Source organism: Oryctolagus cuniculus, unplaced genomic scaffold (genome assembly GCF_051225735.1).
Source record: "Oryctolagus cuniculus isolate XC-2025 breed Fujian yellow rabbit unplaced genomic scaffold, ASM5122573v1 ptg000041l, whole genome shotgun sequence".
Lineage (NCBI taxonomy): Eukaryota > Metazoa > Chordata > Mammalia > Lagomorpha > Leporidae > Oryctolagus > Oryctolagus cuniculus.
Window position 1 is genome coordinate 106998 of NW_028301696.1, and position 144179 is coordinate 251176.

Consider the following 144179-nt stretch of genomic DNA (forward strand, 5'->3'; position numbering starts at 1 on the left):
TAGACACAAAGAAACTGGCTGTTTCCAGATTCATCCCCCCCTTCCACAGACGGACTTTGGAATTCTGATTGAATTCACCTCAAAATCGCTCTCACACTCCATTTGGAGGGAATTAGAATCTGTCACCTCAGCAGAAGCGTTCCATGTCATTTTCCAAAACACAGAATCTCATCTTGCTTGTGTTGCCTATGGATTTCTAATCCTGAAAGGTCAATTTGCTGTGTTTTTTTTTTTTCTTTCATAATGGCTACTCTGTCCAAAATCTTGCTTGTATTGCATCAGAATACAAAATTTGGAAGGAAGAAGGCAAAACCAACTCAGACCCCGAAAACATTTAGGAAATTGCCACACAAGAAACCGCAAATCAGCTGAGGCACCCAAAACAATGACAGCAAGCCAGAATTGGAGCAAGCCAACAGCTGTGCCCTGATTGAAAAAGAACCTTCCTCTTGTGCCCTGAACTCAATATTCCAGCCTCAAAACCAAAGCTCACATCAGAAAATTCATTAAAAACCATGATAAATAAGAAAAAAGTGAAAAAGCCAAAGAAATGCAAGAATCCATAATGATATTGGGATTTTTTTTAGTTGCAAGGAAACCGGCTGTTCCCAGATTCATCCACCACTAAAGCTGACTGCCTGTGGAATTCTGACTGAATTAATCTGACAATCCCAGTGAAACTCAAGAAACCAAATTTCAGCTGAGGCACCCAAAACAAAGACAATAGCCAGAATTGGAGCACACCAACAGCTGTGCCCTGTTTGAAAAAGACCATTCCTCCGGTGCCCTGAACTCTATATTGCAGCCTCAAAACCAAAGCTCACATCAGAAAATTCATTACAAACCATGATAAATAAGGGAAATGTGAAAAAGCCAAAGAAATGCAAGAGTCCTTTGTGATATTTGGCTGGATTTAGACACAAAGAAACTGGCTGTTTCCAGATTCATCCCCCCCTTCCAAAGACTGACTCTGGAATTCTGATTGAATTCACCTCAAAATCGCACTCACACTCATTTGGGAGGGAATTAGAATCTGTCCCCTCAGCAGAAGCGTTCCATGTCATTTTCCAAAACACAGAAACTCATCTTCGTCGTGTTGCCTGTAGATTTCTAATCCTGAAAGGGCAATGCGCTGTGTTTTTTTTTTTTTTTTTTACTTTCATAATGGCTACTCTCCAAAATCTTGCTTGTATTGCATCAGAATACAAAATTTGGGAATAAGAAGGCAAAACCGACTCAGACCCAGAAAACATTTAGGAAATTGGCACTCAAGAAACCACAAATCGGCTGAGGCACCCAAAACAATGACAGCAAGCCAGATTGGAGCAAGCCAACAGCTGTGCCCTGATTGAAAAAGAACCTTCCTCTTGTGCCCTGAACTCAATATGCCAGCCTCAAAACCAAAGCTCACATCAGAATATTCATTACAAAGCATAATAAATAAGGGAAATGTAAAAAAGCCAAAGAAATGCAAGAGTCCTTTGTGATATTTGGCAGGATTTAGACACAAAGAAACTGGCTGTTTCCAGATTCATCCCCCCCTTCCACAGACTGACTTTGGAATTCTGATTGAATTCACCTCAAAATCGCTCTCACACTCCATTTGGAGGTAATTAGAATCTGTCACCTCAGCAGAAGCGTTCCTTGTCATTTTCCAAAACACAGAATCTCATCTTGGTTGTGTTGCCTATGGATTTCTAATCCTGAAAGGTCAATTTGCTGTGTTTTTTTTTTTTCTTTCATAATGGCTACTCTGTCCAAAATCTTGCTTGTATTGCATCAGAATACAAAATTTGGAAGGAAGAAGACAAAACCAACTCAGACCCCGAAAACATTTAGGAAATTGCCACACAAGAAACCGCAAATCAGCTGAGGCACCCAAAACAATGACAGCAAGCCAGAATTGGAGCAAGCCAACAGCTGTGCCCTGATTGAAAAAGAACCATCCTCTTGTGCCCTGAACAAAATATGCCAGCCTCAAAACCAAAGCTCACATCAGAAAATTCATTACAAACCATGATAAATAAGAAAAAAGTGAAAAAGCCAAAGAAATGCAAGAATCCATAATGATATTGGGTTTTTTTTTTAGTTGCAAGGAAACCGGCTGTTCCCAGATTCATCCACCACTAAAGCTGACTGCCTGTGGAATTCTGACTGAATTAATCTGACAATCCCAGTGAAACTCAAGAAACCAAATTTCAGCTGAGGCACCCAAAACAAAGACAATAGCCAGAATTGGAGCACACCAACAGCTGTGCCCTGTTTGAAAAAGACCATTCCTCCGGTGCCCTGAACTCTATATTGCAGCCTCAAAACCAAAGCTCACATCAGAAAATTCATTACAAACCATGATAAATAAGGGAAATGTGAAAAAGCCAAAGAAATGCAAGAGTCCTTTGTGATATTTGGCTGGATTTAGACACAAAGAAACTGGCTGTTTCCAGATTCATCCCCCCCTTCCAAAGACTGACTCTGGAATTCTGATTGAATTCACCTCAAAATCGCACTCACACTCATTTGGGAGGGAATTAGAATCTGTCCCCTCAGCAGAAGCGTTCCATGTCATTTTCCAAAACACAGAAACTCATCTTGGTCGTGTTGCCTGTAGATTTCTAATCCAGAAAGGGCAATGCGCTGTGTTTTTTTTTTTTTTTTTTTTTTTTTACTTTCATAATGGCTACTCTCCAAAATCTTGCTTGTATTGCATCAGAATACAAAATTTGGGAATAAGAAGGCAAAACCGACTCAGACCCAGAAAACATTTAGGAAATTGGCACTCAAGAAACCACAAATCGGCTGAGGCACCCAAAACAATGACAGCAAGCCAGAATTGGAGCAAGCCAACAGCTGCGCCCTGATTGAAAAAGAACCTTCCTCTTGTGCCCTGAACTCAATATGCCAGCCTCAAAACCAAAGCTCACATCAGAAAATTCATTACAAACCATGATAAATAAGGGAAATGTGAAAAAGCCAAAGAAATGCAAGAGTCCTTTGTGATATTTGGCAGGATTTAGACACAAAGAAACTGGCTGTTTCCAGATTCATCCCCCCTTCCACAGACTGACTTTGGAATTCTCATTGAATTCACCTCAAAATCACTCTCACACTCCATTTGGAGGGAATTAGAATCTGTCACCTCAGCAGAAGCATTCCCTGTCATTTTCCAAAACACAGAATCTCATCTTGCTTGTGTTGCCTATGGATTTCTAATCCTGAAAGGTCAATATGCTGTTTTTTTTTTTTCTTTCATAATGGCTACTCTGTCCAAAATCTTGCTTGTATTGCATCAGAATACAAAATTTGGGAAGGAAGAAGGCAAAATCAACTCAGACCCCGAAAACATTTAGGAAATTGCCACACAAGAAACCGCAAATCAGCTGAGGCACCCAAAACAATGACAGTAAGACAGAAGTGGAGCAAGCCAACAGCTGTGCCCTGATTGAAAAAGAACCTTCCTCTTGTGCCCTGAAGTCAATATGCCAGCCTCAAAACCAAAGCTCACATCAGAAAATTCATTACAAACCATGATAAATAAGAAAAAAGAGAAAAAGCCAAAGAAATGCAAGAATCCATAATGATATTGGGTTTTTTTTTAGTTGCAAGGAAACCGGCTGTTCCCAGATTCATCCACCACTAAAGCTGACTGCCTGTGGAATTCTAACTGAATTAACCTGACAATCCCAGTGAAACTCAAGAAACCAAATTTCAGCTGAGGCACCCAAAACAAAGACAATAGCCAGAATTGGAGCACACCAACAGCTGTGCCCTGTTTGAAAAAGACCATTCCTCCGGTGCCCTGAACTCTATATTGCAGCCTCAAAACCTAAGCTCACATCAGAAAATTCATTACAAACCATGATAAATAAGGGAAATGTGAAAAAGCCAAAGAAATGCAAGAGTCCTTTGTGATATTTGGCAGGATTTAGACACAAAGAAACTGGCTATTTCCAGATTCATCCCCCCCTTCCACAGACTGACTCTGGAATTCTGATTGAATTCACCTCAAAATCGCACTCACACTCATTTGGGAGGGAATTAGAATCTGTCCCCTCAGCAGAAGCGTTCCATGTCATTTTCCAAAACACAGAAACTCATCTTGGTCGTTTTGCCTGTAGATTTCTAATCCTGAAAGGGCAATGCGCTGTGTTTTTTTTTTTTTTTCTTTCATAATGGCTACTCTCCAAAATCTTGCTTGTATTGCATCAGAATACAAAATTTGGGAATAAGAAGGCAAAACCGACTCAGACCCAGAAAACATTTAGGAAATTGCCACTCAAGAAACCACAAATCGGCTGAGGCACCCAAAACAATGACAGCAAGCCAGAAGTGGAGCAAGCCAACAGCTGTGCCCTGATTGAAAAAGAACCTTCCTCTTGTGCCCTGAACTCAATATGCCAGCCTCAAAACCAAAGCTCACATCAGAAAATTCATTACAAACCATGTTAAATAAAAAAAAAGAGAAAAAGCCAAAGAAATGCAAGAATCCATAATGATATTGGGTTTGATTTAGTTGCAAGGAAACCGGCTGTTCCCAGATTCATCCACCCCTCCAGCTGACTGCCTGTGGAATTCTGACTGAATTAACCTGAAAATCACAGTGAAACTCAGTTTGGAGGCAAGTAATATCTGTCACCTCAGCCAAAGTGTTCCACTTATTTTTCCAAAACAAAAAAACTCACCTTGGTCATTTTACCTGTAGATTTCTAAGCTTCAAATGCCTATTTGTTGTGTTTTTTATTTCATAATGGCTACTCTACACAAACTCTTCTTTGCATTGCATCAGAATACAAAATTTGGGAAGGAAGAAGGCAAAGCCAACTCAGACCCAGAAAACATTTGTGAAATTGCCACACAGAAACCACAAATCGGCTGAGGCACTCAAAACAATGACAGCAAGACAGAAGTGGAGCAAGCCAACAGCTGTGCCCTGATTGAAAAAGAACCATCCTCTTGTGCCCTGAACTCCATATTGCAGCCTCAAAACCAAAGCTCACATCAGAAAATTCATTAGAAACCATGATAAATAAAAAAAAAGAGAACAAAGCCAAAGAAATGCAAGAATCCATAATGATATTGGGTTTGATTTAGTTGCAAGGAAACCGGCTGTTCCCAGATTCATCTACCACTAAAGCTGACTGCCTGTGGAATTCTGACTGAATTAACCTGACAATCACAGTGAAACTCAAGAAACCAAATTTCAGCTGAGGCACCCAAAACAAAGACAATAGCCAGAATTGGAGCACACAAACAGCTGTGTCCTGTTTGAAAAAGACCATTCCTCTGGTGCCCTGAACTCTATATTGCAGCCTCAAAACCAAAGCTCACATCAGGAAATTCATTACAAACCATCATAAATAAGGGAAATGTGAAAAAGCCAAAGAAATGCAAGAGTCCTTTTTGATATTTGGCTGGATTTAGACACAAAGAAACTGGCTGTTTCCAGATTCATCCCCCTCTTCCACAGACTGACTCTGGAATTCTGATTGAATTCACCTCAAAATCGCACTCACACTCATTTTGGAGGGAATTAGAATCTGTCCCCTCAGCAGAAGAGTTCTATGTCATTTTCCAAAACACAGAAACTCATCTTGGTCATGTTGACTGTAGATTTCTAATCCTGAAAGGTCAATGCGCTGTGTTTTTTTTTTTTTTTCTTCCATAATGGCTACTCTCCAAAACATGCGTGTATTGCATCAGAATACAAAATTTGGGAAGGAAGAAGGAAAAACCAACTCAGACCCAGAAAACATTTAGGAAATTGCCACTCAAGAAACCACAAATCGGGTGAGGCAACGAAAACAATGACAGCAAGCCAGAATTGGAGCAAGCCAACAGCTGTGCCCTGATTGAAAAAGAACCTTCCTCTTGAGCCCTGAACTCAATATGCCAGCCTCAAAACCAAAGCTCACATCAGAAAATTCATTACAAACCATGATAAATAAGAAAAATGAGAAAACAGCCAAAAAAATGCAAGAATCCATAATGATATTGGACTTGATTTAGTCTCAAGAATACCGAATGATCCCGGATTCATCCACCCCTGCAGCTGATGCCTGTGGAATTCTGACTGAATTAACCTGAAAATCGTAGTGAAACTCAGTTTGGAGGGAATTAATATCTGTCACCTCAGCCAAAGTGTTCCATTTTATTTTCCAAAACACAAAAACTCACCTTGGTCGTGTTACCTATAGATTTATATGCTTCAAATGCCTATTTGTTGTGTTTTGTATTTTATAATGGCTACTCTGTCCAAACTCTTGGTTCTGTTGCGTCCGAATCACAAAATTTGGGAACGAAGAAGGCAAAACCAACTCAGACCCAGAAAACATTTAGGAAATTGCCACACAAGAAAACACAAATCGGCTGAGGCACCCAAAACAATGACAGCAAGCCAGAAGTGGAGCAAGCCAACAGCTGTGCCCTGATTGAAAAAGAACCTTCCTCTTGTGCCCTGAACTCAATATGCCAGCCTCAAAACCAAAGCTCACATCAGAAAATTCATAACAAACCATGAAAAAAAGAAAAATGAGAAAAAAGCCAAAGAAATGCAGGAGTTCTTAGTGATATTGGGCTTGATTTAGTGGCAAGGAAACAGGCTGTTCCCAGATTCATCCAACCCTCCAGCCAACTGCCTGTGGAATTCTGACTGAATTAACCTGAAAATCGCAGTGAAACTCACTTTGGAGGCAATTAATATCTGTCACCTCAGCCAAATTGTTCCATTTTATTTTGCAAAACACAAAAACTCACCTTGGTAGTGTTACCTGTAGATTTCTAAGCTTCAAACGCCTATTTGTTGTGTTTTTTTATTTCATAATGGCTACTCTGCCGAAACTCTTGTTGTATTGCGTCATAATACAAAATTTGGGAAGGAAGAAGGCAAAGCCAACGCAGACCCAGAAAACATTTAGGAAATTGCCACACAACAAACCACAAATCGGCTGAGGCACCCAAAACAATGACAGCAAGCCAAAATTGGAGCAAGCCAACAGCTTTACCCTGTTTGAAAAAGACCATTCCTTCAGTGCCCTGAACTCCTTATTGCAGCCTCAAAACCAAAGCTCACATCAGAAAATTCATTACAAACCATGATAAATAAGGGAAATGTGAAAAAACCAAAGAAATGCAAGAGTCCTTTGTGATATTTGGCAGGATTTAGACACAAGGAAACTGGCGGTTTCCAGATTCATCCCCCCCTTCCACAGACTGACTTTGGAATTCTGATTGAATTCACCTCAAAATCACTCTCACACTCAATATGGAGGGAATTAGAATCTGTCAACTCAGCAGAAGCGTTCCATGTCGTTTTTAAAAACACAGAAACTCATCTTGGTTGTGTTGCCTATAGATTTCTAATCCTGAAAGGGCAATTTGCTGTGTTTTTTTTTTTTTTTCTTTCATAATGGCTACTCTGTCCAAAATCTTGCTTGTATTGCATCAGAATACAAAATTTGGGAATAAGAAGACAAAACCGACTCAGACCCAGAAAACGTTTTGGAAATTGCTACTCAAGAAACCAAAAGTCAGCTGAGGCACCCAAAACAATGACAGCAAGCCAGAAGTGGAGCACGCCAACAGCTGTGCCCTGATTGAAAAATAACCATCCTCTTGTGCCCTGAACAAAATATGCCAGCCTCAAAACCAAAGCTCACATCAGAAAATTCATTACAAACCATGATAAATAAGAAAAAAGAGAAAAAGCCAAAGAAATGCAAGAATCCATAATGATATTGAGTTTTTTTTAGTTGCAAGGAAACCGGCTGTTCCCAGATTTATCCACCACTAAAGCTGACTGCCTGTGGAATTCTGACTGAATTAACCTGACAATCGCAGTGAAACTCAAGAAACCAAATTTCAGCTGAGGCACCCAAAACAAAGACAATAGCCAGAATTGGAGCACACCAACAGCTGTGCCCTGTTTGAAAAAGACCATTCCTCCGGTGCCCTGAACTCTATATTACAGCCTCAGAACCAAAGCTCACATCAGAAAATTCATTACAAACCATGATAAATAAGGGAAATGTGAAAAAGCCAAAGAAATGCAAGAGTCCTTTGTGATATTTGGCAGGATTTAGACACAAAGAAACTGATGTTTCCAGATTCATCCCCCCCTTCCACAGACTGACTCTGGAATTCTGATTGAATTCACCTCAAAATCGTACTCACACTCATTTTGGAGGGAATAAGAATATGTCCCCTCAGTAAAAGCGTTCCATGTCATTTTCCAAAACACAGAAACTCATCTTGGTCGTGTTGCCTGTAGATTTCTAATCCTGAAAGGGCAATGCGCTGTGGTTTTTTTTTTTTTTTTCTTTCATAATGGCTACTCTCCAAAATCTTGCTTGTATTGCATCAGAATACAAAATTTGGGAATAAGAAGGCAAAACCGACTCAGACCCAGAAAACATTTAGGAAATTGCCACTCAAGAAACCACAAATCGGCTGAGGCACCCAAAACAATGACAGCAAGCCAGAAGTGGAGCAAGCCAACAGCTGTGCCCTGATTGAAAAAGACCATTCCTCCGGTGCCCTGAACTCTATATTGCAGCCTCAAAACCAAAGCTCACATCAGAATATTCATTACAAAGCATGATAAATAAGGGAAATGTGAAAAAGCCAAAGAAATGCAAGAGTCCTTTGTGATATTTGGCAGGATTTAGACACAAAGAAACTGGCGGTTTCCAGATTCATCCCCCCTTCCACAGACTGACTTTGGAATTCTGATTGAATTCACCTCAAAATCGCTCTCACACTCCATTTGGAGGGAATTAGAATCTGTCCCCTCAGCAGAAGCATTCCATGTCATTTTCCAAAACACAGAATCTCACCTTGGTTGTGTTGCCTATGGATTTCTAATCCTGAAAGGTCAATTTGCTGTGTTTTTTTTTTTTTCTTTCATAATGGCTACACTGTCCAAAAGCTTGCTTGTATTGCATCAGAATACAAAATTTGGGAAGGAAGAAGGCAAAACCAACTCAGACCCCGAAAACATTTAGGAAATTGCCACACAAGAACCCGCAAATCAGCTGAGGCACCCAAAACAATGACAGCAAGCCAGAAGTGGAGCAAGCCAACAGCTGTGCCCTGATTGAAAAAGAACCTTCCTCTTGTGCCCTGAACTCAATATGCCAGACTCAAAACCAAAGCTCACATCAGAAAATCCATTACAAAGCATGATAAATAAGGGAAATGTGAAAAAGCCAAAGAAATCCAAGAGTCCTTTGTGATATTTGGCAGGATTTAGACACAAAGAAACTGGCTTTTTCCAATTCATCCCCCCCCCTTCCACAGACTGACTTTGGAATTCTGATTGAATTCACCTCAAAATCGCTCTCACACTCCATTTGGAGGGAATTAGAATCTGTCCCCTCAGCAGAAGCGTTCCCTGTCATTTTCCAAAACACAGAATCTCATCTTGGTTGTGTTGCCTATGGATTTCTAATCCTGAAAGGTCAATTTGCTGTGTTTTTTTTTTTTCTTTCATAATGGCTACTCTGTCCAAAATCTTGCTTGTATTGCATCAGAATACAAAATTTGGGAAGGAAGAAGGCAAAACCAACTCAGACCCCGAAAACATTTAGGAAATTGCCACACAAGAAACCGCAAATCAGCTGAGGCACCCAAAACAATGACAGCAAGCCAGAAGTGGAGCAAGCCAACAGCTGTGCCCTGATTGAAAAAGAACCTTCCTCTTGTGCCCTGAAGTCAATATGCCAGCCTCAAAACCAAAGCTCACATCAGAAAATTCATTACAAACCATGATAAATAAGAAAAAAGAGAAAAAGCCAAAGAAATGCAAGAATCCATAATGATATTGGGTTTTTTTTAGTTGCAAGGAAACCGGCAGTTCCCAGATTCATCCACCACTAAAGCTGACTGCCTGTGGAATTCTGACTGAATTGACCTGACAATCCCAGTGAAACTCAAGAAACCAAATTTCAGCTGAGGCACCCAAAACAAAGACAATAGCCAGAATTGGAGCACACCAACAGCTGTGCCCTGTTTGAAAAAGACCATTCCTCCGGTGCCCTGAACTCTATATTGCAGCCTCAAAACCAAAGCTCACATCAGAATATTCATTACAAAGCATGATAAATAAGGGAAATGTGAAAAAGCCAAAGAAATGCAAGAGTCCTTTGTGATATTTGGCAGGATTTAGACACAAAGAAACTGGCGGTTTCCAGATTCATCACCCCCTTCCACAGACTGACTTTGGAATTCTGATTGAATTCACCTCAAAATCACTCTCACACTCCATTTGGAGGGAATTAGAATCTGTCCCCTCAGCAGAAGCGTTCCATGTCATTTTCCAAAACACAGAATCTCACCTTCGTTGTGTTGCCTATGGATTTCAAATCCTGAAAGGTCAATTTGCTGTGTTTTTTTTTTTTCTTTCATAATGGCTACACTGTCCAAAAGCTTGCGTGTATTGCATCAGAATACAAAATTTGGGAATGAAGAAGGCAAAACCAACTCAGACCCCGAAAACATTTAGGAAATTGCCACACAAGAAACCACAAATCAGCTGAGGCACCCAAAACAATGACAGCAAGCCAGAAGTGGAGCAAGCCAACAGCTGTGCCCTGATTGAAAAAGAACCTTCCTCTTGTGCCCTGAACTCAATATGCCAGCCTCAAAACCAAAGCTCACATCAGAAAATTCATTACAAACCATGATAAATAAGAAAAAAGAGAAAAAAGCCAAAAAAATGCAAGAATCCATAATGATATAGGGCTTGATTTAGTCGCTAGGAAACCGGCTGTTCCCGGATTCATCCACCCCTCCAGCTGTCTGCCTGTGGAATTCTGACTGAATTAACCTGAAAATCACAGTGAAACTCAGTTTGGAGGCAATTAATATCTGTCACCTCAGCCAAAGTGTTCCATTTTATTTTCATAAACACAAAAACTCACCTTGGTCATGTTACCTGTAGATTTCTAAGCTTCAAACGCCTATTTGTTGTGTTTTTTATTTCATAATAGGTATTCTGTACAAACTCTTCTTTGCATTGCATCAGAATACAAAATTTGGGAAGGAAGAAGGCAAAGCCAACTCAGACCCTGAAAACATTTGGGAAATTGCCACACAAGAAACCACAAATCGGCTGAGGCACTCAAAACAATGACAGCAAGCCAGAAGTGGAGCAAGCCAACAGCTGTGCCCTGATTGAAAAAGAACCATCCTCTTGTGCCCTGAACTCCATATTGCAGCCTCAAAACCAAAGCTCACATCAGAAAATTCATTACAAACCATGATAAATAAGAAAAAAGAGAAAAATCCAAAGAAATGCAAGAATCCATAATGATATTGGGTTTGATTTAGTTGCAAGGAAACCGGCTGTTCCCAGATTCATCCACCACTAAAGCTGACTGCCTGTGGAATTCTTACTGAATTAACCTGACAATCCCAGTGAAACTCAAGAAACCAAATTTCAGCTGAGGCACCCAAAACAATGACAGCAAGCCAGAATTGGAGCAAGCCAACAGCTGTGCCCTGAATGAAAAAGAACCATCCTCTTGTGCCCTGAACTCAATATGCCAGCCTGAAAACCAAAGCTCACATCAGAAAATTCATTACAAACCATGATAAATAAGGGAAATATGAAAAAGCCAAAGAAATGCAAGAGTCCTTTGTGATACTTGGCAGGATTTAGACACAAAGAAACTGGCTTTTTCCAGATTCATCCCCCCCTTCCACAGATTGACTTTGTAATTCTGATTGAATTCACCTCAAAATCGCTCTCACACTCCATTTGGAGGGAATTAGAATCTGTCCCCTCAGCAGAAGCGTTCCATGTCATTTTCCAAAACACAGAATCTCATCTTGGTTGTGTTGCCTATGGATTTCTAATCCTGAAAGGTCAATTTGCTGTGTTTTTTTTTTTTCTTTCATAATGGCTACTCTGTCCAAAATCTTGCTTGTATTGCATCAGAATACAAAATTTGGGAAGGAAGAAGGCAAAACCAACTCAGACCCCGAAAACATTTAGGAAATTGGCACTCAAGAAACCACAAATCAGCTGAGGCACCCAAAACAATGATAGCAAGCCAGAAGTGGAGCAAGCCAACAGCTGTGCCCTGATTGAAAAAGAACCTTCCTCTTGTGCCCTGAAGTCAATATGCCAGCCTCAAAACCAAAGCTCACATCAGAAAATTCATTACAAACCATGATAAATAAGAAAAATAGAAAAAAAGCCAAAGAAATGCAAGAATCCATAATGATATAGGGCTTGATTTAGTCGCTAGGCAACTGGCTGTTCCCGGATTCATCCACCCCTCCAGCTGACTGCCTGTGGAATTCTGACTGAATTAACCTGAAAATCACAGTGAAACTCAGTTTGGAGGCAATTAATATCTGTCACCTCAGCCAAAGTGTTCCATTTTATTTTCATAAACACAAAAACTCACCTTGGTCATGTTACCTGTAGATTTCTAAGCTTCAAACGCCTATTTGTTGTGTTTTTTATTTCATAATAGGTATTCTGTACAAACTCTTCTTTGCATTGCATCAGAATACAAAATTTGGGAAGGAAGAAGGCAAAGCCAACTCAGACCCCGAAAACATTTGGGAAATTGCCACACAAGAAACCACAAATCGGCTGAGGCACCCAAAACAATGACAGCAAGCCAGAAGTGGAGCAAGCCAACAGCTGTGCCCTGATTGAAAAAGAACCATCCTCTTGTGCCCTGAACTCCATATTGCAGCCTCAAAACCAAAGCTCACATCAGAAAATTCATTACAAACCATGATAAATAAGAAAAAAGAGAAAAATCCAAAGAAATGCAAGAATCCATAATGATATTGGGTTTGATTTAGTTGCAAGGAAACCGGCTGTTCCCAGATTCATCCACCACTAAAGCTGACTGCCTGTGGAATTCTGACTGAATTAACCTGACAATCCCAGTGAAACTCAAGAAACCAAATTTCAGCTGAGGCACCCAAAACAAAGACAATAGCCAGAATTGGAGCACACCAACAGCTGTGCCCTGTTTGAAAAAGACCATTCCTCCGGTGCCCTGAACTCCATATTCCAGCCTCAAAACCAAAGCTCACATCAGAAAATTCATTACAAACCATGATAAATAAGGGAAATGTGAAAAAGCCAAAGAAATGCAAGAGTCCTTTTTGATATTTGGCTGGATGTAGATACAAAGAAACTGGCGGTTTCCAGATTCATCCCCCCCTTCCACAGACTGACTTTGGAATTCTGATTGAATTCACCTCAAAATCGCACTCACACTCCATTTGGAGGGAATTAGAATCTGTCCCCTCAGCAGAAGCGTTCCATGTCATTTTCCAAAACACAGAAACTCATCTTGGTCGTGTTGCCTGTAGATTTCTAATCCTGAAAGGTCAATGCGCTGTGTTTTTTTTTTTTTTCTTTCATAATGGCTACTCTCCAAAATCTTGCTTGTATTGCATCAGAATACAAAATTTGGGAATAAGAAGGCAAAACCGACTCAGACCCAGAAAACATTTAGGAAATTGCCACTCAAGAAACCACAAATCGGCTGAGGCACCCAAAACAATGACAGCAAGCCAGAATTGGAGCAAGCCAACAGCTGCGCCCTGATTGAAAAAGAACCTTCCTCTTGTGCCCTGAACTCAATATGCCAGCCTCAAAACCAAAGCTCACATCAGAAAATTCATTACAAACCATGATAAATAAGAAAAAAGAGAAAAAAGCCAAAGAAATGCAAGAGTCCTTTGTGATTTTTGACTGGATTTAGACACAAAGAAACTGGCTGTTTCCAGATTCATCCCCCCCTTCCACAGACTGACTTTGGAATTCTCATTGAATTCACCTCAAAATCGCTCTCACACTCCATTTGGAGGGAATTAGAATCTGTCACCTCAGCAGAAGCGTTCCCTGTCATTTTCCAAAACACAGAATCTCACGTTGGTTGTGTTGCCTATGGATTTCTAATCCTGAAAGGTCAATTTGCTGTGTTTTTTTTTTTTCTTTCATAATGGCTACTCTGTCCAAAAGCTTGCTTGTATTGCATCAGAAAACAAAATTTGGGAATAAGAAGGCAAAACCAACTCAGACCACGAAAACATTTAGGAAATTGCCACTCAAGAAACCACAAATCAGCTGAGGCACCCAAAACAATGACAGCAAGCCAGAATTGGAGCACACCAACAGCTGTGCCCTGATTGAAAAAGAACCTTCCTCTTGTGCCCTGAACTCAATATGCCAGCCTCAAAACCAAAGCTCACATCAGAAAATTCATTACAAACCATGATAAATAAGGGAAATGTGAAAAAGTCAAAGAAATGCAAGAGTCCTTTTTGATATTTGGCTGGATTTAGACACAAAGAAACTGGCTGTTTCCAGATTCATCCCCCCCTTCCACAGACTGACTCTGGAATTCTGATTGAATTCACCTCAAAATCACACTCACACTCATTTTGGAGGGAATTAGAATCTGTCCCCTCAGCAGAAGGGTTACATGTCATTTTCCAAAACACAGAAACTCATCTTGGTCGTGTTGCCTGTAGATTTCTAATCCTGAAAGGGCAATTCGCAGTGTTTTTTTTTTTTTTTCTTTCCTAATGGCTACTCTCCAAAATCTTGCTTGTATTGCATCAGAATACAAAATTTGGGAAAAAGAAGGCAAAACCGACTCAGACCCAGAAAACATTTAGGAAATTGCCACTCAAGAAACCACAAATCGGCTGAGGCACCCAAAACAATGACAGCAAGCCAGAAGTGGAGCAAGCCAACAGCTGTGCCCTGATTGAAAAAGAACCTTCCTCTTGTGCCCTGAACTCAATATGCCAGCCTCAAAACCAAAGCTCACATCAGAAAATTCATTACAAACCATGATAAATAAGAAAAAAGAGAAAAAAGCCAAAGAAATGCAAGAGTCCTTTGTCGTATTTGGCAGGATTTAGACACAAAGAAACTGGCTGTTTCCAGATTCATCCCCCCCTTCCACAGACTGACTTTGGAATTCTGATTGAATTCACCTCAAAATCGCTCTCACACTCCATTTGGAGGGAATTAGAATCTGTCACCTCAGCAGAAGCATTCCATGTCATTTTCCAAAACACAGAATCTCATCTTGGTTGTGTTGCCTATGGATTTCTAATCCTTAAAGGTCAATTTGCTGTTTTTTTTTTTTTCTTTCATAATGGCTACTCTGTCCAAAATCTTGCTTGTATTGCATCAGAATACAAAATTTGGGAAGGAAGAAGGCAAAACCAACTCAGACCCCGAAAACATTTGGGAAATTGCCACACAAGAAACCGCAAATCAGCTGAGGCACCCAAAACAATGACAGCAAGCCTGAAGTGGAGCAAGCCAACAGCTGTGCCCTGATTGAAAAACAACCTTCCTCTTGTGCCCTGAACTCAATATGCCAGCCTCAAAACCAAAGCTCACATTAGAAAATTCATTACAAACCATGATAAATAAGAAAAATAGAAAAAAAGCCAAAGAAATACAAGAATCCATAATGATATAGGGCTTGATTTAGTCGCTAGGCAACCGGCTGTTCCCGGATTCATCCACCCCTCCAGCTGACTGCCTGTGGAATTCTGACTGAATTAACCTGAAAATCACAGTGAAACTCAGTTTGGAGGCAGTTAATATCTGTCACCTCAGCCAAAGTGTTCCATTTTTTTTTCCAAAACACAAAAACTCACCTTGGTCATGTTACCTGTAGATTTCTAAGCTTCAAATGCCTATTTGTTTTGTTTTTTATTTCATAATGGCTACTCTCTACACACTCTTCTTTGCATTGCATCAGAATACAAAATTTGGGAAGGAAGAAGGCAAAGCCAACTCAGACCCTGAAAACATTTGGGAAATTGCCACACAAGAAACCACAAATCGGCTGAGGCACTCAAAACAATGACAGCAAGCCAGAAGTGGAGCAAGCCAACAGCTGTGCCCTGATTGAAAAAGAACCATCCTCTTGTGCCCTGAACTCCATATTGCAGCCTCAAAACCAAAGCTCACATCAGAAAATTCATTACAAACCATGATAAATAAGAAAAAAGTGAAAAAGCCAAAGAAATGCAAGAATCCATAATGATATTGGGTTTGATTTAGTTGCAAGGAAACCGGCTGTTCCCAGATTCATCCACCACTAAAGCTGACTGCCTGTGGAATTCTGACTGAATGAACCTGACAATCGCAGTGAAACTCAAGAAACCAAATTTCAGCTGAGGCACCCAAAACAAAGACAATAGCCAGAATTGGAGCACACCAACAGCTGTGTCCTGTTTGAAAAAGACCATTCCTCAGGTGCCCTGAACTCTATATTGCAGCCTCAAAACCAAAGCTCACATCAGAAAATTCATTACAAACCATGATAAATAAGGGAAATGTGAAAAAGCCAAAGGAATGCAAGAGTCCTTTGTGATATTTGGCTGGATTTAGACACAAAGAAACTGGCTGTTTCCAGATTCATCCCCCTCTTCCACAGACTGACTCTGGAATTCTGATTGAATTCACCTCAAAATCGCACTCACACTCATTTTGGAGGGAATTAGAATCTGTCCCCTCAGCAGAAGCGTTCTATGTCATTTTCCAAAACACAGAAACTCATCTTGGTTGTGTTGCCTGTAGATTTCTAATCCTGAAAGGTCAATGCGCTGTGGTTTTTTTTTTTTCTTTCATAATGGCTACTCTCCAAAACATGCTTGTATTGCATCAGAATACAAAATTTGGGAATAAGAAGGCAAAACCGACTCAGACCCAGAAAACATTTAGGAAATTGGCACTCAAGAAACCACAAATCGGCTGAGGCACCCAAAACAATGACAGCAAGCCAGAAGTGGAGCAAGCCAACAGCTGCGCCCTGATTGAAAAAGAACCTTCCTCTTGTGCCCTGAACTCAATATGCCAGCCTCAAAACCAAAGCTCACATCAGAAAATTCATTACAAACCATGATAAATAAGAAAAATGAGAAAAAAGCCAAAAAAATGCAAGAATCCATAATGATATTGGACTAGATTTAGTCTCAAGAAAACCGAATGTTCCCGCATTCATCCACCCCTCCAGCTGATGCCTGTGGAATTCTGACTGAATTAACCTGAAAATCGTAGTGAAACTCAGTTTGGAGGGAATTAATATCTGTCACCTCAGCCAAAGTGTTCCATTTTATTTTCCAAAACACAAAAACTCACCTTGGTCGTGTTACCTGTAGATTTATATTCTTCAAATGCCTAATTGTAATGTTTTTTATTTCATAATGGCTACTCTGTCCAAACTCTTGTTTGTGTTGCGTCAGAATTACAAAATTTGGGAAGGAAGAAGGGAAAACCAACTCAGACCCAGAAAACATTTAGGAAATTGCCACACAAGAAACCACAAATCGGCTGAGGCACCCAAAACAATGACAGCAAGGCAGAATTGAAGCAGGCCAACAGCTGTGCCCTTTTTGAAAAAGACCATTCCTCCTGTGCACTGAACTCTATATTGCAGCCTCAAAACCAAAGCTCACATCAGAAAATTCATTACAAACCATGAAAAAAAGAAAAAAGAGAAAAAGCCAAAGAAATGCAAGAGTCCTTTGTGATATTGGGCTTGATTTAGTTGCAAGGAAACCAGCTGTTCCCGGATTCATCCACCCCTCCTAGCTGACTGGCTGTGGAATTCTGATTGAATTCACCTGAAAATCGCACTCACTCTCGATTTGGAGGAAATTAATATCTGCCCCTCAGTGGAAGGGTTCTATGTCATTTTCCAAAACCCAAAAACTCATCTTGGTCATGTTGCCTATGATTTCTAATCATGAAAACCCAATATGTTCTGTTTTTCAATTTCCTGATGGATCCTCGTTCTAAACCCTTGTTTGTATTGCATCAGAATACACAATTTGAAAAGGAAAAAGGCAAAACAAACTCAGACCAACAAAGCATTTAGGAAAAAGTCGCTCAAAATGAAAAATTGCCTGAGGCACCCAAAGCAATTACAGAAAGCCAGAATTGGAGAGAAACAACAGCTGTGCCCTAATTGAAAAAGACCATTCCTCTGGTTCCCTGAACTCCTTAAGCCAGCCTCAAAACCACAACCCACATCAGAAAATTTATTACAAACCATGATAAATAAGAAAATGTGAAAAATGCAAAAAAGAAAAAGAAATGCAAGAGTCCTTCGTGATATGGCGCTTGTTTTAGTACAAGGAAACCAGCTGTTTCCGGATTCATCCACCCCTCCCAGCTGACTGACTGTGGAATTCTGATTGTATTCACCTGAAAAGAGAGAACATTTATAAGTATATTGGGACTGTGGAACCTGTCATTTACCAATCACATGTTAGACTGAATCATAGACCAAATATAGGGAAGAAATCCTATGCATGTAAACCTTGTGGGAATTCATTCAGTATTAAATACCCTCCATCACAGCACTCATATTGTGGAAAACCCTCATGTGTGTAATGATTGTGTGGAAACCACTCACCAGAAGTCAGATCTCATTAGACATCAGAGAATTCACACAGGGTTGAAATCTTACAAATCTAATGACTGTGGGAAGTTCTTTGGCCAGAAGAAACACCTCATAAATCATCAGAGAATTCACACAGGTGAGAAACCTTTTGAATGTAATGACTGTGGAAAATCCTTTGGCCAGAAGGCAAACCTCATAAATCATCAGAGAATTCACACAGGTGAGAAACCTTATGAATGCAATTACTATGGAAAATCCTTTGGCCAGAAGGCAAACCTCATAAATCATCAGAGAATTCACAGAGGGGAGAAACCTTATGAATGCAATCATTGTGGAAAAGCCTTTGCTGAGAAATCAAAGCTCACAAAGCATCAGACAATTTGTACTGGGGGAAACCTTATGATTGCAATGACTGTGGAAAAACCTTTGCTGAGAAGTCAAACCTCAGAAAGTATCAGAGCCTTCACACCATGGAGAAAGCTTATAAATGAAATGACTGTGGAAAAGCCTTTGGTCCCATCCTTGCATACCAAGGATAAATCCCACTTGGTCTGGGTGGATGATCTTTCTGATGCATTGTTGGATTCAATTGGCCAGAATTCTGTTGCAGATCTTTGCATGTATGTTCATCAGGGAAATTGGTCTATAATTACTTTCTTTGTTGCACTTTTTTCAAGTTTAGGAATGAAGGTGATGTTGGCTTCATAGAAAGAATTTGGGAGAATCGCCTCTCTCTCAATTGTTTTGAATAACTTGAGAAGAATTGCAGTTAGTGCTTTAAATGTCTGTTAGAATTCAGCAGTGAAGCCTTCCAGTTTTGGGGTTTTCTTGGTAGTGATGGTCTTTATTACTGGTATCATTTCCATCTGGTTATGTGTGTGTTTAGGTTTTCTATATCTTTGTTGCTCAATTTAGGTAGGTTTTATGGATGGAAGGATGGTGGAAAGCCTCTTTGCTGTACTTCATAACTCATAAGATATCAGAGTATCCACACAGGGAATTTTCTACTTGACCTTTTTGTGCAAGTTATATCTCATGAAATATTAGAGAATTCACCAAGGGGAGAAATGCATGAATATAATACATGTGAATAGCCTTTGTGGTGCAAATCAGACCTCATCAAACATAAAAGAATTCTCATGGGGAGCAATTTTATGAATGTAATGACTCAGAGCCTTTTACCATAATTCAGCCCTCATTGTACATCATCAAATTCATATAGGGAAAAACTCCTTTGAAAGTAAAATCCCTTTAATTAGAAGCCATACCTCATAAGACAACAGGGAATTCACGTGGGAGAGAAACCTTATGGGTGTAATGAGTGTTGGAAAGCTCTGCCCAAATCTCTCCTTATATCAGAATGCACAACATATATATCTAATGAATGAAATAAATGTGAGAAAGTCATTTCACATAGGTAATGCCTCATAATCCATCATGGAATTTGAACAAGGGAGAGACCTTAACAATATAATGAATGTGGAAGAGCTTTTCTCCAAAATTCATGTAAGTATTGTGACAAAACCTTTTGCTGGAAATCACATCCTATCCAACAGAGACTCATGTAAAGGAGAAAGCTTATAAATATTATTAGAGTCAGAAGTCAATGGTACATCAGAGAATTGACACAGGTGGTTTCTTAGGCGTATACTGATTGTGCAAAAACATTTTCTTTGTTTCAGGCTTGTATAGACACAGAATTCACAAAAGGTGATAGTCTTTGCATGCTGTAAATACAATAAAACCTTTAGCCAGAAATTAGACATCAACAGACTTCAGAGAATTCATAAGGAACAAAAGTCTATGCAATGAATTTGGAAAATGTATTTCTGTTATAAATCAGTCTTCAATTCCCATGAATAGACTCACAAATGAGAAAACATGCATGCATAGAAAAGTTTTGTACCATAAATTATCTCTAGATGGTAAACTAATATATCACACAAAAGAAATATCATGAGTGTAATGGAATTGGGAAACCCTTTGCTATAAGGCAGATTTCCAGAAAGCTTAGCAAGATTACAGAAAAGTCTCTGAAAATGTAACATGTCTGAAAGATTTGTTGGCATCACAAACTGGAGGATAGCTCAAGTGCATGTGTTTTTGTGCCTGGCATCCAAATTGATATCTCTTTTTCTTTGATGAATTCCTTGTTTATTTATTTAGCAGATTTAGAGACAAAGGATTCCTGTCCATTGATTTACTACTATATGCCCACAATTGCCATGGTAAAGTATGGCAAAAACTGAGTGCTGGGGGCTGTGAATCTGATTCATCACTGATAACATTGAAGACATTGGTTCCTGGTTCTTATGCTGCTATGCATGGAAATGTTTCTCTAATTTCATTTTCAAATAGTTCATTGTTAATATAAAGAAATGCTTCTAATTTTTAAAATTTCATTGAAATAATTTGTGATTAATGTGTCCTAGTCATGCATTATTACAGGGTGTAGTGCAATATTTGCACACATTTATGCAGTAAAAAGTGATCAAGCTAAGCAACTACAGTTTTATTAAGTTTTTAAAGAGTTATTTATTTGAAAGACAGAGTTACAGAGAGAAGTAGCAGCAGAGAGAGAGAGAGGTCTTCCTCTGCCGGTTCACTCCCCAGATGGCCACAATGGCCGGAGCTCTGCCAATCTGATTCCAGGAACCAGGAGCTTCTTCCAGATCTCCCACTTGGGTGCAGGGACCCAAGGACTTGGGCCATCTTCTACTGCTTTCCCAGGCCATAGCAGAGAGTTGGATCAGAAGAGGAGCAGCCAGGACTAGAACTGGTACCCACATGGGATGCTGGTGCTTCAGGCCAGGGTGTTAGCCCACTGTGCCACAATGCTGGCCCCCAAGCAACTACAGTTTCTAATTCTTCTCCATGATTTGAGACTACCAGCTCCTCTCCTTCAGTTCTTTACACAGAACCTAATATGGTTGAATGTAGTCATCTCATTATATTATGGAACACCAGAAGTTCTTTCTGCCTCTTTGATTTTTGATACCTATTATCCAATCCCCCTCTATCCCTAGCTGCTTCCCTTCTCAGCCTCTAGTAATCACAGTTCTGTGTTCAGATCCATTATTTTCTTTCACTTCCACATGCGACAAGGACCAGGTGACATTTGTGTTCCTGCTTCTGTCTTATTTCAATTAATTTAATAATATTTTGTTCTTTTTTTGTATCTAAAAGAGGTTGCCCTGTCCATTGTTTTTCATTGATGGACAGCTAGATTGGTTTCAAATCCTGGCTGCAGTGAACTGTGTTATAGTGGCTGTGTTATGGGAAAATTGCTGTATCTTTGATATGCTCTCCTCCTTTCCTTCTAATAAAATTTCCTTATTCTATATAGCCAAGAGCAAGATAACTCTCACATGGTAGGTCAATTTTTATCTTAGTTTAATTTTTGTTATTTATTTGAAAGAGTTACAATAGAGGTAGAGACACAGAGAGGTCCTCCATTAGCTGGTTCGCTCTACAGATGACTACAAAGGCCAGAGTTATGCCATTATGAAACCTGGAGACGGGAGCTTCCTCTGGGTCTCCCACATGGGTGCATGGGCCCAAGGACTTGGGCCATCTTCTACTGCTATCCCAGGAGATAGCAGAGAGCAGTATTGGAAGAAGAGCAGCTGGAACTAGAACTGGCACCCAAATGGGATGCTGGCCCTTCAGGCCAGGGCTTTAACTCACTGCACAACAGCGCCAGCCCCAATTTTTATCCTTTTTAAGGAATGACCATACTGTTCTGCATAACATCTGTACTAACTTGTGTTTTCACCCACCATATATGATGGTTTTCTTTTCCCATGTGCTCTCTAGCATTTGTTATTTTTTATCAGTTTGGCATAAAAATGATATAGTATTGTTCATGTTTTTGTGTATTTTGAAATCAGTTAATTTGTTTATTAAATCTTTATTATTTGAAAGGTGGATTTAGAGAGAGAGGGAAAGACATAGATAGCTTTCATCTGCTGGCTCACACCCCAGAGAGTTTCAACAGTTGAGCCTGGGGCATGCTGGAGTCAGGAGCTTCATCCAAGTCTCCCACATGAGTGGCAAGGACCTGAGTCCTTCGTCCATCTTCTGCTGGTTTCCCAGGTGTTTAGCAGTGAGCTAAATTGGAAGTGGAGATTCCTAAACTCAAAGTGGAACTCAGATGTTATGCTGGCCTCACAGATTGCAGCTTTCCCCACTTGGCCACAATGCCAGCCCCTCTATCAATTTAATTCCTCAAAAATAGCTCAGTAATGTTGGCATCTATCTCATTTTGTTTTTTCTCTGTTATTATTCAACTTATTGATGTCTTATTTTTGTTCACATTATTCCTCTCAATTGCTCTACCTGAGGTGAGTAGGGCTGCTGTGTTGCTTAAATGAAGTGTATGCTTTAGATTACTCATTTAATGAGTGCATGTCATTCACATAGCACTTCACTGAAGTTCTACTATGTCCCAAATCCTCTTCTAGGCACAGAATTTAGACCACTTTTCTCTTAGGCCCAGATCTTGCCTTTAACATACTACTTGGAATTTAGTAGCTCATGAAATCTGCAGACTGCATAAATGAATGAATATTTTGAGGGCTGTGCTTTTGTGGAGGAACTTCATAGGAGACCGAAGGAATAAAATAAATCAAAAGTATCCACAGTATATAGAATGTATACTATTTTACAAGTCACAGAGAAGAAGAAGAAGAAGGAAAGTAGTAAGACTAGAAAGTTTGTGGCAAGACTAACAGGCGCTGGTCAAGAACTTAATAAGCACATTAGGAAAGCAGTAAGGTTTCTTTTTTTTTTTTTTTTTGAGGAAAAGTTTTTATTTCTAGTGATGAAATTGGCTACAGAACATTATGAAAGTTTAAAAATACAAAGAGAAATTGTCTATAATTAATAGATTCAAAATTTGACAATCAGTGAATATCATTATTAGTCATTACCAACAACAGTTATTGATTTGAAAGGCAGAGTGACAGGAAGAGGGAACCACTGCTTCACTCCCCAGACACTTGCAATAGCCAAAGCTTGACCAAGCCAAAACCAGGAACTGGGAATTCATTCTGGATGTCCCATTTGGGTGCAGGGACCCAAGCACTTCTGCCATCCTCCGTCTCCTCCCAGGGTGCACACTAGCAGAAACTTGCCTCAAAGCAGAGAAGCTACCACTCAAGCCAGGCATTTGTATATGGGATGTGGGTGTGTGGTGGTGATAGCAAGCCCTCATGGATAAAAAAAAACAAACAAAAAAAAAAAACAAAGTTATTTCTATGCCAAGGAAATTACTCTGTAGTCTTTCTCTTATAAACTACGTATTGCTGAACCTAGATAATTTTTCCTTTATTTAACAATGACATGAAAATGTCAGTTGAGTTGGCTTTCCTGAAGACCTTGTTTCTTGAATATTAGTGGCTAGCTGAGATAAATTCTTTTCATCTCTTTCTCGCTTCGGCAGCACATGTGCTCGCTTCGGCAGCACATATACTAAAATTGGAATGATACAGAGAAGATTAGCATGCCCCTGCGCAGTAAGGTTTCTTTACCTCCCTGTAGGCTCTGCTCTCCAGAGGTGAACAGGGTCCTCTAAACCCACTTGCTGCACACACAAACACCTGAGTGTTGTATTCTCCCACAGGTGTTGGAGACTGATATGGTGTTCTGATTTATATTTACATAATGGCTAGTGACATCGGGCATATTCACATGTTTTGACCATGTACATTTCTTCTGAGAAATGTCTATTCAGATCCTTGCCTGTTTCTTCACTGTATTTTTTGGAGTTTTTCCAATTCATGTAAATGTTCTGGAAATCTGTAAACATTCAGAGTTTTAATTTTTCCTGCCATCTGTTCATTGTATCTACACTCTGATGTTTACTTTGTTGTGAAGAAGTATCTTAGTTGGATATACTCAAATGTCTCTGTTTTTATTTTTGTGACTATTGCTATTGGAATCTTACCCAAAAGCTATTGTGTGTTGACAATATTTAGAGTTTCCCTATGTTTACTTGGGTTTGGGTCTTATGATTACATTTTAATTCACTGTGAGTTCACTTTCACATAGTGTAAGAGATGTTGGAGTCTCTTTTCAGGCTTCTACATATGGATAATCAAGTTCCTCTGCACCACTTGTGAAAGAGATTCTTCTTTCTCCAGTTCATTTGAGTTCCTTTGTTAAATATGAGTTGCTGGTAGAAATTTGGGTTTATTTCTATGCTACCAAGTCTTTTCCATTGAACTATGTGTCTGTTATTATATCAGTGCTAACACTTCTTCTTTTTTTTTTGCAGTATATTTATTTGAAAGGCAGAGTTACAGAGAGGTAGAGGCAGAGAGAGAGAGAGGTCTTCCATCCACTGGTTTACTCCCCAAATGGCCACAATGGCCGGAGCTCTGTTGATCTGAATCCAAGTGTCAGGAGCTTCTTCCAGGTCTCTATGCAGGTGCAGGGGCCCAAAGACTTTGGCCATTTTCTACTTTTTTCTCAGGCTATACCAGAGAGGGGTATAAGAAGTGGAGCAGCTGGGAAACATACTGGCACCCATATGAGATGCCGGCACTGCAGACGGTGACTTTACCTGCTTTGTCATAGTGCTGACCCCTGTAATATGTCTTAAAATATGGTGTGATGTCTCCAGCTTTTTTTTTGCTTTATAATATTGCTTTAGATGTTAAGCATCTCTCATGTTTCTATGTGAATTTTAGCATCATTTTTTCTAGCTCTGAGAACATCGTTGGTATGTTGATTGGGATTACATTGAATTTGCAAATTGCTTTTGGTAGTATGGATATTTTGGTATTATTCTTCCCATTCACAAACATAAGTTTTCTGTGAGACTGTCAAAAAGCCTTGACAAAAATTGGACTTTATTACACAAAAATTCATCACTTTTTGGGATCATTTAAATCCATAATTTTGCACTAATATTTGATAAATAATTAAAGACTTTGAGCATTTTAGTAGGAGAAATTAAAATATTTATCAATTTATTCAAATATTGTTTAGATGTGATATTCAAATATTGTTTAGAGCCATTGTCTGTATTCCCTCTAAATTACGATCTTTTTGCTTTTTGCCTGTTAAACTTGTCCCTTGATTCAAGAACCCTTTTTAATGTAATGTAAACTGAAAATGTCATTTCATAAGCTAAAAAAAATGACAAAGAAGGAAAAAGAAGGGAGGGAGGTTGAGTATATAATTATGTTCTCCGAATTTTTTCTATAAAACATATTGAATCATTTAAAAGCTAATTAAAATTAAACTCAAAATTGGACCATTATGACCAATATTTAAAACAAGTGATTAAAAACTGTAGATGTCTTCAATTTTGATTATCATTCTTCTTTAGAATATCTGAAAGAAATCCGGCTTCTCACTTTAAAATATACCAGTGTGTTAGAATTCAGTATTAAATGACTTTGTTTAAAAGTTTTATTTAATCTATTGCTTTAAGTAGTAATACTATGGCCATTGTAAAACAAAATCCTTATCATTTTTCATAAAACAGAAAGGGCCTTTAAAACATCATCACTAAAAATATTAAGAGACCTAAAATATAACATTCTTAAAACCCAAGTGATACCATTCAAAATTTTCAAATATGCAGGGATAGTTCATGTCAAGTAACTAAATAATTGTTAAGTGTATATATGGAATAGCTTCTATAAATTCTTTTGGCAAGGGCTGGCACTGTGCCATAGTGGGTGAGGCTGCCACCTGCAGTGCTGGTATTCCATAGGGGCATCAGTTCAAGACCTGGCTGCTCCACTTCCTATCCAGCTCTCTGCTATGGCCTGGGAAACACTATAAAATGGTGCAAGTCCTTGGGCCCCTGCACCTGCATAGGAGACCAGGAAGAGGCTCCTGGCTCCTGCCTTCCAGTCAGCACAGCTGCAGCCATGGAGGCCAACTGTGGAGTGAACCAGTGAATGGAAGACCATTCTCTCTGCCTGTCCTTCTCTCTCTGTGTAATTCTGACTTTCAAATAATATAAATAAATCTTTAAAATTTTTTTTGGCAAATAGATGAAGCTACTTGTTATACATTTCAAATAAATAGCAAACATACTAGAAAAATATATTGAATAAAATTTAAGCAACTCATAGCTATACACAGAAATTTCTCACCATAACAACATAGCAACCACTAAATTTCCAAATTCAATTTTCCACAACTTAGAATCTTTAACTCCAGAAGGAGTACAAAATTGACAGAACAGTGGCCTATGTATCAGGATACCTAATGCTAATACAGAATTATCCCTGCCACAACTTACCTATGTGACCTTGAACAATTCACTTTACTTCTCTGGGCTTGGCATTTAGCATCCTCATGTGATAAAGGAGGCTTGGATAAGATCAGTTGTACTCTATCTTGAGACTTCAATGATCTCTCAGTTTCCAAACAGGCACCTTAAGGGAAAGTAAACCTTTAGATCAAAGCTTACATTTTTAAATATAAATATATTTTAAACTGTTTCTACAACTAGTACAAAACAACACATTCAAATGTGTACCATGCCACTTTTCAATATTTGGGAATAATTAATGCATCATTTTAGAGCATTGTCTTGAGGCCAGTGCTGTGGTGTAGCTAGTAAAGCCACTGCATGCAGTGGGGGCATCCCACATGGAGGCCGGTTCAAGTCCAGGCTGCTCCATTTTCCATTCAGCTGTCTGCTATAGCCTGGGAGAGCAGTAGGAAGTTGGCCCAAGTCCTTGGGCCCCTGAATCTGCATGGGAGACCCTGAAGAGGTCCTGGCTCCTGGTTTCAGATTGGCATATCTCTGACCTTTTAGGCCATCTGGGGAGTGAACCAGCAGATGGAGGACCTCTCTCTCTCTCTCTCTTCCTCTTGTTCACTATCTGTGTAACTCTGACTTCCAAATAAATAAATAAATAAATCTTTTAAAAAATCAAAAGAATATTGTCTGGCACACAGTGAACCACTAAGTACAAGATATTATTAGTAATATTAGATTGAAATATTGAAATAAACTAGGCAATAAGCCTTAAGATGCAAATTAATACCAAGAAATATAATCTCAAATTTCTGTGTTCAACAAGGTAGTCTCTTTTCACTACTAACTTTATACTAAATAAGATATTTTGATATTTTGTTAAGAGTAAATTTATCGGGGGCCAGCGCCGTGGCTCACTTGGTTAATTCTCCACCTGTGGTGCTGGTATCCCTTATGGGCAAAGTGTTCTAGTCCTGGTTGCTCCTCTTTCAGTCCAGCTTTCTGCTATGGCCCGGGAAGGCAGTAGAGGATGGCCCAAGTGCTTGGGCCCTGCACCCGGATGGGAGACCAGGAGAAAGCACCTGACTCCTGGCTTTGGATGGGCACAGCTCCAACTGTGGCAGCCATCTGGGGACTGAACCAATGGAAGGAAGACCTTTCTGATTTCTCACTGTATATAACTCTACCTGTCAAATAAAAAAAAATTATTAGTTTTTCATAAAAACTGCAGTATTGAAAAAGTTCTAAAATCCCTCTAATTCTAAATGTCTGTGACTGCTAACTCATTAGCACATATTGCATTCTTTACATCTGGGTAATCATGACAATTCACTTTTAAATGATTAACAGATCTGCTGTTATATATAAATACATGCTTTTCCGAAAATCATACAATAAGCAGGCTACATACTTTACTTCAAGTAGAACTGCCATATCCAGTCCTACAATTGTAAATAAGACAGTTTCAATTGTTCAGCATTATCAATTATAAATTCCAATCGTGTAGCAATACTCATAAGAATTTAGGGGGCCGATGCTGTGGAGTAGCAAGTAGAGCTGTGGCTTGCAGTGCTGACATTCCAATTGGGTGCCAGTTCAAGTCCTGGCTACTCAAATTACTATCCATCTTTTTAGGCAAGTAAGACTTACTATCCAGCAGTAGAGGATGGCCCAGGCCCTTGGGCTCCTGCACCTGCATAGGAGACCCAAAAGAAGCTGCTGGCTCCTGGCTTTGGATTGGCAGAGCTCCAGCCATTGTGGCCAAATGGGGAGTGAACCAGCGGTTGGAAGACTGCTCTCTCTCTCTCTCTCTCCTTCTCTGTGTAACTCTGATTTTCAAGTAAAATAAATGAATCTTTTTTTAAAAAGGATGAAATAAAAAGGAAGATGAAGATTACAAAATTGTTTAATTTTTTTAATAAATATAAATTTCCAAAGTACAGCTTTTGGATTACAGTGGCTTCCCCTCCCCCAAAACATCCCTCCCACCCATAATCCTCCTATTTCCTGCTTCCTCTCCCATCCCAGAAGATTACAAAATTGTATGAAGGACATTTGTACAGTAAACAAATATACTGATTTCCAATGCAATATTTGAATACTTGAAGCAGGAAGGCTAAGTACTTCTTTGCCAAAATAACATGTTTTCTCCAGTGTAAAACCCATTTGCCATCCCAATACACAAAGGGATTTGGGGCAAGAAGGAAAAAAGAAGTCCACACATGCAGAAATTTTAAGCAAAACAAAATAGAGAATGTATTTAGTTTCATGTAAATCACATGAGAATTAATAGTATTCTACCAATTTGCAACAAATATTTTTAACTTTAATGAATGAATGAACTTTCAGTTACATAGCAGGAAACTTCTACCCTCTCCCATAAAACTGAAAGAGAAACTTTTTAAAAGTAAAAACTGATGAAAGAATTCTGCAATACATGTTAATGTTAAGTAGCCCAGCAGAGTTTATTTAGAAATACAAACACACACACAGAAAATAAATACATTAAAATCTTACTGAATAGTCCAGTAATAGTTCAGGATCCAATATGTGTGCAAAAGATTCTGGATTTCCCAGTCACTTTGTATAGGAAATGATGTGCTTTGCTATGTAGCATGTAACTTTAGATTCCTGAACACCTCCACTTTGCTTCTTACCCTGAGTCCCAGCAAATACAGGAACACAGCTGTTGAGTCATTCATTTTCTGGATTTGGGAATATCAAAGAATTAATGAGTATAGAAAGTTGTACAGCAAAGACCAAGAATATCCAAGGGAGGTCAGGAAAATCAATTGAACAAGTCAAAATACTATGAATGTATACTGAATGCTCTGTTTTTAATATGTCTTACTTACCTAAAAAGACATGAGGGCTATTGCTCTCTCTCTTAATACAACTAAGGAGAAGATATCACCAATGCTCAAGAAAAATGAATACACAGCAGAGCTAATACAAAATCCCCAAATTCCAAAATAGAAAAACTGGATATGCACTCCTTACACACACCCTGAAGTGGCAATGAAGTAGAACAAATCTAAAATTAGAAAAAAATCTTTTTTTAAAGATTTATTTATTTATTTGAAAGTCAGAGTTGCACAGAGAGAGGCAGAGAAGAGAGAGGGGTCTTCCATCCACTGGTTCTCTCCCCAGTTGGCTGCAATGGCCAGAGTTGTGCCAATCCAAAGCCAGGAGCAAGGAGCTTCTTCCAGGTCTCCCACATGGGTGCAGGGGCCCAGGACTTGGGCCATCTTCTACTGCTTTCCCAGGCTATAGCAGAGATCTGGATCCATATGAGCTGCCAGCACTGCAAGTGGTGGCTCTACCCACTATGCCACACCGCTGGCCCCGAAAATTCTTGTCAAATTAAGAACATTTAACCTTTGTTTTAGAGTGCATTATTAAAATATCTAAACTGGGGGAATACATAATTTCTTTCTTTAGAAATCAGAAGAGAAAAAGAACACTTCAAGCCTACTGTGACACCACACAGAAGGAATGGAGAATCATGATCCCAATTAGCCTAGGGACAGAATAAAAGGGAGGGAAATAGGAACAACAGAATTAAGATGAATAAGCTTTGACAGCTGAGGGAATCTGAATGTAAAGAAAAGGCATGCAGTTAACTGAAACAATAGAGATAATTCTGAGAGGAAAAAACATTGTTAAGTCATATTAATGGGGCCAGAGCTGTGACTTAGTAAAGTAAAAAAAAAAAATCTAAAATTTGTTTTTAAATTATATAATTAAAAAAGATAAAAAAGATGTTCAATCTTAAGTCTCTACAGCATAAGATATACATCAATTTTCCCAGGTTCTATTTGCATTTATTAACAAAGTTTCATGGGTGTAATCACTAAAGTGGCTCCAATAAGTCTTTTTATAAAAATTATTTTTTATTTTGACAGGCAGAGTGGACAGTGAGAGAGACAGAGAGAAAGGTCTTCCTTTTTCTGTTGGTTTACCCCCTAGTGACCGCTGCCGCCAGTGTGCTGCAGCTGGCACATGGCACTGATCCAAAGCCAGGAGCCAAGTGCTTCCTCCTGGTCTCCCATGCAGGTACGGGGCCCAAGCACTTTGGCCATCCTCCATTGCACTCCTGGGCCATAGCAGAGAGCTGGACTGGAAGTGGAGCAACTGGGACAGAATCTGGCTCTCCCAGCAGGACTAGAACTTGGTGTGCCTGCACCGCAGGTGGAGGATTAGCTTATTGAGCCATGGAGCCTGCCTCCAATAAGTCTTAACCTGGGATGCAACTAAATTTAACAAGGATACTCAATAGGAATTTTAGAAGAATTCCAAAATATGTATCAGAATAAAAATAAATACTTTACTTGGTACATCTCATTTTAACTATACTATTGTCTAAATTTCCAAATGTCAGATGTACTAAAAAAATCCCCAAAGCAGCAGAGTTGGTCCGACATGATGAGGAATAAAATAAAGAAAATGAGAATTCGCAGATCCCAGATTAAAATAACCAAGAAGGCCCAATAAAAGAAAACTCAATGTCTTCATACACTAACATTTATTACCTCAGATTTATTTAACAAAAAGGTGATTATTCCAGCTACATCCTATTAGGTAGCCCAATTTTACCTGCTAAATCCATTTAAAAAAAGCACCTCATGATATATTACTAAAATCATATTGCTATATGCCATCCACCATGTCCACTGTACCTTATACCTAATGTTAACAGATCTGATGAAAATCAGTAGATAAATGATGTGTCTTAACCACGTGTGGGAAATGTCTTTTGTTCAACGTTTTTCCAAAAACCCCTCAGTCTCAGTTTGCCTTCACCTTGAAAAGACACTTCTGAGGTTTACTAATCAGTCCAGCTTCTTCGGGCCTCCCTCCAATGCAAGGGGCTAAAATCCATCAAAATAAACTCTAGGCACTGTCCTTGTGCTCCCAGTGACTTTTTCACTCTAGGGGCTCACAAACCTTCTAAATTCTTTAGATCACCTGTGATGTCCATTAGTTCTCAAAGACTATGATGCAAGTAATTTCCCCTCTTGGAACCTTGTTATTAACTGTGCTGTATGAGAAATGAAGTCTCCTACACACCTTGTGCTTATGATTCTCCAAACCATGTTGCCTGCTAGGACTTTGGCCATGAATATAGGACAGCAATACCTGAACATGATTACTGAGATCTCCTTAATAAAGGATAGACTGGGGCCAGCACTGTGGTGCAGTGGTGTAATCCTTTACCTGCAATGCTGGCACCCCATATGAGCACCAGTTCTAGTCCCCATTTCTCCTTTTCCCATCCAGCTCTCTGCAATAGCCTGGGAAAGCAGTAGAAGCTGTTCCAAGTGCTTTGGTCCCTGCCAAAATATGGGAGACCTGGAAGCTCCTAGCTCAGATTGGCCCAGCTGCAGACTTTGCAGTCATTAGGGGAGTAAATGAGCATATGGAAGACCTTTCTGTGTCTCTTCTTCTCACTCTCTGTAAGTAAACCTGTCAACTACATAAATAAATTCCTTATATATATATTTACATTTATTTATATATTTATGTATATAAATATATTCATATATAAAATATATTATAATTTATCATACAATATATTATATAATATATAATTATAAACAGATAATATTATATAATTTATTATATGTATTTTATATATATATATATATATATTATTGAGATGACTTCAATAGCCAGAGTGTGGCCAGGTTGAAACCAGGAGCTTTTCCTCTGATGTGTGTCCCAGGAACCCAGGTACTTGGAGCATCTTTCACTGCTTTTTCAATCCATTGGTAAGGAGCTGGATCAGAAATAATTATTTATATATAAATAACAAATTCATATATAATATATACAATTATATATTTATAATAATTATATGCAATTCTATATTATGTATAGAAATATATAGTATAATATATAATATATATTATAATATATAAATATATATATGATGGACCAAAATATGGTATTCTCCATTTGGCAGAAGGGACAGGCTCCAATATCTACTGTCTATGTCAGTATGTCAGCATAATGCAGGAGGTAACCCCTCTACCAAATAAGAAAATCTATTTCAGTTCAGCTGGACATCATTCTGCTGACTGTTGACCTTATTACTGTTAGTCTGGATGCTTTCATTGGTTGCAATCCAGAGACCCAATTTTCCCATAGATATAAACATCAGCAAACATGAAAATTTGGTAAGAAAAGCTTAAACTGAGAGTTATGATTAATAACTATTTTTTTTTAATTTTTATTTAATGCATATAAATTTCCAAAGTACGACTTATGGATTACAATGGCTTCCCCCCCATACCGTCCCTCCCACCCACAACCCTCCCCTTTCCCACTCCCTCTCCCCTTCCATTCACATCAAGATTCATTTTTGATTATCTTAATATACAGAAGATCAGCTTAGTATACATCAAGTATGGATTTCAACAGTTTGCTCCCACACAGAAACATAAAGTGAAAAATAATAGATGATTTTTTTTTAAATGATGATGAAATCAGAGCAGACCTATTGTCATGTTTAATCCCAGTGAGAGTCAAGTTGGGAATTGATAATTTCTTTTTTTTTTTTTAACAGAGGATCAGTTTAGTATGCATTAAGTAAGGATTTCAACAGTTTGCACCCCCATAGAAACACAAAGTGAAATATATTGTTTGAGTACTCGTTATAGCATTAAATCTCAATGTACAGCACATTAAGGATAGAGACCCTACATGAGGAGTAAGTGCACAGTGACTCCTGTTGTTGACTTTACCAATTGACACTCCTGTCTATGGCATCAGTAATCTCCCTATGCTCCAGTCATGAGTTTCCAAGGCTATGGAAGCCCTCTGAGTTCTCCGACTCTTATCTTGTTTAGACAAGGTCGTAGATAACCCTACGGTTCGACCCAGCCATCCCACTCCTTGGAATTTACCCAAAGGAATTTAAATTGGCAAACAAAAAAGAGGTCTGCACCCTAATGTTTATTGCAGCACAATTCACAATAGCTAAGACCTGGAACCAACCTAAATGCCCATCAACGATAGACTGGATAAAGAAATTATGGGATATGTACTCTTTAGAATACTATACCGCAGTAAGAAACAACGAAATCCAGTCATTTGCAACAAAATGGAGGAATCTGGAACACATCATGCTGAGTGAAATAAGCCAGTCCCAAAGGGACAAATACCATATGTTCTCCCTGATCAGTGACAACTGACTGAACACCAAGAGGGAAACCTGTTGGAGTGAGGTGGACACTATGGGAAATGGTGGCTTGATCAGCATAGCCCTGACTGTTAATGAACAACTTAATACATTATCCCTCTTAGTAGTTTTTTTTATCTGTTCTACTTAATATGACTGGTTTAGATCTGTAATTGATGCACAGTTATTCTTAAGTGTTGAAAATTAACTGAAATGTGATCCCTGTTGAACATGGTGGTGGGAATGGGAGAGGGAAGAGATGTATAATTTGGGACATGCTCAGGCTGACTTGCCCCAAGTGGTGGAGTTGGAAGCATACCAGGGGATTCCAATTCAATCCCATTGAGGTGGCATGTACCAATGCCATCTCACTGTTCCAGGTGATCAGTTTCAGTTCACAGTTGGTCATGGTGGAGGGACTGGGAGTCAAAGGGAGCACATAGACAAGTCTAGTACCTGCTAACGCTAACCGATGGAGTAAATAAAGGGGAGAGTGATCCAACATGGGAAGTGAGATACTCAGCAGACTCATAGAATGGCAGATGTCCTAAATAGCACTCTGGCCTCAGAATCAGCCCTAAAGGCATTTGGAGCTGGCTGAAAAGCTCATGAGAGTATTTCAGGCATGGAAAGCCAAGACACTCTGGCAAAAGATCTCTGCGAGTGAGATCCCAGTGGAAAGAACAGGTCATCAAAGAAGGAGGTACCTTTCTCTGAAGGGAGGAGAGAACCTCCACTTTGACTATGACCTTGTCTAAACAAGATTAATAACTATTTTAACAAAATTTCTCAGAACCCATCTAATCCAAACCTTGGACAATTGGAAGACATTGTACTTGGCCCACCCATAATCAAAATGGATTCTAAATCCTTCAACTGCAAGGAGAGTATCATAGACATTAATGCTCCAAACAGATCCAGTTCTCTGCTAATGTGTCTGGAAAAGCAGCACAGGGTGACTCAAATATTGGGGCTCCAGCACCCTTGTGAGAGACCTGGAAGAAGCCCCTGGCTCCTGATATCAGTCTGGCCTAGCCTCAGTCATTGCAGCCATTTGAGGAGTGAACAAACCAGGAGGAAGATCAATCTCTCCCATTCTCTCCATCTAGTGCTGCCTTTCAAATTCATAAAAGGATCTTTAAGAAAATAGATCACTTCAATAAATTTGCCATTGCTCAGTCATGATGACTTTTACTACCTTCAGTTCTTTTTCAAAAGATTTATTTATTGGAAAGGCAGATAGAGGAGCTGGTGGTTGTGGTGCAGTGGACAAAGCTGCTATCTGTTACATTGGCATCCTGTATGTGCACCAGTTTAAGTACCAGCTATTCCATTTCTGATCCAGCTCCTTACCAATGGACTGAAAAAGCAGGGAAAGATGGCCCAAGTGCCTGGGATGCTGCCACGCACATTGCAGGAAAAGCTCCTTGCTGCCATGCACATCGGAGGGAAAGCTCCTGGCTTCAACCTGGCCACACTCTGGCTATTAAAGTCATCTCAAAAATGAATTAGGTGGTGGAAGATTTCTGTCTCTCCCTCTCTCTGTAACTCTTTCAAGTAAGTAATTAAATATTTTAACATGATAAAAAAGGCAGAGACACACAGAGACAAAGAGAGAAGGAAAGAGAAGCAGAGAGATCTCCCATCTGCTGGTTTACTTTCTATATGGCTACAACTGTGCAAGACCAGGTTCTCAAGTCCCCATTGAGGTTACAGTTCTCCAATTTGACGACAGGAATGAAAGAATTTGAGCTATTATACATTGCTTCCCAGGGATATTAACATGAAGCTGATTAGGAAGTGTAGTACCCAAAACTCAGATTAGCACTGCAATATAGGCTGTGGGCATCTGTTGTGACTGCTAACAAATTGGAAATCCTAGAGTAAAAATCAACATATTCCTGGACATACACAATATACCAAAATTGAGTCATGAAGACACATAGAAAAGCTAAACAAATCAAAAACCAAGACAGAGATTGGATGAGTAATAAAGACCCTCCCAACAAGCAAAAGTCCAGGATCAGACAGCCTCACTATTGAATTCTACAGGACTTTTAAAGAACTAATGCTTCTCAAACTATTCAACACAATTGAAAGAGAGACAATCCTCTCAAACTCCTTCTATTAATCCTGCATCACCTTAATTCTTCAACTAGAAAAAGATACAGTGGAGAGAGAGTACTATAGAAAAATATCCCTGATGGGGGCCAGTGCCATAGCACACTGGGTTGATCCTCCACCCGTGGAGACGGCATCCCATATGGGTGCCAGTTCTGGTCCCGGTTGCTGCTATTCCAGTCCAGCTTTCTGCACTGGACTGGGAGGGCAGTGGAGGATGGCCCAAGTGCCTGGGTCCCTGCACCCGCATGGGTGACCAGGGAGATGCTCCTGACTCTGGCTTCCGATTGGACCAGCACTACCTGTTGGGCCATATGGAGCATAAACAAGCAGATAAAATACTTCTGTCTCTCTGCCTCTGCCTCTCCATCTCTGTAACTCAATCTTTCAAATAAATAATTCTTTTGAAAAGGTCAACAAACAATAAAGGCTGGTGGAGAGGGAGAGAAAAAGGTACCCTAATCCACTGTTGGTGGGAATGAAGCTAGTGCAACCATTATGGAAGGCAGTATCAAAGTTCCTCAGAAATCTGAAAACAAACATACCATGTGATCCTGCCATCTGACTACTGGGAATTTATCTGCATGAAATGAAATAGAATATGCACAGGCATGAGTTATCTGTACCCTCATGTTTATTACAGCTCAATTCACAATAGCTAACATGAAATCAACCCAGATGTCCATCAACTGGTGACTGGAACAAAAATATGAGCTATATATACAGTGTAAAATACTATTCAACCATAATTGAGAATGAAATCCCATCTTCTGTAACTAAATGGATGAACTGGAAACAAGTATGCTTCATGAAAGAAGCCAGTCCCCAAAAGACAAATACCATATGTTTTCTCTGACTGGTGGTAATTAATATATAGACAACAAAAAGCAGCATATGAGTTAAATTGACATTTTGAGATTTGAGTATTGTTCATAGCACTTTTCTGTACTCTTTGATAGAGTACACAACATATACTCATTGATATTTCTGCTACTACTTGCTGAATTCTTTATTTTGTAGAGGGTTAAAGCTTGTGATTCTAAAATAAAATCAAAGCATGCAGCTGTCAAAATTAAAAGAAAATAAAACAAGAAGGAGGGAGTTGGAAATATGAGAACAAGGGAAGATAGGATAGGATGTTATCAGTTTGCTCTTCAATCTGTATATATAAATTACATGAAATTTGTTCACTTAATATGCATTTAAAAATATAAACTTAACACTGGAAGAAAAAGACCTGAGATCAGTGTTTTCTGGATTACCACTAATAAAATTTAGTCTTCATTTATGTCTGACCATATTTAATTTCTTATTTATTTATTTTATAAGAAAATTAACATCACCATTCCTAACAAGTCCATCCTGCTTCATCCATATCTATCAGTTCCCACTATGCTAATAATTTCTCATGAACTTAAATCCATATCATCTTAAAAAGATGCAATGTGGGGCTGGCGCTGTGGCATAGCAGATAAAGTTGTTGCCTGCAGTGTTGGCAAGCCATATGGGTGCCAGTTCAAGTCGCGGCTGCTCCACTTCTGAACCAGCTCTCTGCTATGTCCTGGGAAAGCATTAGAAGGTGGCCCAAGTCCTTGGGGCCTTGCACACATGTGAAAGACCCTGAAGAAGCTCCTGGCTTCAGATTGACACAGACCAGTCATTGCGGCCAACTGGGAGTAAACCAGCTGATGGAAGACCTCTCTGTCTCTGTCTGTCTGTCTCTCTCTCTCTACCTCTTCTCTATTTGTGCAACTCTTTCAAATAAATAAATTAATATTTAAGAAAAAAGCCTGATTCATGTTATTATTTATGTGTTTTAGAGGCTTTGCAGATGTTGATTACATGTGCCATGAAAACCCATTAAAATGCAAATCCTATAAGAGGCAACTCCATGTGCACTAAACTGGTAAAATCCAGTGCATGTGTTGAGAAAAACACACTAGCAATACATTTCAAAAAGCTGTGAAATATTATAAGTGGCTGTCAAAAGCTAAAAATCTGACAATGACTCATTATGTCATTTATTTATATATAATGCTGAGAAAATCAGAAGTATTTGTTAAAACTTCTGCTAAAATGCACTAGATTTATAATTTTTAAATGCATCTTTCCTAGATGTAATGCAGTCCTGTACTACTTTAGAGTATCAGAAATTTAAAATGTTGGACTGGTGCTGTGGTGGAGCAGGTTAACACCCTGGTCTGAAGCGCCAGCATCCCATATGGGGGCCGGTTCAATACTCAGCTGCTCCACTTCTGATCCTGCTCTCTGCTATGGCCTGGCAAAGTAGTAGAAGGTGGCCCAAGTCCTTGGGCCCCTGTACCCATCTGGGAGACCGGGAACTAGCTCCTGGCTCCTGGCTTCAGATCAGCACAGCTCTGGCAGTTGCAATCAATTAGGGAGTGAACACCAGATGGAAGACCTCTCTCTTTCTCTCTGTCTATCCTCTCTGTCTGTAACTCGACTTGTACATAAATAAATAAATCTTTAAAACAATTAAGAAATTTAACATGTGAAAGGTTTTTAAAAATGTATTTCTTTATTGTGAGGCAGAGTTACAGATATAGAGAGGAAGAGATAGAGAGGTCTTCTATCAACTGGTTCACCCCTAAATGGCCAGAATGGCTGGAGCTGGGCCGATCTGAAGCCAGGTGCCAGAAGCCAGGAGTCATCAGCTTCCTCCAGGTCTCTCACATGGGTGCAGGGGCCCAAGAACTCAGGGCATATTGCACTGCTTTCCTAGGCCATTAGTAAAGAGCTGGATTGGAAGTGCAGGAGCAGGGACTCAAACTGGTGCCCATGTGGGATGCTGGTGCTGCAGGTGGATGCTTAATCTACTATGCCACAGAGTGGGCCCAGTGAATGGTTTTAGGAAGACATCTTTCATGTAGACTAGGCTGCAATATTGCAAGGTAAGGTTTAGCTTTTATTCCCACACATCAGTATTCATCTTTTAGCAACTATAAATACTGAATATCATACATATAGACATAAATATAGGTAACTGCAGATTTTGTTGTCATTCTTTCTAATTCTCTTTTTAATGTCTGCTAATAGGTCATCTTATGGATTATTATATTGATGTTACCCATACACAACCATCAGGCATTTCCACTGTTGAATGTGTTTATGAGTACAGGTAGATTTGTGTGTACATGAATGCACATTTGATGGAGATAGCACTGACAGTAATACTGTGAGAAATCCTAACGCTGATTCCAAACTTTCTGTCCTCCGCAGAGATGGCTGTCATTGAAGTAGACCACAGGGCCCCTTTTGCTGTTATGGACTGAAATGTGCCTCCCTAAAACTCTAACACGGAAGTGCTAACCAGCAACATGACTCTACCTGAAGAAAGTGCTTTTAAGCAGATCAAATGGTAGATGTGTCTGTCACATCGGAGAAAGGCTTCTGGAAAAATCGAGCCTATTTAAGCACCTTGATCTGATATTTTCAAGCTCTACAACTCTGAGAAGTAAAATTCCATGATTTAAATCATATTCTCTGTGGTATTTTCTTAGCAAATTAATATATCCTCATTTCTGCCAGCATTTTCTATTGTCATCCAGAAGGTCCTAGTGATTAGCAGAGAAATATAGAAACTAAAAACTGTGATTTTAGATTATCAAGTATCTACTAACACAAAAAGATCCCAGAAGCCACCTACTACCATCGTCCAGGACCCAGAAAAAAAACAGGAAGGAGTCAAGTTGCAGGGCAGTAGAAAAAAGTGAATAATGAAAGATCACAGCAGAAGTAAATAAGGAAGTGTTTGGTGCTGTGGTGTAGTGGATTAAAGCCTTGACCTGCTGTGCATGCATCCCATATGTTGCTGCTAGGAGACCAGGTGCTCCACTTCCAATCCAGCTCCCTACTAATGCACCTGGGAAATTGGTGGAAGATGGACCGTGTTCTACGGTGCTGGCACCCACATGAGAGACTTGGAAGAAGCATCTGGCCTTTCCAATAAATAAATAAATCTTAAAAATATAGAAACAGTGTTAGCACTGTTGGAAAACAGACTCATAGTTCAGTGTAAAAGTATAGGCAGCTGAAATAAACCGACTTTTCTACAGGCAACTCCTATTTAACAAAGGAAAGAAAACAAACAGGAGAAAGAAGAACCCCTTTAGCATATGGTTTAAAGGAAAGTGATTATCCATATGTAGAAGCCTGAAAATATACCCAAAACCTCATACACTATGTAAAAGCAACTCAAGGTGAATTAAAAGTCTAAATATAAAACCAGAAACTAAGTAAACATATGAGAAACTATAAAACATAAGCATAGATAACAGTTTTGGGTAAGATTCCAAAAGCACAAGTAACAAAAATAAAATATAGAAATTTGAGCATATCATATTAAGATACATCTTCACAACAAAGTAATCAACAGAGTGAACATACAATGGACAGAATGGCAGGAAACATTGAAAACTCTGATTATGACAAAAGATTGATAGCCAGAACATACATATATAGAACTGGGAAAATCTCCAAATAAGAAGCAAAATGTACAGCTAAGAAATGGGCAAGGATCAAAACAGATGTTTCTCAGAAGAAGAAATCTCAATGGTCAAGACATAGATGAACATGCCCAATATCACTAGCCATTAGGGAAATGTAAATCAAAACCAATAGCAGACTCCATCTGTGGGAGAAGACAATGCTTGGGTTTTCATTTGTGCAACAAGTGGGTTTAGAGGACCCTGTTCACCATAAGAGGGCAGAGTCTACATGGAAGTAAGGAAACCTTAATGTTTTCCTAATGGGCTTGTTAAATTCTTGACCAGTGCCTATTACCTTTGCCGCAAACTTTCCAGTCTCACTACTTTCCTGCTTCTTCCTCTTCGCTGTGGCTTGCAAAAACAGTGTACCTTCTATATACGGAGGATACTTTTGTTTTGTTTTATTCCTCCTATCTCATGATGTTCCTCTAAGAAATCACAACCCTCCAAGTATTCATTAATTTATGCAGTCTGCAGTTTTCATGGGCTACTACATGGCAAAGTACTAGGTTAAAGGAAAGGTATAGGTCAGGAACTGAGCAAAGTTCACAATGATGAAGCCATTGGGGAAATGAACCTGATGGAAGACCTCTCTCTCTCTCTCTTGCCTCTCCTTCTCTCTCTGTGTAACTCTGATTTTCAAATAAATAAATAAATCTTTAAAAACTAACAAAATATACTAAAAACCTGGTGGCAACACCTTTCTATCAGAACATGTGAAGCACTCAAACACAGTTTGTCCCAGAAAGTCAACCATAAGGGCATATCGTCTACTGCACTTGTGGACATCTCTGAGGGAGGTAAGGGGCACTTATTTCTTCCCCTCTTCTTTCTTACCACTCTCACAGTTATAACTTCTATCGATGCTTCCAAAGACCAGTCTCTATGAAATTGTAGAACTAATATCCTCCCATGTCAAAAGTGTCATGGGTTTAAACACAGAACCCAAAATAAGATAAGTAACTGGCCTTCTTAATTACACAGTGTGGAATGTAAGATTCTCAGTGGAGCACTGGGTAATATAAAGTGCTGGGCAGAGAAAAACTGTTACTTATCTGTATTTATGATGCTGTAATTCTCCTCTTTATGCAAACTCAGATTAAAAGAGCTCCCGTTAGTGGGCAGCACTGTTGCATAGTGGGTAAAGCTACTGCTGCCTTGTCAGCATCCTATATGGGTGCCGGTTGGGATCCTGGCTGCTGCACTTCCCATCCAGCTCTCTGCTGTGGACTGGGAAAACAGTAGAAGTTGGCCCAAACCCCTCATCTCCTGCACCCACCTATGAGACCTGGACAAAGTTCTGCCTTTCAAATAAATAAATAATTATTTAAAAAAACAGCTTCATCTCAGAAGGAGCTCCTGGCTACTGGCTCCAAATTGGCATACCTCCAGCTATTGCTGCCAATTGGGGAATGAACCATCGGATGGAAGACCTCTCTCTCTTTCTCTCTCTCTCTCTCTCCTCTCTGTGTAACTCTTTCAAATGAATAAATAAATCTTTAAAAAAGTAGCTCCAGTTATTGACAACACAGTAGACTTGCATTAATTTTGGTTCCCTTCTCACTTTGCAAAGGGATCAGTGGCAGGTCAAAACAGTTGACAGCCTTGCTAACAGGAGAAGAGATAGCTGAAGACAGAAAATGAAAAGCAGCCAAATACATCATCAAAGAAAGAGAAGTGGACCCCATCCAACACAAACCTTTAAAAGTGGATGCTCACAATTAATGAGTGAAACAGCTGCCCACTGAAATCTTGTCTAGGGAGGGAAGATGTCCTAAGTTCTGCTTTTGTAAACTCCAGTCATAAATCTGTCCTAATAAATCTGTCCCTGGCATCTCTTTTACAAACATACTGGACCCACTGACCATTGGAAATGTGGTTCTAATCATGTAGGCTGCCATTTAAACCCACCAATGCTGTAACAGCTAAGAAACTTGAATTTGATGCTCAATTCTCAGGAAATCATTCCAGCTGAGCCTAGGGCCATTAATAGAAACTCCTTGGATCCTCCACTGTCTCTGTGCCTGTTTGAAAGAAGGGAGATTTCCCACCCCATGTTTCTGGAACAGCTTCAAATTCCACATTGGAAAAATTTGATAATTAATACTTGAGAGGGATCAACACACAAAGCAGCTATTCACGCTTCACACTGCTCCCCACCAGGAAGATGAGGTGCAGGATGAGAGCAGTGGGGCAGATCCTAGACAGATCCTCCTGCCCACCCCTCTGCTGCCCCAGGCTCCCTCCTGAGGGCCATCCAGCCCCACCCTGCAGGAACCAGCCCAGGAAACATCAAGAGACCAGGCCAGACTGCATTCTGAGACCACCCACAGTGGGAACCCGGCTTATTTAACTGTGGAGATCAGGAGTCTTTCTGCCTTCCTTCCCTGTGAGTGCAGGTTCCCAGAATACTGCCCCCTCTCTCCTGTAACCACTAAATAAAGCACATTAGGGACAGTTTAGGTGAGGTACTGCAGGAGAGAGTCCGGGCACTTTGAGCCTGGGAAATAGAGGTGGGAGACAGAGCAGCCCGGGTCCCAGCCCTGACCTCGGGAGAAGCTGCCAGGATCGCTGGCACACTTCTCCCACATGTGTCTCCGCCCCTTCCTGCATGCCAAACCTGCAGCAGAAAGTCCCTGGAGCAGGTACCCTTTCTTCCAGATACACGGGGAGTGAAATTGGGAGTGTGGAGAAGAGAGTCCCTGGCATGTGGGACCCACAGTTGGTGGATGAAGAGGGAAGAAGCAGCAGGAGGCAGGCTCAGGGTGAGCACTCGGAAACTGCCTGGGATCGCACGTGCAGAGCAGGAGTTGCAGTAAATGCCAGAGAAGGAGCAGCATAGCCCCCAGGGTTGACACTGATCAAGGAATGAACTCCCCTGGTCCAACTCTGAGCCCCAGGGACTGGCAGTGGCAGGTGCATGCCCACAGGTATTTGGAAAGCAGAATACCTCGGAGCTACTGGGAACTCTGGGAAATGGAGTCCAGGCTGCAGCATCCCTAGAGACACCAGCTGTTCCTCCAAAAAGCTGCAGTCAGGGGTGGGTGCCCACAACCAGAGGGCATTTGCTTTTGTTAAGTCCCTCCTTCCTTTCCTTCCCACACCAAAATCTCAGGGATCAGTTGCTGTTCCTTTCCTGCATCAAATCTGAAAGAGTGACACTCACTTCTGCTAACTGACCCCAAATCCTGGCTCCCTCATAACCTCTGTCTCTTCCAGAAAAAATCTTATTTACTACTTTGGCCCTAGAAATCATAAATGACTATGATAGAATGTAACTTTTAACAGAGGTGTAGAAGGCATGGTTTAATATCCAGTTTTGAGAATACAATTTTCATTTGTGTTTTATTGATGTTTATACTTCTTTTAAGATTCATTTTTTTATTTAGAAGTCAGAGTAACAGAGAAGGAGAGGCACAGAGAGAGAGAGAGAGAGAGAGAGAGGTGTTTTCCATCTCCTGCTTCACTCCTCAATTGGCAGCAGCAGCACAGCGCTGACCCCTTATAGTTCTTTACAAATCATTTTACACTGTCTTTTTATTCATCTAGTAAAGAGACAGAAGAATGGACACAGAGCTAACTCTATCCAAAATCTTGCTTGTATTGCATCAGAATACAAAATTTGGGAAGGAAGAAGGCAAAACTGACTCAGACCCAGAAAACATGTAGGAAATTGCCACTCAAGAAACCAAAAGTCAGCTGAGGCACCCAAAACAATGACAGCAAGCCAGAATTGGAGCAAGCCAACAGCTGTGCCCTGAGTGAAAAAGACCATTCCTCTTGTGCCCTGAACTCAATATTGCCGGCTCAAAACAAAAGCTCACATCAGAAAATTCATTACAAACCATGATACATAAGAAAAAAGAGAAAAAAGCCAAAGAAATGCAAAAATCCATAATGATATTGGGCTTGATTTAGTCGCAGGGAAACCGGCCGTTCCCGGATTCATTCACCCCTCCAGCTGACTGCTTGTGGAATTCTGACTGAATTAACCTGAAAATCACAGTGAAACTCAGTTTGGAGGCAATTAATATCTGTCACCTCAGCCAAAGTGTTCCATTTGATTTTCCAAAACACAAAAACTCACCTTGGTCATGTTGCCTGTAAATTTCTAAGCTTCAAACGCCTATTTGTTTTGTGTTTTATTTTATAATGGCTACTCTGCCCACAGTCTTGTTTGTATGGCGTCAGAATACAACATTTGGGAAGGAAGAAGGCAAAACAAACTCAGACCCAGAAAACACTTAGGAAATTGCCGCTCAAGAAACCACAAATCGGCTGAGGCACTCAAAACTACGACAGCAAGAGGCACCCAAAACATTTAGGAAATTGCCGCTCAAGAAGCCAAAAGTCACTGAGGCACCCAAAACAATGACAGCAAGCCAGAATTGGAGCAAGCCAACAGCTTTACCCTTTTTGAAAAAGAACCTTCCTCTTGTGCCCTGAACTCCATATTGCAGCCTCAAAACCAAAGCTCACATCAGAAAATTCATTACAAACCATGATAAATTAGAGAAAAGAGAAAAAAGCCAAAGAAATACAAGAAACCATAATGATATTGGGCTTGATTTAGTCGCAAGGAAACAGGCTGTTTCCGGATTCATCCACCCCTCCAGCTGATGGCCTGTGGATTTCTGACTGAATTAACCTGAAAATCGCAGGGAAACTCAGTTTGGAGGCAATTAATATCTGTCACCTCAGCCAAAGTGTTCCATTTGATTTTCCAAAACACAAAACCTCACCTTGGTCGTGTTACCTGTAGATTTCTAAGCTTCAAACGCCTTTTTGTTGTGTTTTTTATTTCCTAATGGCTACTCTGCTGAAACTCTTGTTTGTATTGCGTCAGAATACAAATTTGGGAAGGAAGAAGGCAAAACCAACTCAGACCCAGAAAACATTTAGGAAATTGCTGCTCAAGAAACCACAAATCGGCTGAGGCACCCAAAACAATGACAGCAAGCCAGAATTGCAGCAGGCCAACAGCTGTGCCCTGTTTGAAAAAGACCATTCCTCCGGTGCTCTGAACTGCATATTGCCACCATAAAACCAAAGCTCACATCAGAAAATTCATTACAAACCATGATAAATAAGAAAAATGAGAAAAAAGCCAAAGAAATGCAAGAATCCATAATGACATTTGGCCTTATTAGTCACAAGGAAACCGGCTGTTGCTGGATTCATCCTCTGCTCCAGCTCACTGCCTGTGGAATTCTGACTGAATTAACCTGAAAATCGCAGTGAAACTCAGTTTGGAGGCAATTAATATCTGTCACCTCAGCCAAAGTGTTCCATTTGATTTTCCAAAACACAAAAACTCACCTTGGTCGTGTTACCTGTAGATTTTGAAGGTTTAAACGCCTATTTGTTGTGTTTTTTATTTCATAGTGGCTACTCTGCTGAAACTCTTGTTTGTATGGCATCAGAATACAAAATTTGGGAAGGAAGAAGGCAAAACCAACTCAGACCCAGAAACATTTAGGAAATTGCCGCTCAGAATACACAAATCGGCTGAGGCACCCAAAACAATGACAGCAAGCCAGAATTGGAGCAGGCCAACTTCTGTGCCCTGTTTGAAAAAGAGCCTTCCTCTTGCACCCTGAACTCCATATTGCAGCCTCAAAACCAAAGCTCACATCAGAAAATTCATTACAAACCATGATAAATAAGAAAAAGGAGAAAAAAGCCAAAGAAATGCAAGAATCCATAATGATATTGGGCTTGATTCAGTCACAAGGAAACCGGCTGTTCCTGGATTCATCCACCCGTCCAGCTGACTGCCTGTGGAATTCTGACTGAATTAACTTGAAAATCACAGTGAAACTCAGTTTGGAGGCAATTAATATCTGTCACCTCAGCCAAAGTGTTCCATTTGATTTTCCAAAACACAAAAACTCACCTTGGTCATGTTGCCTGTAAATTTCTAAGCTTCAAACACCTATTAGCTGTCTTTTTTAATTCATAATGGCTACTCTGTCCAAACTCTTGTTTGTATTGCGTCAGAATACAACATTTAGGAAGGAAGAAGGCAAAACAAACTCAGACCCAGAAAACATTTAGGAAATTGCCGCTCAAGAAACCACAAATCGGCTGAGGCACTCAAAACTACGACAGCAAGAGGCACCCAAAACATTTAGGAAATTGCCGCTCAAGAAGCCAAAAGTCACTGAGGCTCCCAAAACAATGACAGCAAGCCAGAATTGGAGCAAGCCAACAGCTTTACCCTTTTTGAAAAAGAACCTTCCTCTTGTGCCCTGAACTCCATATTGCAGCCTCAAAACCAAAGCTCACATCAGAAAATTCATTACAAACCATGATAAATTAGAGAAAAGAGAAAAAAGCCAAAGAAATACAAGAAACCATAATGATATTGGGCTTGATTTAGTCGCAAGGAAACCGGCTGTTTCCGGATTCATCCACCCCTCCAGCTGACGGCCTGTGGATTTCTGACTGAATTAACCTGAAAATCACAGGGAAACTCAGTTTGGAGGCAATTAATATCTGTCACCTCAGCCAAAGTGTTCCATTTGATTTTCCAAAACACAAAACCTCACCTTGGTCGTGTTACCTGTAGATTTCTAAGCTTCAAATGCTTATTTGTTTTGTGTTTTATTTCATAATGGCTACTCTGCCCACAGTCTTGTTTGTATGGCGTCAGAATACAAAATTTGGGAAGGTAGAAGGGAAAAGCAACTCAGACCCAGAAAACATTTAGGAAATTGCTGCTCAAGAAACCACAAATCGGCTGAGGCACCCAAAACAATGACAGCAAGCCAGAATTGAAGCAGGCCAACAGCTGTGCCCTGTTTGAAAAAGACCATTCCTCCGGTGCCCTGAAGTCCATATTGCAGCCTCAAAACCAAAGCTCACATCGGAAAATTCATTACAAACCATGATAAATAAGAAAAAGGAGAAAATAGCCAAAGAAATGGAAGAATCAATAATGAAATCAGAGTTGATATAGTCGCAAGGAAACCGGCTGTTCCCGGATTCATCCACTGCTCCAGCTGACTGCCTGTGGAATTCTGGCTGAATTTACCTGAAAATCGCAGTGAAACTCAGTTTGGAGGCAATTAATATCTGTCACTTCAGCCAAACTGTTCCATTTCATTTTCTAAAACACAAAAACTCACCTTGGTCGTGTTACCTGTAGATTTCTAAGCTTCAAACGCCTATTAGTTGTGTTTTTTATTTCATAATGGCTGCTCTGCCCAAACTCTTGTTTGTTTGGCGTCAGAATACAAAATTTCGGAAGGAATAAGGCAAAACCAACTCAGACCCAGAAAACATTTAGGAAATTGCCGCTCAAGAAGCCAAAATTCAGCTGAGCCACCCAAAGCAATGACAGCAAGCCAGAATTAGAGCAAGCCAACAGCTGTGCCCTGTTTGAAAAAGAACCTTCCTCTTCTGCCCTGAACTCAATATGCCAGCCTCAGAACCAAAGCTCACATCAGAAAATTCATTACAAACCATGATAAATAAGAAAAAGGAGAAAAAACCAAAAGAAAAGCAAGAATCCATAATGATATTGGGCTTGATTCAGTCGCAAGGAAACCGGCTGTTCCCGGAATCATCCACCCCTCCAGCTGACTGCCTGTGTAATTCTGACTGAATTAACCTGAAAATCGCAGTGAAACTCAGTTTGGAGGCAATTAATACATATCACCTCAGCCAAAGTGTTCCATTTGATTTTCCAAAACACAAAAACTCACCTTGGTCGTGTTACCTGTAGATTTCTAAGCTTCAAATGCCTATTTGTTGTGTTTTTTATTTCATAATGGCTACTATGCCCACAGTCTTGTTTGTATGGCGTCAGAATAGAAAATTTGGGAAGGAAGAAGGCAAAACCAACTCAGACCCAGAAAACATTTTGGAAATTGCCGCTCACAAACCACATATCGGCTGAGGCACCCAAAACAATGACAGCAAGCCAGATTTGGAGCAGGCCAACAGCTGTGCCCTGTTTGAAAAAGACCATTCCCCCGGTGCCCTGAACTCCATATTGCCACCATAAAACCAAAGCTCACATCAGAAAATTCGTTACAAACCATGATAAATAAGAAAAATGAGAAAAAAGCCAGAGAAATGCAAGAATCCATAATGACATTTGGCCTTATTAGTCACAAGGAAACCGGCTGTTGCTGGATTCATCCTCTGCTCCAGCTCACTGCCTGTGGAATTCTGACTGAATTAACCTGAAAATCGCAGTGAAACTCAGTTTGGAGGCAATTACTATCTGTCACCTCAGCCAAAGTGTTCCATTTCATTTTCCAAAACACAAAAACTCACCTTGGTCGTGTTACCTGTAGATTTCTAAACTTCAAATGCCTATTTGTTGTGTTTTTTATTTCATCATGGCTATTCTACCGAAACTCTTGTTTGTATGGCGTCAGAATACAAAATTTGGGAAGGAAGAAGGGAAAAACAACTCAGACCCAGAAAACATTTCGCAAATTGCCACTCAAGAAACTACAAATCAGCTGAGGATCCCAAACAATGAAAGCAAGCCAGAATTGAGGCAGGCCAATAGCTGTGCCCTGTTTGAAACAGAACATTCCTCTTGCTCCCTGAACTCCATTTTGCAGCCTCAAAACCAAAGCTCATATCAGAAAATTCATTACAAACCATGATAAATAAGAAAAAGGAGAAAAAAGCCAAAGAAATGCAAGAATCCGTAATGTTATTGGGCTTGATTTAGTCACATGGAAGCCGGCTGTTCGTGGATTCATTCACCCCTCCAGTTGACTGCCTGTGGAATTCTGACTGAATTCACCTGAAAATTGCAGTGAAACTCAGTTTGGAGCCAATTACTATCTGTCACCTCAGCCAAAGTGTTCCATTTGATTTTGCAAAACACAAAAACTCACTTTGGTCAAGTTACCTGTAGATTTTGTAGGTTTAAACGCCTATTTCTTGTGTTTTTTTATTTCATAATGGCTAATCTGCCCAAACTCTTGTTTGTGTGCCATCAGAATACATAATTTGGGAAGGAAGAAGGCAAAACCAACTCAGACCCCGAAAACATTTAGGAAATTGCCGCTCAAGAAACCAAAAATCAGCTGAGGCACCCAAAACAATGACAGCAAGCCAGAATTGAAGCAGGCCAACAGCTGTGCCCTGTTTGAAAAAGACCATTCCTCTGGTGCCCTGAACTCCATATTGCAGCCTCAAAACCAAAGCTCACATCATAAAATTCATTACAATCCATGATAAATAGGAAATCAGAGAAAAAAGCCAAAGAAATGCAAGAATCCATAATGACATTTAGCCTGAATAATCACAAGGAAACCGGCTGTTCCCGGATTCATCCACACCTCCAGCTGACAGCCTGTGGAATTCTGACTGAATTAACCTGAAAATTGCAGTGAAACTCAGTTTGGAGGCAATTACTATCTGTCACCTCAGCCAAAGTGTTCCATTTGATTTTCCAAAACACAAAAACCCACTTTGGTCATGTAACTGGTAGATTTTGAAGGTTTAAACGCCTATTTGTTGTGTTTTTTATTTCATAGTGGCTACTCTGCTGAAACTCTTGTTTCTATGGCATTAGAATACATAATTTGGGAAGGAAGAAGGCAAAACCAACTCAGACCCAGAAAACATTTAGGAAATTGCCACTCAAGAAACCAAAAGTTAGCTGAGGCACCCAAAACAATGATAGCAAGCCAGAATTGGAGCAAGCCAACAGCTGTACCCTGATTGAAAAAGAAACTTTCTCTTGTGCCCTGAACTCCATATTGCAGCCTCAAAACCAAAGCTCACATCAGAAAATTCATTACAAACCATAAAAAATAAGACAAATGAGAAAAAAGACAAGGAAATGCAAGAATCCATAATATTGGGTTTGATTCAGTCGCAAGGAAACCGGCTGTTCCCGGATTCATCCGCCCCTCCAGCTGACTGCCTGTGGATTTCTAACTGAATTAACCTGAACATCACAGTGAAACTCCGTTTGGAGGCAATTACTATCTGTCACCTCAGCCAAAGTGTTCCATTTTATTTTCCAAAACACAAAAACTCACCTTGGTCATGTTACCTGTAGATTTCTAAGCTTCAAACGCCTATTTGTTGTGTTTTTTATTTCATAATGGCTATTCTGCCCAAACTCTTGTTTGTATGGCAGCAGAAAAGAAAATTTGGATACGAAGACGGTAAAACCAACTCAGACCCAGAAAACATTTAAAAAATTGCCACTCAAGAAACCAAAATAGGCTGAGGCACCCAAAACAATGAAGGCAAGCCAGAATTGGAGCAAGCCACAGCTGTACCCTGTTTAAAATGACCATACTTCCAGTGCCGTGAACTCCATACTGCAGCCTCAAAACCAAAGCTCACAACAGAAAATTCATTACAAACCATGATAAATAAGAAAACATAGAAAAAAGCCAAAGAAATGCAAGAATTCATAATGATATTGGGCTTGATTCAGTCGCAAGGAAACCGGCTATTCCCAGATTCATCCACCCCTCCAGCTGACTGCCTGTGCAATTCTGACTGAATTAACCTGATATTCGCAGTGAAACTCAGTTTGGAGGCAATTAATATCTGTCACCTCAGCCAAAGTGTTCCATTTGATTTTCCAAAACACAAAAACTCCCCTTGGTCATGTTACCTGTAGATTTATAAGCTTCAAAATCCTATTTGCTGTGTTTTTTATGTCATAATGGCTACTCTCCCCAAACTCTTGTTTGTAGAAATCAGAATACAAAATTTGGGAAGGTAGAAGTCAAAACCAACTCAGACGCAGAACACATGTAGGAAATTGCAGCTCAGGAAACCACAAATCGGCTGAGGCTCAAAACAATGACAGCAAGCCAGAATTGGAGCAGGCCAACAGCTTTGCCCTGTTTAAAAGGTCCATTCCCCCGGTGCCCTGAACTCCATATTGCAGCCTCAAAACCAAAGCTGACATCAGAAAATTCATTACAACCCATGATAAATAAGAAAAAGGAGAAAAAAGCCAAAGAAATGCAAGAATCAATAATGATATTGGGCTTGATTTAGTTGTAAGGAAACTGGCTGTTCCCGGATCCATCCACCCCTCCAGCTGACTGCCTGTGGAATTCTGACTGAATTCACCTGAATATCGCAGTGAAACTCAGTTTGGAGGCAATTAATATCTGTCACCTCAGCCAAAGTGTTCCATTTTTTTTTCCAAAACACAAAAACTCACCTTGGTAATGTTACCTGTAGATTTCTAAGCTTCAAATGCCTATTTGTTGTGGTTTTTATTTCATAATTGCTACTCTGTCCAAACTCTTGTTTGTGTTGCCTCAGAATACAAAATTAGGGAAGGAAGAAGGAAAAACCAACTCAGATGCACAAAACATTTAGGAAATTGCCGCTCAAGAAACCACAAATTAGCTGAGGTATCGAAAACAATGACAGCAAGCCAGAATTGGAGCAAGACAACAGCTGTGCCCTGATTGAAATAGAACCTTCCTCTTGTGCCATGAACTCCATATTGCAGCCTCAAAACCAAAGCTCACATCAGAAAATTCATTACAAACCATAAAAAATAAGAAAAATGATAAAAAAGCCAAAGAAATGGAAGAATCCATAATGATATTGGGCTTGATTTAGTCGCAAGGAAACCGGCTGTTCCCAGATACATCCACCCCTCCAGCTGACAGCCTGTGGAATTCTGAGTGAATTAACCGGAGAAACACAGTGAAACTCAGTTTGGAGGCAATTAATATCTGTCACCTCAGCCAAAGTGTTCCATTTGATTTTCCAAAACACAAAACCTCACCTTGGTCGTGTTACCTGTAGATTTCAAAGCTTCAAATGCCTATTTGTTGTGTTTTTATTTCATAATGGCTACTCTGCTGAAACTCTTGTTTGTATGGCATCAGAATACAACATTTGGGAAGGAAGAAGGCAAACCCAATTCAGACCCAGAAAACATTTAGGAAATTGCCGCTCAAGAAACTAAAAGTCAGCTGAGGCACCCAAAACAATGACAGCAAGCCAGAATTGGAGCAGGCCAACAGCTGTGCCCTGTTTGAAAAAGACCATTCCTCTGTTACCCTGAACTCCATATTGCAGCCTCAAAACCAAAGCTCACATCAGAAAATTCATTACAAACCATGATAAATAATGGAAATGTGAAAAAGCCAAAGAAATGCAAGAGTCCTTTGTGATACTTGGCGGGATTAGACAAAAGGAACCTGGCTGTTTCCAGATTCATCCCCCCATCCACAGACTGACTTTGGACTTCTGATTGAATTCACCTCAAAATCCCACTCACATTCAATTTGGATGAATTAGTATCTCTCCCCTCAGCAGAAGGATTCCATATCATTTTCCAAACCACAGAAACTCATCTTGGTCATGTTGCCTGTAGATTTCTAATCCTGAAAGGCCAATTTGCTGTGTTTTTTGTTTTCTTTCATAATGGCTACTCTGTCCATAATCTTGCTTGTATTGCATGAGAATACACAATTTGGGTATGAAGAAGGGAAAACCAACTCAGACCCAGAAAATATTCAGCAAACTGACCCTCAAGAAACCAAAAGTCAGCTGAGGCACCCAACAATGACAGCAAGCCAGAATTGGAGCAAGCCAACAACTGAGCCCCAATTGAAAAAGAACCATTCTCTTGTGCCATGAACTCCATATTGCAGCCTCAAAACCAAAGCTCACATCAGAAAAGTCATTACAAACCATGATAAATAAGGGAAATGTGAAAAAGCCAAAGAAATGCAAGAGTCCTTTGTGATATTTGGCTGCATTTAGACACAAGGAAACTGGCTGTTTCAGGATTCATCCCACCCTTAAACAGACTGACTTTGGAATTCTGATTGAATTCACCTCAAAATTGCACTCACACTCAATTTGGAGGAAATTAGTATCTGTCCCCTCGGCAGAAGGAGTCCAAGTCATTTTCCAAAACACAGAAACTCATCTTGATTGTGTTGCCTGTACAGTTCTAAACATGAAAGGCCAATTTGCTTTGTTTTTTTTTTTTTCTTTCATAATGGCTACTCTGTCAAAATCTTGCTTGTATTGCATCAGAATACAAAATTTGGGAATAAGAATGCAAAACTAACTCAGACCCAGAAAACATTTAGGATATTGCCACTCAAGAATCCACAAATCAGCTGAGGCACCCAAAACAATGACAGCAAGCCAGAATTGGAGCAGGCCAACAGCTGTGCCCTGATTGAAAAACAACCTTCCTCTGGTGCCCTGAACTGAATATGCCAGCTTAAAACCAAAGCTCACATCAGAAAACTCATTACAAACCATGATACATAAGAAAAATGAGAAAAAAGCCAAAGAAACGCAAGAATCCATAATGATATTGGGCTTGATTTAGTCAAAAGGAAACCGGCTATTCCCAGATTCATCCACCCCTCCAGCTGACTGCCTGTGGAATTCTGACTGAATTATCCGGAAAATCGCAGGGAAACTCAGTTTGGAGGCAATTAATATCTGTCACCTCAGCCAAAGTGTCCCATTTTATTTTCCAAAACACAAAAACTCACCTTGGTCGTATTACCTGTGGATTTCTAAGCTTCAAACGCCTATTTATTGTGTTTTTTTTTTTTTTATGGCAAAATGGCAAGCCTGTCCAAACTCTTGTTTGTATTGGGTCAGAATACAAAATTTTGGAAGGAAGAAGGCAAAACCAACTCAGACCCTGAAAACATTTAGGACATTGTGGCTCAAGAAACCACAAATTGGCTGGGGCACCCAAAACAATGACAGCAAGCCAGAATTGGAGCAAGCCAACATCTGTACCCTGTTTGAAAAAGACCATTCCTCCGGTGCCCTGAACGCCATATTGCCGCCTCAAAACCAAAGCTCACATCAGAAAATTTATTACAAACCATGAGAAATAAGAAAAAGGAGAAAAAAGCCAGAGAAATGCAAGAATCCATAATGATATTGGGCTTGATTTAGTCGCAAGGAAACCAGCTGTTCCCGGATTCATCCACCCCTCCAGCTGACTGCCTGTGGAATTCTGACTGAATTAACCTGAAAATCGCAGGGAAACATAGTTTGGAGGCAATTAATATCTGTCACCTCAGCCAAAGTGTTCCATTTGATTTTCCAAAACACAAAACTTCACCTTGGTCGTGTTACCTGTAGATTTCTAAGCTTCAAACGCCTTTTTGTTGTGTTTTTTATTTCCTAATGGCTACTCTGCTGAAACTCTTGTTTGTATTGCGTCAGAATACAAATTTGGGAAGGAAGAAGGCAAAACCAACTCAGACCCAGAAAACATTTAGGAAATTGCTGCTCAAGCAACAAAGGGCCGCTGAGGAACCCAAAACTTTGAAAGCAAGCCAGAATTGGAGCAAGCCAACAGCTGTGCCCTGATTGAAAAAGACCATTCCTCCGGTGTCCTGAACTCGATATTGCAGCCTCAAAACCAAAGCTCACATCAGAAAATTCATTACAAATCATGATAAATAAGAAAAATCAGAAAAAATCCAAGGAAATGCAGGAGTTCTTAGTGATATTGGGCTTGATTTATTCCCTTGTTAATGGCTGTTTCCAGATTCTTCTATACCTCCCAACTGAGTGTCTGTGGTTTCTGACTGAATTAAAATGAAATTCGCTGTGAAACTCGGTTTGGAGGCAATTAGTATCTGTCACCTCAGCAAAAGTGTTCCATGTCTTTTTCCAAAACACAAAATCTCACCTTGGTCGTGTTACCTGTAGCTTTCAAAAGCATATTTGATGTGTTTTTTATTTCATAATGTCTGTTCTGTCCAAAATCTTGCTTGTATTGCGTCAGAATACAAAATTTGGGAAGTAAGAGGACAAAACCATCTGAGACTCAGAAAACGTTTAGGAAATTGCCACTCAAGAAACCTCAAATCGGCGGAGGCACCCAAAACAATGACAGCAAGCCAGAATTGGAGCAAGCCAGCAGCTGTGCCCTGATTGAAAAAGACCATTCCTCCGGTGCCCTGATCTCCATATTGCAGCCTCAAAACCAAAGCTCACATCAGAAAATTCATTACAAACCTTCATACATAAGAAAAATGAGAAAATACCCAAAAATGCAAGAATCCAGAATGATATTGGGCTGGATTTGTTCACAAGGAAACCGGCTGTTCCCGGATTCATCCAACCCTGCAGCTGACTGCCTGTGGAATTCTGACTGAATTAACCAGAAAATCGCAGTGAAACTCAGTTTGGAAGCAATTAATAACTGTCACCTCAGCTAAAGTGTTCCACTTTATTTTCTAAAACACAAAAACTCACCTCGGTCGTGTTACCTGTAGATTTCTAAGCTTCAAACGCCTTTTTGTTGTGTTTTTTGTTTCATAATGGCTACTCTGCCCAAACTCTTGTTTGTATTTGGGCAGAATACAAATATTGGGAAGGAATAAAGCAAAACCAACTCAGACCCAGAAAACATTTAGGAAATTGCCGCTCAAGCAACAAAGGGCCGCTGAGGAACCCAAATCTTTGAAAGCAAGACAGAATTGGAGCAAGCCAACAGCTGTGCCCTGATTGAAAAAGACCATTCCTCCGGTGTCCTGAACTCGATATTGCAACCTCAAAACCAAACCTCAGATCAGAAAATTCATTACAAACCATGATAAAAAAGAAAAATCAGAAAAAATCCAAAGAAATGCAGGAGTTCTTAGTGATATTGGGCTTGATTTATTCCCTTGTTAATGGCTGTTTCCAGATTCTTCTACACCTCCCAGCTGAGTGTCTGTGGTTTCTGACTGAATTAAAATAAAATTCGCTGTGAAACTCGGTTTGGAGGCAATTAATATCTGTCACCTCAGCAAAAGTGTTCCATGTCTTTTTACAAAACACAAAATCTCACCTTGGTCGTGTTACCTGTAGGTTTCAAAAGCCTATTTGATGCGTTTTTTATTTCATAATGTCTACTCTGTCCAAAGTCTTGTTTGTATGCCATCAGAAAAGAAAATTTGGGAAGGAAGACGGCAAAACCAACTCAGACCCAGAAAACATTTAGGAAATTGCCACTCAAGAAACCGAAAGTCAGCTGAGGCACCCAAATAAATGGCAGCAAGCCAGAATTGGAGCAGGCCAACAGCTGTGCCCTTATTGAAAAAGACCATTCCTCCGGTGCCCTGAACTCCATATTGCAGACTCAAAACCAAAGATCACATCAGAAAATTCATTACAAACCATGATAAATAAGAAAAATGAGAAAAAAGCCAAAGAAATGCAAGAATCCCTAATTATATTGGGCTTGATTTAGTCGCAAGGAAACCGGCTGTTCCCGGATTCATCCACCCCGCCAGCTGACAGCTTGTGGAATTCTGACAGAATTAACCTGAAAATCGCAGTGAAACTCAATTTGGAGGCAATTAATATCTGTCACCTCAGCCAAAGTGTTCCATTTGATTTTCCAAAACACAAAAGCTCACCTTGGTTGTGTTACCTGTAGATTTCTAAGCTTCAAACGCCTATTTGTTGTGTTTTTTATTTCATAATGGCTACTCTGCCCAAACTTTTGTTTCTATTGCGTCAGATTACAAAATTTGGGAAGGAAGAAGGCAAAACCAACTCAGACCCAGAAAACATTTAGGAAATTGCCGCTCAAGAAACAAACGGCCGCTGAGGAACCCAAAACAATGACAGCAAGCCAGAATTGGAGGAAGCCAACAGCTGTGCCCTGTTTGAAAAAGACCATTCCCCCGGTGGCCTGAACTCCATATTGCAGCCTCAAAACCAAAGCTCACATCAGAAAATTCATTACAAACCATGATAAATAAGAAAAATGAGAAAAAAGCCAAATAAATGCAAGAATCCAGAATGATATTCGGCTTGATTTAGTTGCAAGGAAACCGGCTGTTCCCAGATTCATCCACCCCTCCAGCTGACTGCTTGTGGAATTCTGACTGAATTAACCTGAAAATCGCAGGGAAACTCAGTTTGGAGGCAATTAATATCTGTCACCTCAGCCAAAGTGTTCCATTTGATTTTCCAAAATACAAAAACTCACCTTGGTTGTGTTACCTGTAGATTTCTAAGCTTCAAACGCATATTTGTCGTGTTTTTTATTTCATAATGGCTACTCTGCCCAAACTCTTGTTTGTATTGCGTCAGATTACAAAATTTGGGAAGGAAGAAGGCAAAACCAACTCAGACCCAGAAAACATTTAGGAAATTGCCGCTCAAGAAACAAAGGGCCGCTGAGGAAGCCAAAACCTTGAAAGCAAGACAGAATTGGAGCAAGCCAACAGCTGTGCCCTGATTGAAAAAGACCATTCCTCCGGTGTCCTGAACTCGATATTGCAGCCTCAAAACCAAAGCTCACATCAGAAAATTCATTACAAACCATGATAAATAAGAAAAATCAGAAAAAATCCAAAGAAATGCAGGAGTTCTTAGTGATATTGGGCTTGATTTATTCCCTTGTTAATGGCTGTTTCCAGATTCTTCTATCCCTCCCAGCTGAGTGTCTGTGGTTTCTGACTGAATTAAAATGAAATTCGCTGTGAAACTCGGTTTGGAGGCAATTAATATCTGTCACCTCAGCAAAAGTGTTCCATATCTTTTTCCAAAACACAAAATCTCACCTTGGTCGTGTTACCTGTAGCTTTCAAAAGCCTATTTGATGTGTTTTTTATTTCATAATGTCTATTCTGTCCAAAATCTTGCTTGTATTACGTCAGAATACAAAATTTGGGAAGGAAGAGGACAAAAACAACTGAGACTCAGAAAACGTTTAGGAAATTGCCACTCAAGAAACCTCAAATCGGCGGAGGCACCCAAAACAATGACAGCAAGCCAGAATTGGAGCAAGCCAGCAGCTGTGCCCTGATTGAAAAAGACCATTCCTCCGGTGCCCTGAACTCCATATTGCAGCCTCAAAACCAAAGCTCACATCAGAAAATTCATTACAAACCATGATAAATAAGAAATATCAGAATAAAGCCAAAGAAATGCAAGAATCCATAATGATATTGGGCTTCATTTAGTTGCAAGGAAACCGGCTATTCCCGGATTCATCCACCCCTCCAGCTGACTGCCTGTGGAATTCTGACTGAATTAACCTGAACGGAGGCAGTTAATATCTGTCACCACAGCCAACTTGTTCCATTTGATTTTCCAAAACACAAAATCTCACCTTGGTCGTGTTACCTGTAGCTTCAAAAGCCTATTTATTGTGTTTTTTATTTCCTAATGGCTACTCTGTCCAAACTCTTGTTTGTATTGTGTCAGAATACAAAATTTGGGAAGGAAGAAGGAAAACCAACTCAGACCAAGAAAACATTTAGGATATTGATGCTCAAGAAACTTCAAATCGGCGGAGGCACCCAAAACAATGACAGCAAGCCAGAATTGGAGCAAGCCAACAGCTGTGACCTGATTGAATAAGAACCTTCCTCTTGTGCCCTGAACTCCATATGCCAGCCTCAAAACCAAAGCTCACATCAGAAAATTCATTACAAACCACTAAAATTAAGAAAAATGAGAAAAAGGCCAAAGAAATTCAAGAATTCATAATGATATTGGGCTTGATTTAGTCGCAAGGAAACCGTATATTCCCAGATTCATCCACCTCTCCAGCTGATGCCTGAGGAATATTGACTGAATTAACCTGAACGGAGGCAGTTAATATCTGTCACCACAGCCAAAGTGTTCCATTTCATATTCCAAAACAAAATCTCACCTTGGTCGTGTTACCTGTAGCTTTCAAAAGCCTATTTGATGTGTTTTTTATTTCATAATGGCTATTCTGTCCAAACTCTTGTTTCTGTTGCGTCAGAATACAAAATTTGGGAAGGAAGAGGACAAAACCAACTGAGACTCAGAAAACGTTTAGGAAATTGCCACTCAAGAAACCTCAAATCGGCGGAGGCACCCAAAACAATGACAGCAAGCCAGAATTGGAGCAGGCCAACAGCTGTACCCTGATTGAAAAAGACCATTCCTCCGGTGCCCTGAACTCCATACTGCAGCCTCAAAACCAAAGCTCACATCAGAAAATTCATTACAAACCATGATAAATAAGAAAAATGAGAAAATAGACAAAGAAATGCAAGAATCAAGAATGATATTGGGCTGGATTTAGTTGCAAGGAAACCGGCTGTTCCCGGATTCATCCACCCATCCAGCTGACTGCCTGTGGAATTCTGACTGAATTAACCTGAACGGAGGCAGTTAATATCTGTCACCACAGCCAAAGTGTGCCATTTTATTTTCTAAAACACAAAATCTCACCTTGGTCGTGTTACCTGTATCTTCAAAAGCCTATTTGTTGTGTTTTTTATTTCCTAATGGCTACTCTGTCCAAACTCTTGTTTGTATTGTGTCAGAATACAAAATTTGGGAAGGAAGAAGGAAAACCAACTCAGACCCAGAAAACATTTAGGAAATTGCCACTCAAGAAACCACAAATCGGCTGAGGCACCCAAAACAATGACAGCAAGCCAGAATTGGAGCAAGCCAACAGCTGTGCCCTGATTGAAAAAGAACCTTCCTCTTGTGCCCTGAACTCAATATGCCAGCCTCAAAACCAAAGCTCACATCAGAAAATTCATTACAAACCATGATAAATAAGAAAAATGAGAAAAAAAGTCAAAGAAATGCAAGAATCCAGAATGATATTGGCCTTGATACTGTCGCAAGGAAACCGGCTGTTCCCAGATTCATCCACCCATCCAGCTGACAGCCTGTGGAATTCTGACTGAATTAACCTGAACGAAGGCAGTTAATATCTGTCACCACAGCCTAAGTGTTCCATTTTATTTTTTCAAAACACAAAATCTCACCTTGGTCGTGTTACCTGTAGCTTAAAACACCTATTTTATGTTTTTTTTTTATTTCATAATGGCTACTCTGTCCAAACTCTTGTTTGTATTGCGTCAGAATACAAAATTTGGGAAGGAAGAGGACAAAACCAACTCAGACACAGAAAACGTTTAGGAAATTGCCATTCAAAAATCCAAATTCAGCTGAGGCACCCAAAACAATGACAGCAAGCCAGAATTGGAGCAGGCCTACAGCTGTGCCCTGTTTGGAAAAGACCATTCCCCCGGTGGCCTGAACTCCATATTGCAGCCTCAAAACCAAAGCTCACATCAGAAAATTCATTACATATCATGATAAATAACAAAAATGAGAAAAAAGGCAAAGAAATGCAAGAATCCAGAATGATATTGGGCTTGATTCAGTTGCAAGGAAACTGGCTGTTCCCGGATTCATCCACCCCTCCATCTAACTGCCTGTGGAATTCTGACTGAATTAACGTGAAAATCACAGTGAAACTCTGTTTGGAGGCAATTAATATCTATCACCTCAGCCAAAGTGTTCCATTTTATTTTCCAAAACACAAAAGCTCACCTTGGTCGTGTTACCTGTAGATTTCTAAGCTACAAATGCCTATTTGTTGTGTTTTTCATTACAAAATGGCTACTCTGTCCAAACTCTTGTTTCTACTGCGACAGAATACAAAATTTGGGAAGGAAAAAGGCAAAACCAACACAGACCCAGAAAACTTTCAGGAAAATGCCACACAAGAAACCAAATTTGGAGGGAATTAGAATCTGTCCCCTCAGCAAAAGGGTTCCATGTCATTTTCGAAAACACAGAAACACATCTTGTTCATATTGCCTACATTTCTCATTCTAAAAGGGCAATTTGATGTGTTTTTTTTTTCTTTCATAATGGCTACTCTGTCCAAATCTTGCTTGTATTGCATCAGAATACAAAATTTGGGAATAAGAAGGCAAAACCGACTCAGACCCAGAAAACATTTAGGAAATTGGCACTCAAGAAACCACAAATCTCCTGAGGCACCCAAACAATGACAGCAAGCCAGAATTTGAGAAGGCCAACAGCTGTGCCCTGATTGAAAAAGAACCTTCCTCTTGTGCCCTGAACTCAATATGCCAGCCTCAAAACCAAAGCTCACACCAGAAAATTCATTACAAACCATGATAAATAAGAAAGATGAGAAAAAAGCCAAAGAAATGCAAGAATCCATAATGATATTGGGCTTGATTTAGTCGCAAGGAAATCGGCTGTTCCCAGATTCATCCACAGCTCCAGCTGACTGCCTGTGGAATTCCGACTGAATTTATCAGAAAATCGCAGTGAAACTAAGTTTGGAGGCAATTAATATCTGTCACCTCAGCCAAAGTGTTCCATTTTATTTTCCAAAACAAAAAAAATCATATTGGCGTGTTACCAGCAGATTTATAATCTGTAAATGTCTATTTGTTGCATTGTGTCAGAATACAAAATTTGGGAAGGAAGAAGGCAAAACCAACTCAGACCCAGAAAACATTTAGGAAATTGCCGCTCAAGAAACCAAAAGTCAGCTGAAACCCCAAAACCAATGACAGCAACCCAGAATTGGAGCAAGCTAACAGCTGTGCCCTGTTTTAAAAAGACCATTCTTCTCGTGCCCTGAACTCCATATTGCCGTCTCAAAACCAAAGCTCACATCAGAATATTCATTACAAACCTTGATAATAAGGGAAATGTGAAAAAGTCAAATAAATGCAAGAGTCCTTTGTGATATTTGGCTGGATTTAGACACAAGGAAACTGGCTGTTTCCAGATTCATCAACCCCTTCCACAGACTGACTTTGGAATTCTGATGGAATTCACCTCAAAATCGCACTCACACTCAATTGGAAGGTAATTAGAATCTGTCCCCTCAGCAGAAGTGTTCCAAGTCATTATCCAAAACACAGAAACTCATCTTGGTCTTGTTCCCTGTAGCTTTTGAATCCTGAAAGGGCTTTTTGCCGTATTTTCTTTTTTTTCATAATAGCTACTCTGTCCAAAATCTTGCTTGTATTGCATCAGAATACAAAATTTGGGAATAACAAGGCAAAACCAACTCAGACCCAGAAAACATTTAGTAAATTACCACTCAAGTAACCACAAATCGGCTGAAGCACCCAAAACAATGACAGCAAGCCAGAATTGGAGCAAGCCAACAGCTGTGCCCTGATTGAAAAAGAACCATCCTCTTGTGCCCTGAACTCAATATGCCAACCACAAAAACAAAGCGCACATCAGAAAATTCATTACAAACCATCATACATAACAAAAATGAGAAAAAAGCCAAAGAAATGCAAGAATCCATAATGATATTGGGATTGATTTAGTTGTAAGGAATCCGGCCATTCCTGGATTCGTCCACCCCTCGAGGTGACTGCCTAGGCAATTCTCACTGAATTAACCTGAAAATCACAGGGAAACTCAGTTTGGAGGAAATTAATATATGTCACCTGAGCCAAAGTGTTCCATTTTATTTTCCAAAACACAAAAACTCACCTTGGTCGTGTTACCTGTAGATTTCTAAGCTTCAAACGCCTATTTGTTGTGTTTTTATTTCATAATGGCTACTCTGTCCAAACTCTTGTTTGTATTGAGTCAGAATAAAAAATTTGGGAATAAGAAGAAAAAACCGTGTCAGACCCAGAAAACATTTAGGAAATTGCCACTCAAGAAACCTCAAATCGGCGGAGGCACCCAAAACAATGACAGCAAGCCAGAATTAGAGCAAGCCAACAGCTGTGCCCTGATTGAAAAAGAACATTTCTCTTGTGCCCGGAAGTTCTTATTGCAGCCTCAAATCCAAAGCTCACATCAAAAATTCATTACCAACCATGATAAATAAGAAAAAAGAGAAAAAAGCCAAAGAAATGCAAGAATCCATAATGATATTGGGCTTGATTTAGTCGTAAGAAATCTGGCTAGTCCTGGATTCATCCACCCCTCCAGGTGACTGCCTGTGCAATTCTCACTGAATTAACCTGAAAATCACAGTGAAACTCAGTTTGGAGGCAATTAATATCTGTCACCTCAGCCAAAGTGTTCCATTTGATTTTCCAAAACACAAAAACTCACCTTGGTCGTGTTACCTGTAGATTTCTAAGCTTCAAACGCCTATGTGTTGTGTTTTTTATTTCATAATGGCTACTCTGTCCAAACTCTAGTTTATATTGCGTCAGAATACAAAATTTGGGAAGGAAGAAGGCAAAACCAACTCCGACCAAGAAAACATTTAGGAAATTGCCGCTCAAGAAACCAAAAGTCAGCTGAGGCACCCAAAACAATGACAGCAAGCCAGAATTGGAGCAAGCCAACAGCTGTGCCCTGATTGAAAAAGAACCTTCCTCTTGTGCCCTGAACTCCATATTGCAGCCTCAAAACCAAAGCTCACATCAGAAAATTCATTACAAACCATGATAAATAAGAAAAATGAGAAAAAAGCCAAAGAAATGCAGGAGTTCTTAGTGATATTGGGCTTCATGTATTCCCATGTAAACTGCTGTTTCCAGATTCTTCCACACCTCCCAGCTGAGTGAATGTGTATTCTGACTGAATTAACCTGGAAATCGCAGTGAAACTCACTTTGGAGGGAATTAGAAATTGTCCCCTCAGCAGAAGTGTTCCATGACACTTTCTAAAACACAAAAACTCACCTTGGTCGTGTTACCTATCGATTTCTAAGCTTCAAACGCGTAATGTTGTGTTTTTAATTTCATAATGGCTACTCTGTCCAAACTCTTGTTTGTATTGCGTCAGAATAGAAAATTTGGGAAGGAAGAAGGCAAAACCAACTCAGACCCAGAAAACATTCAGAAAATGTGGATCAAAAAACAACAACGCTGAGGCACCCAAAACCTTTAAAGCAAGACAGAATTGTAGCAAACCAATAGCTGTGCCCTGATTGAAAAAGAACCTTCCTCTTGTGCCCTGAACCCAATATGCCAGCATCAAAACCAAAGCTCACATCAGAAAATTCATTACATACCATGATAAAAAGAAAAATGAGAAAATAGCCAAGGAAATGCAAGAATCCATAATGATATTGGGCTTGATTCAGTCACAACGAAACCGGCTATTCCCAGATTCATCCACCCTTCCAGATGACTGCCTGTGGACTTCTGAATGAATTAACCTGAAAATTGCAGTGAAACTCAGTTTGGAGACTATTAATATCTGTCACCTCAGCCAAAGTGTTCCATTTTATTTTCCAAAACACAAAAACTCACCTTAGTCGTGTTACCTGTAGATTTCTAAGCTTCAAACGCCTATTTGTTGTGCTTTTAATTTCATAATGGCTACTCTGTCTAAACTCTTGTTTATATTTCTTCAGAATACAAAATTTGGGAAGGAAGAAGGCAAAACCAACTCAGAACCAGTAAACATTTAGGAAATTGCCACTGAGGAAACGACAAATTGGCTGAGGCACCCAAACCAATGACAGCAAGCGAGAATTGGAGCAAGGCAACAGCTGTGCCCTGATTGAAAAAGACCATTCCTCAGGTTCCCTGAACTCCATATTGCAGCCTCAAAACCAAAGAACACATCAGCAAATTCATTACAAACCATGATAAATAAGAAAAATGAGAAAATAGACAAAGACATGCAAGAATCCATAATGATATTGGGCTGGATTTAGTCGCAAGGAAACCGGCTGTTCCCGGATTCATCCACCCCTCCAGCTGACTGCCTGTGGAATTCTCACTGAATTCACCTGAAAATCACAGTGACACTTAGTTTGGAGGCAATTAATATCTGTCACCTCAGCCAAAGTCTTCCATTTCATTTTCCAAAACACAAAACCTCACCTTGGTTGAGTTACCTGTAGATTTCTAAGCTTCCAACGCCTATTTGTTGTGTTTTTTATTTCATAATGGCTACTCTGCCCAAACTCTTGTTTGTATGGCGTCAGAATACAAAATTTGGGAAGAGGGCAAAACCAACTCAGACCCAGAAAACATTTAGGAAATTGCCGCTCAAGTAACCAAAAGTCAGCCTAGGCACCCAAAACAAGCACAGCAAGCCAGAATTGGAGCAAGCCAACAGCTGTGCCCTGATTGAAAAAGAACCTTCCTCTTGTGCCCTGAACTCAATATGCCAGCCTCAAAACTAAAGCTCACATCAGAAATTACATTACAAACCATGATAAATAAGGGAAATGTGAAAAAGGCAAAGAAATGCAAGAGTCCTTTGTGATATTTGGGTGGATTTAGACAGAAGGAAACTGGCTGTTTAAAGATTCATCCCCCCCTTCCACAGACTGAGTTTGGAATTCTGACTCAATTCACCTCAAAATCGCACTCACACTCAATTTGGAGGGAATTACTATCTGTCCCCTCAGCAGAAGTGTTCCATGTTATTTTCCAAAACACAGAAACTCATCTTGCTCATGTTGCCTGTAGATTTCTAATCCTGAAAGGGTAATTTGGTGTTTTTTTTTCTTTCATAATGGCTACTCTGTCCAAAATCTTGCTTGTATTGCATCAGAATACAAAATTAGGGAATAAGAAGGCAAAACTAACTCAGACCCAGAAAACATTTAGGAAATTACCACTCAAGAATCCACAAATTGGCTGAGGGACACAAAAAAAACGACAGCAAGCCGAATTGGAGCAAGCCAACAGCTGAGCCCTGTTTGAAAAAGACCATTCCTCTGGTGCCCTGAACTCAATATGCCAGCCTCAAAACCAAAGATCACACAAGAAAATTCATTACAAACCATGATGAATAAGAAAAATGAGAAAAAAGCCGAAGAAATGCAAGAATCCATAATGATATTGGGCTTGATTTAGTCTCAAGGAAACCGGCTATTCCCGGATTCATCCAACCCTAAAGCTGACTGCCTGTAGACTTCTGACTAAATTAACCTGAAATTCGCAGTGAAACTCAGTTTGGAGGCAATATATAACTGTCACCTCAGCCAAAGTGTTCCATTTTATTTTCCAAAACACAAAAACTCACCTTGTTCGTGTTACCTGTAGATTTATAAGCTTCAAATACCTATGTGTTGTGTTTCTTATTTCATAATGGCTACTCTGTCCAAACTCTTGTTTGTATTGCGTCAGAATACAAAATTTGGGGAGGAAGAAGGCAAAACCAACTCAGACCCAGAAAACATTTAGGAAATTGCTGCTCAAGAAACCTCAAATCGGCTGGGGCACCTAAACCAATGACAGCAAGCCAGAATTGGAGCAGGCCAACAGCTGTGCCCTGATTGAAAAAGAACCTTCCTCTTGTGCCCTGAGCTCAATATAGCAGATTCAAAACCAAAGCTCACATCAGAAAATTCATTACAAACCATTATAAATCAGAAAAATGAGAAAAAAGCCAAAGAAATGCAGGAGTTCTTAGTAATATTGGGCTTGATTTATTGCCATGTAAACGGCTGTTTCCAGATTCATCCACACCTCCCAGCTGAGTGTCTGTGGTTTCTGAATGAATTAACCTGAAAATCGCAGTGAAACTCGGTTTGGAGGCAATTAATATCTGTCACCTCAGCCAAAGTGTTCCATTTTATTTTCCAAAACTCAAAAACTCACCTTAGTATTCTTACCTGTAGATTTCTAAGCTTCAAATGCCTATTTGTTGTGTTTTTTATTTCATCATTGCTACTCTGTCCAAACTCTTGTTTGTATTGCGTCAGAATACAAAATTTGGGATTAAGAAGGAAAAACCGTGTCAGACCCAGAAAACATTTAGGAAATTTCCACTCAAGAAACCAAAAGTCAGCTGAGGAACCCACAACAATTACAGCAAGCCAGAATTGGAGAAAGCCAACAGCTGTGCCCTGATTGAAAGAGAACCTTCCTCTTGTGCCCTGAACTCAATATGCCAGCCTCAAAAGCAAAGCTCACATCAGAAAATTCATTACAAACCATGATAAATAAGAAAAATGAGAAAAAAGCCAAAGAAATGCAGGAGTTCTCAGGGATATTGGGCTTGAATTATGGCCATGTAAACGGCTGTTTCCAGATTCATCCAAACCTCCCAACTGAGTGTCTTTGGTTTCTGAATGAATTAACAAAAAAATCGCAGTGAAACTCGGTTTTGGAGGCAATTAATATCTGTCATCTCAGCCAGAGTGTTCAATTTTACTTTCGAAAACACAAAAACTTACCTTGCTTGTGTTACCTGTACATATATAAGCTTCAAACGCATATTTGTTGTGTTTTTTATTTCATAATGGCTACTCTGTCCAAACTCTTGTTTGTATTACGTCAGAATAGAAAATTTGGAAAGGAAGAAGGCAAAACCAACTCAGACCCAGAAAACATGTAGGAAATTGCCGCTAAAGAAACCAAAAACAGCTGAGGCACGCAAAACAATGACAGCAAGCCAGAATTGCAACAAGCCAACAGCTGTGTCCTGTTTGAAAAAGACCATTGATCTGGTGCCCTGAACTCAATATGCCAGCCTCAAAACCAAAGCTCACATCAGAAAATTCATTAGAAACCATGATAAATCAGAAAAATGAGAGAAAAGCCAAAGAAATGCACGAGTTCTTAGTGATATTTGGCTGCATTTAGACACAAGGAAACTGGCTGTTTAAAGATTCATCCCCCCCTTCCACTGACTGACTTTGGAATTCTGATTGATTTCACCTCAAAATTGCACTCACACTCAATTTGGAGGGAATTAGAATCTGTCCCCTCAGCAGAAGGGTTCCATGTCATTTTCCAAAACACAGAAACTCATCTTGGTCGAGTTGCCTGTAGATTTCTAATCCTGAAAGGGCAATTTCTGTGTTTTTTTTTTCTTTCATAATGGCTACTCTGTCCAAATCTTGCTTGTATTGCATCAGAATACAAAATATGGGAATAAGAAGGCAAAACCGACTCAGACCCAGAAAACATTAAGGAAATTGCCCCTCAAGAAACCACAAATTGGCTGAGGTTCCCAAAACAATGACAGCAAGCCAGAATTGGAGCAAGCCAACAGCTGTGCCCTGATTGAAAAAGAACCTTCCTCTTGTGCCCTGAACTCAATATGCCAGCCTCAAAACCAAAGCTCACATCAGAAAATTCATTACAAATCATCATAAATAAGATAAAAGAGAAAAAAGCCAAAGAAATGCAAGAATCCCTAATCATAGTGGCTTGAATTAGTTGCAAGGAAACCGGCTGTTCCCGGATTCATCCACCCCTCCAGCTTCCTGCCTGTGGAATTCTGAGTGAATTAACCTGAAAATTGCAGTAAGACTCAGTTTGGAGGCAATAATATCAGTCACCTCAGCCAAAGTGTTCCATTTGATTTTCCAAATCACAAAAACTCACCTTGGTCGTGTTACCCTTAGATTCATAAGCTTCAAACGCTAATTTATTGTTTTTTTTTTTATTTCATGATGGCTACTCTGTCCAAACTCTTGTTTGTATTGCGTCAGAATACAAAATGTGGGAAGGAAAAGGGAAAACCAACTCAGACCCAGAAAACATTTAGGAAATTGCCGCTCAAGAAACCACAAATCGGCTGAGGCACCCAAAACCTTGAAAGCAAGACAGAATTCGAGCAAGCCAACAGCTGTGCCCTGATTGAAAAAGAACCTTCCTCTTGTGCCCTGAACTCAATATGCCAGCCTCAAAACCAAAGCTCACATCAGAAAATTCATTACAAACAATGATAAATAAGAAAAATCAGAAAAAAAGCCAAAGAAATGCAAGAATCCATAATGTTATTGGGCTTGATTTAGTCGCAAGGAAGCCAGCAGTTCCCGGATTCATCCATGCCTAAAGCTGACTGCCTGTGTAATTCTCACAGAATGAACCCGAAAATCGCAGTGAAACTCCGTTTGGAGGCAATTAATATCTGTCACCTCAGCCAAAGTGTTCCATTTGATTTTCCAAAACAAAAAAACTCACTTTGGTCGTGTTACCTGCAGATTTAAAATCTTGAAACGCGTATTTGTTGTGTTGTTTATTTCATAATGGCTACTCTGTACAAACTCTTCTTTGCATTGTATCAGAATACTAAATTGGGGAAGGAAGAAGGCAAAACCAACTCAGAGCCAGAAAACATGTAGGAAATTGCCGCTCAAGAAACCACAAATCGGCTGAGGCACCCAAAACCTTGAAAGCAAGACAGAATTGGAGAAAGCCAACAGCTGTGCCCTGATTGAACAAGACCATTAATCCAGTGCCCAGAACTCCACATTGCAGCCTCAAAACCAAAGCTCCCATCAGAAAATTCATTACAAACCATGATAAATAAGGGAAATCTGAGAAAGCCAAAGAAATTCAAGAGTCCTTTGTGGTATTTGGCTGGATTTAGACACAAAGAAACTGGTTGTTTAAAGATTCATCCCCCCTTCCACAGACAGACTTTGGAATTCTGATTGAATTCACCTCAAAATCGCACTCACACTCAATTTGGAGGGAATTAGAATCTGTCCCCTCAGCAGAAGTGTTCCTTGTCATTTTCCAAAACACAGAAACTCATCTTGGTCGTGTAGCCTGTAGATTTCTAATCCTGAAAGGGCAATTTGCTGTTTTTTTTTTTTTCTTTCATAATGGCTACTCTCCAAAATCTTGCTTGTATTGCATCAGAATACAAAATATGGGAATAAGAAGGCAAAACCGACTCAGACCCAGAAAACATTAAGGAAATTGCCGCTCAAGAATCCACAAATCAGCTGAGGCACCCAAAACAATGACAGCAAGCCAGAATTGGAGCAAGCCAACAGCTGTGCCCTGATTGAAAAAGAACCTTCCTCTTGTGCCCTGAATTCAATATGCCAGCCTCCAAACCAAAGCTCACATCAGAAAATTCATTACAAACCATGATAAATAAGAAAAAAGAGAAAAAAGCCAAAGAAATGCAAGAATCCTTAATGATATTGGGCTTGATTTAGTCGCAAGGAAACCGGCTGTCCCCAGATTCATCCATACCTCCAGCTGTCTGCCTGTGGAATTCTGACTGAATTACCCTGAAAATCGCAGTGAAACTCAGTTTGGAGTCAATTAATATCTTTGACCTCAGCCAAAGTGTAACATTTTTTTTTCCAAAACACAAAAACACACCTTGGTCATGTATCCTGTAGATTTTTAAGCTTCAAATGCCCATTTGTTGTGTTTTGTATTTCATAATCGGTACTCTGCCCAAACTCATGTTTGTATGGCGTCAGAATACAAAATTTGGGAAGGAGGAAGGCGAAACCAAATCAGACCAAGAAAACATTTAGGAAATTGCCGCTCAACAAACCAAAATTGAGCTGAGGCACCCAAAACAATGACAGCAAGCCAGAATTGGAGCAAGCCAACAGCTGTGCCCTGTTTGAAAAAGACCATTCCTCCAGTACCCTGAACTCCATATTCCAGCCTCAAAACCAAAGCTCACATCAGAAAATTCATTACAAACCATGATAAATAAGGGAATTGAGAAAAAGCCAAAGAAACGCAAGCCTGTGGAATCCTAACTGAATTAACTGAATTAATCTGAAAATCGCAGTGAAACTCGGTTTTGGAGGCAATTAATATCTGTCACCTCAGCCAGAGGGTTCAATTTTAATTTCGAAAACAAAAAATCATACCTTGGTCTTGTGACCAGTACATATATAAGCTTCAAACGCATATTTGTTGTGTTTTTTATTTCATAATGGCTACTCTGTCCAAACTCTTGTTTGTATTACGCCAGAATACAAAATTTGGGAAGGAAGAAGGCAAAACCTACTCAGAGCCAGAAAACATGTAGGAAATTGCCGCTCAAGAAACCACAAATGGACTGAGGCACCCAAAACCTTGAAAGCAAGCCAGAATTGGAGCAAGCCAACAGCTGTGCCCTGATTGAACTAGACCATTAATCCAGTGCCCTGAACTCCATATTGCAGCCTCAAAACCAAAGCTCACAAAAAAAAATCATTACAAACAATGATAAATAAGGGAAATCTGAGAAAGCCAAAGTAATTCAAGAGTCCTTTGTGGTATTTGGCTGGATTTAGACAGAAGGAAACAGGCTGTTTACGGATTCAACCCCCCTTCCACAGACTGACTTTGGAATTCTGACTCAATTCACCTCAAAATCGCACTCACACTCAATTTGGAGGGAATTAGTATCTGTCCCCTCAGCAGAAGTGTTCCATGTCATTTTCCAAAACACAAAAACTCATCTTTGTCGTGTTGCCTGTAGACTTCTAATCCTGAAAGGGCAATTTACTGTGTTTTTTTTTTTCTTTCATAATGGCTACTCTGTCCAAAATCTTGCTTGTATTGCGTCAGAATACAAAATTTGGGAATAAGAAGGCAAATCCGACTCAGACCCAGAAAACATTTAGGAAACTGCAGAAAAAGAATCCACAAATCAGCTAAGGAATCCAAAACAATGACAGCAAGCAGAACTGGAGCACGCCAACAGCTGTGCCCTGATTGAAAAAGAACCTTCCTCTTGTGCCCTAAACTCAATATGCCAGCCACAAAACCAAAGCTCACATCAGAAAATTCATTTCAAACCATGATAAATAGGAAAAATCAGAAAAAAGCCAAAGAAATGCAAGTTTTCTTAGTGATATTGGGCTTGATTTATTCCTAAGTAAACAGCTGTTTCCAGATTCATCCACAACTCCCAGCTGAGTGAATAGGGATTCTGACTGAATTAACCTCAAAATGGCAGTGAAATTCGGTTTGGAGACAATTAATATCTGTCACCTCAGCCAAAGTGTTCCATTTTATTTTCCAAAACAAAAAAACTCACTTTAGTCATGTTTCCTATAGATTTCAAAGCGTCAAACGCCTATTTGTTGTGTTTTTTATTTCATAATGGCTACTCTGTCCAAAATCTTGCTTGTATTGCATCAACATACAAAATTTCGGAAGGTAGAAGGCAAAGCCAACTCGGACCCAGAAAACATTTAGTAAATTGCCACTCAAGAAACCAAAAGTCAACTGAGGCTCCCAAAACCATGACAGCAAGCCAGAATTGGAGCAGGCAATCAGCTGAGTCCTGATTGAAAAAGGCCATTCTTCCGGTACCCTGAACTCCATATTCCAGCCTCAAAACCAAAGCTCACATCAGGAAATTCATTACAAACCACGATACATAAGAAAAATGAGAAAAAAGCCAAGAAATGCAAGAAACCATAATGATATTGAACTGGATTTAGTTGCAAGGAAACCGGCTGTTCCCGGATTCATCCAACACTCCAGCTGACTGCGTGTGGAATTCTGACTGAATTCAGCTGAAAATCGCAGTGAAACTCAGATTGGAGGCAATTAATATCTGTCACCTCAGCCAAAGTGTTCCATTTGATTTTACAAAACACAAAAAATCACCTTGGTCTTGTTACCTGTAGATTTCCAAGCTTCAAATGCCTATTTGTTGTGTTGTTTATTTCATAATGGCTACTCTGTCCAAACTCTTCTTTGCATTGCATCAGAATACAAAATTTGGGAATAAGAAGGCAAATCCAACTCAGACACAGAAAACATTTATGAAATTGCCACTCAAGAAACCACGAATCTTCTGAGGCATCCAAAACAATGACAGCAAGCCGGAATTGGAGCAAATCAAAAACTGTGCCCTGATTGAAACAGAACCATCCTCTTGTGCCCTGAACTCAATATGCCAGCCTCAAAACCAAAGCTCACATCAGAAAATGCATTACAAACCATTACAAATAAGAAAAATGAGAAAAAAGCCAAAGAAATGCAAGAATCCATAATGATATTGGACTTGATTTAGTCGCAAGGAAACCGGATGTTCCTGCATTCATCCACCCCTACACAGCTGACTGCCTGTGGAATTCTGACTGAATTTACCTGAAAAATGCAGTGAAACTCAGTTTGAAGGCAATTAATATCTGTCACCTCAGCCAAAGTGTTCCATTTGATTTTTCAAAACTCAAAAACTCACCTTGGTCATGATACCTGTAGAATCATAACCTTCAACGCCTATTTGTTGTGTTTTTTATTTCATAATCGGTACTCTGTCTGAACACATGTTTGTATTGTGTCACAATACAAAATTTGGGAAGGAAGAAGGCAAAAACCTCTCAGACACAGAAAACATTTAGCAAATTGCCGCTCAAGAAACCAAAAGTCAGCTAAGGCACCCAAAACAATGACAGCAAGGCAGAATTGGAGCAAGTCAACAGCTGTGCCCTTTTTGAAAAATAACCTTCCTCTTGTGCCCTGAACTCCATATTGCAGCCTCAAAACCAAAGCTCACATCAGAAAATGCATTACAAACCATGATAAATAAGAAAAATGAGAAAAAAGCCAAAGAAATGCTAGAATCCATAATGATATTGGGCTTGATTTAGTCGCAAAGAAATTGGCTGTTCCCAGATTCATCCACCCCTCGAGCTGACGGCCTGTGGAATTCTGACTGAATTAACCTGAATATCGCAGTGAAACTCAGTTTGGAGGCCATTAATATCTGTCACCTCAGCCAAAGTGTTCCATTTTATTTGCCAAAACACAAAACCTCATCTTGTCCTGTTACCTGTAGATTTCTGAGCTTCAAACGCCTATTTGTAGTGTTTTTTATTTCATAATGGCTACTCTGCCCTAACTCTTGTTTGTATTGCGTCAGAATACAAAATTTCGGAAGGAAGAAGGCAAAACCAACTCAGACCCAGAAAACATTTAGGAAATTGCCGCTCAAGAAACCACAAATCGGCTGAGGCACTCAAAACAATGACAGCAAGCCAGAATTGGAGCAGGCCAACAGCTGTGCCCTGTTTGAAAAAGACTATTCCTCCGGTGCCCTGAACTCCATATTGCAGCCTCAAAACCAAAGCTCACATCAGAAAATTCATTACAAACCATGATAAATAAGAAAAATGAGAAAAAAGCCAAAGAAATGCAAGAATCCATAATGATATTGGGCTTGATTGAGTTGCAAGGAAACCGGCTGTTCCCGGATTCATCCACCCCTCCAGCTGACTGCCTGTGGAATTGTGACTGAATTAACCTGAATATCGCAGTGAAACTCCGTTTGGAGGCAGTAAATAACTGTCACCTCAGCCAAAGTGTTCCATTTGATTTTCCAAAACACAAAAACTCACCTTGGTCGTGTTACCTGTAGATTTCTAAGCTTCAAAAGCCTATTTGTTGTGTTTTTTATTTCATAATAGCTACTCTGCCCAAACACTTGTTTGTATTGTGTCAGAATACAACATTTGGGAAGGAAGAAGGCAAAACCAACTCAGACCCAGAAAACATTTTGGAAATTGCCGCTCAAGAACCACTAATCGGCTGAGGCACTCAAAACAATGACAGCAAGCCAGAATTGTAGCAGGCCAATAGCTGTGCCGTGTTTGAAAAAGACCATTGCCCCGGTGCCCTGAACTCTATATTGCAGCCTCAAAACCAAAGCTGACATCAGAAAATGCATTGCAAACCATGATAAATAAGAAAAATGAGAAAAAAGCCAAACAAATGCAAGAATCCATAATGATATTGTCTTTGAGTTAGTCGCAAGGAAACCGGCTGTTCCTGGATTCATCCACCCCTCCAGCGGACTGCCTGTGGAATTCTGACAGAATTACCCTGAAAATCGCAGTGAAACTCAGTTTGGAGGCAATTAATATCTGTCACCTCAGACCATTTTATAATCTAAAACACAAACACTCACCTTGCTCATGTTACCTGTAGATTTCTAAGCTTCAAACGCCTATTTGTTGTATTTTTTATTTCATAATGGCTACTCTGTCCAGAAAACATTTAAAATTTCCGCTCAAGAAACCACAAATCGGCTGAGGTACTTAAAACAATGACAGCAAGGCAGAATTGGAGCATGCCAACAGCTGTGCCCTGTTTGAAAAAGACCATTCCTCCGGTGCCCTGAACTCAATATGCCAGCCTCAAAACCAAAGCTCACATCAGAAAATTCATTACAAACCATGATAAAAATAAGAAAACGGAGAAAAAAGCCAAAAAATGCAAGAATCCATAATGATATTGGGCTTGAGTTAGTCGCAAGGAAACCGGCTGTTCCCGGATTCATCCACCCCTTCAGCGGACTGCCTGTGGAATTCTGACTGAATTAACCTGAATATCGCAGTGAAACTCAGTTTGGAGGCAATTAATATCTCTCAAATCAGCCAAAGTGTTCCATTGTATTTTCCAAAACACAAAAACTCCCCTTGGTCGTGTTACCTGTAGATTTCTAAGCTTAGAACGCCTATTTGTAGTGTTTTTTATTTCATAATGGCCACTCTGCCCAAACTCTTGTTTGTATTGCGTCAGAATACAAAATTTGGGAAGGAAGAAGGCAAAACCAACTCAGACCCAGAAAACATTTAAGAAATTGCCGCTCAAAAAACCACAAATCGGCTGAGGCACTCAAAACAATGACAGCAAGGCAGAATTGGAGCAGGCCAACAGCTGTGCCCTGTTTGAAAAAGACCATTCCTCCGGTGCCCTGAACTCCATATTGCAGACTCAAAACCAAAGCTCACATCAGAAAATTCATTTAAACCATGATAAATAAGAAAGATGAGAAAAAAGCCAAAGAAATGCAAGAATCCATAATGATATTGGGCTTGATTGAGTTGCAAGGAAACCGGCTGTTCCCGGATTCATCAACCCCTCCAGCTGACTGCCTGTGGAATTATGACTGAATTTACCTGAAAAATGCAGTGAAACTCAGTTTGAAGGCAATTAATATCTGTCACCTCAGCCAAAGTGTTCCATTTGATTTTTCAAAACTCAAAAACTCACCTTGGTCATGATACCTGTAGAATCATAACCTTCAACGCCTATTTGTTGTGTTTTTTATTTCATAATCGGTACTCTGTCTGAACACATGTTTGTATTGTGTCACAATACAAAATTTGGGAAGGAAGAAGGCAAAAACCTCTCAGACACAGAAAACATTTAGCAAATTGCCGCTCAAGAAACCAAAAGTCAGCTAAGGCACCCAAAACAATGACAGCAAGGCAGAATTGGAGCAAGTCAACAGCTGTGCCCTTTTTGAAAAATAACCTTCCTCTTGTGCCCTGAACTCCATATTGCAGCCTCAAAACCAAAGCTCACATCAGAAAATGCATTACAAACCATGATAAATAAGAAAAATGAGAAAAAAGCCAAAGAAATGCTAGAATCCATAATGATATTGGGCTTGATTTAGTCGCAAAGAAATTGGCTGTTCCCAGATTCATCCACCCCTCGAGCTGACGGCCTGTGGAATTCTGACTGAATTAACCTGAATATCGCAGTGAAACTCAGTTTGGAGGCCATTAATATCTGTCACCTCAGCCAAAGTGTTCCATTTTATTTGCCAAAACACAAAACCTCATCTTGTCCTGTTACCTGTAGATTTCTGAGCTTCAAACGCCTATTTGTAGTGTTTTTTATTTCATAATGGCTACTCTGCCCTAACTCTTGTTTGTATTGCGTCAGAATACAAAATTTGGGAAGGAAGAAGGCAAAACCAACTCAGACCCAGAAAACATTTAGGAAATTGCCGCTCAAGAAACCACAAATCGGCTGAGGCACTCAAAACAATGACAGCAAGCCAGAATTGGAGCAGGCCAACAGCTGTGCCCTGTTTGAAAAAGACTATTCCTCCGGTGCCCTGAACTCCATATTGCAGCCTCAAAACCAAAGCTCACATCAGAAAATTCATTACAAACCATGATAAATAAGAAAAATGAGAAAAAAGCCAAAGAAATGCAAGAATCCATAATGATATTGGGCTTGGTTCAGTCGCAAGGAAACCGGCTGTTCCCGGATTCATCCACCCCTCCAGCTGACTGCCTGTGGAATTGTGACTGAATTAACCTGAATATCGCAGTGAAACTCCGTTTGGAGGCAGTAAATATCTGTCACCTCAGCCAAAGTGTTCCATTTGATTTTCCAAAACACAAAAACTCACCTTGGTCGTGTTACCTGTAGATTTCTAAGCTTCAAAAGCCTATTTGTTGTGTTTTTTATTTCATAATAGCTACTCTGCCCAAACACTTGTTTGTATTGTGTCAGAATACAACATTTGGGAAGGAAGAAGGCAAAACCAACTCAGACCCAGAAAACATTTTGGAAATTGCCGCTCAAGAACCACTAATCGGCTGAGGCACTCAAAACAATGACAGCAAGCCAGAATTGTAGCAGGCCAATAGCTGTGCCGTGTTTGAAAAAGACCATTGCCCCGGTGCCCTGAACTCTATATTGCAGCCTCAAAACCAAAGCTGACATCAGAAAATGCATTGCAAACCATGATAAATAAGAAAAATGAGAAAAAAGCCAAACAAATGCAAGAATCCATAATGATATTGTCTTTGAGTTAGTCGCAAGGAAACCGGCTGTTCCTGGATTCATCCACCCCTCCAGCGGACTGCCTGTGGAATTCTGACAGAATTACCCTGAAAATCGCAGTGAAACTCAGTTTGGAGGCAATTAATATCTGTCACCTCAGACCATTTTATAATCTAAAACACAAACACTCACCTTGCTCATGTTACCTGTAGATTTCTAAGCTTCAAACGCCTATTTGTTGTATTTTTTATTTCATAATGGCTACTCTGTCCAGAAAACATTTAAAATTTCCGCTCAAGAAACCACAAATCGGCTGAGGTACTTAAAACAATGACAGCAAGGCAGAATTGGAGCATGCCAACAGCTGTGCCCTGTTTGAAAAAGACCATTCCTCCGGTGCCCTGAACTCAATATGCCAGCCTCAAAACCAAAGCTCACATCAGAAAATTCATTACAAACCATGATAAATAAGAAAACGGAGAAAAAAGCCAAAAAATGCAAGAATCCATAATGATATTGGGCTTGAGTTAGTCGCAAGGAAACCGGCTGTTCCCGGATTCATCCACCCCTTCAGCGGACTGCCTGTGGAATTCTGACTGAATTAACCTGAATATCGCAGTGAAACTCAGTTTGGAGGCAATTAATATCTCTCAAATCAGCCAAAGTGTTCCATTGTATTTTCCAAAACACAAAAACTCCCCTTGGTCGTGTTACCTGTAGATTTCTAAGCTTAGAACGCCTATTTGTAGTGTTTTTTATTTCATAATGGCCACTCTGCCCAAACTCTTGTTTGTATTGCGTCAGAATACAAAATTTGGGAAGGAAGAAGGCAAAACCAACTCAGACCCAGAAAACATTTAAGAAATTGCCGCTCAAAAAACCACAAATCGGCTGAGGCACTCAAAACAATGACAGCAAGGCAGAATTGGAGCAGGCCAACAGCTGTGCCCTGTTTGAAAAAGACCATTCCTCCGGTGCCCTGAACTCCATATTGCAGCCTCAAAACCAAAGCTCACATCAGAAAATTCATTTAAACCATGATAAATAAGAAAGATGAGAAAAAAGCCAAAGAAATGCAAGAATCCATAATGATATTGGGCTTGATTGAGTTGCAAGGAAACCGGCTGTTCCCGGATTCATCAACCCCTCCAGCTGACTGCCTGTGGAATTATGACTGAATTTACCTGAAAATCGCAGTGAAACTCACTTTGGAGGCAATTAATATCTGTCACCTCAGCCAAAGTGTTCCATTTGATTTTCCAAAACACAAAAACTCACCTTGGTCGTGTTACCTGTAGATTTCTAAGCTTCAAAAGACTATTTGTTGTGTTTTGTATTTCACACTGGCTACTCGACCCAAACTCTTGTTTGTATGGCGTCAGAATACAAAATTTGGGAAGGAAAATGGCAAAACCAACTCAGACTCAGAAAACATGTAGGAAATTGCAGCTCAAGAAACCAAAAGTCAGCTGAGGCACTCAAAACAATAACAGCAAGCCAGAATTGGAGCAGGCCAAAAGCTGTGCCCTGTTTGAAAAAGACCATTCCTCCAGTGCCCTGAACTCCATATTGCAGCCTCAAAACCAAAGCTCACATCAGGAAATTCATTACAAACCATGAAAAATAAGGAAAATGAGAAAAAAGCGAAAGAATTCCAAGAATGCATAATGATATTGGGCTTGATTTAGTCTCAATTAAACCGGCTGTTCCAGGATTCATCGACCACTGCAGCTGACTGCCTGTGGAATTCTGACTGAATTCAGCTGAAAATCGCAGTGAAACTCAGATTGGAGGCAATTAATATCTGTCACCTCAGCCAAAGTGTTCCATTGTATTTTCCAAAACACAAAAACTCCCCTTGGTCGTGTTACCTGTAGATTTCTAAGCTTAGAACGCCTATTTGTAGTGTTTTTTATTTCATAATGGCCACTCTGCCCAAACTCTTGTTTGTATTGCGTCAGAATACAAAATTTGGGAAGGAAGAAGGCAAAACCAACTCAGACCCAGAAAACATTTAAGAAATTGCCGCTCAAAAAACCACAAATCGGCTGAGGCACTCAAAACAATGACAGCAAGGCAGAATTGGAGCAGGCCAACAGCTGTGCCCTGTTTGAAAAAGACCATTCCTCCGGTGCCCTGAACTCCATATTGCAGACTCAAAACCAAAGCTCACATCAGAAAATTCATTTAAACCATGATAAATAAGAAAGATGAGAAAAAAGCCAAAGAAATGCAAGAATCCATAATGATATTGGGCTTGATTGAGTTGCAAGGAAACCGGCTGTTCACGGATTCATCAACCCCTCCAGCTGACTGCCTGTGGAATTATGACTGAATTTACCTGAAAAATGCAGTGAAACTCAGTTTGAAGGCAATTAATATCTGTCACCTCAGCCAAAGTGTTCCATTTGATTTTTCAAAACTCAAAAACTCACCTTGGTCATGATACCTGTAGAATCATAACCTTCAACGCCTATTTGTTGTGTTTTTTATTTCATAATCGGTACTCTGTCTGAACACATGTTTGTATTGTGTCACAATACAAAATTTGGGAAGGAAGAAGGCAAAAACCTCTCAGACACAGAAAACATTTAGCAAATTGCCGCTCAAGAAACCAAAAGTCAGCTAAGGCACCCAAAACAATGAGAGCAAGGCAGAATTGGAGCAAGTCAACAGCTGTGCCCTTTTTGAAAAATAACCTTCCTCTTGTGCCCTGAACTCCATATTGCAGCCTCAAAACCAAAGCTCACATCAGAAAATGCATTACAAACCATGATAAATAAGAAAAATGAGAAAAAAGCCAAAGAAATGCTAGAATCCATAATGATATTGGGCTTGATTTAGTCACAAAGAAATTGGCTGTTCCCAGATTCATCCACCCCTCGAGCTGACGGCCTGTGGAATTCTGACTGAATTAACCTGAATATCACAGTGAAACTCAGTTTGGAGGCCATTAATATCTGTCACCTCAGCCAAAGTGTTCCATTTTATTTGCCAAAACACAAAACCTCATCTTGTCCTGTTACCTGTAGATTTCTGAGCTTCAAACGCCTATTTGTAGTGTTTTTTATTTCATAATGGCTACTCTGCCCTAACTCTTGTTTGTATTGCGTCAGAATACAAAATTTGGGAAGGAAGAAGGCAAAACCAACTCAGACCCAGAAAACATTTAGGAAATTGCCGCTCAAGAAACCACAAATCGGCTGAGGCACTCAAAACAATGACAGCAAGCCAGAATTGGAGCAGGCCAACAGCTGTGCCCTGTTTGAAAAAGACTATTCCTCCGGTGCCCTGAACTCCATATTGCAGCCTCAAAACCAAAGCTCACATCAGAAAATTCATTACAAACCATGATAAATAAGAAAAATGAGAAAAAAGCCAAAGAAATACAAGAATCCATAATGATATTGGGCTTGGTTCAGTCGCAAGGAAACCGGCTGTTCCCGGATTCATCCACCCCTCCAGCTGACTGCCTGTGGAATTGTGACTGAATTAACCTGAATATCGCAGTGAAACTCCGTTTGGAGGCAGTAAATAACTGTCACCTCAGCCAAAGTGTTCCATTTGATTTTCCAAAACACAAAAACTCACCTTGGTCGTGTTACCTGTAGATTTCTAAGCTTCAAAAGCCTATTTGTTGTGTTTTTTATTTCATAATAGCTACTCTGCCCAAACACTTGTTTGTATTGTGTCAGAATACAACATTTGGGAAGGAAGAAGGCAAAACCAACTCAGACCCAGAAAACATTTTGGAAATTGCCGCTCAAGAACCACTAATCGGCTGAGGCACTCAAAACAATGACAGCAAGCCAGAATTGTAGCAGGCCAATAGCTGTGCCGTGTTTGAAAAAGACCATTGCCCCGGTGCCCTGAACTCTATATTGCAGCCTCAAAACCAAAGCTGACATCAGAAAATGCATTGCAAACCATGATAAATAAGAAAAATGAGAAAAAAGCCAAACAAATGCAAGAATCCATAATGATATTGTCTTTGAGTTAGTCGCAAGGAAACCGGCTGTTCCTGGATTCATCCACCCCTCCAGCGGACTGCCTGTGGAATTCTGACAGAATTACCCTGAAAATCGCAGTGAAACTCAGTTTGGAGGCAATTAATATCTGTCACCTCAGACCATTTTATAATCTAAAACACAAACACTCACCTTGCTCATGTTACCTGTAGATTTCTAAGCTTCAAACGCCTATTTGTTGTATTTTTTATTTCATAATGGCTACTCTGTCCAGAAAACATTTAAAATTTCCGCTCAAGAAACCACAAATCGGCTGAGGTACTTAAAACAATGACAGCAAGGCAGAATTGGAGCATGCCAACAGCTGTGCCCTGTTTGAAAAAGACCATTCCTCCGGTGCCCTGAACTCAATATGCCAGCCTCAAAACCAAAGCTCACATCAGAAAATTCATTACAAACCATGATAAATAAGAAAACGGAGAAAAAAGCCAAAAAATGCAAGAATCCATAATGATATTGGGCTTGAGTTAGTCGCAAGGAAACCGGCTGTTCCCGGATTCATCCACCCCTTCAGCGGACTGCCTGTGGAATTCTGACTGAATTAACCTGAATATCGCAGTGAAACTCAGTTTGGAGGCAATTAATATCTCTCAAATCAGCCAAAGTGTTCCATTGTATTTTCCAAAACACAAAAACTCCCCTTGGTCGTGTTACCTGTAGATTTCTAAGCTTAGAACGCCTATTTGTAGTGTTTTTTATTTCATAATGGCCACTCTGCCCAAACTCTTGTTTGTATTGCGTCAGAATACAAAATTTGGGAAGGAAGAAGGCAAAACCAACTCAGACCCAGAAAACATTTAAGAAATTGCCGCTCAAAAAACCACAAATCGGCTGAGGCACTCAAAACAATGACAGCAAGGCAGAATTGGAGCAGGCCAACAGCTGTGCCCTGTTTGAAAAAGACCATTCCTCCGGTGCCCTGAACTCCATATTGCAGCCTCAAAACCAAAGCTCACATCAGAAAATTCATTTAAACCATGATAAATAAGAAAGATGAGAAAAAAGCCAAAGAAATGCAAGAATCCATAATGATATTGGGCTTGATTGAGTTGCAAGGAAACCGGCTGTTCCCGGATTCATCAACCCCTCCAGCTGACTGCCTGTGGAATTATGACTGAATTTACCTGAAAATCGCAGTGAAACTCACTTTGGAGGCAATTAATATCTGTCACCTCAGCCAAAGTGTTCCATTTGATTTTCCAAAACACAAAAACTCACCTTGGTCGTGTTACCTGTAGATTTCTAAGCTTCAAAAGACTATTTGTTGTGTTTTGTATTTCACACTGGCTACTCGACCCAAACTCTTGTTTGTATGGCGTCAGAATACAAAATTTGGGAAGGAAAATGGCAAAACCAACTCAGACTCAGAAAACATGTAGGAAATTGCAGCTCAAGAAACCAAAAGTCAGCTGAGGCACTCAAAACAATAACAGCAAGCCAGAATTGGAGCAGGCCAAAAGCTGTGCCCTGTTTGAAAAAGACCATTCCTCCAGTGCCCTGAACTCCATATTGCAGCCTCAAAACCAAAGCTCACATCAGGAAATTCATTACAAACCATGAAAAATAAGGAAAATGAGAAAAAAGCGAAAGAATTCCAAGAATGCATAATGATATTGGGCTTGATTTAGTCTCAAGGAAACCGGCTGTTCCAGGATTCATCGACCACTGCAGCTGACTGCCTGTGGAATTCTGACTGAATTCAGCTGAAAATCGCAGTGAAACTCAGATTGGAGGCAATTAATATCTGTCACCTCAGCCAAAGTGTTCCATTTTCTTTTCCAAAACACAAAAACTCCCCTTGGTCGTGTTACCTGTAGATTTCTAAGCTTCAAACGACTATTTGTTGTGTTTTTTATTTCATAATGGCTACTTTAACCAAACTCTTGTTTGTATTGCATCAGAATACAACATTTGGGAAGGAAGAAGGCAAAACCAACTCACAGCCAGAAATCATTTAGGACATTGCCGCTCAAGAAACCAAAAGTCAGCAGAGGTACCCAAAGCAATGACATTAAACCAGATTGGAGCAAGCAAAGAGGTGTGCCCTGATTGAAAAAGAACCATTCTCTTCTGCACTGAAGTCTATATTGCAGCCTCAAAATAAAGCTCACATCAGAAAATTTATTACAAACCATGATAAATAAGAAAAATAAGAAAAAAGCCAAAGAAATGCAAGAATCTATAATGATATTGGGCTTGATTCAATCGCAAGGAAACCGGCTGTTCCCAGATTCATCCACCCCTCCAGCTGACTGCCTGTGGAATTCTGACTGAATTCACCTGAAAATCGCAGTGAAACTCAGTTTGGAGGCAATTAATATCTGTCACCTCAGCCAAAGTGTTCCATTTTATTTTCGAAAACACAAAAACTCACCTTGCTCGTGTTACCTGTCGATTTCTAAGCTTCAAATGACTATTTGTTGTGTTTTTTATTTCATAATGGCTACTCTGCCGAAACTCTTGTTTGTATTGCGTCAGAATACAAAATTTGGGAAGGAAGAAGGTAAAACCAATTCAGGCCCAGAAAACATGTAGTAAATTGCCGCTCAAAAGACCAATAATCGGCTGAGGCACACAAAACAATGACAGCAAGCCAGAATTGGAGCAGGCCAACAGCTGTGCCCTGTTTGAAAAAGACCATTCCTCTGTTACCCTGAACTCCATATTGCAGCCTCAAAACCAAAGCTCACATCAGAAAATTCATTACAAACCATGATAAATAAGGAAAATGAGAAAAAAGCCAAAGAATTCCAAGAATGCATAATGATATAGGGCTTGATTTAGTCTCAAGGAAACCGGCTGTTCCTGGATTCATCGACCACTGCAGCTGACTGCCTGTGGAATTCTGACTGAATTCACCTGAAAATCGCAGTGAAACTCAGTTTGGAAGCAATTAATATCTGTCACCTCAGATATTTTATTATCCAAAACACATAACCTCACCTTGGTCGTGTTACCTGTAGATTTCTAAGCTTCAAACGCCTATTTGTTGTGTTTTTTATTTCATAATGGCTACTCTGCTGAAACTCTTTTTTGTATTGCGTCAGAATACAAAATTTGACAAGGAAGAAGGCAAAAGCAACTCAGACCCAGAAAACATTCAGAAAATTGCCACTCAAGAAACCACAAATAAGCTGAGGCACCCAAAATAAAATGACAGCAAGCCAGAATTGGAGCAGGCCAACAGCTGTGCCATGTTTGAAAAGGACCATTCCTCCGGTGCCCTGAACTCAAAATGCCAGCCTCAAAACCAAAGCTCACATCCGAAAATTTATTACAAACCATGATAAATAAGAAAGATGAGAAAAAAGCCAAAGAAATGCAAGAATCCACAATGATATTGGGCTTGATTTAGTCGCAAGGAAACCATCTTTCCCGGATTCATCCACCCCTCCAGCTGACAGCCTGTGGAATTCTGACAGAATTAACCTGAAAATCGCAGTGAAACTCAGTTTGGAGGCAATTAATATGTGTCACCTCAGCCAAAGTGTTCCATTTGATTTTCCAAAACACAAAATCTCACCTTGGTCGTGTTACCTGTAGATTTCTAAGCTTCAAACTCCTATTTCTTGTGTTTTTTTTTATTTCATAATGGCTCCTCTGTCCAACCTCTTGTTTGTATGGCGTCAGAATACAAAATTTGGGAAGGAAGAAGGCAAAACCAACTCTGACCCAGAAAACATTTAGGAAATTGCCACTCAACACACCAAAAATCAGCTGAGGCACCCAAAACAATGACAGTAAGCCAGAACTGGAGCAAGCAAATGGCTGTGCCCTGTTTGAAAAAGAACCTTCCTCTTGTGCCCTGAACTCCATATTGCAGACTCAAAACCAAAGCTCACATCAGAAAATTTATTACAAACCATGATACATAAGAGAAATGAGAAAAAGCCAAAGAAATGCAAGAATCCATAATGATATTGGGCTTGATTTAGTCTCAAGGAAATCAGCTCTTCCCAGATTCATCCCCCCCTCCAGCTGACTACCTGTGGAATTGTGACTGAATTAACCTGAAAATCACAGTGAAACTCAGTTTGGAAGCAATTAATATCTGTCACCTCAGCCAAAGTGTTCCATTTGATTTTCCAAAACACAAAAACTCACCATGGTCGTGTTACCTGTAGATTTCTAAGCTTCAAAAGCCTATTTGTTGTGGTTTTTATTTCATAATGGCTACTTTAACCAAACTCTTTTTTGTATTGCGTCAGAATACAAAATTTGACAAGGAAGAAGGCAAAACCAACTCAGACCCAGAAAACATGTAGGAAATTGCCGCTCAAGAAACCAAAAGTCAGCTGAGGTACCCAAACCAATTACATTAAACCAGAATTGGAGCAAGCAAAGAGCTGTGCCCTGATTGAAAAAGAACCATCCTCTTCTGCCCTGAACTCCATCTTCCAGACTCAAAACCAAAGCTCACATCAGAAAATTCATTACACACCATGATAAATAAGAAAAATGAGAATAAATCCAAAGAAATGCAAGATTCCATAATGATATTAGGTTTGATTTAGTCGCAAGGAAACCGGTTGTTCCCAGATTCATCCACCCCTCCAGCTGACTGCCTGTGGAATTCTGACTGAATTAACCTGAAAATCACAGTGAAATTCAGTTTGGAGGCAATTAATATCTGTCACCACAGCCAAAGTGTTCCATTTTATATTCCAAAACACAAAAACTCACCTTGGTCATGTTACCAGTAGATGTCTAAGCTTCAAACACCTATTTGTTGTGTTTTTTATTTCATAATGGCTACTCTGTCTAAACTCTTGTTTGTATTGCGTCAGAAGCAACATTTGAAGGAAGAAGGCAAAACCAACTCAGACCCAGAAAACATTTAGGAACTTGCCGCTCAAGAAAGCAAACTCAGCTGAGGCACCCAAACCAATGACAGTAAGCCAGAATTGGAGCAAGCAAAGGTCTGTGCCCTGATTGAATATGGCCATTCCTCCGGTGCCCTGAACTCCATCTTGCAGACTCAAAACCAAAGCTCACATCAGAAAATTCATTACAAACCATCATAAATAAGAAAAATGAGAAAAAAGCCAAAGAAATGCAAGAATCCATAATGATATTGGGCTTGATTCAGTCGCAAGGAAACCGGCTGTTCCCAGATTCATCCACCCCTCCATCTGGCTACCTGTGGAATTCGACTGAATTAACCTGAACATCGCAGTGAAACTCAGTTTGGAGGCAATTAATATCTGTCACCTCAGTCAAAGTGTTCCATTTGATTTTCCAAAACACAAAAACTCACCTTGGTCGTGTTTTCTGTACATGTATAACCTTGAAATGTTTGTTTGTTGTGTTTTTTATTTCATAATGGCTACTTTGACCAAACTCTTGTTTATATTGCATCAGAATACAAAATTTGGGAAGGAAGAAGGAAAAACCAACTCAGACCCAGAAAACATTTAGGAAAATGCCGCTCAAGAAACCACAAATCGGCTGAGGCACCCAAAACAATGACAGCAAGCCAGAATTGGAGCAAGCCAACACTTATGCCCTGATTGAAAATGCCATTCCTCTTGTGCCCTGAACTCCATATGCCAGCCTAAAAACCAAAGCGCACATCAGAAAATTCATTACAAACCATGATAAATAAGAAAAATAAGAGCCAAAGAAATGCAAGAATCCATAATGATATTGGGCTTGATTTAGTCGCAAGGAAACCGGCTGTTCCCGGATTCATCTACCCCTCCAGGTGACTCCCTGTGGAATTCTGACTGAATTAACCTGAATATCGCAGTGAAACTCAGTTTGGAGGCAATTAATATCTGTCACCTAGCCAAAGTGTTCCATTTGACTTTCCAAAACACAAAAACTCACCTTGGTCGTGTTACCTGTAGATTTCTAAGCTTCAAACGCCTATTGGTTGTGTTTTTCATTCCATAATGGCTACTCTGTCCAAACTCTTGTTTGTATGCCGTCAGAATACAAAATTTGGGAAGGAAGAAGGCAAAACCAACTCAGACCCAGAAAACATTTAGGAAATTTCCACTCAAGAAACCAAAAGTCAGCTGAGGCTCCCAAAATAATGACAGCAAGCCAGAATTGGAGCAAGCCAACAGCTGTGCCCTGATGGAAAAAGGCCATTCCTCCGGTGCCCTGAACTCCATATTGCAGCTTCAAAACCAAAGCTGACATCAGAAAATTCATTACAAACCATGATAAATAAGACAAATGAGAAAAAAGACAAAGAAATGCAAGAATCCATAATGATATTGGGCTGGATTTATTCGCAAGGTTACCGGCTGTTCCCAGTTCATCCACCCCTCCAGCTGACTGCCTGTGGAATTGTGACTGAATTCACCTGAAAATCGCAGTGAAACTCAGTTTGGAGGCAATTTATATCTGTCACCTCAGCCAACGTGTTCCATTTGATTTTCCACAACACAAAACCTCACCTTGGTCATGTTACCTGTAGATTTCTAAGCTTCAAATGCCTATTTGCTGTGTTTTTCATTACAAAATGGCTGCTCTGCCCAAACTCTTGTTTGTATGGCGTCAGAATACAAAATTTGGGAAGGAAGAAGGCAAAACCAACTCAGACCCTGAAAACATGCAGGAAATTGCTGCTCAAGAAACCAAAAGTCAGCTGAGGCACTTAAAACAATGACAGCAAGCCAGAATTCGAGCAGGCCAACAGCTGTGCCCTGTTTGAAAAAGGCCATTCCTCCGGTGCCCTGAACTGCATATTGCAGCCTCAAAACCAAATCTCACATCAGAAAATTCATTACAAACCTTGATAAATAAAAAATGAGAAAAAAGCCAAAGAAATGCAAGAATCCATAATGATATTAGGCTTGTTTTATTCGCATGGAAACCGGCTGTTCCCAGATTCATCCACCCCTCCAGCTGACTGCCTGTGGAATTCTGACTGAATTAACCTGAAAATCGCAGTGAAACTCAGTTTGGTAGCAATTAATATCTGTCACCTCAGCCAAAGCGTTCCATTTTATGTTCCAAAACAAAAAAACTCACCATGGTTGTGCTACCTGTAGATTTCTAAGCTTCAAAATCCTATTTCTTGTGGTTTTTATTTCATAATGGCTACTCTGCCCAAACTCTTGTTTGTATGGCATCAGAAAAGATAATTTGGGAAGGCAGACAGCAAAACCAACTCAGACCCAGAAAACCCATAATGATATTGGGCTGGATTTATTCGCAAGGATACCGGCTGTGCCCAGATTCATCCACCCCTACAGCTGACTGCCTGTGGAATTGTGACTGAATTCACCTGAAGTCAGCCGCGGCACCCAAAACAATGACGGGAAACAAGAATTGGAGCAGGCCAACAGCTGTGCCCTGTTTGAAAAAGACCATTCCTCTTGTGCCCTGAACTCCATATGCCAGCCTCAAAACCAAAGCTCACATCAGAAAATTCATCACAAACCATGATAAATAAGAAAAAGGAGAAAAAAGCCAAAGAAATGCAAGAATCCATAATGATATTCAGCTTGATTTCGTCACAAGGAAACCGGCTGTTCCCGGATTCATCCACCCCTCCAGCGGACTGCCTGTGGAATTCTGACGGAATTCACCTGAAAATCGCAGTGAAACTCAGTTTGGAGGCAATTACTATCTGTAACCTCAGCCAAAGTGTTCCATTTGATTTTCTAAAACACAAAAACTCACCTTGGTCGTATTACCTGTAGATTTCTAAGCTTTAAACGCATATTTGTAGTGTTTTTTATTTCATAATGGCTACTCTGCCGAAACTCTTGTTTGCATGCCATCAGAAAAGAAAATTTGGGAAGGAAGAAGGCAAAACCAACTCAGACCCAGCAAACATTTAGGAAATTGCCGCTCAAGAAACCAAAATTCAGCTGAGGCACCCAAAGAAATGACAGCAAGCCAGATTTGGAGCAGGCCAACAGCTATGCCCTGTTTGAAAAAGAGTATTCCTCCGGTACCCTGAACTCCATATGCCAGCCTCAAAACCAAAGCTCACATCAGAAAATGCATTACAAACCATGATAAATAAGAAAAATGAGAAAAAAGCCAAAGAAATGCAAGAATCCATAATGATATTGGGCTTGATTTAGTCGCAAGGAAACCGGCTGTTCCCAGATTCATCCACCACTCCTGCTGACTGCCTGTGGAATTCTGACTGAATTAACCAGAAAATCGCAGTGAAACTCACTTTGGAGGCAATATATATCTGTGACCTCAGCCAAAGTATTCCATTTGATTTTGCAAAACATAAAAACTCACCTTGGTTATGTTACCTGTAGATTTCTAAGCTTCAAAGGCCTATTTGTAATGTTTTTTAATTCATAATGGCAACTCTGTCCAAACTATTGGTTGTATCGTGTCAGAATACAATATTTGGGAAGGAAGAAGGCAAAACCAACTAAGATCCAGAAAACATTTAGTAAATTGCCACTCAAGAAACCAAAAGACAGCTGAGGCACCCAAAACAATGACAGCAAGCCAGAATTGGAGCATGCCAACAGCTGTGCCCTGATTGAAAAAGAACCTTCCTCTGGTGACCTGAACTCAATATGCCAGCCTCAAAACCAAAGCTCACATGAAAAAATTCATTACAAACCATGATAAATAAGAAAAATGAGAAAAAAGCGAAAGAAATGCAAGAATCCATAATGATATTGGGCTGGATTTAGTCGCCAGGAAACCGGCTATTCCCGGATTCATCCACTGCTCCTGCTGATTGCCTGTGGAATTCTGACTGAATTCACCTGAAAATCGCAGTGAAACTCAGTTTGGAGGCAATTAATATCTGTCTCCTCAGGCAAAGTGTTCCATTTGATTTTCCAAAACACAAAAACTCACCTTGGTCGTGTTACCTGTAGATTTCTAAGCTTCAAACGCCTATTTGCTGTGTTTTTCATTACAAAATGGCTACTCTGCCCAAACTCTTGTTTGTATTGTGGCAGAATACAAAATTTGGGAAGGAAGAAGGCAAAACCAACTCAGACGCAGAAAACATTTAGGATATTGCCGCTCAAGAAACCACAAATCGTCTGAGGCTCCCAAAACAATGACAGCAAGCCAGAATTGGAGCAGGCCAAGAGCTGTGCCCTGTTTGAAAAAGAGCATTCCCAGCCGGCTCCGCGGCTCATTAAGCTAATCCTCCACCTAGCGGCCCCAGCACACCAGGTTCTAGTCCTGGACTGGGTGCGGATTCTGTCCCGGTTGCCCCTCTTCCAGGCCAGCCCTCTGCTGTGGCCAGGGAGTGCAGTGGAGCATGGCCCAAGTGCTGGGGCACTGCACCCCATGGGAGACCAGGAAAAGCACCTGGCTCCTGGTTCCTGCAATCGGATCAGCGCGGTGCGCCCGCCGCAGCACACTGGCCGCGGCGGCCATTGGAGGGTGAACCAACAGCAAAGGAAGAAATTTCTCCCTGTCTCTCTCTCTCACTGTCCACTCTGCCTGTAAAGAAAAAAAAAAAGGAAAAAGACCATTCCCCCGGATCCTGAACTCCATATTGCAGCTTCAAAACCAAAGCTCACCTCAGAAAATTCATTACAAACCATGATAAATAAGAAAAATAAGAAAAAAGCCAAAGAAATGCAAGAATCCATTATGATATTGGGCTTGATTCACTCGAAGGAAACAGGCTGTTCCAGGATTCATCCACCCCTCCAGGTGACTGCCTGTGGTATTCTGACTGAATTAACCTGAAAATCACAGTGAAACTCAGTTTGGAGGCAATTAATATCTGTCACCTCAGCCAAAGTGTTCCATTTGATTTTCCAAAACACAAAAACTCACCTTGGTCGTGTTACCTGTAGATTTCTAAGCTTCAAATGCCTATTTGTTGTGTTTTTTATTTCATAATACCTACTCTGTCCAAACTCTTGTTTGTATTGCATCAGAATACAAAATTTGGGAAGGAAGAAGGCAAAACCAACACAGACCCAAAAAACATCTAGTAAATTGACACACTAGAATCCACAAATTTGCTGAAGCACTCAAAACATTGACAGCAAGCCAGAATTGGAGGAGGCCAACAGCTGTGCCCTGATTGAAAAGAACCATCCTCTTGTTCCCTGAACCCAATATGCCAGCCTTAAAACCAGAGCTCACATCAGAAAATTTATTACAAACCATGATATATAAGAGAAATGAGAAAAAGCCAAAGAAATGCAAGAATCCATAATGATATTGGGCTTGATTTAGTCTCAAGGAAATCAGCTCTTCCCAGATTCATCCCCCCCTCCAGCTGACTACCTGTGGAATTCTGACTGAATTAACCTGAAAATCACAGTGAAACTCAGTTTGGAAGCAATTAATATCTGTCACCTCAGCCAAAGTGTTCCATTTGATTTTCCAAAACACAAAAACTCACCATGGTCGTGTTACCTGTAGATTTCTAAGCTTCAAAAGCCTATTTGTTGTGGTTTTTATTTCATAATGGCTACTTTAACCAAACTCTTTTTTGTATTGCGTCAGAATACAAAATTTGACAAGGAAGAAGGCAAAACCAACTCAGACCCAGAAAACATTTAGGAAATTGCCGCTCAAGAAACCAAAAGTCAGCTGAGGTACCCAAACCAATTACATTAAACCAGAATTGGAGCAAGCAAAGAGCTGTGCCCTGATTGAAAAAGAACCATCCTCTTCTGCCCTGAACTCCATCTTCCAGACTCAAAACCAAAGCTCACATCAGAAAATTCATTACACACCATGATAAATAAGAAAAATGAGAATAAATCCAAAGAAATGCAAGATTCCATAATGATATTAGGTTTGATTAGGCGCAAGGAAACCGGTTGTTCCCAGATTCATCCACCCCTCCAGCTGACTGCCTGTGGAATTCTGACTGAATTAACCTGAAAATCACAGTGAAACTCAGTTTGGAGGCAATTAATATCTGTCACCTCAGCCAAAGTGTTCCATTTTATATTCCAAAACACAAAAACTCACCTTGGTCATGATACCAGTAGATGTCTAAGCTTCAAACGCCTATTTGTTGTGTTTTTTATTTCATAATGGCTACTCTGTCTAAACTCTTGTTTGTATTGCGTCAGAAGCAACATTTGAAGGAAGAAGGCAAAACCAACTCAGACCCAGAAAACATTTAGGAACTTGCCGCTCAAGAAAGCAAACTCAGCTGAGGCACCCAAACCAATGACAGTAAGCCAGAATTGGAGCAAGCAAAGGTCTGTGCCCTGATTGAATATGGCCATTCCTTCGGTGCCCAGAACTCCATCTTGCAGACTCAAAACCAAAGCTCACATCAGAAAATTCATTACAAACCATCATAAATAAGAAAAATGAGAAAAAAGCCAAAGAATTGCAAGAATCCATAATGATATTGGGCTTGATTCAGTCGCAAGGAAACCGGCTGTTCCCGGATTCATCTACCCCTCCAGGTGACTGCCTGTGGAATTCTGACTGAATTAACCTGAATATCGCAGTGAAACTCAGTTTGGAGGCAATTAATATCTGTCACCTAGCCAAAGTGTTCCATTTGACTTTCCAAAACACAAAAACTCACCTTGGTCGTGTTACCTGTAGATTTCTAAGCTTCAAACGCCTATTGGTTATGTTTTTCATTCCATAATGGCTACTCTGTCCAAACTCTTGTTTGTATGCCGTCAGAATACAAAATTTGGGAAGGAAGAAGGCAAAACCAACTCAGACCCAGAAAACATTTAGGAAATTTCCACTCAAGAAACCAAAAGTCAGCTGAGGCTCCCAAAATAATGACAGCAAGCCAGAATTGGAGCAAGCCAACAGCTGTGCCCTGATGGAAAAAGGCCATTCCTCCGGTGCCCTGAACTCCATATTGCAGCTTCAAAACCAAAGCTGACATCAGAAAATTCATTACAAACCATGATAAATAAGACAAATGAGAAAAAAGACAAAGAAATGCAAGAATCCATAATGATATTGGGCTGGATTTATTCGCAAGGATACCGGCTGTTCCCAGTTCATCCACCCCTCCAGCTGACTGCCTGTGGAATTGTGACTGAATTCACCTGAAAATCGCAGTGAAACTCAGTTTGGAGGCAATTTATATCTGTCACCTCAGCCAACGTGTTCCATTTGATTTTCCACAACACAAAACCTCACCTTGGTCATGTTACCTGTAGATTTCTAAGCTTCAAATGCCTATTTGCTGTGTTTTTCATTACAAAATGGCTGCTCTGCCCAAACTCTTGTTTGTATGGCGTCAGAATACAAAATTTGGGAAGGAAGAAGGCAAAACCAACTCAGACCCTGAAAACATGCAGGAAATTGCTACTCAAGAAACCAAAAGTCAGCTGAGGCACTTAAAACAATGACAGCAAGCCAGAATTCGAGCAGGCCAACAGCTGTGCCCTGTTTGAAAATGGCCATTCCTCCGGTGCCCTGAACTGCATATTGCAGCCTCAAAACCAAATCTCACATCAGAAAATTCATTACAAACCTTGATAAATAAAAAATGAGAAAAAAGCCAAAGAAATGCAAGAATCCATAATGATATTAGGCTTGTTTTATTCGCATGGAAACCGGCTGTTCCCAGATTCATCCACCCCTCCAGCTGACTGCCTGTGGAATTCTGACTGAATTAACCTGAAAATCACAGTGAAACTCAGTTTGGTAGCAATTAATATCTGTCACCTCAGCCAAAGCGTTCCATTTTATGTTCCAAAACACAAAAACTCACCATGGTCGTGCTACCTGTAGATTTCTAAGCTTCAAACGCCCATGTGTTGTGTTTTTTATTTCATAATGGCTACTCTGCCCAAACTCTTGTTTGTATGGCATCAGAAAAGATAATTTGGGAAGGCAGACAGCAAAACCAACTCAGACCCAGAAAACCCATAATGATATTGGGCTGGATTTATTCGCAAGGATACCGGCTGTGCCCAGATTCATCCACCCCTACAGCTGACTGCCTGTGGAATTGTGACTGAATTCACCTGAAGTCAGCCGCGGCACCCAAAACAATGACGGGAAGCAAGAATTGGAGCAGGCCAACAGCTGTGCCCTGTTTGAAAAAGACCATTCCTCTTGTGCCCTGAACTCCATATGCCAGCCTCAAAACCAAAGCTCACATCAGAAAATTCATCACAAACCATGATAAATAAGAAAAAGGAGAAAAAAGCCAAAGAAATGCAAGAATCCATAATGATATTCAGCTTGATTTCGTCACAAGGAAACCGGCTGTTCCCGGATTCATCCACCCCTCCAGCGGACTGCCTGTGGAATTCTGACGGAATTCACCTGAAAATCGCAGTGAAACTCAGTTTGGAGGCAATTACTATCTGTAACCTCAGCCAAAGTGTTCCATTTGATTTTCTAAAACACAAAAACTCACCTTGGTTGTATTACCTGTAGATTTCTAAGCTTTAAACGCATATTTGTAGTGTTTTTTATTTCATGATGGCTACTCTGCCGAAACTCTTGTTTGCATGCCATCAGAAAAGAAAATTTGGGAAGGAAGAAGGCAAAACCAACTCAGACCCAGCAAACATTTAGGAAATTGCCGCTCAAGAAACCAAAATTCAGCTGAGGCACCCAAAGAAATGACAGCAAGCCAGATTTGGAGCAGGCCAACAGCTATGCCCTGTTTGAAAAAGAGTATTCCTCCGGTACCCTGAACTCCATATGCCAGCCTCAAAACCAAAGCTCACATCAGAAAATTCATTACAAACCATGATAAATAAGTAAAATGAGAAAAAAGCCAAAGAAATGCAAGAATCCATAATGATATTGGGCTTGATTTAGTCGCAAGGAAACCGGCTGTTCCCAGATTCATCCACCACTCCTGCTGACTGCCTGTGGAATTCTGACTGAATTAACCAGAAAATCGCAGTGAAACTCACTTTGGAGGCAATATATATCTGTGACCTCAGCCAAAGTATTCCATTTGATTTTGCAAAACATAAAAACTCACCTTGGTTATGTTACCTGTAGATTTCTAAGCTTCAAAGGCCTATTTGTAATGTTTTTTAATTCATAATGGCAACTCTGTCCAAACTATTGGTTGTATCGTGTCAGAATACAATATTTGGGAAGGAAGAAGGCAAAACCAACTAAGATCCAGAAAACATTTAGTAAATTGCCACTCAAGAAACCAAAAGACAGCTGAGGCACCCAAAACAATGACAGCAAGCCAGAATTGGAGCATGCCAACAGCTGTGCCCTGATTGAAAAAGAACCTTCCTCTGGTGACCTGAACTCAATATGCCAGCCTCAAAACCAAAGCTCACATGAAAAAATTCATTACAAACCATGATAAATAAGAAAAATGAGAAAAAAGCGAAAGAAATGGAAGATTCCATAATGATATTGGGCTGGATTTAGTCGCAAGGAAACCGGCTATTCCCGGATTCATCCACCGCTCCTGCTGATTGCCTGTGGAATTCTAACTGAATTCACCTGAAAATCGCAGTGAAACTCACTTTGGAGGCAATTAATATCTGTCTCCTCAGGCAAAGTGTTCCATTTGATTTTCCAAAACACAAAAACTCACCTTGGTCGTGTTACCTGTAGATTTCTAAGCTTCAAACGCCTATTTGCTGTGTTTTTCATTACAAAATGGCTACTCTGCCCAAACTCTTGTTTGTATTGTGGCAGAATACAAAATTTGGGAAGGAAGAAGGCAAAACCAACTCAGACGCAGAAAACATTTAGGATATTGCCGCTCAAGAAACCACAAATCGTCTGAGGCTCCCAAAACAATGACAGCAAGCCAGAATTGGAGCAGGCCAAGAGCTGTGCCCTGTTTGAAAAAGAGCATTCCCAGCCGGCTCCGCGGCTCATTAAGCTAATCCTCCACCTAGCGGCCCCAGCACACCAGGTTCTAGTCCCGGTCTGGGTGCGGATTCTGTCCCGGTTGCCCCTCTTCCAGGCCAGCCCTCTGCTGTGGCCAGGGAGTGCAGTGGAGCATGGCCCAAGTGCTGGGGCACTGCACCCCATGGGAGACCAGGAAAAGCACCTGGCTCCTGGTTCCTGCAATCGGATCAGCGCGGTGCGCCCGCCGCAGCACACTGGCCGCGGCGGCCATTGGAGGGTGAACCAACGGCAAAGGAAGAAATTTCTCCCTGTCTCTCTCTCTCACTGTCCACTCTGCCTGTCAAGAAAAAAAAAAAAAAAGGAAAAAGACCATTCCCCCGGATCCTGAACTCCATATTGCAGCTTCAAAACCAAAGCTCACCTCAGAAAATTCATTACAAACCATGATAAATAAGAAAAATAAGAAAAAGGCCAAAGAAATGCAAGAATCCATTATGATATTGGGCTTGATTCACTCGAAGGAAACAGGCTGTTCCAGGATTCATCCACCCCTGCAGCTGACTGCCTGTGGTATTCTGACTGAATTAACCTGAAAATCACAGTGAAACTCAGTTTGGAGGCAATTAATATCTGTCACCTCAGCCAAAGTGTTCCATTTGATTTTCCAAAACACAAAAACTCACCTTGGTCATGTTACCTGTAGATTTCTAAGCCTCAAACGCCTATTTGTTGTGTTTTTTATTTCATAATACCTACTCTGTCCAAACTCTTGTTTGTATTGCATCAGAATACAAAATTTGGGAAGGAAGAAGGCAAAACCAACACAGACCCAAAAAACATCTAGTAAATTGACACACTAGAATCCACAAATGTGCTGAAGCACTCAAAACATTGACAGCAAGCCAGAATTGGAGGAGGACAACAGCTGTGCCCTGATTGAAAAGAACCATCCTCTTGTTCCCTGAACCCAATATGCCAGCCTTAAAACCAGAGCTCACATCAGAAAATTTATTGCAAACCATGATACATAAGAGAAATGAGAAAAAGCCAAAGAAATGCAAGAATCCATAATGATATTGGGCTTGATTTAGTCGCAAGGAAACCGGCTGTTCCTGGATTCATCCACCGCTGCAGCTGAATGCCTGTGGAATTCTGATGGAATTAACCTGAAAATCGCAGGGAAACTCAGTTTGGAGGCAATTAATATCTGTCACCTCAGCCAAAGTGTTCCATTTTCTTTTCCAAAACACAAAAACTCACCTTGGTCGTGTTACCTGTAGATTTCTGAGCTTCAAACGCCTATTTGTTGCACTTTTTATTTCATAATAGCTACTCTGTCCAAACTCTTGTTTGTATTGCATCAGAATACAAAATTTGGGAAGGAAGAAGGCAAAACCAACTCAGACCCAGAAAATATTTAGGAAATTACTGCTCAAGGAACCAAAAGTAAGCTGAGGCATGCAGAACAATGACAGCAAGACAGAATTTGAGCAAGCCAACAGCTGTGCCCTGATTGAAAAAGAACCATTCTCTTGTACCCTGAAATCCATTTTGCAGCCTCAAAACCAAAGCTCACATCAGAAAATTCATAACAAACCATGATAAATAAGGGAAATGTGAAAAAGCCAAAGAAATGCAAGAGTCCTTTGTGATATTTGGCTGGATTTAGACACAAGGAAACTGGCTGTTTCAGGATTCATCCCACCCTTAAACAGACTGACTTTGGAATTCTGATTGAATTCACCTCAAAATTGCACTCACACTCAATTTGGAGGAAATTAGTATCTGTCCCCTCAGCAGAAGGGGTCCATGTCATTATCCAAAACAAAGAAACTCATCTTGATTGTGTTGCCTGTACAGTTCTAATCCTGAAAGGCCAATTTGCTTTGTTTTTTTTTTTTTCTTTCATACTGGCTACTCCGTAAAAATCTTGCTTGTATTGCATCAGAATACAAAATTTGGGAATAAGAAGGCAAAAGTAACTCAGACCCAGAAAACATTTAGGATATTGCCACTCAAGAATCCACAAATCAGCTGAGGCACCCAAAACAAGACAGCAAGCCAGAATTGGAGCAACCCAACAACTGTGCCCTGATTAAAAACAACCCTCCTCTTGTGCCCTGAACTCAATATGCCAGCTTAAAACCAAAGCTCACATCAGAAAATTCATTACAAACCATGATAAATAAGAAAAATGAGAAAAAGCCAAAGAAATGCAAGAATCCATAATGATATTGGGCTTGATTTAGTCGCAAGGAAATCGGCTCGTCCAAGATTCATCCCCCCCTCCAGCTGACTGCCTGTGGAATTCTGACTGAATTAACCTGAAAATCGCAGTGACAATCAGTTTGGAGGCAATTACTATCTGTCACCTCAGCCAAAGTGTTCCACTTTATTTTCCAAAACACAAAAACTCACTTGGTCTTGTTACCTGTAGATGTATAAGCTTCAAACGCCTATTTGTTGTGTTTTTTATTTCATAATGGCTACTCTGTCAAAACTCTTGTTTGTATTGCCTCAGAATACAAAATTTGGGAAGGAAGAAGGCAAAACCAACTCAGACCCATAAAACATTTAGGAAATTGCCGCTCAAGAAACCAAAATCAGCTGAGGCACCCAAAACAATGACAGCAAGCTAGAATTGGAGCAAGCCAACAGCTGTGCCCTGTTTGAAATAGAACCCTCCTCTTGTGCCCTGAACTCAATATGCCAGCCTCAAAACCAAAGCTCACATCAGAAAATTCATTACAAACCATGATACAAAAGAAAAATGAGAAAAAAGCCAAACAAATGCAAGAATCCCTAATTATATTGGGCTTGATTTAGTCGCAAGGAAACCGGCTGTTCCCGGATTCATCCACCCCTCCAGCTGACAGCTTGTGGAATTCTGACTGAATTAACCTGAAAATCGCAGTGAAACTCAATTTGGAGGCAATTAATATCTGTCACCTCAGCCAAAGTGTTCCATTTGATTTTCCAAAACACAAAATCTCACCTTGGTCGTGTTACCTGTAGCTTCAAATGCCTATTTGTTGTGTTTTTAATTTCATAATGGCTACTCTGTCCAAACTCTTGTTTGTATTGCGTCAGAATAGAAAATTTGGGAAGGAAGAAGGCAAAACCAACTGATACCCAGAAAACATTTAGGAAATTGCCACTCAAGAAACCACAACTCGGCTGAGGCACCCAAACCAATGACAGCAAGCCAGAATTGGAGCAACCCAACAGCTGTGCCCTGATTGAAAAAGTTCCTTCCTTTTGTGACCTCAACTCAATATGCCAGCCTAAAAACCAAAGCTCACATCAGAAAATTCATTACAAACCATGATAAATAAGAAAAATGAGAAAAAAGCCAAAGAAATGCAAGAATCCATAATGATATATGACTTCATTTAGTCACAAGGAAACCGGCTATTACCGGATTCATCCACCCATCCAGCTGACTGACTGTGGAATTCTGACTGAATTAAGCTGAATGGAGGCAGTTAATATCTGTCACCACAGCCAAAGTGTTCCATTTTATTTTCCAAAACACAAAATCTCACCTTGGTCATGTTGCCTGTAGATTTCTAAGCTTCAAACGCCTATTTGTTGTGTTTTTTATTTCATAATGGCTACTCTGTCCAAACTCTTGTTTATATTGTGTCAGAATACAAAATTTGGGAAGAAAGCAGGCAAAACCAACTGAGAATCAGAAAACATTTACCGAATTTCCGCTCAAGAAACCAAAAGTCAGCTGAGGCACCGAAAACAATGAAAGCAAGCCAGAACTTGAGCAAGCCAACAGCTGTGCCCTGATTGAAAAAGACCATTAATCCAGTGCCCTGAACTCCATACTGCAGCCTCAAAACCAAAGCTCGCATCAGAAAATTCATTACAAACCATGATAAATAAGAAAAATGAGAAAAAAGCCAAAGAATTGCAAGAATCCATAATGATATTGGGCTTGATTTAGTCATAAGGAAACCGGCTGTTCCCGGATTCATCCACCCCTCCAGCTGACTGCCTGTGGATTTCTGACTGAATTAACCTGAAAATCACAGTGAAACTCTGTTTGGAGGCAATTAATATCTGTCACCTCAGCCAAAGTGTTCCATTGTATTTTCCAAAACACAAAAACTCACCTTGGTCGTGTTACCTGTAGATGTATAAGCTTCAAACGCCTATTTGTTTTGTTGCTTGTTTCATAATGGCTACTGTAAACAAACTCTTGTTTGTATTGCCTCAGAATACAAAATTTGGGAAGGAAGAAGGCAAAACCAACTCAGACCCATAAAACATTTAGGAAATTGCCGCTCAAGAAACCAAAATCAGCTGAGGCACCCAAAACAATGACAGCAAGCCAGAAGTGGAGCAAGCCAACAGCTCTGCCCTGTTTGAAAAAGACCATTCCTCCGGTGCCCTGAACTCCATATTGCCGCCTCAAAAGCAAAGCTCACATCAGAAAATTCATTACAAACCAGGATAAATAAGGGAAATGTGAAAAAAACAAAGAAATGCAAGAGTCCTTTGTGATATTTGGCTGGATTTAGACACAAGGAAACCGGCTGTTCCCGGATTCATCCACCACTCCAGCTGACTGCCTGTGGAATTCTGACTGAATTAACCTGAAAATCGCAGTGAAACTCAGTTTGGAGGCAATTAATATCTGTCACCTCAGCCAAAGTGTTTCATTTGATTTTCCAAAACACAAAACCTCACCTTGGTCATGTTACCTGTAGATTTCTAAGCTTCAAATGCCTATTTGCTGTGTTGTTTATTTCAAAATGGCTACTCTGTCCAAATTCTTGTTTGTTTGGCGTCAGAATACAAAATTTGGGAAGGAAGAAGGCAAAACCAACTGAGATTCAGAAAACATTTAGGAAATTGCCGCTCAAGAAACTGAAGGACACTGAGGCACCCAAAACCTTGAAAGGAAGTCAGAATTGGAGTAAGCCAACAGCTGTTTCCTGATTGAAAAAGGCCATTCCTCCGGTGCCCTGAACTCCATCTTGCAGGTTCAAAACCAAAGCTCACATCAGAAAATTTATTACAAACCATGAAAAATAAGAAAAATCCTAAAAAATCCAAAGAAATTCAGGAGTTCTTAGTGATATTGGGCTTGAATCATTCCCTTGTTAATGGCTGTTTCCAGATTCATCCATACCTCCCAGCTGAGTGTCTGTGGTTTCTGACTGAATTAACATGAAAATCGCAGTGAAACTCGGTTTGGAGGCAATTACTATCTGTCACCTCAGCCAAAGTGTTCCATTTGATTTTCCAAAACACAAAAACTCACCTTGGTCGTGTTACCTGTAGATTTCTAAGCTTCAAATGCATATTTGTTGTGTTGTTTATTTCATAATGGCTACTCTGTCCAAACTCTTGTTTATATTGCGTCAGAATACAAAATTTGGGAAGGAAGAAGGCAAATCCAACTGAGACTCAGAAAACATTTAGGAAATTGCCGCTCAAGAAACCTAAAGTCAGCTGAGGCACCAAAAAAATGACAGCAATCCAGAACTTGAGCAAGCCAACAGCTGTGCCCTGATTGAAAAAGACCATTAATCCAGTGCCTGAACTCCATATTCAAGCCTCAAAACAAAAGCTCACATCAGAAAATTCATTACAGACCATGATAAATAAGAAAAATGAGAAAAAAGCCAAAGAAATGCAAGAATCCATAATGATATTGGGCTTGATTTAGTTGCAAGGAAACCGGCTGTTCCCGGATTCATCCACCCCTCCAGCTGACTGCCTGTGGAATTCTGACTGAATTCACCTGAAAATTGCAGTGAAACTCAGTTTGGAGGCAATTAATATCTGTCACCTCAGCCAAAGTTTCCATTTTATTTTCCAAAACACAAAAACTCACCTTGGTCGTGTTACCTGTAGATTTCTAAGCTTCAAACACCTATTTGTTGTGTTTTTTATTTCATAATGGCTACCGTGCCCAAACTCTTGTTTGTATTGTGGCAGAATACAAAATTTGGGAAGGAAGAAGCCAAAACCAACTCAGACCCATAAAACATTTAGGAAATTGCCGCTCAAGAAACCAAAAGTCAGCTGAGGCACCCAAAACAATGACAGCAAGGCAAAATGGGAGCAAGGCGACAACTGTGCCCTGTTTGAAAAAGACCATTCCTCCTGTGCCCTGAACTCCATATTCCAGCCTCAAAACCAAAGCTCACAGCAGAAAATTCATTACAAACCATGGTAAATAAGGGAAATGTGAAAAAGCCAAAGAAATGCAAGAGTCCTTTGTGAAATTTGGTTGGATTCAGACACAAGGAAACTGGCTGTTCCCAGATTCATACCCCCTTCCACAGACAGACTTTGGAATTCTGATTGAATTCACCTCAAAATCGCACTCAGACTCAATTTGGAGGGAATTAGGATCTGTCCCCTCAGCAGAAGGGTATCATGTCATTTTCCAAAACACAGAAACTCATCTTGGTCGTGTTGCCTGTAGATTTCTAATCCTGAAAGGGCAATTTACTGTGTTTTTTTTTTCTTTCATAATGGCTACTCTGTCCAAAATCTTGCTTGTATTGCGTCAGAATACAAAATTTGGGAATAAGAAGGCAAATCCGATCAGAACCAGAAAACATTTAGGAAACTGCAGAAAAAGAATCCACAAATAAGCTGAGGCACCCAAAACAATGACAGCAAGCAGAATTGGAGCACGCCAACAGCTGTGCCCTGATTGAAAAAGAACCTTCCTCTTGTGCCCTAAACTCAATATGCCAGCCACAAAACCAAAGCTCACATCAAAAAATTCTTTTCAAACCATGATAAATAGGAAAAATCAGAAAAAAGCCAAAGAAATGCAAGTTTTCTTAGTGATATTGGGCTTGATTTATTCCTAAGTAAACAGCTGTTTCCAGATTCATCCACAACTCCCAGCTGAGTGAATAGGGATTCTGACTGAATTCACCTCAAAATGGCAGTGAAATTCGGTTTGGAGACAATTAATATCTGTCACCTCAGCCAAAGTGTTCCATTTTATTTTCCAAAACAAAAAAACTCACTTTGGTCATGTTACCTATAGATTTCCAAGCTTCAAACGCCTATTTGTTGTGTTTTTTATTTCATAATGGCTACTCTGTCCAAAATCTTCCTTGTATTGCATCACATACAAAATTTGGGAAGGTAGAAGGCAAAGCCAACTCAGACTCAGAAAACATTTAGGAAATTGCCACTCAAGAAACCAAAAGTCAGCTGAGGCACCCAAAACCATGACAGCAAGCCAGAATTGGAGGAGGCAATCAGCTGAGTCCTGATTGAAAAAGGCCATTCTTCCGGGACCCTGAACTCCATATTCCAGCCTCAAAACCAAAGCTGACATCAGGAAATTCATTACAAACCATGATACATAAGAAAAATGAGAAAAAAGCCAAGAAATGCAAGAATCCATAATGATATTGAGCTGGATTTAGTCGCAAGGAAACGGCCTGTTCCCGGATTCATCCACCCCTCCAGCTGACTGCCTGTGGAATTCTGACTGAATTAACCTGAAAATCGCAGTGAAACTCAGTTTGGAGGCAATTAATATCTGTCACCTCAGCCAAAGTGTTCCATTTTATTTTCCATAACACAAAAACTCACCTTGGTCGTGTTATCTGTAGATTTCTAAGCTTCAAACACCTATGTGTAGTGTTTTTTATTTCATAATGGCTGCTCTGGCCAAACTCTTGTTTGTATGGCGTCAGAATACAAAATTTGGGAAGGAAGAAGGCAAAACCAACTCAGACCCAGAAAACATTTAGGAAATTGCCGCTCAAGAAATCACAAATCAGCTGAGGCACCCAAAAAAATGTCAGGATGCCAGAATTGGAACACGCCAACAGCTGTGCCCTGATTGAAAAAGAACCTTCCTCTTGTGCCCTGAACTCAATATACCAGCCTCAAAACCAAAGCTCACATCAGAAAATTCATTACAAACCATGATAAATAAGAAAAATCAGAAAAAAGCCAAAGAAATGCAGGAGTTCTTAGTGATATTGGGCTTGATTTATTCTCTTATTCCTGGCTGGTTGCAGATTCATCAACAACTCCCAGCTGAGTGTCTGTGGTTTCTGACTGAATTAACATGAAAATCGCAGTGAAACTCGGTTTGGAGGCAATTAATATCTGTCACCTCAGTCAAAGTGTTCCACTTTATTTTCCAATACACAAAAACTCACCTTGGTCATGCTACCTGCAGATTGCTAAGCTTCAAACGCAATTTGTTGTGTTGTTTATTTCATAATGGCTGCTGTGCCCAAACTCTTGTTTGTATTGTGTCAGAATGCAAAATTTCAAAAGGGAGAAGGCAAAACCAACTCAGACCCAGAAAACTTTTAGGAAATTTTCACTCAAGAAACCAAAAGTCAGCTGAGGCACCCAAAACAATGACAGCAAGCCAGAATTGGAGCACGCCAACAGCTGTGCCCTGATTGAAAAAGAACCTTCCTCTTGTGCCCTGAACTCCATATTGCAGCCTCAAAACCAAAGCTCACATCAGAAAATTCATTACAAACCATGATACATAAGAAAAATGAGAAAAAAGCCAAAGAAATGCAAGAATCCCTAATTATATTGGGCTTGATTTAGTCGCAAGGAAACCGGCTGTTCCCGGATTCAATCGCCCCTCAAGCTGACGGCCTGTGGAATTCTGACGGAATTAACCTGAAAATCGCAGTGAAACTCAGTTTGGAGGCAATTAATATCTGTCACCTCAGCCAAAGTGTTCCATTTGATTTTCCAAAACACAAAAACTCACTTTGGTTGTTTTACCTGTAGATGTCTAAGTTTCAACATCCTATTTGTTGTGTGTTTTATTTCATAATGGCTACTCTGTCCAAACTCTTGTTTGTATTGCATCAGAATACAAAATTTGGGAAGGAAGAAGGCAAAACCAACACAGACGCAGAAAACATTTAGGAAATTGCCGCTCAAGAAGCCAAAAGTCACTGAGGCACCCAAAACAATGACAGCAAGCCAGAAGAGGAGCAAGCCAACAGCTGTGCGCTGATTGAAAAAGAACCTTCCTCTTGTGCCCTGAACTCAATATGCCAGCCTCAAAACCAAAGCTCACATCAGAAAATTCATTACAAACCATGATAAATAAGAAAAAAGAGAAAAAAGCCAAAGAAATGCAAGAATCCATAATGATATAGGGCTTGATTTAGTCGCTAGGAAACGGCTCTTCCCGGATTCATCCACCCCTCCAGCTGACAGCCTGTGGAATTCTGATGAATTAACCTGAAAATCACAGTGAAACTCAGTTTGGAGGCAATTAATATCTGTCACCTCAGCCAAAGTGTTCCATTTTATTTTCATAAACACAAAAACTCACCTTGGTCATGTTACCTGTAGATTTCTAAGCTTCAAACGCCTATTTGTTGTGTTTTTTCTTTCATAATGGCTATTCTGTACAAACTCTTCTTTAAATTGCATCAGAATACAAAATTTGGGAAGGAAGAAGGCAAAGCCAACTCAGACCCTGAAAACATTTGGGAAATTGCCACACAAGAAACCACAAATCGGCTGAGGCACTCAAAACAATGACAGCAAGCCAGAAGTGGAGCAAGCCAACAGCTGTGCCCTGATTGAAAAACAACCTTCCTCTTGTGCCCTGAACTCAATATGCCAGCCTCAAAACCAAAGCTCACATCAGAAAATTCATTACAAACCATGATAAATAAGAAAAAAGAGAAAAAAGCCAAAGAAATGCAAGAATCCATAATGATATTGGGTTTGATTAAGTTGCAAGGAAACCGGCTGTTCCCAGATTCATCCACCACTAAAGCTGACTGCCTGTGGAATTCTGACTGAATTAACCTGACAATCGCAGTGAAACTCAAGAAACCAAATTTCAGCTGAGGCACCCAAAACAAAGACAATAGCCAGAATTGGAGCAAGCCAACAGCTGTGCCCTGTTTGAAAAAGACCATTCCTCAGGTGCCCTGAACTCTATATTGCAGCCTCAAAACCAAAGCTCACATCAGAAAATTCATTACAAACCATGATAAATTAGGGAAATTTGAAAAAGCCAAAGAAATGCAAGAGTCCTTTGTGATATTTGGCTGGATTTAGACACAAAGAAACTGGCTGTTTCCAGATTCATCCCCCCCTTCCACAGACTGACTTTGGAATTCTGATTGAATTCACCTCAAAATCTCACTCACACTCATTTGGGAGGGAATTAGAATCTGTCCCCTCAGCAGAAGCGTTCTATGTCATTTTCCAAAACACAGAAACTCATCTTGGTCGCGTTGCCTGTAGATTTCTAATCCTGAAAGGGCAATGCGCTGTGTTTTTTTTTTTTTCTTTCTTTCATAATGGCTACTCTCCAAAATCTTGCTTGTATTGCATCAGAATACAAAATTTGGGAATAAGAAGGCAAAACCGACTCAGACCCAGAAAACATTTAGGAAATTGGCACTCAAGAAACCACAAATCGGCTGAGGCACCCAAAACAATGACAGCAAGCCAGAAGTGGAGCAAGGCAACAGCTGTGCCCTGATTGAAAAAGAACCTTCCTCTTGTGCCCTGAACTCAATATGCCAGCCTCAAAACCAAAGCTCACATCAGAAAATTCATTACAAACCATGATAAATAAGGGAAATGTGAAAAAGCCAAAGAAATGCAAGAGTCCTTTGTGATATTTGGCAGGATTTAGACACAAAGAAACTGGCTGTTTCCAGATTCATCCCCCCCTTCCACAGACTGACTTTGGAATTCTGATTGAATTCACCTCAAAATCGCTCTCACACTCCATTTGGAGGGAATTACAATCTGTCCCCTCAGCAGAAGCGTTCCATGTCATTTTCCAAAACACAGAATCTCATCTTGGTTGTGTTGCCTATGGATTTCTAATCCTGAAAGGTCAATTTGCTGTGTTTTTTTTTTTTTCTTTCATAATGGCTACTCTGTCCAAAATCTTGCTTGTATTGCATCAGAATACAAAATTTGGGAAGGAAGAAGACAAAACCAACTCAGACCCCGAAAACACTTAGGAAATTGCCACACAAGAAACCACAAATCAGCTGAGGCACCCAAAACAATGACAGCAAGCCAGAAGTGGAGCAAGCCAACAGCTGTGCCCTGATTGAAAAAGAACCTTCCTCTTGTGCCCTGAACTCAATATGCCAGCCTCAAAACCAAAGCTCACATCAGAAAATTCATTACAAACCATGATAAATAAGGGAAATGTGAAAAAGCCAAAGAAATGCAAGAGTCCTTTGTGATATTTGGCAGGATTTAGACACAAAGAAACTGGCTGTTTCCAGATTCATCCCCCCCTTCCACAGACTGACTTTGGAATTCTGATTGAATTCACCTCAAAATCGCTCTCACACTCCATTTGGAGGGAATTAGAATCTGTCACCTCAGCAGAAGCGTTCCATGTCATTTTCCAAAACACAGAATCTCATCTTGGTTGTGTTGCCTATGGATTTCTAATCCTGAAAGGTCAATTTGCTGTGTTTTTTTTTCTTTCATAATGGCTACTCTGTCCAAAATCTTGCTTGTATTGCATCATACAAACTCTTGTTTGTATGGCGTCAGAATACAAAATTTCAGAAGGAAGAAAGCAAAACCAACTCAGACCCAGAAAATATTCAGGAAATTGCCGCTCAAGAAACCAAAAGTTAGCTGAGGCACCCAAAGCAATGACAGCAAGCCAGAATTAGAGCAAGCCAACAGCTGTGCCCTGTTTGAAAAAGAACCTTCCTCTTGTGCCCTGAACTCAATATGCCAGCCTCAGAACCAAAGCTCACATCAGAAAATTCATTACAAACCATGATAAATAAGAAAAAGGAGAAAAAAGAAAAGAAAAGCAAGAATCCATAATGATATTGGGCTTGATTCAGTCGCAAGGAAACCGGCTGTTCCTGGAATCATCCGCCCCTCCAGCTGACTGCCTGTGGAATTCTGACTGAATTAACCTGAAAATCGCAGTGAAACTCACTTTGGAGGCAATTACTATCTGTCACCTCAGCCAAAGTGTTCCATTTGATTTTGCAAAACACAAATCTCACCTTGGTCGTGTTACCTGTAGATTTCTAAGCTTCAAACGCCTATTTGTTGTGTTTTTCTATTTCATAATGGCTACTCTGCCGAAACTCTTGTTTGTATGGCGTCAGAATACAAAATTTGGGTAGGAAGAAGGCAAAACCAACTCAGACCCAGAAAACATTTAGGAAATTGCCGCTCACAAACCACATATCGGCTGAGGCACCCAAAACAATGACAGCAAGCCAGAATTGGAGCAGGCCAACTGCTGTGCCCTGTTTGAAAAAGACCATTCCCCCGGTGCTCTGAACTCCATATTGCAGCCATAAAACCAAAGCTCACATCAGAAAATTCATTACAAACCATGATAAATAGGAAATCAGAGAAAAAAGCCAAAGAAATGCAAGAATCCATAATGACATTTGGCCTTATTAGTCACAAGGAAACCGGCTGTAGCTGGATTCATCCTCTGCTCCAGCTCACTGCCTGTGGAATTCTGACTGAATTAACCTGAAAATCGCAGTGAAACTCAGTTTGGAGGCAATTAATATCTGTCACCTCAGCCAAAGTGTTCCATTTTATTTTCCAAAACACAAAAACTCACCTTGGTCGTGTTACCTGTAGATTTCTAAGCTTCAAATGCCTATTTGTTATGTTTTTTATTTCATAATAGCTACTCTGCCCAAACTCTTGTTTGTATGGCATCAGAATACAAAATTTGGGAAGGAAGAAGGCAAAACCAACTCAGACCCCGAAAACATTTAGGAAATTGCCACACAAGAAACCAGAAATCAGCTGAGGCATCCAAAACAATGACAACAAGCCATAATTGGAGCAAGCCAACAGCGGTACCCTGTTTGAAAAAGAACCTTCCTCTTTTACCCTGAACTCAATATGCCAGCCTCAGAACCAAAGCTCACATCCGAAAATTCATTACAAACCATGATAAATAAGAAAAATGAGAAAAAAGCCAAAGAAATGCAAGAATCTGTAATGTTATCGGGTTTGATATAGTCGCAAGGAAACCGGCTGTTCCCGGATTCATCCACCCATCCAGCTGACTGCCTATGGAATTCTGACTGAATTAACCTCAAAATAGCAGTGAAACTCATATAGGAGACAATTAATATCTGTCACCTCAGCTAAAGTGTTCCATTTTATTTTGCAAAACACAAAAACTCACCTTGGTCGTGTTACCTGTAGATTTCTAAGCTTCAAACGCCTATTTCTTGTGTTTTTTATTTCATACTGGCTATTCTACCCAAACTCTTGTTTGTATGGCGTCAGAATACAAAATTTGGGAAGGAAGAAGGCAAAACCAACTCAGACCCAGAAAACATTTCGCAAATTGCCACTCAAGAAACCACAAATCAGCTGAGGATCCCAAAACAATGAAAGCAAGCCAGAATTGGGGCAGGCCAATAGCTGTGCCCTGTTTGAAACAGAACCTTCCTCTTGCTCCCTGAACTCCATATTGCAGCCTCAAAACCAAAGCTCACATCAGAAAATTCATTACAAACCATGATAAATAAGAAAAAGGAGAAAAAAGCCAAAGAAATGCAAGAATCCATAATGATATAGGGCTTGATTTAGTCGCTAGGAAACCGGCTGTTCCCAGATAAATCCACCCCTCCAGCTGACATCCTGTGGAATTCTGACTGAATTAACCTGAAAATCGCAGTGAAACTCAGTTTGGAGGCAATTAATATCTGTCACCTCAGCCAAAGTGTTCCATTTTATTTTCCAAAACACAAAAAATCACCTTGGTCGTGTTACCTGTAGATTTCTAAGCTTCAAATGCCTATTTGTTGTGTTTTTCATTTCATAATGACTACTCTGCCCAAACTCTTGTTTGTTTGGCGTCAGAATACAAAATTTGGGAAGGAAGAAGGCAAAACCAACTCAGACCCAGAAAACATTTAGGAAATTGCCACTCAAGAAACCAAGTCAGCTGAGGCATGCAAAACAATGACAGCAAGCCAGAATTGGAGCAAGCCAACAGCTGTGCCCTGTTTGAAAAAGAACCTTCCTCTTCTGCCCAGAACTCAATATGCCAGCCTCAGAACCAAAGCTCACATCAGAACATTCATTACAAACCATGATAAATAAGAAAAAGGAGAAAAAAGCCAAAGAAAAGCAAGAATCCATAATGATATAGGGCTTGATTTAGTCGCTAGGAAACCGGCTGTTCCAGGAATCATCCACACCTCCAGCTGACTGCCTGTGGAATTCTGACAGAATTATCCTGAAAATCGCAGGGAAACTCAGTTTGGAGGCAATTAATATCTGTCACCTCAGCCAAAGTGTTCCATTTGATTTTGCAAAACACAAATCTCACCTTGGTCGTGTTACCTGTAGATTTCTAAGCTTCAAACCCCTTTTGTTGAGTTTTTCTATTTCATAATGCCTACTCTGCCGAAACTCTTATTTGTATGGCGTCAGCATACAAAATTTGGGAAGGAAGAAGGCAAAACCAACTCAGACCCAGAAAACATTTAGGAAATTGCCACTCACAAACCACATATCGGCTGAGGCACCCAAAACAATGACAGCAAGCCAGAATTGGGGCAGGCCAATAGCTGTGCCCTGTTTGAAACAGAACCTTCCCCTTGCTCCCTGAACTCCATATTGCAGCCTCAAAACCAAAGCTCACATCAGAAAATTCATTACAAACCATGATAAATAGGAAATCAGAGAAAAAAGCCAAAGAAATGCAAGAATCCTTAATGACATTTGGCCTTATTAGTCACAAGGAAACCAGCTGTTCCCGGATTCATCCTCTGCTCCAGCTGACTGCCTGTGGAATTCTGACTGAATTAACCTGAAAATCGCAGGGAAACTCAGTTTGGAGGCAATTACTATCTGTCACCTCAGCCAAAGTGTTCCATTTTATTTTCCAAAACACAAAAACTCACCTTGGTCATGTTACCTGTAGATTTCTAAGCTTCAAACGCCTATTTGTTGTGTTTTTTATTTCATAATGGCTACTCTGCCCAAACTGTTGTTTGTATGGCGTCAGAATACAAAATTTGAGAAGGAAGAGGGCAAAACCAACTCAGACCCCGAAAACATTTAGGAAATTGCTGCTCAGAATCCACAAATCGGCTGAGGCACCCAAAACAATGACAGCAACCCAGAATTGAAGCAGGCCAACAGCTGTGCCCTGTTTGAAAAAGACCATTCCTCTGGTGCCCTGAACTCCATATTGCAGCCTCAAAACCAAAGCTCACATCAGAAAATTCATTACAATCCATGATAAATAAGAAAACATAGAAAAAATCCAAAGAAATGCAAGAATCCATAATGACATTTGGCCTTATTAGTCACAAGGAAACCGGCTGTTCCCGGATTCATCCACCCCTCCAGCTGACAGCCTGTGGAATTCTGACTGAATTAACCTGAAAATCGCAGTGAAACTCAGTTTGGAGGCAATTAATATCTGTCACCTCAGCCAAAGTGTTCCATTTTATTTTCCAAAACACAAAAACTCACCTTGGTCATGTTACCTGTAGATTTCTAAGCTTCAAACGCCTATTTGTTGTGTTTTTTATTTCATAATGGCTACTCTGCCCAAACTCTTGTTTGTTTGGCGTCAGAATACAAAATTTCAGAAGGAAGAAGGCAAAACCAACTCAGACCCAGAAAATATTCAGGAAATTGCCGCTCAAGAAACCAAAAGTTAGCTGAGGCACCCAAAGCAATGACAGCAAGCCAGAATTAGAGCAAGCCAACAGCTGTGCCCTGTTTGAAAAAGAACCTTCCTCTTCTGCCCTGAACTCAATATGCCAGCCTCAGAACCAAAGCTCACATCAGAAAATTCATTACAAACCATGATAAATAAGAAAAAGGAGAAAAAAGAAAAGAAAAGCAAGAATCCATAATGATATAGGGCTTGATTCAGTCGCAAGGAAACCGGCTGTTCCCGGAATCATCCGCCCCTCCAGCTGACTGCCTGTGTAATTCTGACTGAATTAACCTGAAAATCGCACTGAAACTCACTTTGGAGGCAATTACTATCTGTCACCTCAGCCAAAGTGTTCCATTTTATTTTCCAAAACACAAAAACTCACCTTGGTCATGTTACCTGTAGATTTCTAAGCTTCAATGCCTATTTGTTGTGTTTTTTATTTCATAATGGCTATTCTGCCCAAACTCTTGTTTGTATGGCAGCAGAAAAGAAAATTTGGATACGAAGACGGTAAAACCAACTCAGACCCAGAAAACATTTAAAAAATTGCCGCTCAAGAAACCAAAATCAGCTGAGGCAGCCAAAACAATGAAGGCAAGCCAGAATTGGAGCAAGCCACAGCTGTACCCTGTATAAAATGACCATACTTCCAGTGCCGTGAACTCCATACTACAGCCTCAAAACCAAAGCTCACATCAGAAAATTCATTACAAACCATGATAAATAAGAAAACATAGAAAAAAGCCAAAGAAATGCAAGAATTCATAATGATATTGGGCTTGATTCAGTCGCAAGGAAACCGTCTGTTCCCGGATTCATCCACCCCTCCAGCTGACAGCCTGTGCAATTCTGACTGAATTAACCTGAAAATCGCAGTGAAACTCAGTTTGGAGGCAATTAATATCTGTCACCTCAGCCAAAGTGTTCCATTTGATTTTCCAAAACACAAAAACTCCCCTTGGTCATGTTACCTGTAGATTTATAAGCTTCAAAATCCTATTTGCTGTGTTTTTTATGTATAATGGCTACTCTCCCCAAACTCTTGTTTGTAGAAATCAGAATACAAAATTTGGGAAGGTAGAAGGCAAAACCAACTCAGACGCAGAAAACATGTAGGAAATTGCAGCTCAGGAAACCACAAATCGGCTGAGGCTCAAAACAATGACAGCCAGCCAGAATTGGAGCAGGCCAACAGCTTTGCCCTTTTTAAAAGGTCCATTCCCCCGGTGCCCTGAACTCCATACTGCAGCCTCAAAACCAAAGCTGACATCAGAAAATTCATTACAACCCATGATAAATAAGAAAAAGGAGAAAAAAGCCAAAGAAATGCAAGAATCAATAATGATATTGGGCTTGATTTAGTTGCAAGGAAACTGGCTGTTCCCGGATCCATCCACCCCTCCAGCTGACTGCCTGTGGAATTCTGACTGAATTCACCTGAATATCGCAGTGAAACTCAGTTTGGAGGCAATTAATATATGTCACCTCAGCCAAAGTGTTCCATTTTTTTTTCCAAAACACAAAAACTCACCTTGGTAATGTTACCTGTAGATTTCTAAGCTTCAAATGCCTATTTGTTGTGGTTTTTATTTCATAATTGCTACTCTGTCCAAACTCTTGTTTGTGTTGCCTCAGAATACAAAATTAGGGAAGGAAGAAGGAAAAACCAACTCAGATGCACAAAACATTTAGGAAATTGCCGCTCAAGAAACCACAAATTAGCTGAGGTATCGAAAACAATGACAGCAAGCCAGAATTGGAGCAAGACAACAGCTGTGCCCTGATTGAAATAGAACCTTCCTCTTGTGCCATGAACTCCATATTGCAGCCTCAAAACCAAAGCTCACATCAGAAAATTCATTACAAACCATAAAAAATAAGAAAAATGATAAGAAAGCCAAAGAAATGGAAGAATCCATAATGATATTGGGCTTGATTTAGTCGCAAGGAAACTGGCTGTTCCCAGATACATCCACCCCTCCAGCTGACAGCCTGTGGAATTCTGAGTGAATTAACCGGAGAAACACAGTGAAACTCAGTTTGAAGGCAATTAATATCTGTCACCTCAGCCAAAGTGTTCCATTTGATTTTCCAAAACAAAAAACCTCACCTTGGTCGTGTTACCTGTAGATTTCAAAGCTTCAAATGCCTATTTGTTGTGTTTTTATTTCATAATGGCTACTCTCCCCAAACTCTTGTTTCTATGGCATCAGAATACAACATTTGGGAAGGAAGAAGGCAAACCCAATTCAGACCCAGAAAACATTTAGGAAATTTCCGCTCAAGAAACTAAAAGTCAGCTGAGGCACCCAAAACAATGACAGCAAGCCAGAATTGGAGCAGGCCAACAGCTGTGCCCTGTTTGAAAAAGACCATTCCTCCGTTACCCTGAACTCCATATTGCAGCCTCAAAACCAAAGCTCACATCAGAAAATTCATTACAAACCATGATGAATAATGGAAATGTGAAAAAGCCAAAGAAATGCAAGAGTCCTTTGTGATACTTGGCGGGATTAGACAAAAGGAACCTGGCTTTTTCCAGATTCATCCCCCCATCCACAGACTGACTTTGGACTTGTGATTGAATTCACCTCAAAATCCCACTCACATTCAATTTGGATGAATTAGTATCTCTCCCCTCAGCAGAAGGGTTCCATATCATTTTCCAAACCACAGAAACTCATCTTGGTCATGTTGCCTGTAGATTTCTAATCCTGAAAGGCCAATTTGCTGTGTTTTTTGTTTTCTTTCATAATGGCTACTCTGTCGACAATCTTGCTTGTATTGCATGAGAATACACAATTTGGGTATGAAGAAGGGAAAACCAACTCAGACCCAGAAAATATTCAGCAAACTGACCCTCAAGAAACCAAAAGTCAGCTGAGGCACCCAAAAATGACAGCAAGCCAGAATTGGAGCAAGCCAACAACTGTGCCCCAATTGAAAAAGAACCATTCTCTTGTGCCATGAACTCCATATTGCAGCCTCAAAACCAAAGCTCACATCAGAAAATTCATTACAAACCATGATAAATAAGGGAAATGTGAAAAAGCCAAAGAAATGCAAGAGTCCTTTGTGATATTTGGCTGGATTTAGACACAAGGAAACTGGCTGTTTCAGGATTCATCCCACCCTTAAACAGACTGACTTTGGAATTCTGATTGAATTCACCTCAAAATTGCACTCACACTCAATTTGGAGGAAATTAGTATCTGTCCCCTCGGCAGAAGGAGTCCAAGTCATTTTCCAAAACACAGAAACTCATCTTGATTGTATTGTCTGTACAGTTCTAAACATGAAAGGCCAATTTGCTTTGTTTTTTTTTTTTTTTCTTTCATAATGGCTACTCTGTCAAAATCTTGCTTGTATTGCATCAGAATACAAAATTTGGGAATAAGAAGGCAAAACTAACTCAGACCCAGAAAACATTTAGGATATTGCCACTCAAGAATCCACAAATCAGCTGAGGCACCCAAAACGATGACAGCAAGCCAGAATTGGAGCAGGCCAACAGCTGTGCCCTGATTGAAAATCAACCTTCCTCTGGTGCCCTGAACTGAATATGCAAGCTTAAAACCAAAGCTCACATCAGAAAACTCATTACAAACCATGATACATAAGAAAAATGAGAAAAAAGCCAAAGAAACGCAAGAATCCATAATGATATTGGGCTTGATTTAGTCAAAAGGAAACCGGCTATTCCCAGATTCATCCACCCCTCCAGCTGACTGCCTGTGGAATTCTGACGGAATTATCCGGAAAATCGCAGGGAAACTCAGTTTGGAGGCAATTAATATCTGTCACCTCAGCCAAAGTGTCCCATTTTATTTTCCAAAACACAAAAACTCACCTTGGTCGTATTACCTGTGGATTTCTAAGCTTCAAACGCCTATTTATTGTGTTTTTTTTTTTTTATGGCAAAATGGCAAGTCTGTCCAAACTCTTTTTTGTATTGGGTCAGAATACAAAATTTTGGAAGGAAGAAGGAAAACCAACTCAGATGAACAAAACATTTAGGAAATTGATGCTCAAGAAACCTCAAATCGGCGGAGGCAACCAAAACAATGACAGTAAGCCAGAATTGGAGTAACCCAGCAGCTGTGCCCTGATTGAATAAGAACCTTCCTCTTGTGCCCTGAACTCCATATGCCAGCCTCAAAACCGAAGCTCACATCAGAAAATTCATTACAAACCATGATAAATCAGAAAAATGAGACAAAAGCCAAAGAAATGCAAGAATCCATAATGATGTTGGAATGGATTTAGTTTCAAGGAAACCGGCTGTTCCCAGATTCATCCACCCCTCCAGCTGACTGCCTGTGGAATTCTGACTGAATTAACCGGAAAATTGCAGTGAAACTCAGTTTGGAGGCAATTAATATATGTCACCTCAGCCAAACTGTTCCATTTGATTTTCCAAAACACAAAAACTCACCTTGGTCATGTTACCTCTGGATTTCTAAGCTTCAAAACCTATTTGTTGTGTTTTTTATTTCATAATGGCCACTCTGCCCAAACTCTTGTTTGTATTGCGTCAGAATACAAAATTTGGGAAGGAAGAAGGCAAAACCAACTCAGACCCAGAAAACATTTAGGAAATTGCCGCTCAAGAAACAAAGGGCCGCTGAGGAACCCAAATCTTTGAAAGCAAGACAGAATTGGAGCAAGCCAACAGCTGTGCCCTGATTGAAAAAGACCATTCCTCCGGTGTCCTGAACTCGATATTGCAACCTCAAAACCAAACCTCAGATCAGAAAATTCATTACAAATCATGATAAATAAGAAAAATCAGAAAAAATCCAAGGAAATGCAGGAGTTCTTAGTGATATTGGGCTTGATTTATTCCCTTGTTAATGGCGGTTTCCAGATTCTTCTATACCTCCCAGCTGAGTGTCTGTGGTTTCTGCTGAATTAATATGAAATTCGCTGTGAAACTCGGTTTGGAGGCAATTAGTATCTGTCACCTCAGCAAAAGTGTTCCATGTCTTTTTACAAAACACAAAATCTCACCTTGGTCGTGTTACCTGTAGCTTTCAAAAGCCTATTTGATGTGTTTTTTATTTCATAATGTCTATTCTGTCCAAAATCTTGCTTGTATTGCGTCAGAATACAAAATTTGGGAAGTAAGAGGACAAAACCATCTGAGACTCAGAAAACGTTTAGGAAATTGCCACTCAAGAAACCTCAAATCGGCGGAGGCACCCAAAACAATGACAGCAAGCCAGAATTGGAGCAAGCCAGCAGCTGTGCCCTGATTGAAAAAGACCATTCCTCCGGTGCCCTGATCTCCATATTGCAGCCTCAAAACCAAAGCTCACATCAGAAAATTCATTACAAACCTTCATACATAAGAAAAATGAGAAAATACCCAAAAATGCAAGAATCCAGAATGATATTGGGCTGGATTTGTTCGCAAGGAAACCGGCTGTTCCCGGATTCATCCAACCCTGCAGCTGACTGCCTGTGGAATTCTGACTGAATTAACCGGAAAATCGCAGTGAAACTCAGTTTGGAAGCAATTAATAACTGTCACCTCAGCTAAAGTGTTCCACTTTATTTTCTAAAACACAAAAACTCACCTCGGTCGTGTTACCTGTAGATTTCTAAGCTTCAAACGCCTATTTGTTGTGTTTTTTATTTCATAATGGCTACTCTGTCCAAACTCTTGTTTGTATTTGGGCAGAATACAAATATTGGGAAGGAATAAAGCAAAACCAACTCAGACCCAGAAAACATTTAGGAAATTGCCGCTCAAGAAACAAAGGGCCGCTGAGGAACCCAAATCTTTGAAAGCAAGACAGAATTGGAGCAAGCCAACAGCTGTGCCCTGATTGAAAAAGACCATTCCTCCGGTGTCCTGAACTCGATATTGCAACCTCAAAACCAAACCTCAGATCAGAAAATTCATTACAAACCATGATAAAAAAGAAAAATCAGAAAAAATCCAAAGAAATGCAGGAGTTCTTAGTGATATTGGGCTTGATTTATTCCCTTGTTAATGGCTGTTTCCAGATTCTTCTACACCTCCCAGCTGAGTGTCTGTGGTTTCTGACTGAATTAAAATGAAATTCGCTGTGAAACTCGGTTTGGAGGCAATTAATATCTGTCACCTCAGCAAAAGTGTTCCATATCTTTTTACAAAACACAAAATCTCACCTTGGTCGTGTTACCTGTAGCTTTCAAAAGCCTATTTGATGTGTTTTTTATTTCATAATGTCTACTCTGTCCAAAGTCTTGTTTGTATGCCATCAGAAAAGAAAATTTGGGAAGGAAGACGGCAAAACCAACTCAGACCCAGAAAACATTTAGGAAATTGCCAATCAAGAAACCGAAAGTCAGCTGAGGCACCCAAATAAATGGCAGCAAGCCAGAATTGGAGCAAGCTAACAGCTGTGCCCTGTTTTAAAAAGACCATTCTTCCCGTGTCCTGAACTCCATATTGCCGTCTCAAATCCAAAGCTCACATCAGAATATTCATTACAAACCTTGATAATAAGGGAAATGTGAAAAAGTCAAATAAATGCAAGAGTCCTTTGTGATATTTGGCTGGATTTAGACACAAGGAAACTGGCTGTTTCCAGATTCATCAACCCCTTCCACAGACTGACTTTGGAATTCTGATGGAATTCACCTCAAAATCGCACTCACACTCAATTGGAAGGTAATTAGAATCTGTCCCCTCAGCAGAAGTGTTCCAAGTCATTATCCAAAACACAGAAACTCATCTTGGTCTTGTTCCCTGTAGCTTTTGAATCCTGAAAGGGCTTTTTGCCGTATTTTCTTTTTTTTCATAATAGCTACTCTGTCCAAAATCTTGCTTGTATTGCATCAGAATACAAAATTTGGGAAGGAAGACGGCAAAACCAACTCAGACCCAGAAAACATTTAGTAAATTACCACTCAAGTAACCACAAATCGGCTGAAGCACCCAAAACAATGACAGCAAGCCAGAATTGGAGCAAGCCAACAGCTGTGCCCTGATTGAAAAAGAACCATCCTCTTGTGCCCTGAACTCAATATGCCAACCACAAAAACAAAGCGCACATCAGAAAATTCATTACAAACCATCATACATATCAAAAATGAGAAAAAAGCCAAAGAAATGCAAGAATCCATAATGATATTGGGATTGATTTAGTTGTAAGGAATCCGGCTATTCCTGGATTCGTCCACCCCTCGAGGTGACTGCCTAGGCAATTCTCACTGAATTAACCTGAAAATCACAGGGAAACTCAGTTTGGAGGAAATTAATATATGTCTCCTGAGCCAAAGTATTCCATTTTATTTTCCAAAACACAAAAACTCACCTTGGTCGTGTTACCTGTAGATTTCTAAGCTTCAAACGCCTATTTGTTGTGTTTTTATTTCATAATGGCTACTCTGTCCAAACTCTTGTTTGTATTGAGTCAGAATAAAAAATTTGGGAATAAGAAGAAAAAACCGTGTCAGACCCAGAAAACATTTAGGAAATTGCCACTCAAGAAACCTCAAATCGGCGGAGGCACCCAAAACAATGACAGCAAGCCAGAATTAGAGCAAGCCAACAGCTGTGCCCTGATTGAAAAAGAACATTTCTCTTGTGCCCGGAAGTTCTTATTGCAGCCTCAAATCCAAAGCTCACATCAAAAATTCATTACCAACCATGATAAATAAGAAAAAAGAGAAAAAAGCCAAAGAAATGCAAGAATCCATAATGATATTGGGCTTGATTTAGTCGTAAGAAATCTGGCTAGTCCTGGATTCATCCACCCCTCCAGGTGACTGCCTGTGCAATTCTCACTGAATTAACCTGAAAATCACAGTGAAACTCAGTTTGGAGGCAATTAATATCTGTCACCTCAGCCAAAGTGTTCCATTTGATTTTCCAAAACACAAAAACTCACCTTGGTCGTGTTACCTGTAGATTTCTAAGCTTCAAACGCCTATGTGTTGTGTTTTTTATTTCATAATGGCTACTCTGTCCAAACTCTAGTTTATATTGCGTCAGAATACAAAATTTGGGAAGGAAGAAGGCAAAACCAACTCCGACCAAGAAAACATTTAGGAAATTGCCGCTCAAGAAACCAAAAGTCAGCTGAGGCACCCAAAACAAGGACAGCAAGCCAGAATTGGAGCAAGCCAACAGCTGTGCCCTGATTGAAAAAGAACCTTCCTCTTGTGCCCTGAACTCCATATTGCAGCCTCAAAACCAAAGCTCACATCAGAAAATTCATTACAAACCATGATAAATAAGAAAAATGAGAAAAAAGCCAAAGAAATGCAGGAGTTCTTAGTGATATTGGGCTTCATGTATTCCAATGTAAACTGCTGTTTCCAGATTCTTCCACACCTCCCAGCTGAGTGAATGTGTATTCTGACTGAATTAACCTGGAAATCGCAGTGAAACTCACTTTGGAGGGAATTAGAAATTGTCCCCTCAGCAGAAGTGTTCCATGACACTTTCTAAAACACAAAAACTCACCTTGGTCGTGTTACCTATCGATTTCTAAGCTTCAAACGCGTAATGTTGTGTTTTTAATTTCATAATGGCTACTCTGTCCAAACTCTTGTTTGTATTGCGTCAGAATAGAAAATTTGGGAAGGAAGAAGGCAAAACCAACTCAGACCCAGAAAACATTCAGAAAATGTGGATCAAAAAACAACAACGCTGAGGCACCCAAAACCTTTAAAGCAAGACAGAATTGTAGCAAACCAATAGCTGTGCCCTGATTGAAAAAGAACCTTCCTCTTGTGCCCTGAACCCAATATGCCAGCATCAAAACCAAAGCTCACATCAGAAAATTCATTACATACCATGATAAAAAGAAAAATGAGAAAATAGCCAAGGAAATGCAAGAATCCATAATGATATTGGGCTTGATTCAGTCACAACGAAACCGGCTATTCCCAGATTCATCCACCCTTCCAGATGACTGCCTGTGGACTTCTGAATGAATTAACCTGAAAATTGCAGTGAAACTCAGTTTGGAGACTATTAATATCTGTCACCTCAGCCAAAGTGTTCCATTTTATTTTCCAAAACACAAAAACTCACCTTAGTCGTGTTACCTGTAGATTTCTAAGCTTCAAACGCCTATTAGTTGTGCTTTTAATTTCATAATGGCTACTCTGTCTAAACTCTTGTTTATATTTCTTCAGAATACAAAATTTGGGAAGGAAGAAGGCAAAACCAACTCAGAACCAGTAAACATTTAGGAAATTGCCACTGAGGAAACGACAAATTGGCTGAGGCACCCAAACCAATGACAGCAAGCGAGAATTGGAGCAAGGCAACAGCTGTGCCCTGATTGAAAAAGACCATTCCTCAGGTTCCCTGAACTCCATATTGCAGCCTCAAAACCAAAGAACACATCAGCAAATTCATTACAAACCATGATAAATAAGAAAAATGAGAAAATAGACAAAGACATGCAAGAATCCATAATGATATTGGGCTGGATTTAGTCGCAAGGAAACCGGCTGTTCCCGGATTCATCCACCCCTCCAGCTGACTGCCTGTGGAATTCTCACTGAATTCACCTGAAAATCACAGTGAAACTTAGTTTGGAGGCAATTAATATCTGTCACCTCAGCCAAAGTCTTCCATTTCATTTTCCAAAACACAAAACCTCACCTTGGTTGAGTTACCTGTAGATTTCTAAGCTTCCAATGCCTATTTGTTGTGTTTTTTATTTCATAATGGCTACTCTGTCCAAACTCTTGTTTGTATGGCGTCAGAATACAAAATTTGGGAAGAGGGCAAAACCAACTCAGACCCAGAAAACATTTAGGAAATTGCCGCTCAAGTAACCAAAAGTCAGCTGAGGCACCCAAAACAAGCACAGCAAGCCAGAATTGGAGCAAGCCAACAGCTGTGCCCTGATTGAAAAAGAACCTTCCTCTTGTGCCCTGAACTCAATATGCCAGCCTCAAAACTAAAGCTCACATCAGAAATTTCATTACAAACCATGATAAATAAGGGAAATGTGAAAAAGCCAAAGAAATGCAAGAGTCCTTTGTGATATTTGGGTGGATTTAGACAGAAGGAAACTGGCTGTTTAAAGATTCATCCCCCCCTTCCACAGACTGAGTTTGGAATTCTGACTCAATTCACCTCAAAATCGCGCTCACACTCAATTTGGAGGGAATTACTATCTGTCCCCTCAGCAGAAGTGTTCCATGTTATTTTCCAAAACACAGAAACTCATCTTGCTCATGTTGCCTGTAGATTTCTAATCCTGAAAGGGTAATTTGGTGTTTTTTTTTTTTCTTTCATAATGGCTACTCTGTCCAAAATCTTGCTTGTATTGCATCAGAATACAAAATTAGGGAATAAGAAGGCAAAACCAACTCAGACCCAGAAAACATTTAGGAAATTACCACTCAAGAATCCACAAATTGGCTGAGGGACACAAAAAAACGACAGCAAGCCAGAATTGGAGCAAGCCAACAGCTGAGCCCTGTTTGAAAAAGACCATTCCTCTGGTGCCCTGAACTCAATATGCCAGCCTCAAAACCAAAGATCACACAAGAAAATTCATTACAAACCATGATGAATAAGAAAAATGAGAAAAAAGCCGAAGAAATGCAAGAATCCATAATGATATTGGGCTTGATTTAGTCTCAAGGAAACCGGTTATTCCCGGATTCATCCAACCCTAAAGCTGACTGCCTGTAGACTTCTGACTAAATTAACCTGAAATTCGCAGTGAAACTCAGTTTGGAGGCAATATATAACTGTCACCTCAGCCAAAGTGTTCCATTTTATTTTCCAAAACACAAAAACTCACCTTGTTCGTGTTACCTGTAGATTTATAAGCTTCAAATGCCTATGTGTTGTGTTTCTTATTTCATAATGGCTACTCTGTCCAAACTCTTGTTTGTATTGCGTCAGAATACAAAATTTGGGGAGGAAGAAGGCAAAACCAACTCAGACCCAGAAAACATTTAGGAAATTGCTGCTCAAGAAACCTCAAATCGGCTGGGGCACCTAAACCAATGACAGCAAGCCAGAATTGGAGCAAGCCAACAGCTGTGCCCTGATTGAAAAAGAACCATTCTCTTGTGCACTGAACTCCATATTGCAGCCTCAAAACCAAAGCTCACATCAGAAAATTAATTATTCTGTCCAAACTCTTGTTTGTATTGAGTCAGAATACAAAATTTGGGAAGGAAGAAGGCAAAACCAACTCAGACCCAGAAAACATTTCGAAAATTGCCTCTCAAGAAACCAAACACCGCTGAGGCACCCAAAAACTTAAAACAAGACAGAATTGGAACAAGCCAACAGCTGTGCCCTGATTGAAAAAGAACCTTCCTCTTGTGCCCTGAACTCAATATGCCAGACTCAAAACCAAAGCTCACATCAGAAAATTCATTACAAAGCATGATAAATAAGAAAAAAGAGAAAAAAGGCAAAGAAATGCAGGAGTTCTTAGTAATATTGGGCTTGATTTATTGCCATGTAAACGGCTGTTTCCAGATTCATCCACACCTCCCAGCTGAATGTCTGTGGTTTCTGACTGAATTCACCTGAAAATCGCAGTGTAACTCGGTTTGGAGGCAATTAATATCTGTCACCTCAGCCAAAGTGTTCCATTTTATCTTCCAAAACTCAAAAACTCACCTTAGTCTTCTTACCTGTAGATTTCAAAACTTCAAATGCCTATTTGTTTTGTTTTTTATTTCATAATGGCTACTCTGCCCAAGCTCTTGTTTGTATTGCGTCAGAATACAAAATTTGGCAAGGAAGTAGGCAAAACCGACTCAGACCCAGAAAACATTTAGGAAATTGCCACTCAAGAATCCAAAAGTCAGCGGAGGAACCTACAACAATGACAGCAAGCCAGAATTGGAGCAAGCCAACAGCTGTGCCCTGATTGAAAAAGAACCTTCCTCTTGTGCCCTGAGCTCAATATAGCAGATTCAAAACCAAAGCTCACATCAGAAAATTCATTACAAACCATTATAAATCAGAAAAATGAGAAAAAAGCCAAAGAAATGCAGGAGTTCTTAGTAATATTGGGCTTGATTTATAGCCATGTAAACGGCTGTTTCCAGATTCATCCACACCTCCCAGCTGAGTGTCTGTGGTTTCTGAATGAATTAACCTGAAAATCGCAGTGAAACTCGGTTTGGAGGCAATTAATATCTGTCACCTCAGCCAAAGTGTTCCATTTTATTTTCCAAAACTCAAAAACTCAACTTAGTATTCTTACCTGTAGATTTCTAAGCTTCAAATGCCTATTTGTTGTGTTTTTTATTTCATCATTGCTACTCTGTCCAAACTCTTGTTTGTATTGCGTCAGAATACAAAATTTGGGATTAAGAAGGAAAAACCGTGTCAGACCCAGAAAACATTTAGGAAATTGCCACTCAAGAAACCAAAAGTCAGCTGAGGAACCCACAACAATTACAGCAAGCCAGAATTGGAGAAAGCCAACAGCTGTGCCCTGATTGAAAGAGAACCTTCCTCTTGTGCCCTAAACTCAATATGCCAGCCTCAAAAGCAAAGCTCACATCAGAAAATTCATTAAAAACCATGATAAATAAGAAAAATGAGAAAAAAGCCAAAGAAATGCAGGAGTTCTTAGTAATATTGGGCTTGAATTATGGCCATGTAAACGGCTGTTTCCAGATTCATCCACACCTCCCAACTGAGTGTCTTTGGTTTCTGAATGAATTAACAAAAAAATCGCAGTGAAACTCGGTTTTGGAGGCAATTAATATCTGTCACCTCAGCCAGAGTGTTCAATTTTACTTTCGAAAACACAAAAACTTACCTTGCTCGTGTTACCTGTACATATATAAGCTTCAAACGCATATTTGTTGTGTTTTTTATTTCATAATGGCTACTCTGTCCAAACTCTTGTTTGTATTACGTCAGAATAGAAAATTTGGAAAGGAAGAAGGCAAAACCAACTCAGACCCAGAAAACATGTAGGAAATTGCCGCTAAAGAAACCAAAAACAGCTGAGGCACGCAAAACAATGACAGCAAGCCAGAATTGCAACAAGCCAACAGCTGTGTCCTGTTTGAAAAAGACCATTGATCCGGTGCCCTGAACTCAATATGCCAGCCTCAAAACCAAAGCTCACATCAGAAAATTCATTACAAACCATGATAAATCAGAAAAATGAGACAAAAGCCAAAGAAATGCACGAGTTCTTAGTGATATTTGGCTGGATTTAGACACAAGGAAACTGGCTGTTTAAAGATTCATCCCCCCCTTCCACTAACTGACTTTGGAATTCTGATTGATTTCACCTCAAAATCGCACTCACACTCAATTTGGAGGGAATTAGAATCTGTCCCCTCAGCAGAAGGGTTCCATGTCATTTTCCAAAACACAGAAACTCACCTTGGTCGAGTTGCCTGTAGACTTCTAATCCTGAAAGGGCAATTTACTGTGTTTTTTTCTTCCATAATGGCTACTCTGTCCAAATCTTGCTTATGTTGCATCAGAATACAAAATATGGGAATAAGAAGGCAAAACCGACTCAGACCCAGAAAACATTAAGGAAATTGCCGCTCAAGAATCCACAAATCAGCTGAGGCACCCAAAACAATGACAGCAAGCCAGAATTGGAGCAAGCCAACAGCTGTGCCCTGATTGAAAAAGAACCTTCCTCTTGTGCCCTGAATTCAATATGCCAGCCTCCAAACCAAAGCTCACATCAGAAAATTCATTACAAACCATGATAAATAAGAAAAAAGAGAAAAAAGCCAAAGAAATGCAAGAATCCTTAATGATATTGGGCTTGATTTAGTCGCAAGGAAACCGGCTGTCCCCAGATTCATCCATACCTCCAGCTGTCTGCCTGTGGAATTCTGACTGAATTACCCTGAAAATCGCAGTGAAACTCAGTTTGGAGTCAATTAATATCTGTGACCTCAGCCAAAGTGTAACATTTTTTTTTCCAAAACACAAAAACTCACCTTGGTCATGTATCCTGTAGATTTTTAAGCTTCAAATGCCCATTTGTTGTGTTTTGTATTTCATAATCGGTACTCTGCCCAAACTCATGTTTGCATGGCGTCAGAATACAAAATTTGGGAAGGAGGAAGGCAAAACCAAATCAGACCAAGAAAACATTTATGAAATTGCCGCTCAACAAACCAAAATTGAGCTGAGGCACCCAAAACAATGACAGCAAGCCAGAATTGGAGCAAGCCAACAGCTGTGCCCTGTTTGAAAAAGACCATTCCTCCAGTACCCTGAACTCCATATTCCAGCCTCAAAACCAAAGCTCACATCAGAAAATTCATTACAAACCATGATAAATAAGGGAAATGAGAAAAAACCAAAGAAATGCAAGCCTGTGGAATCCAAACTGAATTAACTGAATTAATCTGAAAATCGCAGTGAAACTCGGTTTTGGAGGCAATTAATATCTGTCACCTCAGCCAGAGTGTTCAATTTTAATTTCGAAAACAAAAAATCATACCTTGGTCTTGTGACCAGTACATATATAAGCTTCAAACGCATATTTGTTGTGTTTTTTATTTCATAATGGCTACTCTGTCCAAACTCTTGTTTGTATTACGCCAGAATACAAAGTTTGGGAAGGAAGAAGGCAAAACCTACTCAGAGCCAGAAAACATGTAGGAAATTGCCGCTCAAGAAACCACAAATGGACTGAGGCACCCAAAACCTTGAAAGCAAGCCAGAATTGGAGCAAGCCAACAGCTGTGCCCTGATTGAACTAGACCATTAATCCAGTGCCCTGAACTCCATATTGCAGCCTCAAAACCAAAGCTCACAAAAAAAAATCATTACAAACAATGATAAATAAGGGAAATCTGAGAAAGCCAAAGTAATTCAAGAGTCCTTTGTGGTATTTGGCTGGATTTAGACAGAAGGAAACAGGCTGTTTCCGGATTCATCCCCCCCTTCCACAGACTGACTTTGGAATTCTGACTCAATTCACCTCAAAATCGCACTCACACTCAATTTGGAGGGAATTAGTATCTGTCCCCTCAGCAGAAGTGTTCCATGTCATTTTCCAAAACACAAAAACTCATCTTTGTCATGTTGCCTGTAGACTTCTAATCCTGAAAGGGCAATTTACTGTGTTTTTTTTTTTTTCTTTCATAATGGCTACTCTGTCCAAAATCTTGCTTGTATTGCGTCAGAATACAAAATTTGGGAATAAGAAGGCAAATCCGACTCAGACCCAGAAAACATTTAGGAAACTGCAGAAAAAGAATCCACAAATCAGCTAAGGAATCCAAAACAATGACAGCAAGCAGAACTGGAGCACGCCAACAGCTGTGCCCTGATTGAAAAAGAACCTTCCTCTTGTGCCCTAAACTCAATATGCCAGCCTCAAAACCAAAGCTCACATCAAAAAATTCATTTCAAACCATGATAAATAGGAAAAATCAGAAAAAAGCCAAAGAAATGCAAGTTTTCTTAGTGATATTGGGCTTGATTTATTCCTAAGTAAACAGCTGTTTCCAGATTCATCCACAACTCCCAGCTGAGTGAATAGGGATTCTGACTGAATTAACCTCAAAATGGCAGTGAAATTCGGTTTGGAGACAATTAATATCTGTCACCTCAGCCAAAGTGTTCCATTTTATTTTCCAAAACAAAAAAACTCACTTTAGTCATGTTTCCTATAGATTTCAAAGCGTCAAACGCCTATTTGTTGTGTTTTTTATTTCATAATGGCTACTCTGTCCAAAATCTTGCTTGTATTGCATCAACATACAAAATTTGGGAAGGTAGAAGGCAAAGCCAACTCAGACCCAGAAAACATTTAGGAAATTGCCACTCAAGAAACCAAAAGTCAACTGAGGCTCCCAAAACCATGACAGCAAGCCAGAATTGGAGCAGGCAATCAGCTGAGTCCTGATTGAAAAAGGCCATTCTTCCGGTACCCTGAACTCCATATTCCAGCCTCAAAACCAAAGCTCACATCAGGAAATTCATTACAAACCACGATACATAAGAAAAATGAGAAAAAAGCCAAGAAATGCAAGAAACCATAATGATATTGAACTGGATTTAGTTGCAAGGAAACCGGCTGTTCCCGGATTCATCCACCCCTCCAGCTGACTGCGTGTGGAATTCTGACTGAATTAACCTGAAAATTGCAGTGAAACTCAGTTTGGAGGCAATTAATATCTGTCACCTCAGCCAAAGTGTTCCATTTTATTTTCCAAAACACAAAAAATCACCTTGGTCTTGTTACCTGTAGATTTCCAAGCTTCAAATGCCTATTTGTTGTGTTGTTTATTTCATAATGGCTACTCTGTCCAAACTCTTCTTTGCATTGCATCAGAATACAAAATTTGGGAATAAGAAGGCAAATCCAACTCAGACACAGAAAACATTTATGAAATTGCCACTCAAGAAACCACGAATCTTCTGAGGCATCCAAAACAATGACAGCAAGCCGGAATTGCAGCAAATCAACAACTGTGCCCTGATTGAAACAGAACCATCCTCTTGTGCCCTGAACTCAATATGCCAGCCTCAAAACCAAAGCTCACATCAGAAAATGCATTACAAACCATTACAAATAAGAAAAATGAGAAAAAAGCCAAAGAAATGCAAGAATCCATAATGATATTGGACTTGATTTAGTCGCAAGGAAACCGGATGTTCCTGCATTCATCCACCCCTACAGCTGACTGCCTGTGGAATTCTGACTGAATTAACCTGAAAAATGCAGTGAAACTCAGTTTGAAGGCAATTAATATCTGTCACCTCAGCCAAAGTGTTCCATTTGATTTTTCAAAACTCAAAAACTCACCTTGGTCATGATACCTGTAGAATCATAACCTTCAAACGCCTATTTGTTGTGTTTTTTATTTCATAATCGGTACTCTGTCTGAACACATGTTTGTATTGCGTCACAATACAAAATTTGGGAAGGAAGAAGGCAAAAACCTCTCAGACACAGAAAACATTTAGGAAATTGCCGCTCAAGAAACCAAAAGTCAGCTAAGGCACCCAAAACAATGACAGCAAGGCAGAATTGGAGCAAGTCAACAGCTGTGCCCTTTTTGAAAAATAACCTTCCTCTTGTGCCCTGAACTCCATATTGCAGCCTCAAAACCAAAGCTCACATCAGAAAATTCATTACAAACCATGATAAATAAGAAAAATGAGAAAAAAGCCAAAGAAATGCTAGAATCCATAATGATATTGGGCTTGATTTAGTCGCAAGGAAACCGGCTGTTCCCAGATTCATCCACCCCTCGAGCTGACTGCCTGTGGAATTCTGACTGAATTAACCTGAATATCGCAGTGAAACTCAGTTTGGAGGCCATTAATATCTGTCACCTCAGCCAAAGTGTTCCATTTTATTTGCCAAAACACAAAACCTCATCTTGTCCTGTTACCTGTAGATTTCTGAGCTTCAAACGCCTATTTGTTGTGTTTTTTATTTCATAATAGCTACTCTGCCCAAACTCTTGTTTGTATTGTGTCAGAATACAACATTTGGGAAGGAAGAAGGCAAAACCAACTCAGACCCAGAAAACATTTTGGAAATGGCCGCTCAAGAACCACTAATCGGCTGAGGCACTCAAAACAATGACAGCAAGCCAGAATTGTAGCAGGCCAATAGCTGTGCCGTGTTTGAAAAAGACCATTGCCCCGGTGCCCTGAACTCTATATTGCAGCCTCAAAACCAAAGCTGACTTCAGAAAATGCATTACAAACCATGATAAATAAGAAAAATGAGAAAAAAGCCAAAGAAATGCAAGAATCCATAATGATATTGTCTTTGAGTTAGTCGCAAGGAAACCGGCTGTTCCTGGATTCATCCACCCCTCCAGCGGACTGCCTGTGGAATTCTGACAGAATTAACCTGAAAATCGCAGTGAAACTCAGTTTGGAGGCAATTAATATCTGTCACCTCAGACCATTTTATAATCTAAAACACAAACACTCACCTTGCTCATGTTACCTGTAGATTTCTAAGCTTCAAACGCCTATTTGTTGTATTTTTTATTTCATAATGGCTACTCTGTCCAGAAAACATTTAAAATTTCCGCTCAAGAAACCACAAATCGGCTGAGGTACTTAAAACAATGACAGCAAGACAGAATTGGAGCAGGCCAACAGCTGTGCCCTGTTTGAAAAAGACCATTCCTCCGGTGCCCTGAACTCAATATGCCAGCCTCAAAACCAAAGCTCACATCAGAAAATTCATTACAAACCATGATAAATAAGAAAACGGAGAAAAAAGCCAAAAAATGCAAGAATCCATAATGATATTGGGCTTGATTCACTCGAAGGAAACAGGCTGTTCCAGGATTCATCCACCCCTGCAGCTGACTGCCTGTGGTATTCCGACTGAATTAACCTGAAAATCACAGTGAAACTCAGATTGGAGGCAATTAATATCTGTCACCTCAGCCAAAGTGTTCCATTTTTTTTTCCAAAACACAAAAACTCACCTTGGTCGTGTTACCTGTAGAGTTCTAAGCTTCAAACGACTATTTGTTGTGTTTTTTATTTCATAATGGCTACTTTAACCAAACTCTTGTTTGTATTGCATCAGAATACAACATTTGGGAAGGAAGAAGGCAAAACCAACTCACACCCAGAAATCATTTAGGAAATTGGCGCTCAAGAAACCAAAAGTCAGCAGAGGTACCCAAAGCAATGACATTAAATCAGATTGGAGCAAGCAAAGAGGTGTGCCCTGATTGAAAAAGAACCATTCTCTTCTGCACTGAAGTCTATATTGCAGCCTCAAAATAAAGCTCACATCAGAAAATTCATTACAAACCATGATAAATAAGAAAAATAAGAAAAAAGCCAAAGAAATGCAAGAATCTATAATGATATTGGGCTTGATTCAATCGCAAGGAAACCGGCTATTCCCAGATTCATCCACCCCTCCAGCTGACTGCCTGTGGAATTCTGACTGAATTCACCTGAAAATTGCAGTGAAACTCAATTTGGAGGCAATTAATATCTGTCACCTCAGCCAAAGTGTTCCATTTTATTTTCGAAAACACAAAAACTCACCTTGCTCGTGTTACCTGTCGATTTCTAAGCTTCAAATGACTATTTGTTGTGTTTTTTATTTCATAATGGCTACTCTGCCGAAACTCTTTTTTGTATTGGGTCAGAATACAAAATTTGGGAAGGAAGAAGGTAAAACCAATTCAGGCCCAGAAAACATGTAGTAAATTGTCGCTCAAAAGACCAATAATCGGCTGAGGCACCCAAAAAAATGACAGCAAGCCAGAATTGGAGCAGGCCAGCAGCTGTGCCCTGTTTGAAAAAGACCATTCCTCTGTTACCCTGAACTCAAAATGCCAGCCTCAAAACCAAAGCTCACATCAGAAAATTCATTACAAACCATGATAAATAAGAAAAAAGAGAAAAAAGCCAAAGAAATGCAAGAATCCACAATGATATTGGGCTTGATTTAGTCGCAAGGAAACCATCTTTCCCGTATTCATCCACCCCTCCAGCTGACTGCCTGTGGAATTCTGACAGAATTAACCTGAAAATCGCAGTGAAACTCAGTTTGGAGGCAATTAGTATGTGTCACCTCAGCCAAAGTGTTCCATTTGATTTTCCAAAACACAAAATCTCACCTTGGTCGTGTTACCTGTAGATTTCTAAGCTTCAAACTCCTATTTCTTGTGTTTTTTTTTTATTTCATAATGGCTACTCTGCCCAACCTCTTGTTTGTATGGCGTCAGAATACAAAATTTGGGAAGGAAGAAGGCAAAACCAACTCAGACCCAGAAAACATTTAGGAAATTGCCGCTCAAGAAACCAAAGTCAGCTGAGGTACCCAAACCAATTACATTAAACCAGAATTGGAGCAAGCAAAGAGCTGTGCCCTGATTGAAAAAGAACCATCCTCTTCTGCCCTGAACTCCATCTTCCAGACCCAAAACCAAAGCTCACATCAGAAAATTCATTACACACCATGATAAATAAGAAAAATGAGAATAAATCCAAAGAAATGCAAGATTCCATAATGATATTAGGTTTGATTAGGCGCAAGGAAACCGGTTGTTCCCAGATTCATCCACCCCTCCAGCTGACTGCCTGTGGAATTCTGACTGAATTAACCTGAAAATCACAGTGAAACTCAGTTTGGAGGCAATTAATATCTGTCACCACAGCCAAAGTGTTCCATTTTATATTCCAAAACACAAAAACTCACCTTGGTCATGTTACCAGTAGATGTCTAAGCTTCAAATGACTATTTGTTGTGTTTTTTATTTCATAATGGCTACTCTGTCTAAACTCTTGTTTGTATTGCGTCAGAAGCAACATTTGAAGGAAGAAGGCAAAACCAACTCAGACCCAGAAAACATTTAGGAACTTGCCGCTCAAGAAAGCAAACTCAGCTGAGGCACCCAAACCAATGACAGTAAGCCAGAATTGGAGCAAGCAAAGGTCTGTGCCCTGATTGAATATGGCCATTCCTCCGGTGCCCTGAACTCCATCTTGCAGACTCAAAACCAAAGCTCACATCAGAAAATTCATTACAAACCATGATAAATAAGAAAAATGAGAAAAAAGCCAAAGAAATGCAAGAATCCATAATGATATTGGGCTTGATTCAGTCGCAAGGAAACCGGCTGTTCCCAGATTCATCCACCCCTCCATCTGGCTACCTGTGGAATTCGACTGAATTAACCTGAACATCGCAGTGAAACTCAGTTTGGAGGCAATTAATATCTGTCACCTCAGTCAAAGTGTTCCATTTGATTTTCCAAAACACAAAAACTCACCTTGGTCGTGTTTTCTGTACATGTATAACCTTGAAATGCTTGTTTGTTGTGTTTTTTATTTCATAATGGCTACTTTGACCAAACTCTTGTTTATATTGCATCAGAATACAACATTTGGGAAGGAAGAAGGAAAAACCAACTCAGACCCAGAAAACATTTAGGAAAATGCCGCTCAAGAAACCACAAATCGGCTGAGGCACCCAAAACAATGACAGCAAGCCAGAATTGGAGCAAGCCAACACTTATGCCCTGATTGAAAATGCCATTCCTCTTGTGCCCTGAACTCCATACGCCAGCCTAAAAACCAAAGCGCACATCAGAAAATTCATTACAAACCATGATAAATAAGAAAAATAAGAGCCAAAGAAATGCAAGAATCCATAATGATATTGGGCTTGATTTAGTCGCAAGGAAACCGGCTGTTCCCGGATTCATCTACCCCTCCAGGTGACTCCCTGTGGAATTCTGACTGAATTAACCTGAATATCGCAGTGAAACTCAGTTTGGAGGCAATTAATATCTGTCACCTAGCCAAAGTATTCCATTTGACTTTCCAAAACACAAAAACTCACCTTGGTCGTGTTACCTGTAGATTTCTAAGCTTCAAACGCCTATTGGTTGTGTTTTTCATTCCATAATGGCTACTCTGTCCAAACTCTTGTTTGTATGGCGTCAGAATACAACATTTGGGAAGGAAGAAGGCAAAACCAACTCAGACCCAGAAAACATTTAGGAAATTTCCACTCAAGAAACCAAAAGTCAGCTGAGGCTCCCAAAATAATGACAGCAAGCCAGAATTGGAGCAAGCCAACAGCTGTGCCCTGATGGAAAAAGGCCATTCCTCCGGTGCCCTGAACTCCATATTGCAGCTTCAAAACCAAAGCTGACATCAGAAAATTCATTACAAACCATGATAAATAAGACAAATGAGAAAAAAGACAAAGAAATGCAAGAATCCATAATGATATTGGGCTGGATTTATTCGCAAGGATACCGGCTGTTCCCAGTTCATCCACCCCTCCAGCTGACTGCCTGTGGAATTGTGACTGAATTCACCTGAAAATCGCAGTGAAACTCAGTTTGGAGGCAATTTATATCTGTCACCTCAGCCAACGTGTTCCATTTGATTTTCCAAAACACAAAACCTCACCTTGGTCATGTTACCTGTAGATTTCTAAGCTTCAAATGCCTATTTGCTGTGTTTTTCATTACAAAATGGCTGCTCTGCCCAAACTCTTGTTTGTATGGCGTCAGAATACAAAATTTGGGAAGGAAGAAGGCAAAACCAACTCAGACCCTGAAAACATGCAGGAAATTGCTGCTCAAGAAACCAAAAGTCAGCTGAGGCACTTAAAACAATGACAGCAAGCCAGAATTCGAGCAGGCCAACAGCTGTGCCCTGTTTGAAAAAGGATATTCCTCCGGTGCCCTGAACTGCATATTGCAGCCTCAAAACCAAATCTCACATCAGAAAATTCATTACAAACCTTGATAAATAAAAAATGAGAAAAAAGCCAAAGAAATGCAAGAATCCATAATGATATTAGGCTTGTTTTATTCGCATGGAAACCGGCTGTTCCCAGATTCATCCACCCCTCCAGCTGACTGCCTGTGGAATTCTGACTGAATTAACCTGAAAATCGCAGTGAAACTCAGTTTGGTAGCAATTAATATCTGTCACCTCAGCCAAAGCGTTCCATTTTATGTTCCAAAACACAAAAACTCATCATGGTCGTGCTACCTGTAGATTTCTAAGCTTCAAAATCCTATTTCTTGTGGTTTTTATTTCATAATGGCTACTCTGCCCAAACTCTTGTTTGTATGGCATCAGAAAAGATAATTTGGGAAGGCAGACAGCAAAACCAACTCAGACCCAGAAAACCCATAATGATATTGGGCTGGATTTATTCGCAAGGATACCGGCTGTGCCCAGATTCATCCACCCCTACAGCTGACTGCCTGTGGAATTGTGACTGAATTCACCTGAAGTCAGCCGCGGCACCCAAAACAATGACGGGAAGCAAGAATTGGAGCAGGCCAACAGCTGTGCCCTGTTTGAAAAAGACCATTCCTCTTGTGCCCTGAACTCCATATGCCAGCCTCAAAACCAAAGCTCACATCAGAAAATTCATCACAAACCATGATAAATAAGAAAAAGGAGAAAAAAGCCAAAGAAATGCAAGAATCCATAATGATATTCAGCTTGATTTCGTCACAAGGAAACCGGCTGTTCCCGGATTCATCCACCCCTCCAGCGGACTGCCTGTGGAATTCTGACGGAATTCACCTGAAAATCGCAGTGAAACTCAGTTTGGAGGCAATTACTATCTGTAACCTCAGCCAAAGTGTTCCATTTGATTTTCTAAAACACAAAAACTCACCTTGGTCGTGTTATCTGTAGATTTCTAAGCTTTAAACGCATATTTGTAGTGTTTTTTATTTCATAATGGCTACTCTGCCGAAACTCTTGTTTGCATGCCATCAGAAAAGAAAATTTGGGAAGGAAGAAGGCAAAACCAACTCAGACCCAGCAAACATTTAGGAAATTGCCGCTCAAGAAACCAAAATTCAGCTGAGGCACCCAAAGTAATGACAGCAAGCCAGATTTGGAGCAGACCAACAGCTATGCCCTGTTTGAAAAAGAGTATTCCTCCGGTACCCTGAACTCCATATGCCAGCCTCAAAACCAAAGCTCACATCAGAAAATTCATTACAAACCATGATAAATAAGTAAAATGAGAAAAAAGCCAAAGAAATGCAAGAATCCATAATGATATTGGGCTTGATTTAGTCGCAAGGAAACCGGCTGTTCCCAGATTCATCCACCACTCCTGCTGACTGCCTGTGGAATTCTGACTGAATTAACCAGAAAATCACAGTGAAACTCACTTTGGAGGCAGTATATATCTGTGACCTCAGCCAAAGTATTCCATTTGATTTTCCAAAACATAAAAACTCACCTTGGTTATGTTACCTGTAGATTTCTAAGCTTCAAAGGCCTATTTGTAATGTTTTTTAATTCATAATGGCAACTCTGTCCAAACTATTGGTTGTATCGTGTCAGAATACAATATTTGGGAAGGAAGAAGGCAAAACCAACTAAGATCCAGAAAACATTTAGTAAATTGCCACTCAAGAAACGAAAAGAGAGCTGAGGCACCCAAAACAATGACAGCAAGCCAGAATTGGAGCATGCCAACAGCTGTGCCCTGATTGAAAAAGAACCTTCCTCTGGTGACCTGAACTCAATATGCCAGCCTCAAAACCAAAGCTCACATGAAAAAATTCATTACAAACCATGATAAATAAGAAAAATGAGAAAAAAGCGAAAGAAATGCAAGAATCCATAATGATATTGGGCTGGATTTAGTCGCCAGGAAACCGGCTATTCCCGGATTCATCCACCGCTCCTGCTGATTGCCTGTGGAATTCTGACTGAATTCACCTGAAAATCGCAGTGAAACTCAGTTTGGAGGCAATTAATATCTGTCTCCTCATGCAAAGTGTTCCATTTGATTTTCCAAAACACAAAAACTCACCTTGGTCGTGTTACCTGTAGATTTCTAAGCTTCAAACGCCTATTTGCTGTGTTTTTCATTACAAAATGGCTACTCTGCCCAAACTCTTGTTTGTATTGTGGCAGAATACAAAATTTGGGAAGGAAGAAGGCAAAACCAACTCAGACGTAGAAAACATTTAGGATATTGCCACTCAAGAAACCACAAATCGTCTGAGGCTCCCAAAACAATGACAGCAAGCCAGAATTGGAGCAGGCCAAGAGCTGTGCCCTGTTTGAAAAAGAGCATTCCCAGCCGGCTCCGCGGCTCATTAAGCTAATCCTCCACCTAGCGGCCCCAGCACACCAGGTTCTAGTCCCGGTCTGGGTGCGGATTCTGTCCCGGTTGCCCCTCTTCCAGGCCAGCCCTCTGCTGTGGCCAGGGAGTGCAGTGGAGGATGGCCCAAGTGCTGGGGCACTGCACCCCATGGGAGACCAGGAAAAGCACCTGGCTCCTGGTTCCTGCAATCGGATCAGCGCGGTGCGCCCGCCGCAGCACACTGGCCGCGGCGGCCATTGGAGGGTGAACCAACGGCAAAGGAAGAAATTTCTCCCTGTCTCTCTCTCTCACTGTCCACTCTGCCTGTCAAGAAAAAAAAAAAAAAAAGGAAAAAGACCATTCCCCCGGATCCTGAACTCCATATTGCAGCTTCAAAACCAAAGCTCACCTCAGAAAATTCATTACAAACCATGATAAATAAGAAAAATAAGAAAAAGGCCAAAGAAATGCAAGAATCCATTATGATATTGGGCTTGATTCACTCGAAGGAAACAGGCTGTTCCAGGATTCATCCACCCCTGCAGCTGACTGCCTGTGGTATTCTGACTGAATTAACCTGAAAATCACAGTGAAACTCAGTTTGGAGGAAATTAATATCTGTCACCTCAGCCAAAGTGTTCCATTTGATTTTCCAAAACACAAAAACTCACCTTGGTCGTGTTACCTGTAGATTTCTAAGCTTCAAACGCCTATTTGTTGTGTTTTTTATTTCATAATACCTACTCTGTCCAAACTCTTGTTTGTATTGCATCAGAATACAAAATTTGGGAAGGAAGAAGGCAAAACCAACACAGACCCAAAAAACATCTAGTAAATTGACACACTAGAATCCACAAATTTGCTGAAGCACTCAAAACATTGACAGCAAGCCAGAATTGGAGGAGGACAACAGCTGTGCCCTGATTGAAAAGAAGCATCCTCTTGTTCCCTGAACCCAATATGCCAGCCTTAAAACCAGAGCTCACATCAGAAAATTTATTGCAAACCATGATACATAAGAGAAATGAGAAAAATCCAAAGAAATGCAAGAATCCATAATGATATTGGGCTTGATTTAGTCGCAAGGAAACCGGCTGTTCCTGGATTCATCCACCCCTGCAGCTGAATGCCTGTGGAATTCTGATGGAATTAACCTGAAAATCGCAGGGAAACTCAGTTTGGAGGCAATTAATATCTGTCACCTCAGCCAAAGTGTTCCATTTTCTTTTCCAAAACACAAAAACTCACCTTGGTCGTGTTACCTGTAGATTTCTGAGCTTCAAACGCCTATTTGTTGCACTTTTTATTTCATAATAGCTACTCTGTCCAAACTCTTGTTTGTATTGCATCAGAATACAAAATTTGGGAAGGAAGAAGGCAAAACCAACTCAGACCCAGAAAATATTTAGGAAATTACTGCTCAAGGAACCAAAAGTAAGCTGAGGCATGCAGAACAATGACAGCAAGACAGAATTGGAGCAAGCCAACAGCTGTGCCCTGATTGAAAAAGAACCATTCTCTTGTACCCTGAAATCCATTTTGCAGCCTCAAAACCAAAGCTCACATCAGAAAATTCATAACAAACCATGATAAATAAGGGAAATGTGAAAAAGCCAAAGAAATGCAAGAGTCCTTTGTGATATTTGGCTGGATTTAGACACAAGGAAACTGGCTGTTTCAGGATTCATCCCACCCTTAAAGAGACTGACTTTGGAATTCTGATTGAATTCACCTCAAAATTGCACTCACACTCAATTTGGAGGAAATTAGTATCTGTCCCCTCAGCAGAAGGGGTCCATGTCACTATCCAAAACAAAGAAACTCATCTTGATTGTGTTGCCTGTACAGTTCTAATCCTGAAAGGCCAATTTCCTTTGTTTTTTTTTTCTTTCATAATGGCTACTCTGTCAAAATCTTGCTTGTATTGCATCAGAATACAAAATTTAGGAATAAGAAGGCAAAAGTAACTCAGACCCAGAAAACATTTAGGAAATTGCCACTCAAGAATCCACAAATCAGCTGAGGCACCCAAAACAATGACAGCAAGCCAGAATTGGAGCAACCCAACAGCTGTGCCCTGATTGAAAAACAACCCTCCTCTTGTGCCCTGAACTCAATATGCCAGCTTAAAACCAAAGCTCACATCAGAAAATTCATTACAAACCATGATAAATAAGAAAAATGAGAAAAAGCCAAAGAAATGCAAGAATCCATAATGATATTGGGCTTGATTTAGTCGCAAGGAAATCGGCTCGTCCAAGATTCATCCCCCCCTCCAGCTGACTGCCTGTGGAATTCTGACTGAATTAACCTGAAAATCGCAGTGACAATCAGTTTGGAGGCAATTACTATCTGTCACCTCAGCCAAAGTGCTCCACTTTATTTTCCAAAACACAAAAACTCACTTGGTCTTGTTACCTGTAGATGTATAAGCTTCAAACGCCTATTTGTTGTGTTTTTTATTTCATAATGGCTACTCTGTCAAAACTCTTGTTTGTATTGCCTCAGAATACAAAATTTGGGAAGGAAGAAGGCAAAACCAACTCAGACCCCGAAAACATTTAGGAAATTGCCGCTCAAGAAACCAAAATCAGCTGAGGCACCCAAAACAATGACAGCAAGCTAGAATTGGAGCAAGCCAACAGCTGTGCCCTGTTTGAAATAGAACCATCCTCTTGTGCCCTGAACTCAATATGCCAGCCTCAAAACCAAAGCTCACATCAGAAAATTCATTACAAATCATGATACAAAAGAAAAATGAGAAAAATCCAAAGCAATGCAAGAATCCATAATGATATTGGCCTTGATTTAGTCACAAGGAAACCAGATGTTCCCGGATGCATCCACCCCTCCAGCTGACTGCCTGTGGAATTCCGACTGAATTTACCTGAAAATTGCAGTGAAACTCAGTTTGGAGGCAATTACTATCTGTCACCTCAGCCAAAGTGTTCCATTTGATTTTCCAAAACACAAAATCTCACCTTGGTCGTGTTACCTGTAGCTTCAAATGCCTATTTGTTGTGTTTTTAATTTCATAATGGCTACTCTGTCCAAACTCTTGTTTGTATTGCGTCAGAATAGAAAATTTGGGAAGGAAGAAGGCAAAACCAACTGAGACCCAGAAAACATTTAGGAAATTGCCACTCAAGAAACCACAACTCGGCTGAGGCACCCAAACCAATGACAGCAAGCCAGAATTGGAGCAACCCAACAGCTGTGCCCTGATTGAAAAAGTTCCTTCCTTTTGTGACCTCAACTCAATATGCCAGCCTAAAAACCAAAGCTCACATCAGAAAATTCATTACAAACCATGATAAATAAGAAAAATGAGAAAAAAGCCAAAGAAATGCAAGAATCCATAATGATATTGGACTTTATTTAGTCACAAGGAAACCGGCTATTACCGGATTCATCCACCCATCCAGCTGACTGACTGTGGAATTCTGACTGAATTAAGCTGAATGGAGGCAGTTAATATCTGTCACCACAGCCAAAGTGTTCCATTTTATTTTCCAAAACACAAAATCTCACCTTGGTCATGTTGCCTGTAGATTTCTAAGCTTCAAACGCCTATTTGTTGTGTTTTTTATTTCATAATGGCTACTCTGTCCAAACTCTTGTTTGTATTGTGTCAGAATACAAAATTTGGGAAGAAAGCAGGCAAAACCAACTGAGACTCAGAAAACATTTACCGAATTTCCGCTCAAGAAACCAAAAGTCAGCTGAGGCACCAAAAACAATGAAAGCAAGCCAGAACTTGAGCAAGCCAACAGCTGTGCCCTGATTGAAAAAGACCATTAATCCAGTGCCCTGAACTCCATATTGCAGTCTCAAAACCAAAGATCACATCAGAAAATTCATTACAAACCATGATAAATAAGAAAAATGAGAAAAAAGCCAAAGAATTGCAAGAGTCCATAATGATATTGGGCTTGATTTAGTCATAAGGAAACCGGCTGTTCCCGGATTCATCCACCCCTCCAGCTGACTGCCTGTGGATTTCTGACTGAATTAACCTGAAAATCACAGTGAAACTCAGTTTGGAGGCAATTAATATCTGTCACCTCAGCCAAAGTGTTCCATTGTATTTTCCAAAACACAAAAACTCACCTTGGTCGTGTTACCTGTAGATGTATAAGCTTCAAACGCCTATTTGTTTTGTTGCTTATTTCATAATGGCTACTGTAAACAAACTCTTGTTTGTATTGCATCAGAATACAAAATTTGGGAAGAAAGAAGGCAAAATCAACTCAGACCCAATAATCATTTAGGAAAATGCCGTTCAAGAAACCAAAAGTCAGCTGAGACACCCAAAACAATGACAGCAAGCCAGAAGTGGAGCAAGCCAACAGCTCTGCCCTGTTTGAAAAAGACCATTCTTCCGGTGCCCTGAACTCCATATTGCCGCCTCAAAAGCAAAGCTCACATCAGAAAATTCATTACAAACCAGGATAAATAAGGGAAATGTGAAAAAAACAAAGAAATGCAAGACTCCTTTGTGATATTTGGCTGGATTTAGACACAAGGAAACCGGCTGTTCCCGGATTCATCCACCACTCCAGCTGACTGCCTGTGGAATTCTGACTGAATTAACCTGAAAATCGCAGTGAAGCTCAGTTTGGAGGCAATTAATATCTGTCACCTCAGCGAAAGTGTTTCATTTGATTTTCCAAAACACAAAACCTCACCTTGGTCATGTTACCTGTAGATTTCTAAGCTTCAAATGCCTATTTGCTGTGTTGTTTATTTCAAAATGGCTACTCTGTCCAAATTCTTGTTTGTATTGCGTCAGAATACAAAATTTGGGAAGGAAGAAGGCAAAACCAACTGAGATTCAGAAAACATTTAGGAAATTGCCGCTCAAGAAACTGAAGGACACTGAGGCACCCAAAACCTTGAAAGGAAGACAGAATTGGAGTAAGCCAACAGCTGTTACCTGATTGAAAAAGACCATTCCTCCGGTGCCCTGAACTCCATCTTGCAGGTTCAAAACCAAAGCTCACATCAGAAAATTTATTACAAACCATGAAAAATAAGAAAAATCCTAAAAAATCCAAAGAAATTCAGGAGTTCTTAGTGATATTGGGCTTGAATCATTCCCTTCTTAATGGCTGTTTCCAGATTCATCCATACCTCCCAGCTGAGTGTCTGTGGTTTCTGACTGAATTAACATGAAAATCGCAGTGAAACTCGGTTTGGAGGCAATTACTATCTGTCACCTCAGCCAAAGTGTTCCATTTGATTTTCCAAAACACAAAAACTCACCTTGGTCGTGTTACCTGTAGATTTCTAAGCTTCAAATGCATATTTGTTGTGTTGTTTATTTCATAATGGCTACTCTGTCCAAACTCTTGTTTATATTGCGTCAGAATACAAAATTTGGGAAGGAAGAAGGCAAATCCAACTGAGACTCAGAAAACATTTAGGAAATTGCCGCTCAAGAAACCTAAAGTCAGCTGAGGCACCAAAAAAATGACAGCAATCCAGAACTTGAGCAAGCCAACAGCTGTGCCCTGATTGAAAAAGACCATTAATCCAGTGCCTGAACTCCATATTCAAGCCTCAAAACCAAAGCTCACATCAGAAAATTCATTACAGACCATGATAAATAAGAAAAATGAGAAAAAAGCCAAAGAAATGCAAGAATCCATAATGATATTGGGCTTGATTTAGTTGCAAGGAAACCGGCTGTTCCCGGATTCATCCACCCCTCCAGCTGACTGCCTGTGGAATTCTGACTGAATTCACCTGAAAATTGCAGTGAAACTCAGTTTGGAGGCAATTAATATCTGTCACCTCAGCCAAAGTTTCCATTTTATTTTCCAAAACACAAAAACTCACCTTGGTCGTGTTACCTGTAGATTTCTAAGCTTCAAACACCTATTTGTTGTGTTTTTTATTTCATAATGGCTACCGTGCCCAAACTCTTGTTTGTATTGCGTCAGAATACAAAATTTGGGAAGGAAGAAGCCAAAACCAACTCAGACCCATAAAACATTTAGGAAATTGCCGCTCAAGAAACCAAAATCAGCTGAGGCACCCAAAACAATGACAGCAAGGCAAAATGGGAGCAAGGCGACAACTGTGCCCTGTTTGAAAAAGACCATTCCTCCTGTGCCCTGAACTCCATATTCCAGCCTCAAAACCAAAGCTCACAGCAGAAAATTCATTACAAACCATGATAAATAAGGGAAATGTGAAAAAGCCAAAGAAATGCAGGAGTCCTTTGTGAAATTTGGTTGGATTCAGACACAAGGAAACTGGCTGTTCCCAGATTCATACCCCCTTCCACAGACAGACTTTGGAATTCTGATTGAATTCACCTCAAAATCGCACTCACACTCAATTTGGAGGGAATTAGGATCTGTCCCCTCAGCAGAAGGGTATCATGTCATTTTCCAAAACACAGAAACTCATCTTGGTCGAGTTGCCTGTAGATTTCTAATCCTGAAAGGGCAATTTGCTGTGTTATTTTTTCTTTCATAATGGCTACTCTGTCAAAATCTTGCTTGTATTGCATCAGAATACAAAATTTGGGAAGGAAGAAGGTAAAACCGACTCAGACCCAGAAAATATTTAGCAAATTACCGCTCAAGAAACCACAAATCGGCTGAGGCACCCAAAACAATGACAGCAAGCCAGAATTGGAGCAAGCCAACAGCTGTGCCCTGATTGAACAAAACCATTAATCCAGTGCCCTGAACTCCATATTCCAGCCTCAAAACCAAAGCTCACAAAAAATAATCATTACAAAAAATGATAAATAAGGGAAATCTGAGAAAGCCAAAGTAATTCAAGAGTCCTTTGTGGTATTTGGCTGGATTTAGACAGAAGGAAAGAGGCTGTTTCTGGATTCATCCCCCCCTTCCACAGACTGACTTTGGAATTCTGACTCAATTCACCTCAAAATCGCACTCACACTCAATTTGGAGGGAATTAGTATCTGTCCCCTCAGCAGAAGTGTTCCATGTGAATTTCCAAAACACAGAAACTCATCTTGGTCGTGTTGCCTGTAGATTTCTAATCCTGAAAGGGCAATTTACTGTGTTTTTTTTTTCTTTCATAATCGCTACTCTGTCCAAAATCTTGCTTGTATTGCGTCAGAATACAAAATTTGGGAATAAGAAGGCAAATCCGATCAGAACCAGAAAACATTTAGGAAACTGCAGAAAAAGAATCCACAAATCAGCTGAGGCACCCAAAACAATGACAGCAAGCAGAATTGGAGCACGGCAACAGCTGTGCCCTGATTGAAAAAGAACCTTCCTCTTGTGCCCTAAACTCAATATGCCAGCCACAAAACCAAAGCTCACATCAAAAAATTCTTTTCAAACCATGATAAATAGGAAAAATCAGAAAAAAGCCAAAGAAATGCAAGTTTTCTTAGTGATATTGGGCTTGATTTATTCCTAAGTAAACAGCTGTTTCCAGATTCATCCACAACTCCCAGCTGAGTGAATAGGGATTCTGACTGAATTCACCTCAAAATGGCAGTGAAATTCGGTTTGGAGACAATTAATATCTGTCACCTCAGCCAAAGTGTTCCATTTTATTTTCCAAAACAAAAAAACTCACTTTGGTCATGTTACCTATAGATTTCCAAGCTTCAAACGCCTATTTGTTGTGTTTTTTATTTCATAATGGCTACTCTGTCCAAAATCTTCCTTGTATTGCATCACATACAAAATTTGGGAAGGTAGAAGGCAAAGCCAACTCAGACACAGAAAACATTTAGGAAATTGCCACTCAAGAAACCAAAAGTCAGCTGAGGCACCCAAAACCATGACAGCAAGCCAGAATTGGAGGAGGCAATCAGCTGAGTCCTGATTGAAAAAGGCCATTCTTCCGGGACCCTGAACTCCATATTCCAGCCTCAAAACCAAAGCTGACATCAGGAAAT

At 40.1% G+C, this 144179-nt stretch overlaps 1 long non-coding RNA gene and 1 pseudogene across 6 annotated transcripts; one reads left to right on the top strand and one right to left on the bottom strand.

Annotated features, from left to right (window-relative positions):
• Positions 1-23179: 23179 nt before the first annotated feature.
• LOC149119069 (uncharacterized) lies at positions 23180-108317 on the bottom strand. 6 transcript variants are annotated; one of them, XR_016228818.1, is made up of 3 exons: positions 108097-108317; positions 26671-26806; positions 23180-23617 (listed from the first exon to the last, which is right to left on the bottom strand). It is a non-coding gene; the product is annotated as an uncharacterized LOC149119069 (long non-coding RNA). The 6 variants fall into 6 exon arrangements; XR_016228817.1 differs by lacking the exon at positions 108097-108317 and adding an exon at positions 87802-87932; XR_016228814.1 differs by lacking the exon at positions 108097-108317 and adding an exon at positions 50466-50687.
• On the top strand, positions 23856-23923 carry LOC149119070 (U6 spliceosomal RNA; annotated as a pseudogene).
• Positions 108318-144179: the final 35862 nt, after the last annotated feature.